At 42.2% G+C, this 116,809-nt stretch overlaps 3 protein-coding genes across 3 annotated transcripts; all 3 read right to left on the bottom strand.

The window, feature by feature from the left end:
* Nucleotides 1-14,944: 14,944 nt before the first annotated feature.
* On the bottom strand, nt 14,945-33,194 carry LOC132830091 (uncharacterized). Its single transcript, XM_060847565.1, has 7 exons — nt 32,894-33,194; nt 31,768-31,894; nt 29,947-30,125; nt 28,359-28,528; nt 27,295-27,445; nt 23,265-23,386; nt 14,945-19,040 (listed from the first exon to the last, which is right to left on the bottom strand). Exons 1-7 carry the CDS (start codon nt 32,934-32,936, stop codon nt 17,943-17,945), a joined length of 1,890 nt encoding a protein of 629 aa, XP_060703548.1. The 5' UTR covers nt 32,937-33,194; the 3' UTR covers nt 14,945-17,942.
* A 9,390-nt stretch (nt 33,195-42,584) lies between these two features.
* Nucleotides 42,585-76,795, bottom strand: LOC132830042 (interferon lambda receptor 1-like). Its single transcript, XM_060847503.1, has 7 exons — nt 76,646-76,795; nt 66,411-66,528; nt 62,521-62,690; nt 61,185-61,348; nt 57,377-57,533; nt 53,750-53,880; nt 42,585-48,874 (listed from the first exon to the last, which is right to left on the bottom strand). The coding sequence occupies exons 1-7, from the start codon at nt 76,716-76,718 to the stop codon at nt 48,179-48,181; spliced, it is 1,509 nt and encodes a 502-aa protein (XP_060703486.1). The 5' UTR covers nt 76,719-76,795; the 3' UTR covers nt 42,585-48,178.
* Nucleotides 76,796-79,733: 2,938 nt separating this feature from the next.
* LOC132830052 (digestive cysteine proteinase 1-like) lies at nt 79,734-102,940 on the bottom strand. Its single transcript, XM_060847519.1, has 10 exons — nt 102,937-102,940; nt 100,287-100,379; nt 99,304-99,476; nt 97,670-97,910; nt 94,323-94,521; nt 92,146-92,339; nt 90,907-90,998; nt 88,899-89,060; nt 87,687-87,876; nt 79,734-79,921 (listed from the first exon to the last, which is right to left on the bottom strand). Exons 1-10 carry the CDS (start codon nt 102,938-102,940, stop codon nt 79,734-79,736), a joined length of 1,536 nt encoding a protein of 511 aa, XP_060703502.1.
* Nucleotides 102,941-116,809: the final 13,869 nt, after the last annotated feature.

Raw genomic sequence — 116,809 nt, 5'->3', positions numbered from 1 at the left:
GAAGAGATGAGAAAGAATTTGTTCTGTCAGAGAGGAGAGAAATTCTTTACTGCAGAGGGCTGTTGAGGCTGGGCCATTAAGTACATTCAAGGCTAAAATCGACAGATATTTAGGGAACTAGGGATTGTGGGGAAAAGGCAGAAAAGTGGAGTTGAGGATTATCAAATCAGCCACGATGTCACTGCACAGCAGAGCAGACTCGATGGGCTGAATGGCCTACTTCTGCTCCTGCATTTTACGGCCATAAGCAGAACTAGATTTAATTTTTTGCATATATTGTTTGGAACAGCATAATTAATTCTAGTTTGGATAGATTGATTTCTGTGGGTATTCTACATTCTGTTCTTTGTGTTTCATTCCATAATTTTGTAGGTAAAGTTTTGTCTGTTTTAAAACCTGGTAGTCAACCTAGCTAACTTACTCTGGGTAATTTTCACTGTACACTTACCGAAGCAAATTGCAAAGCTACGGTCTGGGCTGCCTGCTTAAGAATGTTTTGAGTGGTCTGGCCTAATCCATAACAAGTTGCTAAGAAGATTAGATTAGATTAGATTAGATTACTTACAGTGTGGAAACAGGCCCTTCGGCCCAACAAGTCCACACCGACCCGCTGAAGCGCAACCCACCCATACCCCTACACTTACCCCTTCACTTAACACTACGGGCAATTTAGCATGGCCAATTCACCTAACCTGCACATCTTTGGACTGTTCCATTTGATCCATCTCATTCCCCAAAATTAAATCTAGTTCTGCTTATGGCCGTAAAATGCAGGAGCAGAAGTAGGCCATTCAGCCCATCGAGTCTGCTCTGCTGTGCAGTGACATCGTGGCTGATTTGATAATCCTCAACTCCACTTTTCTGCCTTTTCCCCACAATCCCTAGTTCCCTAAATATCTGTCGATTTTAGCCTTGAATGTACTTAATGGCCCAGCCTCAACAGCCCTCTGCAGTAAAGAATTTCTCTCCTCTCTGACAGAACAAATTCTTTCTCATCTCTTCCCTTTCACTGATCAGACAAGTTCTCCTGTGCACTTTTCAGGTATTTCTCTCCCTCATTGTCAATCACTTTGTTGCAAGATCAAATCAAATTTGCTGAAATTCCTATTCTTGATTTTCTACAGGCTTTTCGTTTATGAATGAATGTGCTTTCCGATTGGTCACTGTGATGTGTAAAACCAGCAGTATCACTGCTTCCTTTCTATTCCTTAAGTTGAATTAAATGTATTGTGCCTTTGTAACCATTTGTTCATCACTTTTTCCCAGGCTTGTGTTGGAATTTTGAATCAATATTGAAATGTTAAGTTTTCAATAGGAAAAATATCATAAACACAAAGCAAAAATGAAACTAAGGTTTACAGGTCAAAGTTAGAAGGGCAAAAGGAGAGAGAGTCTAGCAGCCTGTTTCCACACAGCCCACTAGTGCACTGACTCAAACAAGACTTCAGCTTCCAGAACCGACCACGTCCCTTTCATTATACAGGTCACTTCTAAAGCATGAAAGTTTGGCCTAAAGTCTCATCTGTTTACGTATAAACAAAAAGGCCTCCCAATACCCTTTTCATCTCTGCACTAAACCAGTCACCTCAGAGCCTGGGGCTGTTTTACGACCCCTCCAAAAAATACCAAGGACCCAGTATTCTTGAGAAAAGGAACAGCTTTTAGAAAAAAGGACCAGCTTTGTGACAAACTGCATTCACAACATTATTAAATAATCCTAGAAAGAGAGAGAGAAATTGAAGATGAAAGAACTCAATCAGAAGAGGATGCATTTCTGAATTTTGGAATCGAAGCTTGGACCAGTTAGATTGGAAAAAATAAAACATTAGGTAGTTAAAACAACAATTAAGCGATAGCAGACTTCCAGAGATTGGAGACTTTGGATGCAGAGAAATGACACTTGTATGAGGAAAGGGAATTCAAATCCAAACCATGGGTTCCCTGGATGTCTAAAGAAATTCAAATTAAAATGTGAACTTCTGTGTTAAACTGCACCTACCATTTGTTGTGGTTCTGCTCGCCGAGCTGGAAGTTTTTGCTGCAAACGTTTCGTTCCCTGGCTAGGGAACATCATCAGTGCTGTTGGAGCCTCGTGTGAAGCGCTGCTTTGATGTTTCTTCCGGTATTTATAAATAAATACTTGAAGAAACATCAAAGCAGCGCTTCACACGAGGCTCCAACAGCACTGATGATGTTCCCTAGCCAGGGAATGAAACGTTTGCAGCAAAAACTTCCAGCTCGGCGAGCAGAACCACAACAACGGATACCCAAGCTACAAATCTTCAATCAGATTTTAAACCTACCATTTGTTTGCCCACTTCACCTTCACTGAATCCATGTCCTCCTGAGGTTTCTTTTGAGCTTTCTATTTTTGGAAATCTCTGAAGTTTTGTCTTTACAAACAAGCTCAGGCCATTAATATTTTTCAGAAGGAGCAGCAATCCTAATATCATTCCCTGGGGCCAGCACTGTACACCTTCCTCTAGTCTAATAAATAATCACTCACCAATGCTCTCAACTTTCTGTTTCACAGGCACTTTTATATCTAAGTGCTGCTTGGTTTTTCATCTCTTTAGCTTCAATTATTTACATTTAATACATACTTTGTCTAAAGAGAGTTGTTAAATGTTTCATAGAGTTATCATTGAACATTTGTAATAGGGCCAATATTTGACATTTAACCATTAATACTATTAAAGAGAAAAATTAAGGTATTTTGCCATTGTCAATGAAACGTGTGAAACAATGGTCATAGATTCAGACATTAACAATTAGTTGTTGATTTAACAACATCTTTCACTGGATAGATTTGTTTTTAATATTCACGGGAACATATAAATTATGAGCAGGAATAGAGTAGGCTACTGGTCCCTAAAGCCTGCTCTATCATTTAATAAGATCATGGTTTACCTGATTAAATCCTCAACTCCACTATCCTGCTTACCCTGATGACTTTGGCATTTAAAACCAACCAAAAGAACTGCAGGTGCTGGACATCTGAAAAAAAAAAATAAATTGCTGGAAAATCACAGCAGGTCTGGCAGTATCTGTGGAGAGAAATCCGAGTTAAAATTTCAGGTCCAATGACTCTTCCTCAGATCTGATGGTAGGTGGGAGGAAGTTGGTTTAATGCAGAAGAAGGGAGGGGGAGGGGAATATGTGTCTGGTGGAAACAGAGATGTCCGAGAAGGGAAGGGGGAGTCAGAGATGGAGACCAGGTGGGATCTGAGAGCACAAATTGCAGTCCGTTCAGATGAAGAGAGGTTGGAATGACTGTGGGGCAGTGGGCAGAGAAATTGAGGTAATCAATCCACATCACCAGTTCTCAATAAATAGGTTAAGGTCAGGCAAAAGATCAAGAGGGAAGGATCCAGGTGGAGGGAGAGTGTTGGAGGCAGGTGAAGGGGTATCTGGGATGGGGAGGAGACTCTTGTCTGAAGAAATGGGCACAGAGGCACAGGAATTTGTCTCAGCTTTTTCATGATTTGGACATCTCACCTTGTGCTGGATAATTTACCATTAATACTATTAAAGAGAAATATGCCGCTCTTTATGCCACTCGGGTGGCACGGTGGCACAGTGGTTAGCACTGCTGCCTCACAGCACCTGAGACCCGGGTTCAATTCCCGCCTCAGGCGACTGACTGTGTGGAGTTTGCACGTTCTCCCCATGTCTGCGTGGGTTTCCTCTGGGTGCTCCGGTTTCCTCCCACAGTCCAAAGATGTGCGGGTCAGGTGAATTGGCCATGCTAAATTGCCCGTAGTGTTAGGTAAGGGGTAAATGTAGGGCTATGGTGAGTTGCACTTCAGCGGGTTGGTGTGGACTTGTTGGGTCGAAGGGCCTGTTTCCACACTGTAAGTAATCTAATCTAATTAGTTTATTGGGGAATACAGGTACCATGCATGCTATGAATGACAGTCCTGCTAAGGACACAACTCTAATACTCTAGCATCAAACGTGGAATTGTATTTTTCAGGGAACCTAAAGACTAAATATTGCAGAGTTTTTTTTGTTCAAGTTACATTAGATATTAGAGATTGAATGCATTCATATTCTACACAAACCCAATTGCCAGATTTTTTTTAAATTTCAAAAATATACTTTATTCGTAAAATATTCATAAAATAATTTGATGGACTGTACATTTGGTAATGCCATACATATGTTCACATTAACATACACAGCTCAGAATTATCATTATTACATACAGGTCTGTGCATTTCTCGCTCATAAGCCCATATATTGAGCTGAGGCGTCAGCAGAGCCCAAATGACTGCATGGGCCCCTGATCTTCTTTAGACAGGCAGATGTTAAACGGTGGTCTTTCCCCACCGCGCCTTGGCGGCAGCTGCCCCAAGCTTCAGCGCGTCCCTCAACACGTAGTCCTGGACCTTGGAATGTGCCAGTCTGCAACACTCAGTCGGGGTCAACTCCTTCAGCTGGAAGATCAACAGGTTTTGGACCACCCAGAGAGCGTCCTTCACCGAGTTGATGATCCTCCAGGCGCAGTTGATATTCGTCTCGGTGTGCGTCCCGGGGAACAGGCCGTAGAACACGGAGTCCCGCGTCACGGCGCTGCTCGGGACGAACCTCGACAAATACCACTGCATTCCTCTCCAGACTTCCTCTGCATAGGCACATTACAGAAGGAGGTGTGTGACATTCTCGTCCCCCTGGCAGCCGCTTCGAGGGCAGCGTGCAGTGCGGCAGACAGTCCGGGCGTGCATAAATGATCTCACAGGTAGAGCCCTTCTCACTACCAGCCAAGCCATGTCTTGGTGCTTGTTGGAAAGTTCTGGCGATGAGGCATTCTACCAAATTGCTTTGACAGTCTGCTCAGGGAACCACTCCACAGGACCCTCTCCTTTTCCCGAAGGGTCTCAAGGACACTACGTGCTGACCACTTCCTGACGGACTTGTGGTCAAAGGTGTTTTTCTTCAGAAATTTCTCCACGAAGGACAGGTGATACGGAACGGTCCAACTACTCGGAGCGTTCCGCAGCAGCGAGGCCAGGCCCATCTTTCGCAACACCGGGGACAGGTAGAACCTCAGTACGTAGTGACACTTGGTGTTTGCGTACCGGGGATCCACGCACAGCTTGATGCAGCCACACACAAAGGTGGCCATCAGGGCGAGGGTGGCATTGGGCGTGTTTTTTCCCCCATTGCACCGGTCTTTGTACATGGTGTCTCTTCTGACCCGGTCCATCTTTGATCTCCACATGAAGTGGAAGATGGCCCGGGTGACTGCGGCAGCACAGGTTCTGGGGATAGGTCAGACCTGTGCCACATACAACAATACTGAGAGTACCTCACACCTGATGACCAGGTTTTTTCCTGCGATGGAGAGCGACCGTTGCTCCCACCTGCCTAGTTTCGGTCTCATCTTCCTGATCCACTCCTCCCAGGTCTTGGCGCATGCCCCAGCACCCCTGAACCAAATAGCCAGCACCTTCAGGTGGTCAGTCCTGACGGTGAAAGGGATCGAGGATTGGTCGGCCCAGTTCCCGAAGAGCATGGCCTCGCTCTTGCCTCGGTTTACCTTGGCCCCCGAGGCCCGTTCGAACTGGTCGCAGATGCACAGGAGTCTGTGCACGGACAGCGGATCCGAGCAGAAAACGGCGACGTCATCCATGTACAGGGAGGCCTTGACCTGCAGGCCCCCGCTGCCAGGAATAGTCACCCCTCTCAGGCTTGCATCCTTCCTGATGGATTCGGCAAATGGCTCTATGCAACACACAAACAAGGCAGGAGAGAGAGGGCAGCCCTGCCTGACTCCAGCTCTGACTGGGAAGCTATCTGATTCCCACCCATTGATTGAGACTGCACTGACAATGTTGGTGTAGAGCAGTCTGATCCAATTGCCGATTCCCTCCCCAAAGCCCATTTTGGAGAGGACATCCCTCATATACCTGTGTGATATCCTGTCAAAGGCTTTCTCCTGGTCCAGGCTGATGGCAGCTGTCCAACCCTCTGTCCTGCACGTAGGCGATCGTATCCCTGAGGAGTGTGAGACCCTCAGCGATCTTACTGCCCGGTACAGCACAGGTTTGGTCGGGGTGAATCACCGACCCCAGAGCAGACCTGACCCAGTTGGTGATGACCTTTGACAAGATTTTGTAGTCAGTGTTTAACAGTGAGATCGGTCTCCAATTTCTAATTTCGTCCCTCTCCCCCTTCTGCTTGTAGATGAGGGTGATGATGCCTTTCCTCATGGATTCACTCATGGTACCCGCCTGAAGCATACTGATATACACCTCTAGCAGGTCCCGGCCAATCAAGTCCCACAGAGCGGAATAGAGCTCAACTGGTAAGCCGTCGCTTCCGGGAATTTTATTCTTTTCGAAGGACTCGAGGGCCCTGGTCAGCTCATCCAGAGATAGCGGCTGGTCCAGCCTCTCTCGTGTTCCGTCATCTAGGACCTCCGTGATAGAGGACAGGAACGACTGGGAGGCCGCGCTGTCGGTTGGCTTCGCGTCATACAGGCTGGCTTAGGATTTGCTGATCCTCATGACGTCAGCCTGAGATGACGTTACCTAGTCATCTTCTTCCTTCAGGCTGCTGAGCACAGAGCTCTCTTTGTGCACCTTCTGGAAGAAGAAATGTGAGCACGTCTCGTCCTGCTCCACAGAGCGGACCCTGGACCGGAAGATTATCTTGGAGGCCTCCGAGGCAAAGAGCGAGGCTTGCTGGCTCTTCACCTCCTTGAGGTCCTCCGTGACATCGACCCCCAACGTCTGCAGCAGGAGCAGGTTCTGCATACTTTTCTGAAGTTGGGATAGTTTTCCCCGCCTCTCTCTCCCCTCCTGAACACCTTTGAGGATGAAGAACCTCTTGATGTTCCCTTTTACTGTTTCCAACCAGTCTGCTGGAGACTCAAAGAGGGGCTTCGCGGTTCTCCAACCTGCGTAATCCCTCTTGAGCTCCTCGATGTTTCCCGGGGTCAACAGCTTAGTGTTCAGTTTCCACGTTCCCTTGCCCTCCCGCTGCTCGTCCTGTAGGTGACAGTCGGCCAGCAGGAGGCAGTGGTCAGAGAAGAACACCGGCTTGACTGGTGGATCTGACCGAGAGCGTTCGGAACACAAACAGGTAATCTATCCTTGAGCGGATAGACCCGTCTGCCCGTCTACCCGTCTGCCTGTCAGATAATCAACCAGAATCATAATGAATTAGTCACTAACTTGTGGCAACTCTGGGAACCAAATGGTTCTAAAATCTACTGTCTACACTTTTCCTGGATACTGACTGCTACAGCTTTTCTTTCTGATTCGATGAGTTTTGGTTGCAACGAACAATATTTTTCTGTGGAAATGAGGAAAGGCAGCTATAATTTCACTGTGAAATGGCACGGAACATTCTGGTAGATCAGGTTCATTTGATTTGTTCCACTTACTGAATTTGCATGTGAGTGTCAGCTCTCAGACTGACTGTGGTGTGGTGTTTACCAATGTTTATGCAACATGTTTATGCATGCAAATCTTGCTCTGTGAATCAGAGTTTTCATTTGTCAGAAAGAGCATGGAATGTGACTGTGCCTGATTATAATCGGAGCTTGCACCATAACCTTTGAAGGTGATTTATGTCAATTTGACAGCTTGTCATATTTGTTAGATGATAACAGCCGGCTCTGTTTGTCAAAAGCCATAACTAAAGAAAAGCCTTTGCATGTCTGAGTGAAATGAATAAAGCTGATCTGAGCTGACTAGCTCTCTGAATTCGTCAATATTGCCCTTAGACACATTATTACATTAAAGCCAGAAAATAAATGAAATGTTTTCATCATTGTTGTAGAAATTAGATGAAAAATTTTTGTTTTTGAACATTTTACATATCTGTATACAAATACTGTCTGACAACAATCAGGTTATTTTAGTGAAATTTGCAGAAAAAGTTTTATATCAGAGCGAATTATTTGTTTTTCTCCATTTGCTCATTCCCAATGTGTGGATCACTGCCCAACACGAGTTGCTCTTGAGGTGCTGGTGCTGAGCTGCCGACTCTAAATGCTGCATTCCATTTGGTATCAGTGCTCACATGATGTCAGGCAGTGAGTTTGACCCAGTAACGTCCAAGGAATGGTGATATATCTGACCAACTCTTGTATAAAGCTAGCTCAGTTCAATTTCAAGGCAATGGAAATTTTCAGAATATTGAAAGTGGGGTATTCAGTAATTGAATGTCAAAGGGATATGATTCAACTCTGCTTTATTGAGAATGGTCATTGCTGAGCATTTTGTATGGTGAGAATGTATTTGCAGTTATTAGTCCACGCCTCAAAACTATCCAGGTCTGGCGGATTATGGACAAGCAGGAGTCATGCATGGTACTGAACATTTTGCAATCATCAGCAAACATCCTCATTTCTGACCTTGTGATGGAGAGAAGATCATTGATGAAGCAGCTGAAGATGGTTGAGCCTGGGACACTACCCTGAGGAACTCCTGCAGAGATGTCCTGGAGCTGAGCTGACTGACCTCCAACAACCACAACCATCTACCCCTGTGCCAGGTATGGCTCCACCAATGGAGAGATTTCCCCAATACCCATTGATTCCAGTTTTGCTAGGGCTCCTTGATGCCACACCTGGTCAAATGCAGCCTTCTGTCATGGGCTGTCCCTCTTCCCTCCCCTCTGGAATTCAGCTCTTTTGTCCATGTTTGAACCAAGTCTGTAATGAGGTCAGGAACTGAGTGAGTCTGGCAGAACTCAAACTGGGTGTCATTGGGCAGGTTATTGCTGAGGAGATGTTGCTTAATAGCATTGCTTTGAAATTTTATCATTTTGCTGAAAATTGAGAGTATAATAATTGGCTAGGTTGGATTTGTCTTGCTATCTATACAGCAATCTTTCCACATTGTTTAGCCGAACTGGAACAATTTAGTTAGATGCACATTTAGTTCTTCATTACTATTGCCAGAATGTTGTCAAACCCATAGCAGTACCCAATGCCTCTAACCATTTTGTGAAATTTGAATTGTCTGAAGATTCACTTCCGTGATGCTGGAGACCATTGGAGGAGACCAAGATGGACTATACAGTGACTATTTCTGGCTGAAGATTGATGTTGAGAATGAGCTGACGGTAATTGGCCAGATTGAATTTGTCCTGTGTTTTCTGGGCAATTTTCCATATTGTTGGGTAGATGTCAGTGGTGTAACTGGACTTGGCTAGGGGAACAGCAAGCTCTGGAGCACAGTCTTCAGTATTGTCTGAATGTTGTCTTTGCAATATCCAGTGCCTCCAATTAATTCTGAAGATATTTTGAGTTAAGTGAATTCCTTGAAAACTAGCATTTGGAATGATGCAGACCTCTGGAGGAGGTTGAGATGGGTCATCCACTTGCTGCGAAAGCATTCAGCCTTATCTTTTGTATTGATGTGTTGGGCTCTTCCATCTTTGAGTCGATTAGTTTCCATCACCAGTGATAACTGGACTGCAGGACTTAGATTGGATCTGTTGGCTTTGGAATTGCTTGGTTCTGTCTATCATTTGCTGCTTATGCTGTTTGACATGTAAGTAGTCCTGTTTGATGGCTTCATCGGGTCTCATTTTTCGATATGCCTGGTGCTGCTCAAGGCATTCCCACCAGCACTCCCCATTGAACCAGGGTTGATTCCCCTGGTGTGCTGCTCATGGTTGAGTGGACCATGAGGGTTCAGCTACATGGAAAATTATGGAAAAAGTTAAAGGAGACAGAGGGGGAAGGTTCACTGGAGATTATCAAACTTTCCAGAATAATTAACAGGATGAACAATATGGAAAGAGTCAGGAATCTAACCTCAGGAGGAGCAGATAAGGGGACAACCATGAGGAGGGGACAGTCAATGCAGGATGAAGTGTGTTGCACTTAAATACACTCAGGATACGAAACAAAGGAAATGAGCTTGTAGCACAGATTGAAATCGGTGGGTACGATGTTGTGGGTATCACAGAGACGTGGCTGCAAAGGGGATCAGGGATGGGAAGTAAATATCCAAGGATACTCATTCTATTGGAAGGACAGGCCAATGAGCAGGAAGGACTTGGTTGGCTTGTTATTAAGAAATAAAATTCAATCAATAGCAGGAAGTGATATAGAATTGGGAGGCATATAATATGTGTGGGTAGAGTTGGGCGAAACTTCTAATGGGATTTGTATACAGGCCTTCATGCAGTCATCAGGAGGTGGGGAAGAAAATAAATCAGGAGGTCGAAAATGTGTGTAGGGAAGGCTTTATTACAAGGATCATGGGGGAGTTCAATATGCAGGTGGACTAGGAAAATCAGGTTGGTAGTGGATCCCGAGGGAAGGAATTCATGGGATATCCATGAGACTTTTTTTGGACCAGCTTGTGGTAGAGCCTACTAAGGAACAGACAATTCTGGATTTGGTGATGTGTAATGAGTCAGACTTGATTAGTGAGTTTAAGATGAGGGAATCCTTAGGGACAGTGACCATAATCTGACAGAATTCTCCCAGCAGGTTGAGAGGGAGAAACTGGAGTCAGGTGTAATGGTATTACAATTGAGTAAAGCTAACTGCAAAGACATGATAGGGGAGCTGGGCAAAATTGATTGGAAGGGGCGCCAAGCAGGGAAGACGATATAGCAGCAATGGCAGGAGTTTCTGGGGATAATTCAGGGGAGGATTCTCGATTACTAAGAAATGGGTAATGTAACACCCTTGTTTAAGGAGGGAGAGAGGCAGAATATAGAAAAGTATAAACTGGTTAGCCTGACCTCAGTCAATGGCAAAACTTTAGAGTCCATTATTAAGGGTGAGATTGCAGAGTACTTGGGAAGTGCATGGTAAAATAGCGCTGAGTCCAGAGGATGTCATGCCTGACAAATTTGTTAGAATTCTTTGAGGAGGTAACAAGCAAATTAGACAAAGGAGAGCCAATGGGTGTGATCCATTTGGATTTCCAGAAGGTCTTTAACAAGCTGCTGCACAGGAGCCTGCTGAATAAGATGATCCCTGGTTTTAAAGACAAGATACTGGCATGGATAGTGGGTTGGCTGATTGGCAGAAGGCAGAGAGTGGGCATAAAGGGGTCTTTTTCTAGATGGCAGCCAGAGGGTATTGTTGCTAAATTTGATGATGAAACAAAGATAAGTGGAGAGATAGGTTAATGCTGAGGAAGTGGGGAAGCCTCAGAAAGACTTGAACAGGTTAGGACAATGGGCAAATAAGTGTCAGAAGGTGAAGGGGAAGGTGTGAGGCTGTGCACTTTGGTAGGAAGAATAAAGGCATAGACTATTTCTAAATTGGGAAAGGCTTCAGAAATCTGAAGCATGAAGGGGTTAGAAGTTCATGATCCTCTTCAGTTTAACATGCAGGTGCATATGGCAGTTAGGAAGGCAAATGCAGTGTCAGAATTCATTTCAAGAGGGCTAGAATACAACAGCAGAGACATACTGTTGAGGGTCTGTTCAGACCACTATTGAAATATTGTGAGCAGTTTTAGGCCCAGTGTATGGTGTTGGAGAGGGATCCAGACGAGGTTTACAAAAATGATCCCAGGGATGAAGGACATTGGATCTGTACATGATGAAGTTTAGAAGGATGTTGGGGGGAGGGGGGGGGGGGGGGGGGGTGGGGTCAGAATCTCAGTAAAACTGAGAGAATACTGAGAGGCCTGGATAGAGTGAATGTGAGGAAGATGTCTCCACTAGTAGGAAAGACTAGAACCTGGGGCCACAGCTTCAGAGTGAAGGGGTGGCCCTTTAGAACTGAAATGAAGAGAAATTTCTTCAGCCAGAGGGTGGGCAATCTATGGAACTTATTGCCACTGAAGGCTGTGGAAGCCAAACCATTGAGTGTTTTTGAGACAGAGATAGATAGGTTCTTGATAAGTAAGGGGATCAAAGGCTTCAAGGAAAAGGCAGGAAAATAGGGTTGAAATACATATCAGCCATGATTGAATGATGGAGTAGACTTGATGGCTGAATGGTCTAATTTCTCCTATATCTTATAAACTCCTGAACAGGTCCTGTTTTTTCCAAGTTTGTGGTCAACTTATTGAGCATTGCCTTATGTTTTTCCATAAGAAATGCTGTTTTATAATGTCCCCGTGAAATAAATGTCTTGAGTGTGGAGATCTCAAACAGATGTCTTCAAAATCCAAACAGGATTCAGGCAAGGCTACATGATAGACACTTACAATTAATAATCAATATTTCAGTTCCTGTTTACCTCGTCAAAAAATTAACCACCCTCTGGCGCCAATATTAAACAGCATCTCAGTGGAAAACTCTTCCAATTCAGTCACCTCTATGTACTATTTGTACAATTTGCAGATGACACCAGCGTCATTGGTTGTTCTGTATTAGTTTTGAAAGTCATTCTTGACCTCTTTAGTTCTGCAAATGAGAAACTCAACTTGCCCTTGAATGTTGTCAAGTAAGTCATCCCACACCTTAGCAGCTGCTTCCCTCCAGGTAGTCCTGCACCACTCATCAAGGCCTGGCCCATTTCTGTAAACTGCAGTGAACATTTGACTAGGTGGACCTCAGCAAGTGAACAGATGTCCTAGTGTACAGAGCAGTTGCTGTCACCATGGCCCTGTACTGCACTGAGACCTGGGCTGTATACTAGTGTTACACAACAATGCTGGAGAACTTCCACCAGTAATGCCCCTGCACAGTCTCCAGATTCACTGGAAGGAACATCAAACAAATAATGGTGTCCTTCTTGAAGCTGTCTCTGTGAATATTTAGGCAAAACAAACAATGATGACGATGAACTGGGCACTATGACCTGAATCTGAAAAGTGTCTCCTCAGATTTTGGGGAGCAGGGGTAGTGTCCCTACCTCTGGGTCAGGAGGTCAGAGTTTCATCTGCCTGGGAGGCATGTCATAACATGGTATGCTGAGTCTATAAACCTCATCAACACTGCAGTATGGGGCAGTGGAGTACAGAACCAAGCCCATGCGTGCCAAAAGATCAGCAGGTTGAGAATTGTTGTATACAAGTTTCAGAAATATACCCTATCTCAGGTTAGCTTTAATCATTTACAACTTTAATTTAATTTTAAAAAGAGCTTGATTTTGTTAAGAACATAAAATCTATTCCTTTGTTACAATCAAGTGAGGAACACTCAGATAGCGCACTCTTTTCCTTCTCCTCATTTGTTAGCAATAGGTATTTTAGTTTGAAAAGGATATCCTGCCAATGTAGTGAATATTTAACTTTGTCCCCACTGAAATCATAAAAGAACTATTCAGATGGATTTTCTTGAGTTTAATTTGAACTGATCTGAATGAAATGATTAAACATGCTCTGACTGCTGTTCAGATACACAAAGATCATACACATCCAAATGTAGATGACACAGACGAAGGTGGGGAGGGACAAGTTAGACTCCATGGTGAAAGGAGTAGACAGTATGTCCTGAAGAAGGGTCACTGAACCAAAATGTTAACTCTACTTTCTCTTCACAGTAACTTCTATTTTTATTTCAGATTTTTAGCATCTGCCGTTCTTTAGGTTTGTATTTGTGGGTCCAGGTCACCCCAAGCTAAAACTCGGTGGTCTCACAACTTTGCTACAGTGGTCTATTCTCTTGGGGATGGTTATGCTGGTTTGAATTTTTAAAAAGAAGTTTTTTATCTGGAACAAGGGACTCCAGTGAGCAAACAGGGTCTGAAGCTGGAGAATTGGGTTGGAGAGAGATGGGGGGAGGAGAGTCCACCTGGGACTTCTTTCTCAGTGTCTCAGCTCTTTGTCCTCTTAATGCAAAGAAAACAGGTGCTTAAATGTGCAAAGTGCTGTCACATGACATTTTTTTTCTCTCTAACTGACCAGGGGATCCTGTATGTGTATTCCAAGGGAATCCAGATGAGACCAGATCTGGGTTGCTCTCTTGGCCAAGATTCCATGTCTAATTGACTGCAATAGCTGAATAAGCTGATAAACAGCTGATTGGCTTGGTGTGGAAAGAAAGGTCCTTTACTTTCCTCATCTGTCATTGCCTTTTGTGAGTTTTGGAGACATGCTGTCTCCATTTCAATCGACTAGAATCTGCAGTGTACAGAGAGGCAGACTGAGGCAGCCATCTTTGACTGCAAGTGCAAATTACCTTTAATCTACGTTTTAAAAGTTCCAGTTTATAAATTTTGGTTTCCAGTTGGATTAGAAATCATTATTTGAAACTAAGGACAATTTCACCATCATTTGACCATTCATATAATTTCCTTGATGTAAACATCTTTCTAAGAAAGAAATGTAATTTATACATATGACTCATGATTTAATCAGTTCTCCCCATCCCTTCCTTAATTGATTTGTTTTTCAGCTGTTGACCTGAAACTATTTTGCTGATTCTTCAGTATTGCGGAATCAAAATCCTAGAACGTCCTTCCTAACAGCGATATGGCTGTCCCTACACCACATGGACTGCAATGGGTTAGGACGGGAGCTTATAACTACCTTCTGAAGGATAATTAGAGATAGGCATGTGAGCCTTCCCTGTATTACCTACAATGAATGAATTTTTAAAAAAGTCTCTTAAACTTCATTTCTTTAAGAGCTAAGAAATCCTGGCTGAAAGAAAAAGTAACATAACTGAACTGATTATAACTCCCAACAGATGGTGAGGATATGGCCAATTATGTTCCATTGACTCATTGACAGTGCAATATCATTCAAACTGAACATTGACAAGATCCAATAAACCATTTTACAATATAATCATTGATGAAAGGCTGCTTGGAGTTTAGACTTTTGCTCATTCAAATGGTCACATAAAGGCAGGCACGTAGAAAGATAAACCTTTGTGATAATGCTCCGTGATACAACAGTAATAACCATAAACATTTTAACAGATGAGTGGCTAATCTTTCTGGTTATTTTTCCATTAAAGGCAGCATACCACTGCTAATAGGAATCTGGCTCACACTTTGATACAATGTTTCTTCCTTTATTGTAATGTTTTAAACTTGATATAAAACGACAGAAGATGCCTTTTGCATCTTATTGACAGCACAATAGAAAAAGGAACAATTTCAGACCCAAAACCCACATTTAGACTCAGGCATGTTTGGGCTGTCATTCTGATAAAGACATCACTGCTCTGAAAACTATTTGTCTTTCTATAGATACTTGCTCATTATTTTCAGCATCTTCTGTTTGACTACATTTTTGAGAGTTTAAAGGAAAAGGCGGAATTTGGAGAGTGTTTTTATTCATTCTGGAGATATAAATTTCAACTGATCAGATACTTGCAAAAAGCTTTCACCACAAAATTACATTTATCCACGTCAAAGTTTGCTAAATGCATAGTATGATACTAAAAATAAACTTTCAAGCCGAACATTCTGAGGTCATTCAGGTAAAATTACCATCGATGCCAGAAATTTTGAATCAAAACAGAAAATATGGGAGAAGGTCAGTAAGTCTGGCAGCTTCTGTGGAGAGAATAACAGAATTAACATTTTAAACCTGAAAAGACTTCTTCAGGTCTGCAAATCTTCGGAAGATATATATAACTTGAAATGTTAACTCGGGTTTTCTCTCCACAGATACTGCCAGACCTACTGAGTTTCTCTGACATGTTTCGCATGTAGTTTTGAGGCCATTAACTCACTGACAGAGGTGAAGGTAAGGCAAGATGCTCTGAGCCTTAAAACAAACATAAAAGATGAATCAAAAACCGAAATTGATGGAAAAACTCTGGAGGGAAATCAGAATTAGCATTTCAGGTCCAGTGACCCTTCAGAACTTTTCAAATGATGGCAGGTCAGCAACCTGAAAGTTCACTCTGCTTAATCTCCTCTCCAGATACTGCCAGACCTGCTGACAATTTCCAGTATTTGTTTCCACTATCAGATTTCCACTATCTGGAGTTTTCCGATTTGCCTTTGAATTTATGCAGATGCTAACTTGTAATATCATAAATATGCTTGTTACAAGACTGATAATATTTGAAACTGGGTGGCAATTTGAATTATGGATTCCCATGACTTCACAATATTAAAGAGATAGTTATTTTACATTAACATTACTGATGCTGTGGAACATTTTACCTATGTAAGAACTTTGCTGTAACAAAACTATTTGCATGATTGCATTATCCAATGAGTAAAAATGGCCAGCACAGGCACGTTGGAACAAATGGTCTGTTCTTGAACTTAAAATCTCAAATACTCTGAGGGTGGACCTGAATGTAAAAGGCAATGAATCCAAGGAATATTGAGAAGGTAATCTGTTCCAACGTGTCTTTCTATATGTTCCTGCATCTGTTCCAATGTGTCTCTCACATTGAACTTTGCCCTGCATACTTTAAAACATGAAAAATTACACAATACAGGATGGGACATTTGAATGCATTATGAAGGGAATGCATTCTTCCCTGTATTTATTTACCACTCTCCTAACACCTTTAATGTGAACGGGGGGGGGGGGGTGACAATTACATGAAGGTGATATGCCCCAACAATGCAGCTCCTGAAATGGAACCAATTTGTTTCCATTTTGATATTTCTTCTTGTCTGGTTTGTTCTGTTTGGATTTTTTTTTGCATCTGGAGCTTTGAAAAGGTTATCTTTAGCAATTGCCCCATTGATGGACAAATCAGAACCTCTGCTAAAATCAGAAACTAGAGAGAGAGAGAGAGAGAGAGACAAATGAGTGTGAATATGGATTCTAAAATGTCTTTGCTCTCTCTGAACCTGTGTTACAGATCGATGTAATGTACAAAGCCTCCTTCACGTTATTAGATGGCCGATGGTAATTTTTGTTTGATCATTTGTAAGCCATGCTTCTTCACCAGTGAAATGGACCTGTCTCACGAAAGATGGCTGTGGTAGCAAGTTTTTACTGACCTCACAACTGAAATGTCAGTTTAAGACATACTAACAGGAATGGGTGCATAAAACTCCATCAAAAAATGAAGCGCTCAAGATTTTATAAATGAAAAAAGCAAATTATACATTAGACAATATCTTCCACAAATGTAATAACAGATAATAAATAATGATGAAAACATTTCTAAAAGCAACCAGAAAGTTTGTTCAAAGACCGTCACATTATTATAAAGTTAATATGAAAGGACAGGAGGATTTTACCTCGAATTATTGAGGCCTCCATATTAACTCATTGCAGAGTGGGAGCCTGAGGCTGTGTTATATGAATGATCAGACTGCACACGCATTTGAGGGAGACGTAGCCCAGTGCCAATTCATTGGAATTGTCGTCCAGCTGCTAAGCTACTGCTCTGGAGATATGGGTTCAAACCCTGTCAGAAAGGCTGGGCACGATTCAGATCCAGTTACTAAACTTGTCTCACAAAGTGATCTGACAGATTCTGACAAAAACGCACCTGGTTTCCTAATGCCCTGTAGGGAAGGAAGTCGGCCATCCTCACTTACCCTGTGTGGCCTAAGTGTGACTATGCTGACTCTGAAACGATTGAGCATGCCACTCAATTCAAGGGTAACCAGGTGACCAGGGCACAGGCGCTGGGCTTGTCAGCAAGGTCCGCACCCCATGAAAGAATAAAAGAAAATTCCTGAGGCCCAGAGCATCCCCTGTCTGGGTTAACTGGAAGAATACATTCTTGGGCTGGTAATGGACATCCAGAGGAATGGTTTCCAGCTGAATGTAATTTGTGTTCTAAGACAGGAATCCCTATCTGGGGAGTAAGGGGTAAAGGGCTGTCACCCATGGGAGGCATATTTCTTTGCCACCAGAAATTTAAATCTGGAGTTGGCTGAACTGGCGCAGGATATGAAAGATCGGTTCCTCATTCTGCTTAGCAGCAGGAATCCTATTGGTCCAAATATATATCATACAGTTGAGAAATAGCTCATCTATAGACAACACTTCCAACTAGATCGTATGAAACCGAAAGAAGGAAGATCATGCCCCTTAAACTCTTTGTCTCTCCACTGACGCTGCCCTATCAGCTGAGTTTCACTATTTTCTGTGTTTATACATGATCAGAACTCTATATAAGGGTACCTAATCATCCATCTGAACCTGGATTTCCCAGTCATCAAGAAATTTACAACCTTCCATCATAGCATTTGTCTGTAATGCTTGTAAAAATGATGCATCTGTTTTTTGGCCTTCCCTCTTTGATGAATGGTATGTCAAAAGATACTCTTTGTACCCAACGTCCCATTCAGGATTGACAAGGAGCTCTGCAGTGAATGTGTCATTCTCCAAAGGGTTAGTCTTTGTTACTTGTTCATCTTTCAGGTCAGTTTGTAACACGTCTGTTAAGGAAACCTTTATTGGTTGATCATCCATTCTGTCAGAGTGCAAATACAGAACATCTACGTTGTTGTTTACCAAGGACAGAAAGGACTGGCTGTTGTTTGATTGTCCATTTTTGAAGAATGGTAGGTTGATTTGATTTTCATCTTTCAACGAAGGCAGCATTGGTAGTTCCAGTGGCTGGATCTCCTTCTGTTTAGTTTGATATGATCGTTGTTTGTTGTGAAGCAATGAGACAAATGATGGCTCCTCCTCCTTTACTTTTAATTTCCGCATTTCTAATTCTTGACCATTTTGGAACATTAGTTCCTTATTTTTATAAACAATGTCTTCATTCATGGTCTGTAAAGCATTTACAGACGCATTCTGCGCACTGCATATTGTTGAGTCGGTGTTTAATTTGGCTGAACTCTGAGGTGTCAAGTGTACAATTGTAGCATAATTTTGATTCAGTGCCTGGGAGCTATTCTGACTGGAACATGTACTGTTTGACAGCCTGACAGTAACCTGGGGACAATATGGTGCACAACACCCTGCATCAGCTGGCTTCGAGGAAGAATTATTTTGAATTTCGCAATCAGTGGCACTTGGACGGTTTGCCTTCATTATTCTGGTATGACTTTGTGGTGCGTAGGAATTGGGCTGTGTTATCAAATTGTGCTGCTTTGTTTTCATAACTTCTTCCATTTCATTAGAGTCATACTTCAGAAGATTTATTTCATCCAGACGAACAACTTGCTCAAATCGAAATGATTCTTTCTTATAACTAGTGGCCAGCTGTAATGTTGGTGGAGGTTGTTTCAGGAAGGCACACTTCTGTGAGAGGATGTGATCTAGATTCTGTAATTAAGACAAATACAAATGAAGTAACGTTAACTAGATATCCCTTGATAGTTTAAAAAATGTAATTCAGTCGGCAAATATTTGTGAGAAATGTTATTCTTGAGAAGTTCCTGCAGAACATGATGTCTTGTCGAAAGCAATGCTTTCCTATGGCTCTGTAATATTCTCTGCTGGAAACCTGTGACACCAAATCTTGGAGTTTAGAAGGAGCAGCATAGCTGTCACATAAGTGGCTCTCAGTGCAAGAGTATGGATTAGCTTTGTTCATTGTCTAAATGCTGACACTGGACCAAGAACAAAATAAAGCAACTAATTCTGCAAACTGCAGCCTGCAGGGGGAGTGGCGGGAGGAATGCTGTATAGAAGCAAAATACTGCAGATGCTGGAAATCTGAAACTAACACCAAGAATGCTGGAGAAACGCAGCAGATCACAGTCATAGAGTCATACAACACGGAAGCAGGCCCTTAGGCACAACTTGTCCAAGCCGACCAGATCTCCTAAACTGAACTAATCCCATTTGCCTGTGGTTAGCTCATATCCCTCCTAAACCCTTCCTATTTATATACCCATCCAGATGCCTTTTAAATGTTGTAATTGTACCAGCCTCCACCTCTTCCTCTGGCAGCTTATTCCATACACGTACCACCCTCTGTGTAAAAACATTGCCCCTTAAGTTCCTTTTATATCTTTTCCTTCTCAGCTTAAACTTAGGCCCTCTAGTTTTGGATTGCCCTACTCTGGGGAAAAGACCTTGTCTATTTACCCTATACATGCCCCTCATGATCTTATAAACCTCGATAAAGTCACCCCTCAGCCTCTGACACTCCAGGGAAAATAACCCCAGCCTATTCAGCCTCCAACCCTGGCAATCTTTTCTGAACCCTTTCAAGTTTAACAACATCTTTCTTATAGAAGGTAGACCGGTAGTAGGAAGTGATGCATAGAGTCCGAGGAGATAAGGGAAGTGCTAAATGAATATTTTTTGCCAGTATTCACACTGGAAAAAGACAATGTTGTCGAGGGGAATACTGAGGTACAGGCTACTAGGCCGGATGGAGGAGGAAGTGTTAGCAATTCTGCAAAGTGTGAAAATAGATACGTCCTCTGGGCCGGAAGAGATTTATCGTAGGATTCTCTGGGAAGCCAGGGAGAAGATTGCAGAACCTTTGGCTTTGATTTTTACTGTCTACAGGAATAGTATCAGAAGACTGGAGGATAGCAAATGTTGTCTCTTGTTCAAGAAGGGGAGCAGAGGAAATCCTAATAATTATAGACCAGTAAGCCTTACTTCAGTTGTGGATAAAGTGTTGGAAAGGATTATCAGAGATAGGATTTGTAATCATCTCGAAAGGAATAAGTTGATTAGGGATAGTCAACGCGGTTTTGTGAAGGGTAAGTCGTGCCTCACAAACCTTATTGAATTATTTGAGAAGATGACCAAACAGGCAGATGAGGGTAAAGTGGTAGATGTGGTGTATATGGATTTCAGCAAGGCATTTGATAAGGTTTCCCCACAGTAGGTTATTGCACAAAATATGGAGGCATAGGACTGTGGGTGACTTAGCGGTTTGGATCAGAAATTGGATGGCTGAAAGAAGAGAGAGGGCAGTGTTTGATGGGAAATGCTCATCCTGGAGTTCAGTTACTAGTGGTGTCCCACAAGGATCTGTTTTAGGGCCACAGCTGTTTGTCATTTTATAATTGACCTGGACGAGGGTGTTGAAGGATGGGTTAATAAATTTGTGGTGGAGTTGTGGAGAATGCGGAAGGATGTTGCAGGTCAGAGGGATATAGATAAGCTGCAGAGCTGGGCTGAGAGGTGGCAAATGCAGAAAAATATGAGGTGATTCACTTTGGAAGGAGCAACAGGAATAAAGAGTACTGAACTAATGGTCACATTCTTGGTAATGTAGATGAGCAGAGAGATCTCGGTGTCCATGTACATAGATCCCTGAAAGTTGCCACCCAGGTAGATAGGGTTGTTAAGAAGGCGTTACAGTGTGTTAGCTTTTATTGGTGGAGTGATTGAGTTTCGGAGCCATGAGGTCATGCTGCAGCTGTACAAAGCTCTGGTGCGGCCACACTTGGAGTATTGCATACATTTCTGGTCACCACATTATAGGAAAGTGTGGAAGCTTTGGAAAGGATTGAGATGAGATTTACTAGGATGTTCCCTGCTATGGACGGAAGGTCTTATAAGGAAAGGCTGAGGGACTTGAGGCTGTTTTCATTAGAGAGAAGAAGGTTGAGAGATTACTTAATTGAGAAATGTAAGATCATCAGAGGGTTAGAGAGGGTGGACAGTGAGAGCCTTTTTCCTTGGATGGTAAAGGCTAGCACGAGGGAATATAGCTTTAAATTGAGGAGTGATGGATATAGGACAGATGTCAGAGGTAGTTTCTTCACTCAGAGAGTACTAGCGGTGTGGAACGCATTGCCTGCAACAGAAGATGACTTGTCAAATTTAAGGGGATTTAAGTGGTCATTGGGGAAACAAATGGACGATAATGTAATAGTGCAGCTTAGATAGGCTTCAGTTTGGTTCCACAGGTCGGTGCAACATCAAGGGCTGAAGGGCCTGTACTGTGCTGTAATGTTCTATATTCTAAGTAGACATAGCATTCCAAAAGTAGTCTAACTAATGTCTTTCATGATTGTATAAGTCTCCATAAGGTTGCCTCTCAGTATCCAGGGAAAAAGTCCCAGCTTATCCAGCCTCTCTTTTCACTCAAAACATTCAATCTCTTGTCAATCATTTTTGCAGCCTTTCAGTATAATAACATGCTTTCTATCGCAGGGTGACCAGTATCTTCATCACAGTTCTGAAGAATAGGCATATTCGACTTGAAACATTAACTCTGTTCCCCTCTGCACAAATCTGCCAGACCTGCTGAGTTTCTCCCGCAATTTAAACTGACATCGTACTCCTTCCAAGTCTAATACATATCTGAGAACTCTTTATATTTTATTCATCAAAACTTTCTGGGCAATTTATACTAAATGCACAATTCTGTAAGATCACCAAAATAGCAAGATTTAACTGTTAAGATATTCAACAGATGACAGATTGTAATAGGAAAACAGTGACGAGTGTTTCATGTGGCTGTTAGAATTCTGCCATTTATTGTTCAAAGAATGGAATTAGTTTAACCTTGATTCATAGCTCATGAGCTCATCCTGGTATTAATTGTACTTATTTATTGAAACCTCTTTCCTTTTGCATTCAGTGGGATAAAATTGAGTACTTTCGAAATGGTCTGGAACCCGAGATGTGGTTCAAACTATTTATATGTCTATGAAAGGATATCTATTGGCTTTTTACACGATTAAATGTTATGACGGATTGTGAATGTAATCCTGCACCTAATTCAGATCTTCCTGATCCTGGTGTGGGAAATCCTTTCACTGAATTCAAAAGGCTGGGAAATAATCACTCCTGCTAGACTCCAAGAAGGCAATCCTTTCAAAGATAACTAATATATGTGTTGATGGTGATCCAATTGTGGTGGTTAAAGTTATAAAAGGTTTGATAGGGTGGATACAAAGAAACAGCATCCTCTGCGGAACAGAATGTGGGTGTCCCTAAAGGCTGGGGACTGTAGCAATTCACAAAGGCAACTCACCAACACCTTCTCAAGGCCAATTAGGGATGTGCAATAAATGCTGGCCCAGCCAATGATGCCCATATCATGTGGATAAAGAAACAGTTTTGAACTTAGAAGGAGACCATTCATGAGTGAAATCAGGAAACACTTTTTCATACAAAGGGTGGTGGAAATTTAGAACACAATGTCTAAGCAGCTGTGAATGTGAAGACAAGTGAACCTTTCCCTACTGAGATCAGTAGATATTAGAAAGACATTATCTCTGGAGTAAAGTTGGTTAAATGATGCTGAACAACCAGGATCTTATTGAGTGATGGAACAAGCCTGAGGAATTGATGGTCAGGCAGCATCTGAACAGCAGGAGAATCGATGTTTCAAGCATAAGCTCTTCATCAGGAGTTTACGCTCGAAACATTGATTCCCCTGCTCCTCAGATGCTGCCTGACCTGTGCATTTTTCCAGCACCACACTCTTGACTCTGATCTCCAGCATCTGCAGTCCTCACTTTCTCCCTAAGGAATTGATGGTCTCCTCCACTTCCCCATATTATCATGTCACTATTTCCAGAGTACAAAAACACTGGTCAGATCTAGATAAAAATAAACTGAACATACCAAAGACTGAGGCAATGTTCTATGGTGCTTGATGTAACAGTATGTCACACAGCTAAATATTCCAGTGATTATTATCCCAAACGACATAAATGTCACTAAGAGAATGATGGTCAGTGTTCTTTCTGCAAAAATAAAATAAACTTAATGAATTTCTGCAACACAGGAAGCTATTTTGCAATTTCAATGTGTCCATTCATCCAGTCGATGATGTGCTCCTTCAGTGAAAAACAAAAAAATTCACAGAGCTCTGGGAAGAGATTTAAAATTGATCTGTTCGACAGTTTATAACTTCACCTGCATGGATCTTGATGTTACTGCATTTTATTAAGAGAGTACAATTGGCTTCTTTCCCATACCTTTCCAATCAATTTTAATTTTTATCATGTTTTCAAGTTTTCCAGGCGAAGAGTCATTCTCCACTGAAACACTTAAAGTGACAAGGGACAGATCTCGGTCCATCATGTGGTTAAAGCTGAGATAAATAGATTCTTGACTGATTGGGGAATCAAGGGCTACAGGGAAAGGGCAAAAAAGTGGATGTGAGGAATATTGGATCAGCGATGATCTCGCTGAATGGCAGAGCAGGCTCAAGGGGCCACATGGCCTCCTCCTGATCGTATTTCTTGTGGTCTTATGGTGTGTTCCCTCTATAAACAGAGGCTCATCAAAGTCACTTGACTCATCCCCATTTCCACGGTGTCTCTTTCAAGTATTTAACAACTCCTCTAAAGGGACTGCAGAATCCAGATAAAATGAGAAATTAGTGCTGCTACTGCTGCATTCATTTCTTTTATCAGTTCCACTTTGGACTTAGACATGTAATCATACAGTCATACAGTCATTCAGTCACAGAGCATAGAGTCATACAGTCATACAGTCATTCAGTCACAGAGCATAGAGTCATACAGTCATACAGTCATAGAGTCATAGAGATGTACAGCATGGAAACAGATCCTTCAGTCCAACTCATCCATGCGGACCAGATATCCCAAATTAATCTAGTCCCATTTGCCAGCACTTGGCCCATATCCCTCTAAACCCTTCCTATCCATTAGAGTCATAGGGATGTACAACACAGAAACAGACCCTTTGGTCCAACTCGTCCATATACCCATTCAATTGCTTTTTAAATGTTGTAATTGTACTAGCCTCCACCACTTTCTCTGGTAGCTTATTCCATAGACACAACATCCTCTGCTTGAAAATGTTGCCCTCAGATCACCGTGGACGGCACAGTGGTTAGCACTGCTGCCTCACAGCACCAGAGATCCAGGTTCAATTCCCGCCTCAGCGACTGACTGTGTGGAGTTTGCACGTTCTCCCCGTGTCTGCGTGGGTTTCCTCCGGGTGCTCCGGTTTCCTCCCACAGTCCAAAGATGTGCGGGCCAGGTGGATTGGCCACGCTAAATTGCCCGTAGTGTTAGATAAGGGGTAAATGTAGGGGTATGGGTGGGTGCGCTTCAGCGGGTCAGTGTGGACTTGTTGGGCTGAAGGGCCTGTTTCCACACTGTAAGAAATCTAATCACTTTTAAATCTTTACTCTTTCACCCTGAACATATGCCCTCCAATTCTGGACTCCCCCAACCCAGGGAAAAGACCTTATCTATTTATCCTATCCATGTCTCTCATAATTTTATAAACCTCTATAAGGTCACCCCTCAGCCTCCAAAGCTCCAGGGAAAACAGCCCCAACCTATTCAACCTCTCCCTATAGCTTAAACTCTCCACCCTGGCAACATTCTTGTAAATCTTTTCTGAGTCATTTCATGTTTCACAACATCATTCTGATAGGAAGTAGATCAGAATTGCACACAATATTCCAAAAATGGCCTAACCAATACCCTGTACAGCTGCAACATGACCTCTCAACTCCTGTACTCAATATTCTGACCAATAAAGGAAAGCATACCAAACACCTTCTTTACTATTCTATCTACCTGAGACTCCACTTTCAAGGAGCTATGAACCTGCAATTCAAGGTCTTTTTGTTCAGCAACACTCCCTAGGACCTTACCATTAAGTGTATAAGTCCTGCTAAGATTTGCCTTTCCAAAATGTAGCACCTCGCATTTATTTGAATTAAACTCCATCTGCCACTTCTCAGTCCATTGGCTCATCTGATCAAGAACCCGTTGTACTCTGAGGTAACCTTCTTCGTTGTCCACTACACCTCCAATTCTGGTGTCATTTGCAAACTTACAAACCATACCTGCTATGTTAATATCCAAAATATTTGTATAAATGAAGAAACGTCGTGGACCCAACACTGATTCTTGTGGCACACTACTGGTCACAGCCTTCCAGACTGCAAAGCAATCTTCCACCACCACCCTCTGTCTTCTACCCTTGAGCCAGTTCTGTATCTAAATGGCTAGTTTCTCTTGTATTCCATGAGATCTAACCGTCCTAACCAGTCTCACAAGGGGAACTTTGTTGAACATCTTAATGAAGCCCATGTGGGTCATGTCCATCGCTCTGCCCTCATCAATCCTCTTCATTACTTAGAGTCACAGAGTCATAGAGATGTACAGCACAGAAACAGATCCTTCAGTCCAATTTGTCCATGCTGACCAGATATCTCAATCCAATTGAGTCCCACCTGCTAGCACCTGGCCCATATCCCTCCAAACCCTTCCTATTCATATACCCATCCAAATGCCTTTTAAATGCTGCAATTGTACTTCTTCAAAAAACTCAATCAAGTTAGTGAGACATGAATTCCCATGCACAAAGCCATGCTGACAATCCTTCATCAGTCCTTGCCTTTCCATACATATGTAAATCCTGTCCCTTAGGATTCTGTCCAACAACTTGCCCACCAGCATGCCAGGCTCACTGGTCTATAGTTCCCTGGCTTGTCCTTACCACCTTTCTCAAACAGTGTCAATGAAAAGCTGTCTCATTAAATCCCTTCTCCCAGTTTCTGATTCTAAATGATAGCTCAGTGGTTAGCACTGCTGCCTCACAGCATCAGGGATCCAGTTATGATTCCACCTTCAGGCAACTGTCTGAGTATGTGCATCCTCTCTGTGTCGGTACGGTTTTCCTCCAAGGTGCTCTGGTTTCTTCCCACAATCCAAAGATGTGCAGGTTAGGTGGACTGGCCATGCTGACATTGCTCATGATGTCCAGGGAAATGCAGGCTAGGTGGGTTAGCCATGGGAAATGATGGTGTGGGTCTGGGTGGGATGGTCTTTGAAGGGGCTTTATAGACTTGATGGGGTAAATGGCCTGCTTCCACACTTTAGTGACTTTATGATTCTATGAAACACAGACAGATGAAATGCTCCATCTAATGCAGGAAACTTAAACAAATTTACTTAGATTAGATTACTTACAGTGTGGAAACAGGCCCTTCGGCCCAACAAGTCCACACCGACCCGCCGAAGCGCAACCCACCCATACCCCTACATTTACCCCTTTACCTAACACTACAGGCAATTTAGCATGGCCAATTCACCTGACCTGCACATTTTTGGACTGTGGGAGGAAACTGGAGCACCCGGAGGAAACCCACGCAGACACAGGGAGAACGTGTAAACTCCACACAATCAGTCGCCTGAGTCGGGAAATGAACCTGGGTCTCTGGTGCTGTGAGGCAGCAGTGCTAACCACTGTGCCACCGTGCCGCCCACGGCAAATTGGGAACTTATTCAGGACTCCAGTAAGATCCTGATTGAACTGGGATAAGGTGGTGGATTAGAAATTGATTGAAGTCTCTCCATGGCGAATCCTGTTATCTTTGCTTCGCCACCATATTTTGTGTCTTGTGTATCAAAAGGTTTGACTTCAGTCCCTCCTGCCCCAGATGTGTGTCGTAACATTTCTGACCCACGTTGATTAAAATCATGATTTGAATCAGGACCTTAGCAACAAAGTTCCTGTCACCTCTTTGTTGAGCTGCAAACAGATTAGCAACTGGCCTGCACACAGACAGAACATTTCAAAGGTATATTTAAAACATCACTTTGTGTTTTAAAAGAGAAGATGAAGTGTAACTCACACACAATCCTTCCACAAACATTCTCACCTTGCAAAGTTCGGATGCAGAAATTGGCTGGTTGACTCATTTTTAAGAAAATTCCCTGTTTTAAGCTAAGTTGCACTTTTGCACAGTAGTTCATATTGGGCTCTAAAGATTCGATTTTGAAATAAAAGCTTTCACTTGATGCAAAAAATACCTGAAAAATAATAAAAAGACATTTCAATGCACACCCAGATTATCAGCAGGCCACAGAACATAGAACATTACAGCGCAGTACAGGCCCTTCAGCCCTCGATGTTGCATCGACCTGTGAAACCAATCTGAAACCCATCTAACTTACACTATTCCATACGTGTCCATATGTCTATCCAATGACCATTTAAATGCCAGTAAAATTAGTGAGTCTACAAGTGTTGCAGGCAGTTCATTCCATGCCCATACTACTCTCTGAGTAAAGAAACGACCTCTGAACATCTGTCCTACATCGATTACCTCTCAATTTAAAGCTATGCCCCTCGTGCTAGCCATCACCATCCAAGGAAAAAGGATCTCACTGTCCACCTGGTCTAACTCACTGATTATCTTAAATTATCTGCCATCTATTAACATTGCTGTTTGACTAGAAGGGCTTATGCTCGAAACGTCGAATTCTCTATTCCTGAGATGCTGCCTGGCCTGCTGTGCTTTGACCAGCAACACATTTGCAGCTGTGATCTCCTGCATCTGCAGACCTCATTTTTTACTCGAAGATTTTAACCTACTGCGAATCCTTTTACAAGGATGCCTTCCTTGAAGAAGCTCTCTTCCTCCCTCTACAAGGATTTCAGTGAGTCCCTCTCTCACTGCACCCCCCAGGTCATCTCCTCTGCCCAGAAACTCTTCAGCCACGTTCTCAAACAGACTCGCTACCACAGCCACATCTCCTTCCTCAGCACCTGCCTACGGAACCGACCATTCCTGATGAAGGGCTTATGCTCGAAACGTCGAATTCCCTATTCCTGAGATGCTGCCTGGCCTGCTGTGCTTTGACCAGCAACACATTTTCAGCTGTGATCTCCAGCATCTGCAGACCTCATTTTTTACTTGACTAAAATGGCACCATACTTTACCATTTTATTTGTTTGTGATTGGTTGAGCTGCACTCGATAGTTAATAATGGGAAAAATGTCCTTGATAGAACGTTGCATTCCATCTTTGGGTGGCACATGTGGTGGCTGCACCTGAATAGTAATGAATCGGTCACCTGCTGTATACTCTACTGCTGGGGATCCAATAATAGCTGAGAAAGACAGAGAAGTTTATATTAAAACAAAAAATATTTATTACGCACAATGCATATGGTATTCATGAATGGAAAGATCCAGCACCAAAGGGCGACAATATGGATCATCCACTGATAAGTTTGAATTCAAGTGAAACTGACCAATAAACTGATCAAATCAGAGAATGCTTCCTTGTTTATAGACTATAAATAAGGCACATTTGCACTGGGGAATAAGTTATTACTGTTTTGGTTCCAGAGATGAATACCAGGAATGTAGACTTTACATTATGGGCTGAAAATGTAATGAAATGCAAGCAAAACTAATCAGCTGCAAGAAAATCCTTGCTTTTAAGGAGACAAAACAGATGAGCAGACTATTTACCTTCAACTCTGAATGCTAGCTGAATTACACCTAAACTAACAAGTGAAAACAAGGTATTTGTAAATATTCTACAACAGGAGTGGGGGAATATTAAAAAAATGCGTCTATGTTCACTAAGTTTGCTCAAAACTCAAACAAAATGGTTGAAAATATAATAAACAATTGGTTTTAAGGCAGAGGTAGATGGATTCTGGATGACCAAGGGCTTGAAATGTTATTGGGATATGCAAGACTGTGGGGTTGAGCTGAAAATCAGATCAGCCATGATCTTGATGGCTAGCAGAGCTTGTTTTCAGGGCTGAGTGGCCTACTCAAGGTCATATGTTTGTGTGATAAAACTGGGTTAGGAAAGGAGTGGCTGCGTTTATCAAGTAATCTACAGAGCACAGATTTCTCAGGTAGTTGGGATGAAGCAATAAGTTGCAATTTGAGAAGCAAACTGCCGGGGTTCAACTGTGAGAATATTGGGATGGATCGATATTTCAGAATTTGGTTAATATACTTAGGGTACCACACTGACAATATTTATTCACCGCATGTAGGAATAGTAGCATATACTATCCATGCTAACTTATTCCGAATGAATTGGTATGCTGCAGACCACCTAATGCAGGTATATCTCAATGATGTTAGGAAGGGGAATTCCCGGATTTTGACCCAGTGATACTGAAGGAACGGTGATAAGTTTCTAAGTCAGGATGGTGAGTCACTTGGATGGGAACTTGCAAGGGATGATGTCCTCATGTAGTTGTTGCTATTGATGTTGTTGGAGGTCAGGGTTTGGAAAGGATGTGGCCTGCTTCCATGCTGTAGGCAAGTTAAGGTAGTTGCATGAACCTTGGTATGTTGCTGCAGATAACTATCTGACAGGATACTGTGTTGATGAAATTAGTAAAACAGGGAGGGCAAATATTAATGGTGGCTGAATGGTGGATGATGGCTCAGTAAACATTTCCTGCTTTTATTCCAATTATTACTTCAGCACTGATTAATGAAATGCTGTTGAAGAGGATTGAAGCCACTAATCTCTCAATGAGGATTGTTTACTCACTCTTGTCTAGTGGACAGAATCTTTCAGATAAGGACCAGCTTGAATTGATAGTTTTCGATATTGCCATCACTCTTGCATAGTACCAGTTATTCTCCTGCACAATCTCATTTGTTAAGTCACAATAGTGGGCCGTGATATGATGACATTCAGGTTTATTTTTCCATACTTTCTCTCCATACCTGCAAACAAAATGCAGTGTGTTAGAAAGCAAAAACCCAGCCTACTCCCCTCAATTCTGAACTGTTTATTCCAATAAATGGCATAAATCTGCTTGGCTCCTGTAATGCTAAATTAACAAATGTGAAAATTCCTATCCCACCTAAATCAACCACATATGCTGCACAGTCAGGCCACATTTTCACATTCAAAGCAGTCTTTTAAATTGTAAGCATAATTTGATGCGCTAGTTGTGCTGGATCTGTATAAACACTGGTTAGGCCGTAACTAGAGTACTGCATGCAAATCTAGTCACCACATAACAGAAAGGCGGTGATTTCAATTGAGCGGGTACAGAGGAGATTTACCAGGATGCTGCCTGGGCTGGACGCTCTCAGTTATGAGGAAAGGTTGGATCTGCTGAGATTATTTACCTTGGTGCACTGAAGGTTGAGAATAGCCCTGATAGATTGTGCACAGATAGAAAGGGTATGTTTTCCAACAGTCATTAACCAGGGGGCAAAGATTTCAGGAAAGAGGGAGAAGGCTAGGAGGAGAGTTAAGTAGTTTTTTTTCACCCAGAGAGTAGTACGGGTCTGGAACTCATGGCCTGAAAGGGTGGTTGTGTCTGAAACTGATATAATATTTATGAAGTATTAAACTATTTATTTGTATTGCCACAGCCTCTGGGCTATGGGCCAGAAGCTGGAAAACAGGGTTGGTATAGTCAGATCTCTGTCGAGAGTGTGGTGCTGGAAAAGCAAAGCAAGTCAGGCAGCATTTGAGGAGCAGGAGAGTTGACATTTCGGGCAAAAACCCTTCATCAGGAATGAAGCTGTGAGCCGAGGGGCTGGTGAGATAAATGGGAGTGGGGTAGGGATGGGGGGAAGGTAGCTTAGAGTGTGATAGATGGATGGAGATGGGGGTAATGGTGATGGGTTGGAGGGGAGGGTGGAGTGAATAGGTGGGAAGGAAGATGGACAGGTAGGACAAGTCATGAGGGTGGTGCTGAGTTGGAAGATTGGAACTGGAATAAGGTGGAGGAGGGGAAATGAGAAAACTGGTGAACTCCACATTAGTGCTGTATGGTTGGAGGGTCTCAAGGCAGAAGATGAGGCATTCTTCCTCCAGGTGTCGGGTGGTTAGGGAGTGGCGATGGAGGAGGCCCAGGACCTTGTTGACCAGTACCGCAACAATGATCTGAACAGCCTCCTCTGTGCTGTAAATGTCCATATTCAAGATAAAGGTTGATAAATTCTAGGTTGTAAGAAATGTAGGGAGAGTGCTGGAAGGTGGACGTGAGGGCTATCGGATCAACCACAGGTTGTACTGAATGATAGAGCAGGCTCAAGGGGCCAAATGGCCTACACTCATTTCTATTTCTTACTATAATATGCATAAAGCAGGGTTACAGTCCTGCCTGTACTCTGCAGTCTGAACAAGTCAATGAAATACAACAGTGTGATAGATCAGAGAGGAATGTAATTTACTCCTAATGTCATTTCAAATGGGCATTAAGAAATATACAAATCATATATTTTTAAAGAGGGGAAAAGCTGTCATATGAGATACAGGAATTCAGTGTATTCAGGTTCTCTGTCCAAATCCGCTGTTTATATTTCCTCTTCCTTGTTCTCGCTGCTATATGTTGTTAAAAGAACTTACATGCAATACTCAACGTCATATACAATTCCTGGAGATCCCTTCTGAGCCCAGCGAAGGGTGTTGTTAAAGTTGACAGAATCAAACTGTACCTCACTTGGTTTAGGCAACATCATCAATGCGCAGGACCCTACAAAAGGCAAAACAGTTCAAAAGGTCATGAGTTTTAACCAACTCAGATCACTCAATGTTCCAAACTTCCATCTCCTTTCTGGGAGTTCAGAGAAGAAACCACATTGTTTAAAGTTTGCCAAGTGCTGAAGCTTAACTTAATTGGAACGAATGTACTTTAACCCCCTGGAGATTGCTTCTCTCAAGGCCGGGGTGAAGGTTAAAGGTAAAATCCTGTGGATGCTGGAAATCTGAAGCAAAAGCCAAAAATCTAGAGAAACTCAGCAGGTCTAGCAACATCTGTGGAGGGAGAAAAACCAACTTAATATTTTGAGTTCTGTTTAACTTCTTCAGCACTGTAAGGATCTGAAAAGTCAAACTCAACTTAAAACATCAACTTTATTTCTCTCCCCAGAAATGCTGCCAGACCTGCCGAGTTGCTCCAACACTTTCTATTTTTATTTCAAGTTTCCAGCATCCGTGGGACTTTGTGTTTACTGGAGAGGGCAGCCTCCATTCCATCTCCAATTAAACTGACTTCAGCCTGCAGGCTAATCCTGAGAAACAGCCTGACTGACTCAGCGTGTCACCTGTTCACAGTTTCATTTCCACACTGAGCGAGAGAGAGACAAGTCTTTACATTGAATCACACAAAAAGGGACCTCTGAGAATGAAGGAAGCAATTTTACACAAAATGGAAATCAGGAGTTAATGTAACTCCATGAATGAAATTTCTCTCGGATGTACTGAATCAATAATAAACAAAAAACACAACTGCCTCTCATGTTCACAAAGCCTAAGATTCCTCCTTGATAGATTCACTTCATAGGATTGCCATAAGAATGAACTTCATCAACACCAATTCTGTCACGCAGTTACATCGATAAATTTACCAGGACATTGATACGAGTGAAAATGTACAAAATCGGACCTAATAAACACTGCATTAAATAGTCTCCGAAAATAAAATGACGAATAAAGTTTATCACAGGATGTTTTAAAAATGTAAAATGCTCACCAGTAAATGAAAGGGTGTGTAATAGGATCCCCCACGACCACATTTTACACTCCAACGTTAACTTCAGCAGGCGAGAAGATCAGCTCCTCCTAAATGTTCTGCTCCATTCGTCGAAGCGCATTTTTTGCACAGCAGCAAGTCAGGAACCGTCCTCGCGGCATTTACAAAGCTTTCCCCACTGAAATGAAACCGTGCCTCTCCCCCTTCGGACTGAATGGACACGCAGAGGCCACCTCCACACTCTCGGAGGCTGCAGGAGGAGGAGCTGGGGATGGACCCTGGACTTACACCTGGCTGACTCCTTACCTGGGGAAGACAAGGATATGAAAAGGGGAAGGACGGCGCACGGGGGCGGGAGCAGAACTAGAATTAAAATGAATTACTTCCTTCTCTGTCATACGCCCTTTACAAGAAATATGCAATAGTCTCAGAAATCCTTCCTCTTAATAGAAACAATCTACTCGTTTGTCTGGTGGGGTAAATCCACTTGACAGGATCTTTATTCATGGGATCACTGCGATTCGGAAATAAAGGTTTGGATAATTCTCAGCACCATGTAACATCTGACAATGCACTTACTAAGATTCTAAATTAATACAGAAAGGTTGAAATCCCTGCTCCAATTACTGTACATTTCTCTGAGCTAGATGAGGATTTCATCAGCAAACACTCTGAAACCTAACATTAATCGAACTCTCAGACCCCACGTATGTAACGCAGTCCAGCAGCTTCACACAAATAAGACGATAAATAAGAAATTATCGGCAGGCAGCCGGGGAATAGGCACCAGAATTGATTCCAAAGTAGAATAGATAGAAATACCTCCGCAGCAGATCCAGGGGTTCTGAGAATTCGGGAGCTTTGTAACTAGTGGCATCTGCGGGTGGATTTGCTTTGGCCGGAAATGTTTGTTTGTTTGTTTGTTTGTGTGTGTGGGGGGGGGGGGGGGGCGGGGGGGTAAGCGGTTAGCAAGAGAGGGTGTCAATGAGAGGGATAGACATTAACCTGGCAAACAGCAGGGGAGCCTCTCCCCAACTCAGAATGAGAAGGAAGTGCAAACTCCAGAATAGTCATGGTTTGGAGATGCCGCTGTTGGACTGGGCTGTACAAAGTTAAAATCACCCAACACCAGGTTATAGTCCAACAGGTTTAACTGGAAGCACTAGCTTTCGGAGCGACGCTCCTGCGATAGCGTGATCACCTGATGAATGAAGGAGTGTCGCTCCGAAAGCTAGTGCTTCCAATTAAACCTGTTGGACTATAACCTGGTGTTGGGTGATTTTTAACTTCAAACTCCAGAAGGTCAACTTAATGTCAAATCAGGTGCAGAAAGAGAATTAAGGCGTGAAAGGCTGAACTGAGGGAAAATGACAAGCGGAAAGTAATCTCTCTGCTGAAGGGTCATTGAGAGTGGAAATGTTAGCTTGCTCTCACTCCATGGATGCTGGTCTGACACGCTGACATTCGCTCATTTCAGGGAAGTAAAATCAAAATTGATACTGTGTAAACTTTAACAAATGAGACTCTCGGCTTGCAAACGTTAGTGTTCGGTGGCAGAAACAGTGAACTTGGTTGAAATGGCGTTGTTAAGATCGGGTAACAAGGGGTGACCTGGCTCCCCTGAGTTATCACAACAAAAGTTTCAATTATTTACAATAGGAGGCGACGGTCTCACTCAGGTTAAAATGCACTTAACTCATCATTACTGTCAGCAGTAAGTAGCCAATCATAACGTTTTGAGTTAAATAATAGAATTTGGCAATGGGAATTAAATAAAGATTTGTGCACTTTGTGTCTCTCACTGTGTCTCACAACTACACACACACACCATGGTTGCTGGGGAAAATAAGCACTACCGCAGTTAGGCGGTAGTGTGGGGTTAATTAGGAAAAAAAAAGAGATTTCACTGGCTACTCGGGTGTTTTCCTATCTTCCTGGTGGTGGAAATTCAATAAAGATTCGAAAAAAGAAAAAAAGAAAAAAAAGAAAAAAAATTCGTGCACTTTGTGTCTCTCACTGTGTCTCACACCTGCATACACACACCATGGGTGCTGGGGAAAAATAAACACCATCGCAGTTAGGCGGTAGTGTGGGGGAATAAAAAAAAGAAGAAAAAAAGAAAAAAAATAGAATTTGGCAATGGGAATTAAATAAAGATTTGTGCACTTTGTGTCTCTCACTGTGTCTCACAACTGCACACACACAAAAAAGAAAAAAATAAACAGGAGAAAAAAAAGAAGAAAAGAAAAAAGAATTTGGCAATTCAGCCCATCGAGTCCACACAGACCCTCTGCAGCACATTCCACCCAAACCCTTCCCCATGTCCTTGTAACCCTGCATTTCCCGGCTAATCCACCGAGCCCGCACAATTTACAAAGATTTACAAGGATGTTGCCAGAATTGGAGGATTTGAGTTATAGGGAGAAGCTGAAAAGGCTATTTTCTCTGGAGTGTCAGAGACTGAGGGGTGATCTTATACAAGTTTATAAAATCATGAGGGGCATGGATTGGATAAATAGACAAGGTAGGGTAGGATATGGGAGTCCAAAACTAGACGGCATGTGTTAAAGGTGAGAGGGGGAAAATATAAAAGGAACCTAAGGGGCAACTTTTCCATGCAGGGGGTGGTATGTGTGTGCAACCTGAGGATGTGGTGGAGGCTGGTACACTTGCAACATTTCAGAGGCATCTGGATGGGTATATGAATAGGAAGGGTTTGGAGGGAAATGGGCCGGGTGCTGGCAGGTGGGACTAGATTGGGTTGGGATACCTGGTCGGTATGGACAGGTTGAATCGAAGGGTTGGTTTCCATGCTGTATATTTCTATGACTCTAAGTGGTGGAGGCTCGCACAATTAAAACATTTAAAAGTTTGCATGTTCTCCCTGTGTCTGCGTGGGTTTCCTCTGGGTGCTTGGTTTCCCCCCACAGTCCAAAGATGTGCAGGTCAGGTGAATTGGCCATGCTTAATTGCCCATAGTGCTAGATGCATTAGTCAGAGGGAAATGGGTCTGGGTGGGTTACTCTTCGGAGGGTCTGTGTGGACTGGTTGGGCCTAAGAGCCTGTTTCCACACTGTAGGGAATCTAATCTCATCTAAAGAAATTGAGGGTTTGGTTAAGAAAAAGAAGGATGTATATGTCAGGTACAGACCGGATAGATCGAGTGAATCCTGAGAAGAGTATAAAGGAAGTACGAGTATACTTAAGGGGGAAATCAGGAGGGCAAAAAGGGGACATGAGATAGCTTTGGCAAATGGAATTAAGGAGAATCCAAAGTGCTTTTACAAATACATTAAGAACAAAAGGGTAACTAGGGAGAGAATAGGGCCCCTCAAAGATCAGGAAGGCTGCCTTTGTGTGGAGCCACAGAAAATGGGGGAGATACTAAACGAGTATTTTGAATCAGTATTTCCTGATTACAGAGGAGGAAGTGCTGGATGTCTTGAAACTCATAAAGGTGGATAAATCCCCAGGACCTGATCAGGTGTACCCTATAACTTTGTGGGAAGCCAAGGAAGTGATTGCTGGGCCTCTTGCTGAGATATTTGTATCATCGATAGTCACAGGTGAGATGCCGGAAGACAGGAGGTTGGCTAACGTGGTGACACCGTTTAAGAAGGGTGGTAAGGACAAGCCAAGGAACTATAGACCAGTGAGCCTGACGTCGGTGGTGGGTAAATTGTTGGAGGGAATCCTGAGGGACAGGATGTACATGTATTTGGAAAGGCAAGGACTAATTAGGGCTAGTCAACATGGCTTTGTGCATGGGAAATCATGTCTTACAAACTTGATTGAGCTTTTTAAAGAAGTAACAAAGAGGATTGATGAGGACAGAGCAGTTCACGTGATCTATATGGACTTTAGTAAGGCGTTCGACAAGGTTCCCCGGGGAGACTGATTAGCAAGTTAGATCTCACGGAATACAGGGAGAATTCACCATTTGGATACAGAATTGGCTCAAAGGTATAAGACAGAGGGTGGTGGTATAGGGTTGTTTTTCAGACTGGAGGCCTGTGACCAGTGGAGTGCCACAAGGATCGGTGCTGGGTCTTCTACTTTTTGTCATTTACATAAATGATTTGGATGCGAGCATAAGAGGTACAGTTAGTAAGTTTGCAGATGACTCCAAAATTGGAGGTGTAGTGGGCAGCGAAGAGGGTTGTCTTAGATTACAACAGGATCTGCACCAGATGGGCCAATGGGCTGAGAAATGGCTGATGGAGTTTAATTCAGATAAATGCGAGGTGCTGCATTTTGGGAAAGCAAATCTTTGCAAAACTTATGCACTTAATGGAGAAAGTGAAGACTGCAGATGCTAGAAGTCAGAGCTGAAAATGCGTTGCTGGAAAAGCACAGCAGGTCAGGCAGCATCCAAGGAGCAAGAGAATCGACGTTTCGGGCATGAGCCCTTCTTCAGGAATCCTGAAGAAGGGTTCATGCCCGAAACATCGATTCTCCTGCTCCTTGGATGCTGCCTGACTTGCTACGCTTTTCCAGCAACACATTTTCAGCTTATGTACTTAATGGTAAGATCCTAGGGAGTATTGCTGAACGAAGAGACCTTGGAGTGCAAGTTCACAGCTCCTTCAAAGTGGAGTCGCAGGTAGGTAGGATAGTGAAGAAGGCGTTTGGTATTCTTTCCTTTATTGTTCAGAGTACTGAGTACAGGTGTTGGGAGGTCATGTTGCGGCTGTACAGGACATTGGTTAGGCCACTGTTGGAATATTGCATGCAATTCTGGTCTCCTTCTTATCGGAAAGATGTTGTGAAACTTGAAAGGGTTCAGAAAAAATTTACAAGGATATTGCCAGGGTTGGAGGATTTGAGCTCCAGGGAGAGGCTGAACAGGCTGGGGCTGTTTTCCCTGGAGTGTTGGAGGTTGAAGGGTGACCTTATAGAGGTTTACAAAATTATGAGGGGCATGGATAGGATAAATAGACAAAGTCTTTTCCCTGGGGTCATGGAATCCAGAACTAGAGGGCATAGGTTTAGGGTGAGAGGAGAAAGATGAGACCTAAGGGGCAACCTTTTCATGCAGATGGTGGGAGGTGTATGGAATGAGCTGCCAGAGGAAGTGGTGGAGGCTGGTACAATTGCAACATTTAAACATTTGGATGGGTATATGCATAGGAAGGGTTTGGAGGGATATGGGCCGGGTGCTGGCAGGTGGGACTAGATTGGGTTGGGATATCTGGTTGGCATAGACGGGTTGGATCGAAGGGTCTGTTTCCATGCTGTACATCTCTATCTATGACTCTATGACTAATCTAATCAAAAGGCATCCGGATGGATATATGAATAGGAAGGGTTTAGAGCGATTAATTCAGGATGTCTGGTCAGTATGTTTCTGTGCTGGACAATTCTATGGTAAACCCAAGAAAATAGTGACTTGTCATTTGGCAATACAGAATTTTCATATTGCTGAACAAAGACATATTTGCCAATATTTTTCATCTTGCAGTCATCAGGACATTTTGCAAGAATACCAATTCAGGAAGAAAAACAACATTGATATTGTATGAGAGGAGAGTGCTGATTAGCTGGCAAGTGTACTCTGATTCTGACTTTTTCTTCATTCATTCAGAGGCCGTGGGCATTGCTGGCTGGACCACCATTTGTAGCCTGTCCCTTGTTGGCGTTGAGGAGGAGGTGGTGGTGGTGGTAGCCTTCTTGAACTGCTGCACCCCATGTGCTATAGGTAGATCCATAATGCCCTTAGGAAGGGAATTCCAAGTAACACTGAAGGAATGGTGACTTTTCTTTAAGTCAGAACGGTGAGGGCTTTAGAGGGGAACTTGCAGATGCCAGTGTTTCCATGTATCTGCTGCCCTTGTCCTTCTAGATTGAAGTGGTTGTGGGATTTTGATCGCGTAGCCAGAGGATCTTCGGTGAATTTCTGAATGCATCTTGTAGCTTGTACACATTACTGCTACCGAGTGTCAGTGGTGGAGAGGGTGGATGCTTGTCGATGTGGTGCCAATTAATTGGGCTACTTGTTGTGGATGGTGTCAAGCTTTGTGAGCACTGTGGGAGCTGCGATAATCCAGGCGAGTGGAAAGTATTCTATCACATTGCTGTGCCTTTCCAATATCCACTGTCTCCAACTGATTCTGAATATACTTTCAGTGATTTGAATTCATTGAAGTCTGGCTTCTGTGAGGTTACAGGTTATGCTGGAGTACAATTCTGCTGCTGCTGATGCCCACGGATACCCAGTCTTGAGTTGCTCGATCTGTTCAAAGCCTGTCCCATTTGGCACTGTGATAGTGCCACACGACATGATGGAGGATATTCTCAATGTGAAGGTGGAACTTTATCTCCAAAAGGACTGTGCAGTGGTCGCTCTGACCGATACTGTCATGGACAGGGGCATCTGCAGTGGCAGATTGGTAAGAATGAGGAGTAGGCAGCCCAGGCCAGCCCGTGGTGAGAGCTGGAGCAGACAGCAACTCCATAACATTAAATATGGACCTCATGAAATCTCCGAAGGAAACCTCCTGCTGTGACTTCCCGATAAAAGATGACAAGCACACGCTTCCAGACCTTGAAGAAGCCGAGATGTTGCTGACCACTAGAGTTCTGGCTGGGTACACCAGCTACCAGCCAGAGTCCCAGTCACTGCCACCGGTACGTCCGTGCACAAACTCCCCCCAGAAGGTAAACAGAGAAAAGAAAAACTAAAGAAAAGCAAGAGAAGGAAAAAAAGCAGTCAGCGTGGATGAGCTGCAGTTCAGGAGCCCTCCCCCCTCACCATCTTGGAGCTTGGATCTTATTCTCTCATTAAGGTAGAGACATTGCCACAGGGCAGTCAATCAATTAACTATGATTGATGGTTAACCCTGACTGACTGATCAGGACATTGAAGGGCCGACTGCTTGCCCCTCTTCCGTGGTTACGTTAGGGCCCGGGTGTCCTTGGAGAAGGAGCACGCGGTGTCCACCAACACCCTGGAGTTGTTCAGGGAAAGGTGGGCGCAGCAGGGAGTGGAGTGCATCATTTCCCCCTCCAACTCTATTTTGATTTAGTCCCTGCCCTCCCCTTCATTGTTTTGATCACATAGCATTGCCCTTTGACGTGGAGGGCACTTCTTGTCACGGGCCACTCGGGTGTTTTGCTGTCTTTGTGGTGGTGGAAATTAAATAAAGATTTGTGCACTTTGTGTCTCTCACTGCGTCTCACACCTGCACACACACACTATGGGTGCTGGGGAAAAAATAAGCACTACTGCAGTTAGACGGTAGTGTGGGGAAAAAAAAAATCAAAAAAATTTTTAAAAATCAGGACATTGACCTGAGAAGTGAACCAGTGAATGGCTGTCATCTATATTGTTGAGTTAAAACAGGCGCAGTACATGTGCCATTTTTCTGCCCGCAAAAGAACAGGGTACCGTATTGAGCGGTAATACACAGCTACATCATCTTATGAGCCCAACTGACAATCCTAAATTGGCTGTCAGTGCAATTCTGCATCATCATATATAGGCACTTAAGTCAGTGATTGAGTTTCTTTTTACTACAGTTTCAGCCCATGCAAGTCTCGGGTATTAAATTGCCCAATGAAAATCATAAATCAATAAATCAAATATCATTTATATCACCATGACAATACTGATCCCTGTTACCAAGACTTTACTTTGTGTCAAGTCCAGTTTGTAACCATATCAGAACTAATTTGTGTTGCACTTCCAGATAAAAGACGACAAGCATAAGCTTTCAGTATTTAAAATAGCCTGAAAGACCGTAAGATAAAGCAGCAGACTTCAGCGATTTGGTCCACGGAGTGGCTCTACCATTTGATTATGACAGATGCTTCTCAACTGCATACTCCTTCTGACTCTCGATTCCCTTACAAATCAACAACCTCTCTCTTTGTTAAATACACTCCATGATGTGGCCTCCACAGCCTTCTGTGGCAATCAGTTCCACAGATTCACTAACCTTTGGCTGAAGAAATTTCTTCTCGTCTGTTCTAAAGGGTCATCCCTTTACTCTGAGGCTGTGCTTGCAGGTCCTAGTCTCTCCTGTTAGTGTAACCAGCTTATCCTTATCCACTCTATCCAGGCCTTTCAGTAATCTAAGTTTCAGTGAGATTGCCCCTGTTCATTCTTCTAAACTGCAACAAATACAGATCCAGAGTCTTCAACTGCTCCTTAAGATAACAAGCCCTTCATCCCAGAGATGGGTGGGGACCTCCTTTGGACAGGAATAGTGTGGTCCCAGCACTGACCTCTACGGAACTCCACAAGTTACCGACTGCCAACCTGAAAATGACCCTTTTATCCTCACTCTCTGCCTCCTGCCAGTCAGCTAATCCTCTATCCATGGTTGTACCTGGTCTTTAACAGCTCTTATTTAACAGCCCCCTGTGCGGACCCTTGTCAAAGGCCTTCTGGAAATCCCAATAGATCATGTCCACTGGCTCTCTGTATCTAACTTGCTCATTACTTAACATATGGACATACTTTCTACATTAATCTTTATAGGTTTTGTTTGTTATCTAGACCTTTCCATTAACCACCACATCCCCTTTCTTTTTTCCTTTACCATTTAACATCTGCCATTTCCTCACCTCTGCTGGGTTGCATTTCTCTTCAACTGAGCCCTTCACTTTGGAGAAGAAAGAGGACCAAAAGCCTTCTGAAAGTACCCACTCCTGTCCCAACCAGAACAGCTGGAACAAAACTGATTAATTCACTTTACCAATGAGGGCAAGCCACAACTGCTTCTCTCCCGGTTTACCCACCCACCATTTCCTGCTTGGTTTCTGCTGGTAGCATTTCTCAATGTGCCTTGATTCAGAATGTCCACTTAGAAATTAAACCCATGTGATTCACTTTATAACTTTGACGGGCAGCATTGTGGCTCAGTGGTTAGCATGGCTGCCTCTCAGCACCAGGGACCCGAGTTTGATTCCAGCCTTGGGTGACTGTCTGTGTGGAGCCTTCTCCAGGTGTTCTGGTTTCCTCCCACCTTCCAAAGATGTGCAGGTTAAGTGGATTAATCATGCTAAATTGCACATAGTGTCCAGTGATGTGCAGGCTAGGTAGGTTAGCCATGGAATGCAGGATTACAGGGATAGGGTAGGGGAGTGGGTCTGGTTACGATGCGCTTCGGAGGGTTAGTGTGGACTAGATTAATTGAATGGTCTCCTTCCACACTGTAGGGATTCTATGGTTGTACGAATGTCCTAACTAACTTAAAACAGATTTTGTCCTGTACCAAAGCGTAGCTGTTTTGCTTCATCTGTCCAAACCAAACTTCATAGTAGATGAAGACACCATAACTAAAACATTCTGTGGTCTCTCTTCCTTCTCATGGAAATTTTCCAGGACAGGTGGCCATTCGGCCCATGCTGATCTCTGAAGACTCTTGTATAATTCACTTTGCTGCTGCCCTCCAAGCTACACCTCACGTTTGTCTCCAACTTATCCTTCAGCCTCGTTTCTTTCCCTCTTAGTCTCTGCCCTGACAACTCATAGCACTGAAGCTTAGTAGGAATAAACTTGGAACACAGTTCAAGTCACCTTATTTTAAAAAATTAACAGATGAGGAGGGGAAACGGGCCATGCTGCAGGTTTACATCACCAGCACACTAAGGAAAAAGGAACAGACCAAAACACACTTTCAATTTTGAGTTTAATATAACAAAAACGTCTGCATACTTACAAAAATATAAAGTTTAAATGAGTCTCAGTACTTAACTCTCGTCGCATTGAGAACAAATGAAAGATAGATCATTAAACATGGCTCACATTTGTCAATAATATGTAGCTAAGCCACTCTGTCTGGTGACATAAGAACATAGTAGCAAAAACAAAATACCATTAAGAGTAACAGAAATTACTGTGGAGTGTATTTACACTCAAATATGCTAACATCAAATTTGTTTCAAAGATAGTGGGGTAGGAAGACATGGAAAACTACAATTTTCCCCTTCTGCACCTTTTGATTGGATTAATTAGATCATTTTCTTCGACACTTTTTCAGCTTTCACTGTAATCCTAGCTGTTGAGGATAAATCCACATTGGACATATGGGAGGCTTTTAAAGGCCAGTTGATCAGAGTTCAGCATCAGCATGTCCAGGTGAGGATGAAAGAGAAGAATGGCAAGATGTGGGAAACTTGAATGACACATTTAATGTTTAGTTGCAAAGATTAAAAGCAGCATATTAAGATTTAGGGAACGGAAATCAAACAAGGCCCTTGAGCAGTATAAAGGAAGCAAAAAAACCAAAACAAGGTATTAGCAGGACCAAAAGGGGCCACGAAAAGTCCTCGGCAAGTAGGATTAAGGAGAATCCTAAGACATCTTATACATATCTTAGGAGGAAGAAGGTAAGGAGGAATGGGTAGGTACTCTTCAGGACAAAAGAGCAAATTTGCACAGAGCCAGAGAAAGTGGGTGAGGTCCTTAATGAGTACTTTGCATCAGGATTCACCAAGGAAGATATGGTGGATGGTAAGATGAGGGAGGGGTATATTGATATTTAGGGGGTATATTGACATTAGGAAGGTGTTATTGGATATTTTGATGGATATTAAGGTAAATGACTCTCCAGTCACCTCATGGCATCTATCCCAGGATACTGAAGGTGGTAAGGGAAGAGATTGCTGAGGCCTTGACAGGGATTTTTGTATCCTGTTTAGCCACAGGCAAGGTCCCAGAAGACTGGAGAATAGCCAATACTGTTCCTTTGTTTAAGCAGGGCAACAGGAATAATGCAGGAAATTATAGGTCAGTGAGCCTTACATCAGTGGCAAGGAAATTATTGGAGACAATTCTCAGGGACAAGACTTACTTGCGTTTGGAGAAAAATAAACTTATTAGGGGCATTAAGTAGGGAAGGTCTCGTTTCCCAAACTTGATTGGGTTTTTTTTGAGGAATCAAAGATGATTGTTGAGGGTAATGCTGCAGGATGTTGTCCACATGGACTTCAGTAAAGTGATTGATTCAGAAGATTAAGTCACATAGGATCCAGAGTGGCCAAGTTGGATACAAAATTGACTGGTTATAACAAAAAACACAGATGGTTGTGGAGGTGGTTTTCCTGACTGGTAGTCTATGACTAGTGGTGTTCCATAAATATCAGTGCTTAGATTTCTGTTGTTTGTAGTATGCATAGTGGCAAGATTAATAAGTTTGCAGACGACATAAAAACTGGTGGAGTAGTGGATAGTGATGATACAGCAAGATACAGATCAGTTGGAAAGCTTGATAGAGGAATAACAGATGAAGTTTCACCCAGAAAAGTATAGCTGTTGCACTTTGGGAGGTTAAATGCAAGAGGAAAGTATACTGTAAATGGCAGAAGCCTTAGGAACATTGATATACAGAGGGATCTTGGGGTCCAAGTCCATAGCTCCCTGAAAGTAGCATCACAAGTAGATAATGTGGTAAATGCAGTGTACAGCATGTTTACCTTCATCAGTCAAAGCGTGGAGTATAAAAGTTGGCAATCATGTTGCAAATGTATAAGATTTTAGTTAGGCCACATTTGGAGTATTGTGCGTAGTTCTGGTCCCCAGATGATGGTAATGTTGAGCCTTTGGAGTGCAAAAGAGATCCACGGGATATTGCCTGGATTGGAATGTATTAGCTACAAAGAGATTTTGGACAGATTTGGAATTTTTCACCAACTTCAGAGACTGAGTGGCAACCGTACAGAAGTATATGAAATTATGAGGGGCATGGATAGTCAGAACTCTTTTCCCCAGGGTGGAAAGGTCAAATACTTGAGTGCATAGGTTTCAGGTGAGAGGGGGGAAAGGATATGTAAAGGAGTAAAATGTTTTTTAAAAATGCATTTTATTTTTAAGTAACATACTAATTTATGATGTTAATTGAATGAACGAGTGTATATATTCAAAGAAGCATTCAATCAAAAGATGATGAGGAAAATCATGCATTTATTTTCTATTTGTTTAGATTAGAGTGGTGCTGGAAAAGCACAGCAGTTCAGGCAGCATCTGAGGAGCAGTAAAACCAATGTTTTGGGCAAAAGCCCTTCATCAGGAATACAGGCAGAGAGCCTGAAGGGTGGAGAGATAAATGAGAGGGGGGTGGGGGTGGGGAGAAAGTAGCATAGAGTACAATAGGTGAGTGGGGGAGGGGATGAAGGTGATAGGTCAGGGAGGAGGGTGGAGTGGATAGGTGGAAAGGAAGATAGGCAGGTAAGACAAGTCATGGGGACAGTGCTCAGCTGGAAGTTTGGAGTTAGGGTGAGGTGGGGGAAGGGGAAAATGAGGAAACTGGTGAAGTCCACATTTATGCTCTAGGGTTGAAGTGTTCCGAGGTGGAAGATGAGGCGTTCTTCCTCCAGGCGTCGGGTGGTGAGGGAGCGGCGGTGGAGGCGGCCCAGGACCTCCATGTCCTCGGCTGAGTGGGAGGGGGAGTTGAAATGTTGGGACACAGGGCAGTGGGGTTGATTGGTGTGGGTGTCCCGGAGATGTTCCCTAAAGTGCCCTGCTAGGAGGCTTCCAGTCTCCCCAATGTAGAGGAGACCGCATCGGGAGCAACGGATACAATAAATGATATTGGTGGATGAGCAGGTAAGCTTTGATGGATGTGGAAGGCTTCTGTGGGGCCTTGGATGGAGGTGAGGGAGGAGGTGTGGGTGCAGGTTTTGCAATTCCTGTAGTGGCAGGGGAAGGTATCAGGACGGGAGGGGGGTTGCAGGGTGGCATGGACCTGACCAGGTGGTCATGGATGGAACGGTCTTTGCGGAAGCCAGAAAGGGGTGGGGAGGGAAATATATCCCAGGTGGTGGGGTCCGTTTGGAGGTGGCGGAAATGTCAGCAGATGATTTGGTTTATGCGAAGGTTGATAGGATGGAAGGTGAGCACCAGGGGCGTTCTGTCCTTGTTACAGTTGGAGGAGTGGGGTCTGAGGGCAGAAGTGCGGGATGTGGACAAGATGTGTTGGAGGGCATCTTTAACCGTGTGAGAAGGGAAATTGTGGTCTCTGAAGAAGGAGGCCATCTTGTGTGTTCTGTGGTGGAACTGGTCCTCCTGGGAGTAGATACGGCAGAGGCGGAGGAATTGGGAATAGGGGATGACATTTTTGCAGGAGTTAGGGTGGGAAGAGGTGTAATCCAGGTAGCTGTGGAAATCGGTGGGTTTGTAAAAAATGTCGGTGTCAAGTCGATTGTCATTAATGGAGATGGAGAGGTCCAGGAAAGGGAGGGAGGTATCAGAGATGGTCCAGGTAAATTCACTCACCCACTATTTTTGTCTGCAACCCAAACCACTGAGATGGTTAGCAGCTGGTTGAGGTGGAGCTCCTCACCGTCCTCGGTCTCTGGAGAGTACAAATGCAAATAGTTCCACACAAAAATGTCCATTTCTGTTGACCAGAGTTGATGCGCTTTACTATCTTCAGATTTAGAGTGCTTCACTCACTTTTGTTTTCACAAGATTCCACAAACTATAGCTACACTAGCTAGAAAGAACTAAAAAGGATATAATACTGGCTTGGTTCAAAGCAGCTTAGCACCATGGTTGTAAATGTTTTAAGTACAGTTTGCTTAACTGATGATCTGGTATCATCTTTCGATGGGTGTTAGATGCATCCACCCAACTGCAAAGGTACCACTGCTGCAATGTTCATGGTTAGGTTTAAATGAAAATCTTACAAACTCACAAAAATATTGAAGATACAGTAAAAATTGAGGGTTGGTTAAGAAGCAGAACGAAGCATATATCAGATAGAGACAGATCGAGTGAATCCTAATAAGAGTATAAAGGCAGTAGGAGTACAGTTAAGAGAGAAATCAGGAGGGCAAAAAGGGGACATGAGATAGCTTTGGCAGATAGAGTTAGAGAGAATCCAAATACATTAAGGACAAAAGGGTAACTCAGGAGAAAATAGGGCCCCTCAAAGATCAGCAAGGCGGCCTTTGTGTGGAGCCGCAGGAGATGGGGGAGATACTATGCATTTTGCATCAGTGTTTACTGTGGAAAAGGATATGGAAGATATCGAATGAAAGGAAATAGATGGTGACTTCTTGAAAAAAGGTCCATATTACAGAGGAGGAAGTGCTGGATGTCTTAAAACACATAACAGTGGATAACTCCCCAGGACTTGTGGGAAGCTATAGAAATGATTGCTGGGCCTCTTGTTGAGATATTTGTACCATCGATAGTCACAGATGAGGTGCTGGAAGACTGGAGGTTGGCGAACATGGTGCCACTGTTTAAGAAAGGTGGCAAGGACAAACCAGGGAACTATAGATCAATGAGCCTAACATCGGTGGTGGGCAAGTTGTTGGAGGGAATCCTGAGGGACAGGATGTACATGTATTTGGAAAGGCAAGGACTGATTTAGGGATAGTCAACATGGCTTTGTGTGTGGGAAATCATGTCTCACAAACTTGATTGAATTTTTTAAAGAAGTAACAAAGAGGATTGATGAGGGCAGAGTGGTAGATGTGATCTATATGGACTTCAGAAAGGTGTTCGTGGTGGAGGGTTGTCTTTCAGACTGGAGGCTTGTGACCAGTGGAGTGCCAAAAGGATCATGCTGGGTCCACTACTTTTCGTTGTTTAAATAAATTATTTGGATGTGAACGTAAGAGGTATAGTTAATAAGTTTGCAGATGACATTAAGATTGGAAGTGTAGTGGACAGTGAAGAAGGTTATAACGGGATCTTGATCAGATGGGACAATGGGCTGGGAAGTGGCAGATGGAGTTTAATTCAGATAAAATAGGGTAAATGTAGGGGAATGGGTCTGGGTTGCTGTTCGGAGGGTCAGTGTGGACTTGTTGGGCCTGTTTCCACACTGTAAGTAATCTAATTGAATCTAATCATAATCCATCCTTGTCCCATCTCAAGCAGCTTTAAATGCTCACTGTTCAAACTGATCCTTGACCTTAGTTCAAAACTTGTAAAATGTTAACTAATTATACAGGAAGATACATCAACACAGCAGCATCTCCGAACTTCGAACAACTCAGATAAAACCTTTGGGGAATGCCTTCTCATTGATGGAAGCCAGTCAACACTCGAATAAGAATACTTCAATTGTCAAAAATATGTAAAAAGCTGTATAAATGTATATATTTATCGTCAAGTATATTGGAAATGTCAAATGTTTTAAAATACTGAACATTTAAGGTTATAACAACCTTGTGAATACCTTTGAAATAGATTCAATGTCCTGTTAAAAATATTCATTCCAATTAGAAAACAATATTAAGATTATGCAAAGTGTTTGTGCAGTATATTGATCAAACACTTCAGATTTACACAAAACCCAAATGAGTGCTTTTTTTCTCGATTTCCCATTACCGCCCTCCAGGCAGCAGTGCAGGAAGACGATAGGTGAAGTCACATGCTTGAAAGTTCAAACCACAATCAAGAAGTGGCTCAGTATCAGACAAAGGACCACAATCCTCATTATCACCAACAGTCTCCTCATCATCATCATCACAACACAGTATCTGGACAGACATCAATGGGACATCACCATTGCTCCTTTGTTCATCACGATCCAGCACACCAGAATCAATAGCATTTCTGAAATGTTTGCTATCAAGTACATCAGAAGAGAAACTAACTGGGTTAGAAACAAGAATGTGAGATGTAGTCTGTGGGGCACATTGTAGTCTGTGATCAGTGTGATCTGATTCCTGGTTTTGTAAGTCAACAGCACCAATAGCAGAAACAGTGAAGAAATTTGCTTTCCGATAGCCTTCTTGGTGCTCAGTATCATCAGGTGTTTCAGCTTTGTCAAACATTACTCCATCAGGAATCCATCGTCTGTCTGTGTAATTACAACATTCAGTTTCCCCATCGCTCTCGTCTGAGTCATCACTATTATGCAAAAAATTGGCTTCTTTCAAAAGATTACTTTCAAGAACAATATTTTGTTCACATATTTCTGGCTCACTTTTTTCAAAGCAAGTAATGATCGACAGCTCACATAAATCTGGTTGAGCAACTGCCATCTTTTGTGTAAAAGTTCTGGGCCACGTGAAATCCTAATAAAAGCAAAACTAGTTTAATGATAAAGCAAAGGATGTTTTGGGTTCATAAAACATTGTTAGGAAAACGAAGCATAAAGGTAACATATAATTTTACTTGTCGCATGTCAAAAAAATCAACAATAAATAATAATTAAGTATTGACATTTTTGAGGATTAGAACACTAATTTGAGAAAACAAACCCATAAAAGCTGTTTAGGCAGTAACCGTCAATCACACTTGGTACAAATTAGAACAATGGAGAAGCTGAATCCATGTCTTTTCCCTGGGATTGGGGAGTCCTGAACTAGAGGGCATATGTTTAGGGCGGGAGGAGAAAGATGTAAAAGAGACCAATGGGGCAACGTTTTCACACAGAGAGAATGGTACGTGTATGGAATGAGCTGCCAGAGGATGTGGTGGAGGCTGGTACAATTGCAACATTTAAGAGGCATTGGAAGGGTATATGAATAGGAAGGGTTTGGAGGGATATGGGCCAGGTGCTGGTAGGTAGGACTAGATTGGATTGGGATATCTGGTCAGCATGGGTGGGTTGGACCGAAGGGTCTGTTTCCATGCTGTATGTCTCTGTGACACTTATCCTGCGAAGAATCTGCATACTCTATACATCAGCTCAGATGTGTCTTTGAGTAGGTTCAGGAACGACCAGCAAAAATAATCTAAAATATTCCAGAAAAGAGCCTTTGTACAATGAAGGAAAGCAGGATATGAAATTAAAAATCATAGATAAATTGAACAATGTACTCAGACTAAAGAATTAAATCTTGAAGGAGAAAGGTAATTAACAGAAGTACAAAAAGGTGTTAATAAAATGAAAGAGGAAATGAGAAAAGAATAGGAAATGCATACAGAAAAAGTGGGAAATACAAAAGAGAAAAAGGAAAAAGAGAAGATGAACTGTGCCAACATATCCTGAAGGAAGTTATTCCTTTAACCTTGGAACATTACACAAAATATTGGCTGATATTTTGATTTTTCAGAAACTTGACTAAGTCCCAAGCTTCTAAAATATTTCATTAATAGAAAAACCAAGAGGCAAAAAGGAGAGGGGAACATAAATAATCATGAGTATCAGAGAGGAATTACTGGGAAAACTAACAGAACTAAAAGCTAACAGGTGCCCTTGACTTGCATCCAAGAGTATAAGAAGAAGTGGCCACAGAGGTAGATGTTACATCAGCTGCAAACGTCCAAAACCCATTGATTCTAGATGGAACACACTGGATTGGAAAGCTACAAATCTAACACCTCTATTCAGGAAGGGGCAGAAAGCAAGAAACAATAGGCCAGTTAACTTAACATCTGGTTTTCGGTAAATGCTGGAGCCTATTATTAAGGGGGTAGTAGCAGGATAGTTAGAAAAGTATGATACAAACAGGTAGAACCAACATGGTTTTGTGAAAGGGAGAACGTTTCGCAAATGTAATGGAGTTCTTTGAGGACACACAAGCAGGTGGTTAAAGGAATAACACTTGACATGATCCCAGAAAGACATTTGATAAGGGGCCAGTCAAGGTGGTGCTGTGGGATACATGAGCATTTACAGGAAATAGTGTTGAAAAAAATGGATAATTTTCTGTGAGCAAGGGAATTACTAGGGAGTGCAACAGCAATCAGTGCTGGAGCCCCAACTATTGGTGATCTATTTGTAGATTATACAAATATAGGTAAGAAAGCAAGTTGTGGGGAGGATACAAAGGGACACAAGTAAGTTAAATGAGTAGACAAAAATGTGGCAGGTAGAGTATAATGTGTGAAAATAGGAAGTAGATCACTTTGGCAAGAAGAATATAAATTAAATGGAGACTGTAGAATGCTGCAGCACAACTGGATCCAGATGTCCTTGTACATAAATCAAAGTTATCATGTGGGAACAGAAAGTAATTAGAATGTTGGCCTTTATTGCAAGGGAGATGAAGTACAAAATTCTTGCCACAACTCTGTAGGAGACTGGTTTGATCATATCTACACTACTGTTTACCGTGTTGATCTTCTTACATAAGAAAGGATATACTTCAATCGAAATCAGTTCAAAGAAGTCCCATTGGGTTGATTCCAGGGATAAAGGGATACCTTATGAAGAAACTTTGAGCAAAGGTGACCCCACAATGAAATATAGATGAATGAGAAGTGATCTGATTAAAGGACAAGTTTTTGATGGCATTTGACAGGGTAGGTGCTAAAAAACTCCTTCCCATCATGAATAATTATTAACTCAGTTGTAAAATTAAGAATATAGCAGCAACGACTGAGCCACTGAATATATTCAAGGCTGCAGTAAGAGCAGTGAAGGCCACAATCAGATCAGCTATGATTTATTGAATGGTAGACCAGACCCGAGAGCTGAATGGCTTATTCCTGCTCCTATTTCTTGGAGGTTAATGAACACCTACAGTGCAGAAAGAGGCCATTTGGCCTATCAAGTCTCCGGAAACCCAAAGAAGAGCATTCTACCCAGAACAGGGCACTCATTGTAGTTCCATAACCCCATATTTCCCATAGTTAATCTACCTAGCCTGCACATTTCTGGATACTACAGGGCAATTTAGGTTAGACTAATCCACCTAACCTGCACATCTTTGGACTGTGGGAGGAAACCAAAGCAACCAGTGGAAACCATGCTGACACAGGAACAATGTGCAAACTCCACAGAGTCACCTGAGGCTGGGATTGAACCCTGGTTTCTGACGCTGAGAGGCAACAGTGCTAACCACTGAGCCACCATCCCCATCTTATGTTCTTTCAATTCAGTGAAAACAGAGCAAATGCTTTTGTAGGTTCACAGATAAAAGGAAGTGTAATATATCGAGTGAAGTTCCAACATCCAAAAATATCTTGTTACAGTTACACTTATACGTTTATACCAAACCGATCCAGATGCTTTTGTTGCAAGGTCTATTTACTGGGAGCAAAATCACATTCTAAATCTCTGCTTAGGTTTACTGAGTCTAAATTAAGTTTCTGGTTAATACAACTGACCAAATCAAGACACGGGCAAAATAAAATTACATTATATACTTGGTTCTGATCCACTTTTCATCCTTAGAGCACATGACCCTGTGTGCAATAATGCTTTTTGTTTTTATGATGAAGTGCCAGTGTTCTTGGGAGGTACACTACCGGGCAATAAAATAGCTGTGTAAGAACAAATTACTCCAGGTGTTGGAGATCAGAAATAAAAACAGAAATTATCTGGGAAATGCAGCTAGCAGCAGTTTTGGACAGGAAAACAAAATTAAAGCTTTGAATCGAATACAACTTCTTCGGAGCAAAGAGAAGCTGGAAAACGTTGGGTTTTCTTTGCTGTTGACAAGGGGAACTAGATGTGAGTGGAACAGATGATGACCAAGCTTGAGGAACAGAACTGCATTTTCTGCTTAGGAAGACTGCAGCCTTCAGGACGCAACATTGAGTTCAACAATGACAGAGCATAAATACAGTGCTCAATTTTGAATACACCAACTCGTGTACTGTTTCCATGTAGTCGTTCTCAGCAAAGCCAAAGTATCTTTGAACGTTCATATCATCCACTAATGCCTATTTTGCATCTATATCTAACCTCTACTACCATTAACAGCCCCTTTATCTTTTGGTCTGGGCCACATCTACTTCATTCACATCTCACTACCGACAACACTAAAACTATCAAAATTAACCCCGTTTGTTCCAAAGAAGAGTAAATAAGACTCAAAATGTAAACTTTGTCTCTCCACAAAAGTCAGACCCCAGTTGCTCTATCAATATCTATTCTTAGTTTTTAATAAGTGTCTCAGTGACTATTGAGTTATGAGGAAATGTTGATGAGGATGCAACAAACTGACTGAACTCCGTAAAATTCTGAAAATGACAAAGTTGACTCAAACAAATAATTCACACCTGAAAAAGCAGGGACTTTAAATAATTTTAATATAATTATATCGGAAATTTTAAGTTCGAAAATAGAAAACTGAGAAGTTACAACTGTTTTAGGACAGGTGGATTGCAGCAATTCAAGGCAGTTCACTGGCAGCTTCTCCACATTGTCACATATTCCTGATAAACTTTCGTCCTCTTGCTTCTCAAGAATCTATCTATTCTGCTTTAAAATTATTCAAGGACTTTGCTCTCACCACCTTTTGAGGAAGAAAGTTCCAAAAATTCTCAAAGCTCAGAAATGAAATCTCCTTATCCCAGTCTTAACTGGGTAACACTCACCTACGTACTGTTCTATATTCTTCAACAGAAAACTACCTTTGCACATGTACCTCGTCAAGACTCTCATGTTTCAATCAAGTTGCCTCTTGCCCTTCCAAACTGCAGCAGATCCAAGCCTCGACTATCCAACCTTTTCTCATAAGAAAACCCACCCATTCCAGCATTAGCCTTATACTTCTTCTCTCCCAATAAGAAAATAATTAATACATTTACATCTTTTCTTAAATAAGGAGACCAATACAATACACAATTCTCCAGATATAGAACACAGAGATCACACCAAAACATAACCTAGGAAATTTATTTGGAGGGAAAGTTTGAGATCTAGTGAAGCAGGTCTGATCCCTTCATCAGAGTGAAAAGCCAGCTGATCTCTGGTTGTTCAGATCCAGCAAGGTGAACCAGCAGGTATGTTCAGTTTCTGCAGCTCGCTAGTGAAATTCAAACAAGGCCCAATTTCAAAAATGGTAAGGCAGGCAGGCAGTGGACACAGCCATTTCACACCTGCTTCATGTGAAGTGTGGAAATAAAAGAGCTGTTTGAAATATAGTGAGCACGTGCATTGGAAACAATAAGAGATAACCCTCTGGACAAAATTAGTTTTTCTGGTTTCTTAAATAAAATGTTGCTGCAATATATAAAGACAACACATAGTATTTCAAATTAGTTATACAAACCAAGGCTGATGGTATTTTCATGTTTGAAGGAATGCAGATTACGCTTTTCACAATCAGTACAGTCACTAAAATTAGAAAGAATGTTCCCAGCACAGGTCCTATTATCCCAAGAAACTTCTCAGTTTGGTGTTCTATAAAAAAAATTAAACATTTATGCCTGCAGCTTTTACTATAAGACTATCAATGTTATTTATTAAATCAGTTAGAAATTATTTTTATAATGGACAAAATTGCTCTTGTTAGTTAAATGAAACAAACTGTTGCTAAATGACACAAAATGCAACTTCATCACAATAAAAATGCTGTTTTCTTGTTGCTTCTGGATTAATTTTTCAGAATGATGCTCGATATCTTAACTTGCCTTTAATGAAGGAAACAACATTTTAAATGTACACACTACAGAATGCACAATTTGTAAAGTTCAGAGAGGTCTGGTGTTTTGGTACATGAATCACAAAAGGTTAGTTGACAAATACAACAAGTGATTAAGGCGTGAAAGAGAATGTTATTGTTTCATGCAAACGAAATGGGATAAAGAAGTGCATGTGCTTTGCTACAGTTGTATATAGCATCGATGAGACCCTTTGGTGTTCTCATTAGAGAAAAGATGTAAATGTTAGATGCAGTTCTGCAAAGGTTCACTCCCCTGTTACCTAGGTGAAATGGTCTGGTGAATAACAGAGTAAGCTTTAACAGGTTGGGCCTCTATCGACTGGAATTTAGAAGAATGAGAGGTGTTCTTTTGAGACCTAAATAGTGCAAAGGCTGAATGTTAAAAGCTTGTTTTCTTTGGGAGAGAGACAAGAATGAGGGAAAGCAATTTAAAACAAAATCCCATGGAGATAACAAGGAAGTTTTTCTCAGTGCCATGAGTCTTTGTAACTTTCTTCCCCAGACAGCTGTGGAAGCAGGGGCAGTGAACACTTTTGAGGTACAGACAGATTGACTCCTTTGTTAGTCAAGAATTTCTAGTTATGGGAGTAGGCAGGACCAAGAAGTTGAGCTCACTGTTAGATCAGAAGCCTTTGAATGGAGTAGCAGGCTTGAGGAGCCAAATGGCCTATGGCGCACTTCATTTGTTTGTGCATATGAACAGTCAATAGCAACTGAACCAGTCAAGTCTTAATGTGTACTTTTCACTGTAGGAAACACTAACTGAGTTTCAGAACACTTGAAAACTAACAAGCTATATTATTTCCAAGAATTCTTCACTTTTAACAAACAGAAAAACATATATGAAAAACTACAAATGCTGAACAAAACAAGATTCCCTTTCCAAGTAGTGGCCATAAAAATATTGGATTTTTGATGCTTTGATTTAGTTTTTGGTATTTCGTAGTCTGCAATCAATGTGGACATTTGTTTCTTATTTTTGAATAACTGGGTTTTTCAGTTGTGTGAAGCTCTTTATCTTTGCTGTTTTAAGAGTTAATTATTTTCATGTTAAAACTAATTTCATCTCGACAGGAGATAATCTATTATTGGGAAAAGACAAAGGTTCAATTTCTTTTGCAAAAGAGAAATTAATGAAAAGCACTTTATGTATTTGAACTTGACCAAAGTGACCAGTCAGATTTGTAGACAAACATTTTTTTATCTGCTTTGCTGTCCATGAGCTGCCTCTTGAACTGCTGCAGTCCATGTGTGGAGGCAATTTCAAGACTTTGGCCCAGTGACACTAAAGGAACGATGATGTGCAAAGAAGGTTTACCAAGATGCTGCCTGGACTGGAGGGCTTGCCTTATGAAGAAAGGTTGAATAAGCTCAGACTTTTCTCTCTGGAGTGGAGGAGGAAAAGAGGAGACCTGATCGAGGTGTACAAAATAATGAGTGGAATAGATAGAGTCAATAGCTAGAGACTTTTCCCCAGGACAGGATTGACTGGTATGAGGAGTCATTGTTTGAAAATATCAGGAGGGAGGTATAAAGGAGACATCAGAGGTAGGTTCTTTATGCAGATTAAATCGCTGCACAACATCGTGGCCAAAGGGCCTGTTCTGTGCTGTACTTTTCTATGTTCTATGTGGTGGAGCTGGTGTTGGACTGAGTGGACAAAGTTAAAAATCTCACATCACCAGATTATAGTCCAACAGGTTTGTTTGGAAGCACTAGCTTTTGGAGCGCTCCAAATAAACCTGTTGGATTATAATGGTGTTATGTGACTTTTAACTAAAGGGATGTGACATATTTCCAGTCAGGATGGTGTGTGGCCTGGAGGGGAACCTGCAGGTGGTGTTGTTCCCACGTTATCAGTTTACCGTGTCCTTCTAGATGGAAGTGATCATGGGTTTGGAAGGTGCTGTCTAAGGATCTTTGGCAAATTTCGACAGTTCATACTTGTAGATAGTATAGACTGCTGCTACTGACTGTCGGGGGTTGAGGGAGTGGATGCAGTGCCAATTAAGCTTCATGGATGTTGTTGGAGCTATCCAGACAAATGGGGTGTATTCTAATGCACATCCGACTTGCAGATGAATAGGTTTTAGGGGTCAGAGGTGAGTTACTCATCACAGTATTCCTAGCTTCTGGCCTGCTCTTGTCACCACTGTATTTATATAGTGAGTCCAGTTAAGTATCAGGTAAATGGTCAAAAGGATGTTGATAGTTGGAGACTCTGTAATGGTAATGTCACTGAATGTCAAGGGGCAGGAGTTAGATTGATCCTTTTAAAAGATGGCAAAAGTGAGGACTACAGATGCTGGAGATTAGTGTCAAGGTTAGAGTGGTGCTGGAAATGCACAGGAGGACAGGCAGCATTCGAGATACAGGAAAATCGATGTTTCAGGAAGGGCTGATGAAGGACTCCTGCCTGAAACGTCGATTTTCCTGTTCCTGGAATGCTGCCTGACCTGCCTTTTAGAAGATGGTTAATGCCTGGCATTTGTGTGGCTCGAACGTTACTTGCCATTTTTCATTCCAAGCATGGATATCGTCCAAGCCTTGTTGCATTTTTAACATGGACTGTTTCCACACCAGAGGAGTTTGTGAATGCCGCGGATCTTTGGTGAACGCTCTCACTTCTAACCTTACCATGGAGGGAAATTGAGGGCACAAGTGACTTGCTGGACACGTGGAGGTGTCAAATTGCAACTAATTCAGATACATTAACTCTATTAATGCCTTGTAGACAAAATATCCTCTTTGAGTAGATGTTCAATGAACGTCAGATATCGGGAGGAACAAAGAACCCGACAAGGAGAACAGTTTTCAATGACCTAACATCGAAAGAAGATCCAAATTAACATAACCACCCAAATGACAGTGAATCCAGAGCAGACTCCTGGCACTCCCAGCCTTGAGTTGAAGCCCGGTATGGTCGGGGTTGGTGGTGGTGCTAGTTGCCAGCGCAGATTGAGTTGAACAGAGTATTATGCTGAATTTTTTAAAAATTTTCTCATTTATTCCTAACATTTTGTACTTTTGTATCTAAGATAGTGTGAAGATCTGCAATGCTGGACTTATGTCTTTAATTTTCTAACTTGATCCTCAGAATTTGTACTGAAAAATCAATACCTAGGTATCTTTCTACATAAGATAGCGCCATAAGTGGCGACTTTTCACTGTACTTACATGAAGACATTTGAAAAGAAAGCTAATGCAGAAAAATGTTATCACATCTATACATACCTTTTGCCTCCAAACTGAAACAAACCGGCTTGGATAAATTGCTAGATTTCTTTAAACTCTGGTAAATGGACTTGGCAGATATGCAATTCCTATAACCATGCAATTCGCTTTTGGCAATTTGCACTGGGTTGTCAAGTTCACTTCGTTTGATTAATGTCTGCCAGAAAGAAAGAATACGAATTTTAAAATCTTTTGATTTACTTTTCAAATTCCTCATTAAACAGATTAACATTAGTACCTAAGACAACAGTGCATTGGAGCAGCAGGAGGCCATTCAGCCACAGAGTCTTCTCCACGATTCAATGAGATCATGGCTGATCTGATAATTTTCAATTCCACATTCTTGCCTTTTCCTTATAAGGCTGGACTCCCACACTGATTAAAAATCTGTCTGCCAAGAATCAGTCATGATCTCTTTGAAGGGAGGAGCATCTGTCAGGTTTATGCCATGCACTCTTTTCTGCACTGGTGCAAAACTCATGATAAATCAATTGTTGAATAGTAAGTTTGTAAAGCAATGCACTACTATAATTTTCCATTATTCAGATAGAAATCCAGTATTCTGTATTTTGGCTCAAGAACAATACAAACAATGTCAAAACAATGGTAAACATAGCATTAGACATCATTTTCTAGTTGAGTAAGCTTCTGAACTTGGCCCATTGTCCAAAAACACTCAGCACATGCTGGTTACTTCACTGGGTATGAAAGGGATAGACTGAAAAAGAAAATGTGAAGCCATCTGGGCCTATTTTCATTGGCTGGCTCAGAATGTAACTGCGAAAAACATGGAAGTAGGAGACACAATTATTCCTACAGTAAGGAAGTGCAATGGACAGAAATACATCAGATGTTAATATGCATTTAATATATTAATTAACATATAACATCTCAGTCTTGGAACTGAATGTATGAATATAAGAACTCAAGCGCATTTTCATATGCACTCACCATATCTCTTGATGTTTTGAATTTGTGGTAAGTCAATCAAACTCGGTCTTGAACATACTCAGTGAGTAAGCAATCAGGACTATATCATATAAGTGCCAAGGTCATGATGGACTTCAGCCTAAGCTTTTAAAAGAGATGTATATGTATGTCAGGAATAAAAGAATGACCAGAGTAAGATTAGGGCCAGTCAAGATCAGTAGTGGGAAGTTGTGCGTGGAGAACAAGGAGATAGGCGAGATGCTAAATGAATATTTTTCACCAGTATTCACACAGGAAAAAGACAATATTGTCGAGGAGAATACTGGAGATACCTGCTATTAGACAAGACAGGACTGAGGTTCATAGGGAGGCGGCGTTAAGTAATTCTGAAAAGTGTGAAAATAGCTATTTTCCTGGGGCCTGATGAGATTTATCCTAGGACTCTCTGGGAAGTTGGGGAGGAGACTGCAGAGCCTTTAGCTTTGATCTTTATGCTATAATTGTCTACAGGAATAGTGCCAGAAGACTGAAGGATAGAAAATATTGTCCGCTTGTTCAAGAAGGGGAATAGAGACAACCCTGATAATTATAGGCCAGTGAGTCTTACTTCGGTTGTGGGTAAAAGGTGTTGGAAAGGATTACAAGAGATAGGATTTATAATCATCTAGAAAGAAATAACTTGATTAGGGATAATCAACACAGTTTTGTGAAGGGTAGGTCATGCCTCACAAAACCTTACTGAGTTCTTTGAGAAGGTGTTGAAACAGGTGGATGAGGGTAAAGTGGTTGATGTGGTGTATCTGGATTTCAGTAAGGCATTTTATATGGTTCTCTATGGTAGACTATTGCAGAAAATATGGAGGCATGGGATTGATGGTGATTTAGCAGTTTGGATCAGAAATTGGCTAGCTGTAAGATGACAGAGGGTGATGGTTGATGGGAAATGTTCATCCTAAGGTTCAGTTATTAGTGGTGTACTGCAAGGATTTGTTTTGGGCCACTGCTAAAAGAGGTTGTAGAAGGATGGGTTAGTAAATTTGCAGATGACACTAAGATCAATGGAGTTGTGAATAGTGTGGAAGGGTGTTGCAGGTTAAAAAGAGACAGATAGGCTGCAGAGCTGGCAAATGAAGTTTAATGTGGACAAGTGTGAGGTGATTCATTTTGGTAGGAGTAACAGGAATGCAGAGTACTGGACTAATGGTAAGATTTTTGGTAGTGTAGATGAGCAGAGAGATCTCAGTGCCCAGGTATATAGATCCTTAAAAGTTGCCACCCAGGTTGATAGAGTCGTTAAGAAGGCACACAATGTGTTAGATTTTATTGGTAGAAGGACTGAGTTTCAGCACCATGAGGTCATGCTGCAGCTGTACAAAACTCTGGTGTGGCTGCACTTGGAGTATTGCATGCAGTTGTGGTCACTGCATTATAAGAAGGATGTGAAAGCTTTGGAAAGTGTTCTGAGGAAATTTACTACAATATTGCCTGATATGGAGGTAAGGTCTTATGAGGAAAGGCTGAGGGACTTGAGGCTGCTCTTGTGAGAGAGAAGGTTAAGAGGTGACTTAATTGAGATGTAGAAGATGATCAGAGGATTAGATAAGGTGGACAGTGAGATCCTTTTTCCTCAGATAGTGATGGTTACCATGAGGGGACATACCTTTAAACTGAGGGGTGATAGATTTAGGACAAATGTCAGAGGTAGGTTCTTTACTCAGAGTAGTAAAAGCATGAACGCACTACCTGCAACAGTAGTAGACTCACCAACTTTAAGAGATTTAAATGGTCTTTGGATAAACAAATGGACGATAATGGAATAGTGTGGGTTAGCTGGGCTTTAGATTGGTTTCACAGGTTGGTGCAACACTGAGGGCCAAAGGACCTGTACTGGCTATATGCTCTATCACTAATGAGGTGATAGAAGCATTGGTGTTAGCTTTCCAAAATTCACTGAATGCTGGGAGAGATTCATCAGATTAGAAATTAGTAAGTATTTAAGGGAGGTAAGCAGAAAACAGGAAACAATAGGACAGTTCGCTTGACATCTCTTGTGGGGATGTTCCTAGAATCAATCAGCAATGAGGTTATAACTGGGTAATAAGAAAAACACAAAGTAATCAGTTAGCATGGTTTTGTGAAAGGTAAATCATACTTAACCAATTGGTTGGAATTCTTTGAAGGAGTAACATGCACTGTGGATAAAGAGGAGCCTGACAGACTGTACATGGGATTTCCAAAAGGCATTTGACAAGTTATCACACAAAAGGTTATTACACAAAGTAATACCTTACATAGAAAACAGCAGTACAAAGATCTGCAGAAAACATGGAGTGTGCACAAGGGTCTTTCTCACAATGGCAGGATTAAATCAGTAGGGTCCTGTCGGAATCTGTTGTACTCTTAACTTTTAACAATTTATATTAATGTTTTAGGTGAGGTGATCAGAACAATTGTGGTTAAATATACAGACAGCACCAAGGTAAGTTGGAAAGTACATTGAGATGACATCAACTATCCATATCCGTCTGCATCTTGTTAAACGAGTGGACAAATCTCTGACAGAAAGAAAGAAAGCTGTGTATTACTTAAAGAACTGCAGAATTTCTGAGGTACGTGGGATCTAGGCATTCTAGTGAGTGATTCACAAGAAGTTATAATGCAGGTACAGGAAATGATTTAAGGTTATCAGAATGTTATCCTTTATTATGTTCCAAAATTAATACTGTGAGGATTCAAATTCCACAACTGTGAATTTCTGTACTGCAATATATGTCAATGTTGAAGAAGTTAAATTTACAATAAAAACCAGGAGGACAAAGCAATTTACTACTATAGCATCATATTAAGACATTACAGGGTTCAATAAACTAATACGTACCCCGACAGGTTCATTCACATCCCAGATTACCACTTCATAGATCAGCTGTTTTAGTAGACATGCATCCAGTACTTCTTTTTTGCATTGTATTAACTTAATTTGGAGATGCACCATTAAAGATTCTTCTTCAAAAACTATTTCCATTTCAGGTGGACCTAGTTCCACTTTGAAGAAAAAAGCATTTTGCAATTTATCAAAATAGTTGCATTTTAGCAACATAGCAATTAACATGTAAGTTTGCTTGCTGAGCTGGAATATTTGTTTTCGGATGTTTTGTCACCATATTAGATAATGTCGTCAGTAAGCCTACGGCCTGCTTTCTATTTATGTGTTTAGATTTCCTTGGGTTGGTGATGTCATTTCCTGTGGTGATGTCATTCCCTGTTCTTTTTCTCAGAGAGTGGTAAATGAGATCCAAGTGAATGTGATTATTGATAGAGCCCAGGCGGGAACGCCATGCTTCTAGGAATTCTTGTGCATGCCTCTGTTTGGCTTGTCCTAGGATGGATGTACTGTCCCAGTCGAAGTGGTGTCCTTTCTCATCCGTATGTAAGGATACTAGTGAGAGAGGGTCATGTCTTTTTGTAGCTAGTTGATGTCATGTACCCTGGTGCCTTGGAGCCTATTTACCACACTCTGAGAAGAAGAATAGGAAATGACATCACCAACCCAAGGAAACCTAAACACAAATGAAAAGCGGGTCATACCACCAGTGCTTCATTTGGAGACTCACTGATGATGTTACCTGTATCGTTATGAAACATCTGAAAACGAACCTTCCTGCTCAGCGAGCAAACCTGCATCCAGAACTTTTACATGAGCTACAAATCTTCTCAAAACTCGTTCACAGCAGTTAACAATTTCAAATTGGATATCAAGGTAGAATTAATATTCCATTCTGGTATTGTTCACCTTAAACAAACAAACCATTAACCAATTAAAATCACTTTAAATAAAACACACTGTTACGATTCCAGTGATGTTACTATTGGACAAGTCAGATCTCAATATGAATCTGGTTTGATCATGTCCTGGGTACTTTTTAATTGATGTGGTGTCCTTCCATTGAATCATAAGCACACAAAGCTGTGCATTTAGTTTTCACATAAAAACCAAAATAATTAAAAATTAAAATACAAGCTAATTCTAAAGCAGGAATTATTTAAAGGAAATGGATTTCCCTTGGCATGGCGACAGTCCTGTCAGCAGGCTACTATTTAAAGGTACGCAGCAGAAATAATTAGTGACAACTGAAGTTTTTGAATGAGACCAATAAAACAACTGTTTAGATAACATACTGACTTAATGCTCCTATGATTTATAATAAACTCTGTACCATCATAGAGGGGAATAAATCCATAAGTTGAAACAACTGGAATTTCAGGTAAAAGGCTTCTCACTCTGGCTTTAAACTCAGAGTAGCAATTTTTAATTGCACACGTAACATCACAGATTTTTTCAGATGGAAACATACAGTTGGCTGGTTCAATCCAAACGTTCTTGGGCCTGAAAGACGAATGAAAACAAAAGTTTATTAATAGATAGTTTTGAATTTTTTTCTATGTTACATTATACACATTAATGTATATTCATTTATTTATTATGCATACTTCAGAGTTTAACCATCACAATATTTAATGACAAAATATTTGCCATGAAGTTTTTACTGGGTACGTTAGAACTTTTAGTTGAAGATTATTGTAGATTTGATGAAGATGCAATGTATTTTCTGGAGGATATAGGATCTAAAACAATCAGTACAAATTGATTCAAAAGAGGAAAACACACAATCAATGAAAGTGACATAAGTGCAACTAAAAATAGTTAACTTCTGAGCAAAAGTCATTCTAAGTCAGCAGTATTTGAAAACAGAGCAGAATAAAATTCTACCACCATTTACCAAAGATCTCACTTCCTTGAACTCCCAATTTCTTCAGGCTATCCTCATTTATGCTCTCGGGTGGAGGGGTACAGATTTGATCTACTTTCATGCTTAGCTCTTAATCTTATCTGTTGTTCAACATGTAAGGAGCAACAAAGATTTTCAACGAGGGCATTCCAATGTGCCTGCTTGAGCTGTAGTTTCCTTTGAACCGTAGAAAGTAGGACAGGAATTGGCCAGGAATACAGCCTGCTATACTATTCACTATGGTTATGACCTACCATCCAACTCAGTATTCCTCTCCTGCTTTCTCCACATTTACTTTGATCCCTTTTGCCAAGAAATATGTCTAACTCCTTCTGGAAAGCATTCAATGGTTTGGCCTCAATCACTTTTTACAGGCTCACCACTCTCTGGGTGAAGGAATTTCTCCTTATCTCAGTATATCCTTAGACTGTGAGCCTTAGTCCTGGACTCCCTGGTCAGTAGGAACATATTTCCTACTAAATGTTATAGGTTTCTATGAGATCTTTCCTCATTCTTTTTAACTCCGATGAATGTAGGTCTATCTGATCCAATTTTTCTACATACATCAGCCCTGCCATCCCAGGAATCACTTGGTAAATCTTTGTTGCACACTCTTCACAGCCAGAACATTCTTCCTCAGGTAAGGAAACTAAAATTGTGCACAATACTCCAGGTGCAGTCCCACCAAGGCCCAGTGCAATGCAGCAAGGCATTCCTGCTCCTCAACTTGAATCCTTGGTATAGAGAGACACCCAGGTTTTATTACATCTCCCCTTTTTCCAAACAATCGCCATTCTGCCTGCTTGTTTTTGCCATCAAAGTGAATAATCACATATTTAACCATTCAACTTGTTCAAATTATAGTGAAGCGTCTCTGCATCCTCCTAACCACACCTTACCACACAGCTTTCTGTCATCTACAAACTTGGAGATATAACCCACTCTAAATCATTAATATATATTGTGAATAGCTGGAATCAATGCTGATCCCTGTGGTTCGTCATTAGGCAATGCCTGCCATTCTGTTCCCGCCAGTTCTCTATGCAACTCCGTGCATTGCTTATCAACTCAAGCCAATAAAATGAGATAATTATAAAGCAAGGAACACTTGCTCACATTCACTTTTACTTAATATGCTAAAATTGATGAACAGAGGAAAACAGACCATCTAGTGGTCAGCCAAAAGTGAAATAGGCAAAACATAATTTTTTTCCAGCTCACCAAGTAGTTTGCAGTCCAGGAAACCAGAGAGCAGAAAATGAGAGCGTAAAGAGCTCTGTAACCATGAGAATGTTGAATATTTCTCAACGGCTTGGAAAAAAGCCTTCCTCACAGCAACAGTAAGGGGTGAACCAAAACTGGACAAACATTCTGCAGCTTATTCTAACACAGTTGACGTACATCTTGCATCCCCAACTCCCAAACACAACTACCTACCTATGCATTGATAATGACGGACAGTGAACCACTTTAGCACATTAATTTTTGATTAATAACTTTCTCTCAATTTCCTATCAACATAGTTTCTTGTGAATCTGCAAGACCCTTTGTCTCATCCTCATTGGCTGCATTTTTACCTGCACAGGACCTAAATTCCAGAGTGCTCATTCTAAACTCTCAGCATCTCTGTCCTCTTAATAAGATCCTGAAATTCTACTTCTTTCACCAAGCCTTTGGTCACCAGGTCCAGCACTGAAATTTTACTACACTTGCTGAACAGAGACTCCTTGGAGTGCAGGTTCATAGCTCCTTGAAAGTGGAATATCAGGTGGATAGGATAGTGTAGAAGGCGTTTGGTATGCTTTCTTTTATTGGTCAAAGTACTGAGTACAGGAGTTGGGAGGGCATGCTGCTGTGCAGGACATTGGTTAGGCCACTGTTGGAATATTGCATGCAATTCTGGTCTCCTTCCTGACGAAAAGATGTGAAACTTGAAAGGGTCCAGAAAAGATTTACAAGGATGTTGCCAGGGTTGGAGGATTTGAGCTAATGGGAGAGGCTGAACAGGCTGGGGCTGTTTTCCCTACATCCAACTCAGTATTCCTCTCCTGCTTTCTCCACATTTCCTTTGATCCCTTTTGCCAAGAAATATATCTAACTCCTTCTTGAAAGCATTCAATGGTTTGGCCTCAACCACTTTTTACAGGCTCACCACTCATCACATCAGAGACTGAGAGGTGATCTTATAGAGGTTTACAAAATTATGAGGGGCATGGATAGGATAAATAGACAGAAGTCTTTTCCCTGGGTCAGGGAGTCCAGAATTAGAGGGCTTGGGTTTAGGGTGAAGGGGGAAAGATATAAAAGGGACCTAAGGGCAAATTTTTCACACAGTGTGGTACGTGTATGGAATGAGCTGCCAGAGGAAGTGGTGGAGGTTGGTACAACTGCAACATTTAAAAGGCATTTGGATGGGTATATGAATAGAATGGGTTTGGAGGGATATGGGGCAGGTGGGACTAGATTGGGTTGGGATATTTGGTCAGCATGGATGGGTTGGACCGAAGAGTCTGTTTCCATGCTGTACATCTCTATAACTCTAAGACTCTATAACAGTGCTATACAAATGAAAGCGGTTGTTGTCTATGAGATTCAAATGAAGCTGACAAAGAATAGGTCAACTCAGTCCATAAAACCATGCTGCTCTCACTATATAATGACAGAGAAGAAACTTGATGAGGCACTTCCAGAGGACGTATCATTATGTCCTCTGGAAGCGCCTCATCAAGTGGTTGGAGAAGAGTTGGAATAGTACTTGCAGTTTTAGGTTTCCCTCAGTGAGAGGCCACTACAGCCCTAAGATGGGAACCTGCAGGGATGGTTGGTCACGTGATATAAAACAAGTGGATCAGTTCTATTCAACTGTTAAAATTTATAAAAACGCAAGACCCAACTTCAATCTGCTAATCCCACTTTTCTCAAGATAGAACATAGAACAATACAGCACAGAACAGGCCCTGCTGCCCACGATGTTGTGCCGAACATTTGTCCTAGATGCTGAGCATTTCCAGTTTCTCTGCTATTTTTAAAAATCAAATTTCCAGAATCTGCAGTATTTTGCTTCTGTAGAAAGTAGAAAGCAATTCTGTGCTTTTTCAAAGGTGATTCAACATTTAAAGTGAGCACAGAGCTGGGATAATACAGCACTCCAGCTAGTAGCATGGTGTTGTTGCAAGAACTCCAAACCCTACTGCATGCATACAACATGAGGCCATAGCTAGGTTTACAGAATTACAAATCAGTACCACAATGTGCTACAGGAAAGTTCATTTACAAAGTGAAAAGAATTTATAAAGATAATTTAATTCGACATTTACATTATTTCCACGATGTATGTGGCTTGAGGAGGATGTTCTTCAGGGGGCATCCAGGTCAAAAACAGACTGAAATTCTTTGAACTCAAGGTCAAATTTTGAGCCGGAATCAACACATTACCTGAGAAAAGCAAAAAAAAACTATAAAGGAAAGAAAGCAATATAAACACTCTCATATTCGACTCAATCATTAGTAAATAACTGCCTCCAAGCTTCAAATGTATATTTTGAATGAGGAAAAATTTATGAGAATATGCTTTTATTTGAGTTAGCCATCCTGAAGAGGTTGAGTGACCTATTTAACAATGAGCTGTTTTTTTGTTGAACACTTGCATGACAAGTCACTGTTGCTAAAATCCAACAATGTTTTCAACCACCATCATTTTTCTGAAAGTGTATGCAATTGAAATACTGTAATGAAACATCATCAGACCTGTAACACAAGATGTAAACTAATTCATTTAATGTAAATAAATCATCCAGTTCATGAAAAGGTTAAAAATGATTAGGCAGCAGTAGACAGGCAGCTTTTAAACAAAAAGCTGTAACCGCTAACCACAACATCTGAGCAAGTGTGACAGGAAATTGGACATGCAACAAAATCATTCTCAGAAACCTTCAATTTGAGCAAAGTAGAGAGAAAAGTTTTTTAAAAATTAGATCATTCCACTAAGACCATGCTATTTCAAAATCAATGGATACAATTATTAATACCACTTGTTTGATACAGCTCACTAAATACTGCAAAAGATTTAAACCCCACAAATGCAAAAGGTTTAATTCAGTGATAAGATTTACCTCTGTGCAAATGATAGCTGCAACTTGCACTTGCTTTTGTGGGCTTTTTAAAAAATCAAGTTTCCATTCAAATTCATTTCTATAACTTAGAGTACAAAATCTATCTGGAACTGGTGCAATCAGATTTACAATGTAATTTAATTTCTTTGATGTATTTTAACTGAACTAAGAATGTGTTTCACAAGAAAAAGAATTTTACATCAGTGTGTAATTCATTGCGTATTTCTGAAAGTGACTTAAAATTAAAGACACTTTTGCTCGCTATTTTTGTGTGCTGTAGTCAGTACTTTAGTATTATAAAAAATACAATCTTTTAAATTCTGCCTCTCTCCTTATGGTTAAAAGCTTTGTTTTTTTAGAGTCTGCCATCAACAGAACCAAATGATTAATTTATTCTGTGACACAGTTTTTTTTAGATGGGGAGGCCTCAATCATAATGCCTTTTAATCATGTACAAAACAATATGGAAGCTCAAGTTGTGCTAGAAGTACTCTCTGCTTTCAGTCTGTGAACTTTTCCATTCAGTTATGAATTTTGGATAAATTGTACAAGAAAAATCTACAATTCAGGCACAAATTTGAGGCAATTTCAATAAAAATTAAAACTAAAATACAAACAGCAAAACAAAATCCACACACAATTAGCCAGAACATAAAAACCACTGTTCTCTGCTTTAAATCTGATACCCCTAAACCGAAAACTATGATGACCCATGCTAGATTGCCCCAAAAGAGGAAACATCATCTCTATGTCTACTTTGTCAATCCCCTTCAGCATTTTATATACCTCAATTAGCTTCCTTATTCTTCTAAACATGAGACAATATCAATCTAAACTGCTCAGCTTTTCATAAGACAAACCCCTCACCTCTGGAATCATTATATTGCTAGTCACCAGTTTATCAAAGCAAGAGACAGTCTGGCCTTTCAGAACTATTCATTAGCATTTCGCAGTCCAATTCAAATTCAAGACAGCTCTCTCCAGTTCCTGGGGAAAAATCAGACTTGAACATATATTGCTGCTCCTTTACTGTTGCTGGGTTAAAAACTGTGGAACTCTAGCTCTAACAGCAGTGCAAGTGAAGACTGCAGCAGATTCAAGGAGACAGTTCACTACCATCTTGTCAAGGGCAATAAATGCTGGCCAACCAGGGACATCCATGTCCCACAGAGAATAAGATAGTTCACGATCACCATCTCAAAGGCACTAGCTCAGCCTGCAAAGCGCACACGCCAGAATTTTTAAAAAGAGCTAAATGATCTAATCCTGTTCCTACATCCCCAAACGTAGGAAAAAAAGATACGTTTTAAGGACATGCTACTTCATTATATGGGCATAATGGGGAAGCTAGAATTGACCTTTTCAAGAAGAGAAAGTTGGGAGGAGATTTGATGGTGTTCAAAATGATGACAGGAATGTGCAGAGTAGAAAGTAACTGTTCTCATTGGTGGAAAAATCAAAAACCAAAGGGCACTAATTTGAGGTGACTGACAAAACAATCAACAACAACATGAGGAAATATTGTTTTGTGCACTTATTAGCATGTGGTGTAGGCAGATTCAGTCAGCGCTTTCAAAGGGGAATTGGACTAGCAACTAAAGAGAAATGAAATTGCATGGCTGCAGGGAAAGGGACAAGCTGAGTTCCCAATGCAGGGAGCCAAGCAGGGGCTTGACAGGCAAATGTCCTCCTCCTGTTCTGTAACCATTCGATAATCTATGTAAACCTCAACCACTCTCTGTGATAGTATGTTCCACATCCTCATTACTTTCTGGGCAAAGAGGTTTTACATAAATTGACTATTTTGCAAAGTGAATATTTTACATCGATAGCCAAAACAAAAACTAAAAGTACTGCAGGAACTGAGCAGGCCTGGAAGCAGCTGTGGAAAAAACAACAGAGTTAGCACTTTAATTCCAGTATGACCCTGCTTTTAAGAATATTATCAGACTTTTCTTAAAAAATTTCTCTCTCCCCACAGACCTGCTGAATTTCTCTGACCTTGTTTTTATGACAATTTCCAGTGCACAATATTTTGTTCTTATTACATTGATTGCCCCAAATTTTGCTCATTCCAATTAATATGAGAATACACGCGTGAATCACAGATTTTTAAATCATCATAGAAAGAAGACCTTCTGCCCATTGTCTCTGTGCCATAAGATCACATGATTTAGGCGCAGAGTTAAACCATTCAGCCCATCAAATCTGCTGTGCAATTTGAACGTGTCTGGTATGTTTCATATCCTCATTCTCCTACCTTCTCCCCGTAACCGACAATCCTCTTACTAATCAAGAATCTGTCTTAAAGACACTGACTGACTTGGCCTCCACAGCCCTCTGCGGTAATGATTTCCACAGATTCACTATCTCTGGCTGATTCAACATCCTCATATCATTTCTGAAGGGTTGTCCCTTTACTCTGAGGCTGTGCCCTCAGGTCCTAGTTTATCCGACTATTGATACAACATGAAAGAGGCCCTTCAGACTTGTCCATGCCGAACAGGTTTCCTAAACTGAACTAGTCCCATTTGCCTGCGTTTGGCCCATAAACCTTTCCTATCCACATACATGGAGAAAGTGAGGACTGCAGATGCTGGAGATCAGAGCTGAAAGTGTGTTGCTGGAAAAGTGCAGCAGGTCAGGCAGCATCCAAGGAGCAGGAGAGTCGACGTTTCGGGCATGAGCCCTTCTTTCCTGCTCCTTGGATGCTGCCTGACCTGCTGCACTTTTCCAGCAACACACTTTCAGCTATCCACATACATGTCCAAATGTCCTTTAAATATTGCAATTCACTGGTCTCTACCACTTCCTCTGATAACTTGTTCCATAGATGTACCACCCTCTGAGAAAAAGTTACCCCTTGGGTGTTTTGCAAATGTTTTCTCTATTACCTTAAACCTATACCCTCTGGCTTTGAACTTCCTTACACCTTATAGCTAAAGGAATTTGAGTATGGGGAGAAAGTGGAAACATGGTACTAAGTTGAATGATCAGTCATGATCACATCGAATGCTCCCTGATCTTTGACTCAGGCACAGTGGGCTTGGTTCTGGCTCAGCCAGAGCTAATCAGCGCTGACACAGCTTCTTGTCCTAGTTCCAATACCAGAAGCAGCTCAAGATCCTCTAGGACAAAGCATGCTTCTTGACTGGCACCACCTGCACCCTCAGCATACGATCCCTCTGCTACTGATAGACTGTGTCAACGTGGATTACATACAAGATGTGCCAAACTAACTCATCAAGACAGCGTCCTCTGACAGTCTCTTTCAAATCTACAAATTCTACCATCCAAAAGCACAAGGTTTGCCGATATATGAGAACTATCACGTGCAAGTTCCCTTGCAAGCCATACACCACCCAAAACTCTCAATCAACCATTTCTTCTCTGCCACAGAGTCAAAATACAAGATTTCCCTCCCTAGTAGCAAGGCACGTGTACCTCTATCACATGGACTGCAGCAGCTCAAAGTGGCAGTTCATTGTCACCCTCAAGGGAAATAGGGGATGGGCAACAAATGCTGACAGAGCAAACTTTGTTATTTGTGCTAACGTATCTATTTAAAGGAAAAAAAAGTTTTAAACAATCAATACAAATATGGAAGGCATTATTACCATTTAGAATCATAGAGATGTACAGCATGGAAACAGTCTCTTCGGTCCAACCTGCCCATCCGACCAGATATCCCAACCCAATCCAGTCCCACCTGCCAGCACACGGCCCATATCCTTCCAAACCCTTCCTATTCATATACCCATCCAAATGCCTTATAAATGTTGCAATTGTACCAGCTTCCACCACTTCCTCTGGCAGCTCATTCCATACACATACCACCCTCTGTGTGGAAAATGTTGCCCCTTAGGACCCTTTTACATCTTTCCCCTCTCACCCTAAACCTATGCCCTCTAGTTCTGGACACCCCCACCCCAGGGAAAAGACTTGTCTATTTATCCTATCCATGCCCCTCAAAATTTTGTAAACCTCTATAAGGTCACCCCTCAGCCTCCGAAGCTCCAGGGAAAACAGCCCCAGCCTGTTCAGCCTTTCCCTGTAGCTCAAATCCTCCAACACTAGAAATATCCTTGTAAATCTTTTCTGACCCTTTCAAGTTTCACAACCTCTTTCAGATAGGAAGGAGACCAGAATTACAAGCAATACTCCAACAGTGGTCTCTGACCAATAAACGAAAGCATATCAAATGCCTTCTTCACTATCCTATCTACCTGCGACTCCATTTTCAAGGAGCTATGAACCTGCACTCCAAGGTCTCTTTGTTCAACAACACTCTCTAGGACCTTACCATTAAGTGTATACATTCTGCTCAGATTTGCTTTCCCAAAATGCAGGACCTCACATTTATCTGAATTAAACTCTCTCTGCCATTTCTTGGCTCATTGGCCCATCTCATCAAGATCCTGTTGTAATCTGAGGTAACCTTCTTCGCTGTCCACTACATCTCCAATGTTGGTGTCATCTGCAAACTTACTAACTGTACCTCTTATGCTCGCATCCAAATCATTTATGTAAATGACAAAAAGTAGAGATCCCAGCACCGATCCTTGTGGCAGTTGGAGTGAATAAAACAAGTATCTGAAAATTAAGATAGTCATTAAGAAATTTTCAAATTCTCTCTTAATAAAACCTAAGTCAATCCCTAGTTGGGAACATGATGCAGAAATGAGGGCTTCAGATTCCAAGGACATTGCATCACAAAGCTGGTCCCTTTTTCTCAAGGATACTGTGTCCTTGGTTTTTTTTCAAAGGGGTCATAAAACTTTCTCAGCTCCGAGGCGACTAGTTTAGTATAGAGATGAGAAAGGATGTTGAGAGGTCTTTTGTTTATATGTAAACAAATGAGACTTCAGGCCAAAGTGGTCATGCTTTAGAAGCAACCTGTACAATGAAAGGGGAGAGGTCAGCTTTCTAGCTGAGCACTTCAGTCCAGAACTAGTGAGGAGGTCAGCTCTGTGGAAACAGGCTGCAAAACTCTCTCCCTCCTTCTGCCCTTCTAACTTCAACCTGTAAGCATTTGGTCCATTCTTCCTGTTTTTTTAAGGGGGGGTTGCTTATTGGGGACTGTTGTGTATATTTGGAACAGCATAATTAAGTCTAATTTGGATAGGCTGTGTTCTGTAGGAGTTCTTTATTCAGATCTTTGTGTTTCATTATGTAATTTTGTGAATAAATTTTTGTCTGTTTTAAAATCTGTTAGTCAACCTAACTAACTTACTCCGTGTAATTTTCACCGTACACTTACCGAAATAGATTGCAAAGTTATGGTCTGGGTTGCCTGCTTAAGAATATTTTGGGTGGTCTGGCCTAGTCCAGAATAATTGGGACAGATCCAGAGAAATGGGACCTATAAAAGCAAAGGATTTACACCTAAATAAAGGCTAAGGCTGAATGCCCTGCCAAGTAATTTACTGACATTGCCAGGGAGAAAGCAAAAACTAACTTGACAGGGGTCTGGAAACCAGGAGGGAATATCATTGAGGATTGTGCACAGAATACTTCGACAGATAGACAGCACTGGAGTAGGAAACAGTATGTTCATGCACATATATAAATGAATGGAACGTGGCAAATTGGATTATTGAATTTTAAGATTGCCATGTGCAGATATAACTTTGTGACTCAAAAGAGGACAGAGCTTGGTATTTAATATTCCTAAATTGAAGGCATTTTGGAAAGATAGGAAAGAGTGAGGGGTGGTAATACTGATTAAAAATAAATGTATATGCTAATAAGAGAGGATACCCCAGAGAGTTTGAGGAGGTACACAGTTCCTTGGAAGTACAGTCACAGGTAGATAGGATAGTGAAGGCAGTGTTTGGTATGCTTTCCTTTATTGGTCAGAGCACTGAGTACAGGAGTTGGGAGGCCATATTGCAGGTGTACAGGACATTGGTTAGGCCACTTTTGGAATATTGCGTGCAATCCTTGTCTCCTTCCTATCGGAAGAATGTTGTGAAACTTGAAAGAGTTCAGAGAAGATTTACAAGGATGTTGTCACAGGTGGAAAGTTTGAGCTACAGAGAGAGGCTGAATAGGCTGGAGTTATTTTCCTTGGAGCATCGGAGGCTGAGAGGTGACCTCACAGAGGTGTAGAAAACCATGTGGAGCATGTATAAGGTAAATAGCCAAGGTCTTTTCCCTGGGTTGGGGGAGTCCAGACTAGGGTGAGAAAGGAAAGATTTAAGAGGAACCTAAGGGACAACTTTTTCATGCAGAGAGTGGTGTGTGTATGGAATGAGCTGCAAGAGGAAGTGGTAGAGGCTGGTAGAATTACAACATTTAAAAGGCTTTTAAGGATGGGTGAATGGATTAGTTGGACCGAAGGGTCTGTTTCCATGCTGTACATCTCTATGAATTTTTGAATTGGTGGAGTTTAGACTGATACAGGCCAAGTGCTGACAAATGGGACTAGATTAGGTTAGGGTATCTCGTCGGCATGGATGAGTTGGACTGAAAGGTCTGTTTCCATGCTGTATTTCTCTATTACAGAATCTATTTGCCCATACCATAGTAAGCAATGAAAAGAGTACAGATATATTACTTGGTATAGGCTACATATCATTCCCATTTATTGGTAGCCTAAAGGAGCAGATTTGCAAGGAAATTACAGAGAAAGTATAATGAAGGGCATTAATTATCCAAATATAGGCTGGGGTAGTAGTACTGTAAAGCTATTAGAGGGACAGGGGTTCCTAGAACGTGTTCTGGAAAATGCTGTACAACAAAAAGGTTTCCAGTTCAACAAGAAAGGATCCATTGCAACTCCAAGAACAACTATGAGGTATAGGTTAAGGGATTGGTTGGTAGAGATATGGTGATCTGCATTTAAGAGCTGTTTTGTTACATTCAATTTAAATGATCTCAGAGAAGGATGCACTATTCAGGGTTAACAAAAGAAAGGAAAGGATATTATCAATTGAAAGAAAAAACTCATAGAAGTCGGACAGCAGCAACACGGATATGAAATTGACTTAGTGACAGGAAATAATAGTAGTGCCTTTCAAACTGATGGAAGCTTGTAGCTGAATTATGGTGTTCATTTGGGACCCTTCCCTTTCTTGATATCTATAAAAATATCAAAATTTACAGATTGTGTGCAACTTGGAAGCATTGTGAAATTGAGGATAGTACAGAGCTTCAAGTCATTTGCAGACAAGTTGGGTGAAATGAGCTAACAGGAGGCAGACGAAATTCAAAACAAGTAGCGTGTAGTAGTTCATTTTGGTAGGAAGAACAAGGAGAGACAATACATAAATAAAGGATACAATTCTAAATAGAGTGCAGAGGCAGACAAGCCTCTATGCAGATTTGCAAAAATTGTTAAAGGTAGCAGGGCAGGTTGAGATTTACACTCTATGCCAGGCACTACTTTTTTCACTAGATATAAAGAATACAAGAAAAAGGTGGTTATGTTAACCTTGCATCTCAAACTGATGCCCACAATGAAAATACTGCACACAGTTCTGAGCACACTTAGGAAGGATAGATGATATTTAGAAAGAGTGCAGGGGTTTCCTATGCACAAGAAAAGTTCTTCATTCCTGCAACCAAACTATATTGATGAGAAGTGGGTATTGGGACACAGTGTGCCCTGTCTGAGCCAGAAACTCCAGGTTCAAATTCCACTCTAATATTTGATGGCCAAAGAATACTTAATGCAACGAAATGTGCTGAAATGTACATTAAAGGTATCAGCTTTTAAATTCTTTTAGGTTATGCTATTATGCATTATGAACCAAAGATTACTCATCAACCATTTATTGTAGGCAAAGGTAAACCACCACAGTATCTTAGGAAGCACAATCATGGATTAACACAGAAGTCCACAGTCATCAATATCCTTTCAGTCCAAAGTCTATGAAGAGAAAGAATGTGAGATATCAGCCAGAAATGCATTGGAATATTTAAATTGAGAAGTAAAGGTGGCAAGCAGCAGGGTTTTGGTATTAGAGGTAGAAACAGGTGGCCTTACTGATGGCACAAAAATAACTTTGGAAGATCAACTCTGCTTCAGTTGTGGCATCAAGTTTGTGAAAAAGTTGGTTTAATCTCAGTCTGTTGCCAAATAGGGGGATGGACTGGAAATTTCTGCTCATCTGGCACTGAATGTTAGGTAAGCTACCTAATAATTCAGCAACAGAGTCGTCAAAAGAGGTGGCAACAGCAATGTAGAACTAGGCATTGTCACTAACACTGTGCTTTCATGTTATATTGCTGACAAACAGTATACAAATAAGAAATAGGTGGGGACCAAGAATAGATTCTGGATAGAGGACTATCTCTGGAGGCCATACAGTCATCGAAGTGTACAGCACAGAAACAGACCCTTCGGTCCAACCCTTCCATGGACCAGATCCATTTGCCAGCACTTGGCTCATATCCCTCCAAACCCTTCCAATTCATCTACCCATCCTAATGCCTTTTAAATCTTGCAATTGTACCAGCATCCACCACTTTCTCTGGCAGCTCATTCCACACATGCACAACGTTGCATGAAAATGTTGCCCCTTAGGTTTCTTTTATATCTTTCTCCTCTCACCCTAAATCTATGCCCTCTAGTTCTGGACTCCCCAACCCCAGGTAAGAGACTTTGTCTATTTATCCTATCCATACCTCTCATGATTTTATAAACCTCTATAAAGTCGCACCTTAGCCTCCAACACTCCAGAGAAAACAGACCCACACTATTCAGCTTCTCCCTATAGCTCACATCCTCCAACCCTGGCAATATCCTTGTAAATCTTTTCTGAAGCCTTTTAAATTTCACAACATCCTTCTGATAGGAAGGAGACCAGAACTGCACACAATATTCCAAAAGTGGCCTAACCAATGTGCTGTACAGCTGCAACATGACCTCCCAACTCCTGTACTCTAACCAACAAAAGGAGCAGGAAGAGAAGACAGTGCAAGTGATTCTTGAATAAACAAGAATGGACCAGATGAGAGTGTTCAGACTCAACAAAGCAACAGAGGAAGATTAGCAAAGACATCTACTTTATACTGTACAAGGCTCTCGTATTCTGTACATTTAAAGAGATTCCCCCACCATTCTACAAAAATCCATCTCTCTACTCCAACATCTCCAGTTTTATTCTGTCTCGGAGCTTTATTGTGCCTCAGCTGTACATCCCTGCCCTCCATCCCCTGTGCCTGTCTAAAACAACATTCCCTATCGACTGTCTCGATCAAAACCTCTTCACAGAATCACAGCCGCTTTACAGCGCAGGAAGAGGCCTGCGGCCCATCGTTAAATCAGCATCTTAGGGGTAAAGGTGTTAACTTTATTCTGTGAGACTTGCAGCTTGTTTTAGCCTGTCCTCCTGGTTCTGGCCTCAGTACCCAATGTTGTTGTTTAAATATTCTCCAATAGAGAGAAACAAAGAAGGGAACCCGCCGCGGACACAATTAAACCGTCACACTACCGAGCACATCGATGATGAAGATGTACAGGACGATGTGGAAGCGGCCTGTTCCACTGCACGGTGCCGTCTCCATGGTGCCCAGGAGCGGCCTAACCACGGCCTTACGATCCACACACCACAACCGCCGCCATCTTGCTCACCCGCCACGGCTCAAATCCGACCACGTGCTCATCTTAGCCACGCCCTCCACTCGTCCCTCCACTCCGCCCCGCCCCGCCTAACCAAGCCCCAGACCTGCCCATCCGTCCCTCAGCTCAGCCCCGCCCACCCCGAGCTCAGTCTCGTCCACCCCGAGCTCAGCCCCGCCCACCCCGAGCTCAGCCCCGCCCACCCCGAGCTCAGCCCCGCCCACCAAGAGCTCAGCCCCGCCCACCCCGAGCTCAGCCCCGCCCACCCCGAGCTCAGCCTCGTCCACCCCGAGCTCAGCCCCGCCCACCCCGAGCTCAGCCCCGCCCACCCCGAGCTCAGCTCCGCCCACCCCGAGCTCAGCACCGTCCACCCCGAGCTCAGCTCCGCCCACCCCGAGCTCAGCACCGCCCACCCCGAGCTCAGCACCGTCCACCCCGAGCTCAGCCCCGTCCACCCGAGCTCAGCCCCGCCCACCCCGAGCTCAGCTCCGCCCACCCCGAGCTCAGCTCCGCCCACCCCGAGCTCAGCTCCGTCCACCCCGAGCTCAGCCCCGTCCACCCGAGCTCAGCCCCGCCCACCCCGAGCTCAGCTCCGCCCACCCCGAGCTCAGCTCCGCCCACCCCGAGCTCAGCTCCGCCCACCCCGAGCTCAGCCGCGCCCACCCCGAGCTCAGTCCCGCCCACCCCGAGCTCAGCACCGCCCACCTAGGCCCAGATACGCCCATCAGCACCTCAGCTCCGCCCCTCCATTCAGAGCTCAGCCCCGCCCACTCCCATCCTCATCCACGGTCGCCCCCACCTCAGACCCGCGCCGCCAAACCCAAATCAACCGCGCCCCGCTTACCACTCACTCAGCCCCGCCCTCTCCACGCCCACCCCAACACAGCCCCGCCCACCCCAACACAGCCCCGCCCACCCACCCACTGCACTACTCCGTAACGCGGTTCCCTGTTGCTTTATGATTTGGAGAAGCTGGTGTTGGACTGGGGTGTACAAAGTTAATAAACACCCAACACCAGGTTATAGTCCAACAGGTTTAATTGGAAGCACTAGCTTTCAGAGCGCTGCTCCTTCATCAGGGGGTTGTGGGGGACACAATTGTAAGGCACAGAATTTATACCAAAAGTTTACAGTGTGATGTAACTGAAATTCTATATTGAAAAATACCTTGATTGTTTGTTGAGTCTTTCAACTGTTGGAATACCATGATAGTTTCACTTCTTTCATGGGTAAATCACAAAACTTATTTTTAAAAGTTGCATTCTCAGATTAACTGTAACAATGGGTGATAGCTCGACAATCTGTTGAAGGTGTTAGCCCCGTGTTCTCTGTCTGTGCCGTGATGTTTAGATTGATTCTAATCAAAAAAGTGTTAACAAAGTCTAACATGAATTCATGCAGGTTTTGAGCAAAGTACAATGTAACTCTACAAGTGCAAATTCACCCCACAAATGTATATATGTGTGTGTATGTGTGTCTGGTTGGGGGTTTGTGAGTACGTGTGTGTGTGTAAAGTCGTCAAAGTCTGTGAGAGGATGCATGTGTGAGTGTGGGAGTGTGTGTGTCTGTACGGGTGTGTGTCTGTGTGTGTGTGTGTGTGTATAGTGCTCCTGTAGTGTGACATGAACCCAAGGTCTCGGTTGACTCAAGTTTAAAGTCCCCCACCTGCATCTACCCATCACCCTCCCAGCTACCTTCCTCCACAGACCCAACCCTTTCCCCCACATTTCTGATTAAGGGTTTATGCCCAAAACGTCGATTCTCCTGCTCTTCGGATGCTGCCTGACCTACTGTGATTTTCTGGTGCCACACTTTTTGACTCTGATTAGATTCCCTACAGTGTGGAAACAGGCCCTTCGGCCCATAAGTCCACACCGACCCTCTGAAGAGCAACTCACCCAGACCCATTTCCCTACATTCACCCCTGACTAATGCACCTAGCACTATGGGCAATTTAGCATGGCCAATTCACCTAAACTGCACATCTTTGGATTGTGGAAGGAAACCGGAGCACCTGGAGGAAACCGACGCAGACACGGGGAGAATGTGCAAACTCCACACAGACAGTCGCCTGAAGCGGGAATTGAACCCGGGTCCCTGCTAACCACTTAGCCACCGTGCCGCCCATCTGATCTTCAACATCTGCAGTCGTCACTTTGTCTTAGTCCAGGATTCTCTCAAGATAAACTTGCAGAATGAGTCAATCGTTAGGAAGGCAATGATGGCATTTATTTTGAGGGGACTTGAATATAAAAGCAGCGACGTAATTCTGAGGTTCTAAAAGGCTCTGGTCAGATCACATTTGTGGTATTGTGTGCACTTATGGGCCCCATACTTCAGGAAGGATGTAACGCCCTGTACTGAGTTCAGAGGAGGTTCACCAGAGTGGTCCCAAGGCTCGAAAGCTTAACATAAAAGGAACATTTAAGGACACTGGGTTTATACTCGATGGAGTTCAGAAGGATGAGAGGGGATCTATTTCTTATATAATTCATCAAGATTATACATCATGTAGTAGAATACTTGTGTTTACTTCAAAATGGCTATGTTATTAAGCAGTAAAAGATAAAACGAAAAAAACACACTCATATCATCATGAAGTAGTTGTTAATTTCATAAACATTTATTTACTTAAAAAATAACCTGTTAATAATTCTAATACTGTTATGTATTTGTTTCATCACTACAAACATTTCAACAAAGGTACACAAACTATTCAACATATCTGTATCAGGACATTATTGAACAGCCCCATCATTTTATCAAAACTAGAGAAAAGCTGTAACAGAAGGAGCACGCATCGAGTGAAATCTATTCACTTTCAGTAAAAGTTTACTTCGTGTGTATGCCAACCTTTTCAGAATACAAACACAAAATTAAGACTAAGAAATAAAACATGTTATTACATTAGAAATCACAGAAAAGTAACAAATTAAACATTCTGTTGTCTTCATGTGCATTCATTCAAGAACGGCATAAATTGGATCTGTAGTAATTCCACAGTTGTTGTGTCTCATAGATATCAGAAAATATCCATCATCACCCCAGAGTGTTGACCAAGAGTTTTTAATGAGCCAATATGGTTCACCATCAAGTACTCCATAACCAACTGCAAGCACAGCATGATCCAGCTCGATCCGTGAACTTTCTGAAATGGTTACATCATAATGCTCAATATGGCTCTGAAACATTAATTAATCTTAAACACAAAGTTTGCTTATTTTCTACATCTTTAGCCCCTCTGCCACAAAGAATTTTACTCAGGACTCAAAGGAATTTGCTCATAATTAATTGTTTCAGAATCTTCGACTGTTCAGAAGAACAGATTCACTAAAAAATTTGAACCTATTGTTGAAAGCCAAATCAGGGGCTACTTTATAATTAAAATCTACTTTATTAGTTCAAGACTTTTGTTACAAAAAAGAACTTCCAATTCATGTAGTCGTATCTTGTTCTCCTGGTCACATACCTAGAAATACTGCAACCCAAATAATGTTCCCATTTTCTGGAATAACCCAGCCTCCGTATCCCAGCCAATACGGCCATAAGCAACCTTTCAAATCATGATGCAAGTCTTTTAAGTACAGGATTATACTGTGGCTGAACAAGATAATGCAGCATGTATCCCAAAACAGTGACTCAGTGACATCAAGACAAAAGGGAAAAACTGATATATCTGCATGAGCAATAACCAACTGGATAACGTTTTTTCTGAATGCAAATAGTTATTTGGCAGTACAGAAATTGACCACTGCTTAAAAAAATACATCTTGCTGAAGCTTTGTGTCTTGTACTGATTAAGGGGCTAAAGAGTGGAGCTGGAAAAAGCACAGCAGGGTGAGTGGGATCAGAGGAGCGAGGGAGTTGACCTTTCAGGTCAGAACCTTTCATCAGGACTGATTAAGACAATCTGGATGTTGAGATACTATATTCCCTTTGGATTAGTATTCTTGTGAAATAATGCTGACAAGTGGAAGATGAAAAGCTTTGACAAAATGAGTCTTTTTTCAGCAACATTCAGGTTTTCTGAATATTACCTGGAGTTCTTTGGTAATATATACCTAATGGGAATACCAATACAAGTGATGTAACCAGCAGCAGGAACTGGATTAGCTAAAATTGAACATTATATATAAAGATGTGGGGGTCTCCCTCACATCCAGGCTATAATCTTGGGGGTGAGCTCAATTGTTTGTTTAATTTTAATTCTTCAGCAGACAGGCACTTATTATCAAACAAGATATCCACCAATCATAAAGAGGAAGGCCTATTGCATACAGAGTTACGAGCCGGGCCGAGCCTGAAGTGGTGGCCACTGTGAAAGACCTGAGAGGATCAATCAATCAATCAATCAGTGATGCTCTGAAACCCAGGAGAGTCTGGGATCTTGCCTGGACTACGCAGGTGGTACCCAGCTGAGGGGCATGGAGTGGAAGGGCAAGTAGAAGGTGGATGCAGGGAACGTAGGAAGGGTAATCTCGAACTGGCATTCAAGAAAGGAAGGACTCCCCCTGCTCCCTTTCTCTGGTCAGCAAACCATAGGAAAAAAACCTACTGGTTACACATTAGGTCCAGTTCTCTCCCACTGGCTGTTAAATCGTAGCAGCAATAAAGGGCTCACATCAGGGCCTCAGCTGGCCACAGTTGAAAATGTGTTGCTGGTTAAAGCACAGCAGGTTAGGCAGCATCCAAGGGACAGGAAATTCGACGTTTCGGGCCAGAGCCCTTCATCAGGAATCCTGATGAAGGGCTCTGGCCCGAAACGTCGAATTTCCTGTTCCTTGGATGCTGCCTAACCTGCTGTGCTTTAACCAGCAACACATTTTCAACTGTGATCTCCAGCATCTGCAGACCTTACTTTTTACTCAGCTGGCCACAAGCAGGCAACTTACCTGATACCTAGAATGGAGACAAGGAGAAACTTCTTCAACCAGAGTGTGATAAATTTACTGCCACAGAAGGCTGTGGAGGCCAGGTCATTGAGTATATTCAAGACTGGAGATAGATAAGTACTTGATTGCATTTTTACTCAAATAATAAAGCCTATATCTTAACATCTTCTTTCAGTTGAACCATTGCTATTCTCTTCCCGTACAGGGTTTTGCAAAATATAGAAGATTGGTAGTGTGCTGAATTCTTGCTATTGTCAAAGGGATTGAGGGCTACAGGGAGAAAGAGGGAGAATGCGGTTGAGAAACTTGTCAGCCATGATTGAATGGCAGAGCAGATTTGATGGGCTAAACGGCCTAATTTCTGCTCCTCTGTCTTATGGTCTTGCCTCACTTGTTGCTTGTTACATCGCGGTAGGGTGGGACCATCAACTGCACAGCATCCTATTCCATGGATCAACCCAGCACCCAGGGGTCCTCTCTAAATCATGGCCCAATAAAAGGCTGAGGAATTCAGACACTCTGGTGTTTCAGATTTTGGGAGTAACAGCAGGAGGTGCCTGAATAAGCAGTATTAGTGTAAGAAGTGCCCATCAAAACAATTTTTTTGTTTAATCAACTGAAGCAGGGAAGACCATACAGTCCATCTGTGTATCTTTATCTGGTTAAGACTGAACTGACATTGGAAGGTTTTTCTTCATTGAATAATATCATATAAAATGTAAATTATTTCTATTTTCCACAAAATCTACATCAGTAAAATAAAACAAAGCACTGCATATGTTGAAGATCTGGAAAATAAATGAAATTGCTGGAGAAACTCAGCAGGTCTGGTAGCATCAGTGGAGTTTTGAGTCCAGTAACCTTTCTTCAGCAGAGTCACACAAATTAATGTTACCTCTGAACCAGCATTGACTTCACAATTGATAGTGTGTGGTTGCCACTTCTCTTAATTTAGACAATTCAATAAATCTATTCACGACTATAAATCGACAGTCAGACCTTGGGATAATTTTATCTTTTACTCGCCCTATTCACCCAGTAAACCAAAGTCTTCCGTAAACATTAATGTTTTGAAGTCGATTTTAGATTTTTTAAAATAAATTTTTAGAAGTCATTGCTGTTTCCATTCAGTAATCTGCTTTTCAGCTGCAAGTTCACTCTGTAATAATTTGTGAGGGAGAGAGTGAGCATAGTCAGGTGAGATTTGACAATTCTCACACCCTAAAATGGATTGCACTTGATACCTCACTAAAACCAATTGCAAAATATATAAGAAGCTGGAGTCAGTTAATAAAACAAGTCAATTAAAATAATCCACAATATATAAATTCATGATAACCAGTACCTCCTAATTGTCACTTGGGAATAAAGAACTTAAATATTGCTGAAAAGAAATATACAGAGATAAGGTTTTTATTTTGCATTTATCTGGATGTATGCAAACATACTTAATTTCAAACGATCACAACATTGTTGTGGTTCTGTTCGCCGAGCTGGGAATTTGTGTTGCAGACATTTTGTCCCGTCTAGGGGACATCCTCAGTGCTTGGGAGCCTCCTGTGAAGTGCTTCTGTGGTGTTTCCTCCGGCATTAAGAGTGGTTTGTCTCTGCCGCTTCCGGTTGTCAGTTCCAGCTGTCCGCTGCAGTGGTCGGTATATTGGGTCCAGGTCGATGTGCTTATTGATTGAGTCTGTGGATGAGTGTCATGCCTCTAGCAATTCCCTGGCTGTTCTCTGTTTGGCTTGCCCTATAATAGTAGTGCTGTCCCAGTCGAACTTATGTTGCTTGTCATCTGCGGCATGGGTACAAAGGATAGCTAGTCGTGTCGTTTTGTGGCTAGTTGGTGTTCATGGATGCGGATCGTTAGCTGTCTTCCTGTTTGTCCTATGTAGTGTTTTGTGCAGTCCTTGCATGGGATTTTGTACACTACATTGGTTTTGCTCATTCTGGTTATCGGGTCCTTCATTCTGGTGAGTTGTTGTCTGAGAGTGGCTGTTGGTTTGTGTGCTGTTATGAGTCCTAGTGGTTGTAGTAGTCTGGCTGTCAGTTCGGAAATGCTCTTGGTGTATGGTAATGTGGCTAGTCCTTTGGGTTGCTGCATGTCCTCATTCCATTGTCTTTCCCTTAGGCATCTGTTGATGAAATTGCGCGGGTATCCGTTTTTGGCGAATACATTGTATAGGTGTTCTTCTTCCTCTTTTTGCAGTTCTGGTGTACTGCAGTGTGTTGTGGCCCTTTTGAACAGTGTCTTGATGCAACTTCTTTTGTGTGTGTTGGGGTGGTTGCTTTCGTAGTTCAGGACTTGGTCTGTGTGTGTGGCTTTCCTGTATACCCTTGTGGTGAATTCTCCGTTCGGTGTTCTCTGCACCATCATGTCTAGGAATGGGAGTTGATTGTCCTTTTCTTCCTCTCTCGTGAATCGGATTCCTGTGAGTGTGGCGTTGATAATCCGGTGTGTGTTCTCTATTTCTGTGTTTTTAATGATTACAAAGGTGTCATCCACATATCTGACCCAGAGTTTGGGTCGAATTTGCGGTAAGACTGTTTGTTCTAATCTTTGCATTACAGCTTCTGCTATGAGTCCAGAGATGGGTGAGCCCATGGGTGTGCCGTGATGTGTTCATATATTTGGTTGTTGAATGTGAAGTGTGTTGTGAGGCAAAGGTCCAGTAGTTTGAGTATGCAGTCTTTGTTGATAGGTTCACCGTCCTGTTGTCTGTTCTGTATGTCCAGTAGATTGGCTATTATTTCTCTGGCTAGGGTTTTGTCAATAGAGGTGAACAGTGCCATTACATCGAATGAGACCATAGTTTCTTCCTTGTCTATGTGTATATTTCTGATGATGTCCAACAATTCCTGTGTTGATTGTATAGAGTGTCTGGATCCGCTGATCGGGTGTTTCAGTTTCTGCTGTAGTTCTTTAGCCAGTTTGTGTGATGGCGTCCCTGGTGGTGATACTATGGGTCTGAGTGGGATGTCTGGTTTGTGCACTTTAGGTAGTCCATAGAATCTGGGGGTGGTGTTACTTTCAGGTTTCATTCTCTATAGGTCAAACCTGGTTATCTGTCCATTTTTTTGTAGGTTCCTCAGTGTGTTGTTTATCCTATTGGTGAGCTGTGGGGTGGGGTCAGACTCCCTCTTTTGGTAGTTGTTGCGCTTTTTGGATGTACTCTGCTTATCGAGGATGACCGTCATTCTGCCTTTGTTTGCTGGTAGTATGATTATGTTCTTATCGTTTCTTAGTGATTTTAGTGCTTACCTCTCCTTGGTGTTGAGGTTATGCGTTTGTCTTTTCCTTGTTATCAGGTGTACGATACTTTGTTCACTGTTTGTTGTGTCTCTTCTGTCAGTCCATTGTTCCTGAGTGTGCATTCTAATGCTGCTAGGAGTCTGCTGTCTTGGTGTTCCTGTGGTTGTAGTTGAGTCCTTTGGCCAGTATTGTTCTTTCCGTGTCTGTGAGCTGTCTGTGGGAAAGGTTTCTAACCCAGGTATGTGTTGTGGTGTCTTCTCTGTTGTGTGTTAGTTTGGCCATTTTTTCTTTTAGTGCTGTTTTTTTGCAGTATGTGGTCCTGTTCTGTCCTATGGTGACAACCTGTTCTATGGTCCGGGTCCATTCCTGATTGGCGGTTTTTGAAATTAACAATTTTTAGCGCGCAATTTCTTGTCTGTATTTGTGAATAGATCAGATCTAAAAGTTAAAGTTCCAAATTGGAGGAAGGCCAACTTTGATGATATTAGGCAAGAACTTTCAAAAGTTGTTTGGGCACACGTGTTTACAAGTAAAGAGACAGCTGGAAAGAGGGAAGCCTTCAATAATGAGAGTCCAGAGACAGTATATTCCTGTTCGGGTGAAGGGTGAAGCTGGTAAGTGTAGGGAATGCTGGATGACTAAAGAAATTGAGTGTTTGGTGAAGAGAAAGAAGGAAGCATATGTCAGGTATTGACAGCAGAGATCAAGTGAATCCTTACACGAGTATAAAGGCTGTAGGAGTATACTTAACAGGGAAATCTGGGGAGCAAAAAGGAGATGTGAAATAGCTTTGGAAATTAAAATTAGGAGAATAAAAATGGATTCTACAAATACATTAAGGACAAAAGGGTAACTAGGGAGAGAATAGAGCCCCTTAAAAAATCAGCAAGGCAGCCTATGTGTGGAACCACAGGAGATGGGGAGATACTAAATGAGTATTTTGCATCAGCATTTACTGTGAGGGAGGATGTGGAAAATATAGAACATGGGAAAATAAATAGTGACATCTTGAAAAATATCCATATTACAGTGTAGGTGGTGCTGGCTGTCTTAAAACATGTAAAGGTGGATAGACCCCCAGGACCTGATCAGGTATACCCTATAGCTCTGTGGAAAGATAGGAGAAGTGATTGCTGGGTCCCTTGCTGAGATATTTGTATCATCGATAGCCACAGATGAGGTGCCAGAAGACTGGTCATTAAATAGTGGCACCACATTAGCCAAAGTGTTAAGGAAAAGCCAGGGAACTATAGACCAGTGAGCTTGACATTGGCGATGGACAAGTTGTTGGAGGGAATCCTGAAGAACAGGATTTACATGTAATTGGTTAAGGACTGATTAGGGACAGTTAACTTGGCTTTTTGCACAGGAAATTATGTCTCACTAAGTTGATTGAGTTTTTTGAAAAAGTAACGAAGACGATTGATGAGGGAAGAGCTGTAGATGTGATTTATATGGATTTCAGTGAGGCATTCGACAAGGTTCCTCATGGTAGACTGGTTAGCAAGGTTAGATCACATGGAATACAGGGAGAACTAGCCATTTGGATACAGAACTAGCTTGAAGATAGAAGATAGACAGTGGTGCTGGTGGAGAGTTGTTTTTCAGACTAGAGGCCTGTGACCAGTGGAGTGCCACAAGCATTGATGCGGGGTCCACTGCTTTTCATCATTTATATAAATGATTTGGATGTGAACATAAGAGGTATAGTTAGTAAGTTTGCAGATAACACCAAGATTGGAGGTGTTATGGACAGCGAAGAAGGTTACCTTGGAATACAATGTTTGTCTTAATCAGATGGGCCAATGGACCAATGAATGGCAGATGGACTTTAATTTAGATAAATGTGAGGTGCAGTATTTTGGAAAAGCAAATCAGGGCAGGACTTAATGGTAAGGTCCTGGGGAGTGTTACTGAACAAAGAGACCTTGGAGTGCAGGTAGATAGGATAGTGAAGAAAGCATTTGATAGGCTTTCCTTTATTGGGAGGTCAGACAGGACATTGATTCAGCCACTGTTGGAATATTGCGTGCAATTCTGGTTTCTTTCCTATCGGAAAGATGTTGTGAAACCTGAAAGGCTTCAGAAAAGATTTACAAGAATAAGGAGATTTCTAAAATCATGAGGGTTATGGATAGGGTGGGGGAATCTAAAACTAGAGGGCAGAGGTTTAAGGTGAGGGGGAAAGATTTTAAAAAAAAGGGACCTAAGGGTCAACTTCTTCCACACAGAGGGTGGTATGTGTATGGAATGACTTGCCAGAGGAAATGGTGCAGGCTGGTACAATTACAACTTTTAAAATGCATATGGATGGGTATATGAATAGGAAAGGCTTAGGAGGGATATGGACCAAGTGCTGGCAAATGGGACTAGATTTATATAGGATACCTGTTGACATGGATGAGTTGGACTGAAGGATCTGTTTCTGTGCTATATATTTCTATGACTATGACATGTAAGTAAATTAACTTTTTTTCTCTGCCTTTCTCTCCGGGCTCCATTCCCAACTATCCTCTCATTCTTTCTCCCCCAACATTCTGTCATCAAGATAAATACCACATTTTCCTGGATTCTGTCAGTTCTGATGAAGGGTCATTAAACTCAAAATGTTAACTCTGTTTTCAGTCCACAGATTCTACCAGACCTGCTGAGTTTCTCCAGCATTTTCTGTTTTGTTTCAGATTTGCAGCATCTGGAGTTCTTTGTTTTATATTATTATGAAAGTAGATTACTTTCCTTAGCTTGTATAATAAGAAAGTTAAAATACTTACTGCACTCTGGCTCATAATAAACTCCATGGCTATAAAATCTAAAGGACTTATGTGAAGCATCCATCCCAACAGCCACTGGCCCATGTTTAAAGATGGCCATTTTTAATGCTTCTCTTCTTCCTGATGTGACATTGACATAGTTTTTCATCTTGGCTGTGAAGACAGATTGGTTATAGTGGCAGAATCCATTCTGTACAGAATAAAAACAGGAAGTTTAAAATAGATTGCAAATTGAAAATGTAAAAATAATTTCAAACATTTCTGGGTATAGCAGTCATCATCTGAAGACAAGGTGGGCTTTTAATTACTTAAAAATTGAATGTTTTTATTTCTTGAAGGGTCGTTAATTCTATTGGAAATCAGAAGCACTGTCTCAGCAAATATACTTGTTAAACAGAAATTAAAACAAAATGCTAGAAGGGTTTCAACAGTTGACGAGAGAAACAGAGTTAACATTTCAGGTGAACAACAAAAATGTCGGGTCTGAAGTTTCTGCTTTTATTTTAGATCCCCAGAATTCAACTGACCACTGACTTTTCTTCCAATCCACTCCTTACTCAATGATATTACATGGAAAGTAAACTATAACATTATTCTCAGTGTTAAATAATATTACTCTTCAGGAAGCAGCAAAATACTTCAGTAAAGCTGCATAGACATTGTGAGTTTAATATTGTTGTTTCACAATTATTAGATTAAATTAAACCTTCCTTAATGTTTAAAATCTCACAGTAAATCAATAAAGCAGTGTTCTTCAAAGGCTCCTCTTTTCCAATTTTGATGTGCAAAATATTTACATTTCACACCAAGACGCTGGTGCACAGAGAACAGAGGTCCATAAAACTGGGCAGCTGGTATCTCATCTTGCTGCTTATAACTTGCATCAAGTGGGATCAGTTGGATGCAGATACCAAGCAAAAATCTGAATTTCTCGATACAGAGTTTCAGGTCTGGATTTTCAAGGGATCCAAATTGCTTCAGAAACACAGTTGCAGAAAAACATTCTCTATTCCAGAGGACTGTGGAAGCTCAATATTTTGAGTACATTTAAAGTTGATGTTGACAAATCTTTGAATACCATTAGTGTAAAGGCTTCTGGGAAAGTGTGAATTAAAAGGCATAGACACTTTGGATTTGCCATGATCATATTAAATGGTGTAGCAGGCTCTTATGGGCTGAATGGCCTACTCCTATTCCTAATACAGTACTCACCTGTCCCAGATAAGAACCATACGATTCTGCAGTTGCAATTCCACCATGTTTGATCATCCATTCATATGCTCGCCATTCTTCCCCTCCATCACAGGCAGCATTTCCAAAACCCCACGTACAATCAAGTAACATTTGCTGAGACAGCAGGACTAAAGATCCTGTCTGAAGGGAAACATAATCTAAGTTTCTAGCAACAATGCCATTAAGGATTGAAAACAATTAAATACTCATTGTCTATGTTAACATACTTATTACAAGATCATGAAGGAAGCTAGCACTGACATTGGCTTGATTGACTCTGTAAACTAAACGCAAGGGTTTAATAGAACACCATTACTCAATAAAAATAGTCTCTGACCATTTATTACTTTTCAATTAATTGTTAAACTGATGGTAAATAACTACCAGAAAAATAAGAAACTGGAGCAGTCAAAGTGTTTGAAAATGCAGTCATAATTTTTGTAAAATGGAAAAGGAATTTTAAGGCTTTTATACTTAATTTCACACTGTCCTTCTACAATATTTACTCTAAGACCAGCTTAAAAATAGTACCAAAGCACAAATGCCAATTTTCTGTCTGGAATAATATCACCAAATTTAAGGGAGACATTTTCACACTGATCTTCTTGAAATGTTGGGAGAGTCATATGTCTGTGTCCTGTTTCAATCAAGGCAATGCTGAACTGTTCAAATCTTTCCGTGCCTCGAGTATCAGGCGTCAGTAAAGCTTACTCTGTGTAACTCTCTTGAGGGCAATGTTCATCAATTGTGCATTGGGATAACCTTATCCTCATCTCTGTTCCTCCATGCAAAGCAGCTGCTTGCTTTCATTTGCAAATATTGGTGTTTCTCAGATGCTAGCTTCTCACTATTTGTAGTTCAAAACCAGCTCACACACAGAGTGAGATGAAAGTCTCACGTACACAGAAAAAAAAAGCTGGAGTTTACAGCCCAGCCCCACCACGCAGCTGTTTGGTGATGTGGCAGGGGCATGTACCTGATCCAATACCTTCCCACCTAACCCCAATCCGAACCCCACAAAAACAACAGACAGGCAGTCCACTATCTTCTTAAAATTGGAAATTGAGTTTGGTAACAGGCCCATTAACCCAGACATTATACTGTACAGACCATAATACAGATGGCATGGCAGTAGGTCTCAGCGTAAAAACTGTTGGTAGGAAGGAGAACTAGTGACGTGGTCTATTCTGAGAGGAGCCTGGCGCAATACCCCTTCAGCATAACCTCTGCAGCCAACACCTTGAACGTCACCTCCAGCTTTGTGGCTTTCCATCTTGCTGCCAAAACCTTCTCTACCTTTCTGCAATCCCACCCCAACCAAACGCATAACTTATCTCTGGGATTCATGTCAGGAGCCCCCTTGCAGTCTCAGCAGTGACCACTCCTGAGCTCATTCAGCAGCCAGCTCATCCCAGCGTTGGACTGTCTTCCACTCAGGGGGCAGCCCTTAGCTCTTTACGGCTGCAGTGGCGTGGCTTCTTTAAGATTCAACCCAAGAGAACAGCAAATAAAACTGCCCAACTTGGCATTTAGGGGTCATTCTGTTCCAGAGATCGTAGGCTTATCACGATAGTGTGTGACTAGAGAACAACAGTAATCAAACTAATCCAGGAGAATCCTAGCCAAATCACTAGAGGATATAAAATAATTATTTCCACTCAATGAAATCACAGTCTTGTTTGCATTAAATGGGAATGATGTTGGACCAAATTATGCAATAGCTAATGAAATTCCTGTGGCTGGGTCACACAGAGTTCAAATCCTAATTCAGACCATCAATACTGTTGTTTGGATCTAGCCCTAGGTTAAACCATTTTACTGTTTTTCAAATTTTAATAGAGCAACAGAAAAACATGCTGGGCTATGGGGAAAAAGCAGAGAAGTGAGAGAAATCGGATTTCAAAGACTTGGCAAAAGCATTAAGGGTCCTCATGGGCTGTACCATTCTCAGATAACTATTGTAGTACTTTGCAAACACATCATTCACCTTCAGAAAGAGTGCTCCTTCTATATTCCCAGTTGAACTAAAACTCCAACAGGATCCACACAGAGCTTGATCTTTCACTGGGGTCACAGCACCTTGAAGATATACAAGATTCAAAGTCAAGTTCATAAATCATTCCTTTGAATTAATTGGTTGTATCTGAATAATGCTGGGCAAACAATTGAGAACCTCCTAAAAATTCACTTTTCAAAAATAAGATGTTTTGTTAATTGATCTTGAGACATGTACAAAAAATGAGGATGGTGAGTAATGACTTTTGGAGACTGCCTGTTTGGAAGGACCCTGAAGAGTTGAGCAGAATCAAAAAGCTCAGCTTCCAGAGCAACCAGAGGTCAGTCCACTGCCTTCACCTGTAGAAAATGTGGCACAGAGTCCATGTCCTCCAGGCAATACTGAACACAGAGTGGACCATCAAGGTACAAACCATCAGGATATGGAAGTCTTACAAAAGAACAGAGAAGAGACTTGGGACTGGATTTTCACTCCGCGACCATGCCAGAACAGGGACCAGAATGCTTTAAAAATGGCTCGTAGGATCTTAGTTCCAAGAGCATTCCCATCACTGCAACTTTTACAGGGAGACAGCCCATGGGTAGACTCCTAACCTTTCCATCATGTGTGTCTTAAAAATCACATGCACTTTAGCAACTTAATCACTTAAAACGTAACAGCAATCTAGGTTTGTTCAAAGCATCACATCAGTTGTATGATACTTTGATCTTTTACTATAAATTCTGCCCCACTAGCTACCTGATGAAGGAAAGCTTGTACTTTCAAATAAACCTACAGGAATATAACATGGTATCTGGTGACTGTAAACATTGCCCACCCCTGTCAAACACTGGCACCTCCACATAAAGGAGGGATGGGAGAAATGGAGCATTTCAGTGCCCCCTTCCCAATTCTGATTGAGTCAGGCTGCCGTGTGAAGGAGAGCTGGCTCACAACCCCTTATTGGAGTCATAAACACTTTCGCAAATAAATTCAGAAGGTTAAATGCCATAATGGAAATCTACAGAGTATGTTAAGAATTTTTTGTAATACAGTAATTAATGATAAGGCTTTGTTCTTGAAAAGCAAGCAACAACTGAATTGACCATCAGTGGAAAAGGATTCAGACACAGTAGAATACATTATCCAATGTACAAAATGCTCTTATGCATTGATAATCTTCAAACAAGGCACTTGCATTAGCTACACAAAAGGGAGAAAATCCCATACCATATAATCTCCAGTCTAAACTGGGAGGTGGCACAATTGATTTGTAAAGCTCTGTGGGAAAGGGCTGCCCATTGTTCAGTGTGGTACTCTTCAGTCTTCCATTCAGTACAGATACTTCATTTATTGTTCTGTCAGCCAAGTGATTAATTTCCAATTTGAAGGTCAGGTTTCTCCGATTCATTGAATGAATGTACCTGAAAAAACAAATCATAAACACAACACAAAAGAACACGGAACAAAACTGCACAGGGACTGAACAGCTCAGTTGCTAGTGATCTAGCTTGGTGCCATTTGACCTCTTGGCCTGGACAGTTTGTTTTAAAATTCTGACCAATTCTACTTTTGTATGTCTTTGTAGTTTAACAGCCAGGTAAGACAGCAATGGTTTAGAGAAAGCAAGCACTGCACATCAGAATATATGCAAAATAGTACATATTTTCTATTGTTCTTGTGCAAGGATTCCTACTATTTCTGATAGCATTTTGGACATTCATCCTTAGATTGAGTGTGTTGCTGGTGAAGCCAGAATGTATTCCTCATCAATTAAAGCCCTCCCCAACTGATCTCAAAAACTACACCTTTCCCCACTGATCTTAAAACATCTGCTGATTGTTTGAATTTTCTTCTCTTCATTCACAATTTGAACCTCTTCCATTGATAATGGTCATACGCTAAATGGAAACAATCATTGGAGGTTCAGAATAAATTCAAACTTATTATTCATAATAATTCAAGTGATTTGTATTTGCTAGAGGCTTTAGAATTTGTCCAATTATTTTCACATAGATAGCATCCCAAGCATCAGATGTCTCTCACAATTAGTCTATAATTTTATGTTGGCTACCCATAAACTGATATTCTTCTTTCAAGGCTGTAACTACACAATCTCAGACTCCAATTTCAATGGGGTGAGAATGCAGGTGGTTACTCATGCAAGGTTACTGGGTACCACATTAATGCATGACAATTTTTTGCCTTGACAATTTGCTCAAGAATTTACAGTAACGTCATAGAGTCATAGAGATATACAGCACAGAAACAGACTCTTTGGTCCAACTTGTCCATGCCGACAAGATATCCCAATGCAATCTAGTCCCACCTGCCAGCACCTGGCCCATATCCCTCCAAACCCATCCAGATGCCTTTTAAATGTTGCACTATTTCTAGCCTCCATCACTTCCTCTGGCAGTTCATTCCATACACGCACTACCCTATGAGTGAAGAAGTTGCCCCTTGGGTCTCTTTTATATCTTTCCCCCCTCGCCCTAAACCTATGCCCTCTAGTTCTGAACTCCCCCACCCCCAGGGAAAAGTCTTTATCTATTTATCCTTGTTGGACACCAATGGTTATAAGCTGCCAACTTGCTTTTTTTGGGATATTGGTCATGTGAGAGTTGAGAAAACACAACCTGGTCTGCTGGATAGCTTTAGCCATCTGGACATAGAGCCAATGTTGCAGAGGTTTTGCTCAAATACTTTTTAAGCTGCTTTCAAGAAAGCACCAGTATTTGTTCAGTGGTTTCCCTAATGAATCTGGAGGATGTGGCAGAGAAGCTGGTGATAGAATTTCTTTAGTGCTGTAAGATTTTGTTGTTACACAGTCTTGGTCTCACTGCAGTATCGCAGACAGGCAACAACAGCTGATTTGTATATTGGGACATCTAATGATTGGCGGAGATCCTTCTTGTCAAAACAGAAGTCAGGAAGTAACTAAAGGTCAAGCACAAAAGTTTGGAGCCATGTACAGGCCAGACTAGGTAAGGACAGCAGATTTCCCTCCCTAAAGATCATGAATGAACTAGATGTTTCTTTTGACAATCCAATAGTTTAATGATTTGCCATTAATGAAATTGAAATGCATTCCATCAATTAAATCCCCAGCTGCCATGGTAGAATCTGAATTCTTGGTTGTAGATCAATGCAACAAGCTTTTGAATGTCCAACAGTATAAGTTTTGATTGACAGTGATGTGAAAAACTGAACTGTTAATCCCATCCTCAAGAATCAGGGGCACAGTTTAAGGATAGGACACAGACCACTTAGGACCGAGAAGAAGAGAAATTTCTTCACCAGTGTTGAAAGGGTAAATGGCTTACTCCTATTTCCATGTTTAAATTAAGCCTTTGTGAAATAATGCTTAGTTTTGATAACAATTACACAATGATAATCAACTTTACCTCATGTTGTGAGTAAATGTTGTTTTTCTCATCTCATGCTCCAGGTCATCTTTCTCGTAGTCCCTATTAAATTTCTTCTTGTAATACTTGAACAAGTCATGTGTCTTATTACCTTGGTCACTGTCAATTAAATCCTGAATGGGATTGGCCACAATTCTGTGTTCTGCTGCAGGACCAGGAAAACTTTCACAAGATAAACCTGTGATAATTTATACAAGTATGCATTAGTGTCTAGTCATTATTTATCGGCCAGAATTAAGTATTGGCGGTAGGGGTCTCATCCACTGTTTGGAAACAACTGAAGTACTTGCCTCATTTCCAAGAGGATAGGCCCAGGGGAATAAAGTATTCTGACGCACTATGTGACCATCTCTGGGCCATTCCTGAAACATTTCTCACTTCAAGCTACTGGCAGCTGCTAACCAATCAGAACCTGGCAGCTCTCCACCATATAGAAACATATCAAATGGCAGCAGGAGTTGGTCATTCAGCCCTTTGAGCCTGCTCCACTATTCAACAGGATCATCCAACTCAATACCCTGCTATCTCCCCATACCCTTGATCCCTTCAACAACTAACAACTACATTTAACTCCTTTAAAACAGTCAATGTTTTGGACTTAACTGCTTTCTGTGGCTGAGAATTCCATAGGCTCACCACACTCAGTGTGAAGACATTTTTCCTCATCTCAGTCTTACAGGTGGTGCCACTGGGAGTGCTGGCTGCTGTTGGTAATGTATCTTAGGAGAGGCCTGGGATTGTCAAAGGAACATCAAGCTAGAGATGAGCAAGGCTGGGATGGGGGAATGGAGGGCTCTCAGTGACTCCCTTTCTCCCTGATGCAGAGGTGCTTTGATTGGGCACAGAGCACCCTGATGGGCTGATGGTGACAACCTGCTCCATCACTGGTTAATATCAGCAACTTCAGGGTGAGACCCTTAAATGGTCACTTCACGGCCACAACTGTCCTCTACAATCTTCGTCTTGCACCATCCTCACCCTCCCTCCCCAGAGCTTGTCCAAGGTGTGCTTTTTTTTCTTTATTTATTCATGGGATGAGGGTGTCACTGACTAGGCAGCATTTATTGTCCATCTCTAGTTGACCAGAGGGCAGTTAAGAGTCAACCACATGGCTGTGGGTCTGGAATCACATGTAGACCTGACCAGGTAAGGATGGCAATTTCCTTCTCTAAAGGACATTAGATGGGGTTTTCTAATAATCAACAAAGGATTCATGGTCAGCGTCAGATTCTTAACTTTAGATATTTATTGAATTTAAATTCTACCATCTGCCGTGGCAGATTTGAACCCGGGTCTCCAGAACATTATCTGTGTCTCTGGATTAATAGTCCAGCAATAATACCACTAGGCCATCAACTCCCCATGAGGGCGCACAGAATTAAATTCCACTCGTGTTCAACATTCCAACTACTATACAAGTTATTTCACATGTGAAATACATTGCTTAAAAATTCATTCATGGGACATGGGTGTTGTTGGTGAGGCCAGCATTTAATGTCCATCCCTACTTGCCTTTGAACAGGGTGGCAAGGCCTTTTAGAGGGCAGATTGCCCTGGATCTGGAGTCACATGTAGGCCAGCTCAGGCAGATCTCCCTCCCTATAGGACATTAGTGAACCACAATCGATGGGTCCTCATGGTCACCATTGCAGAGACTAGCTTTCAAATGTAAGCTTCACCAGCTGCTATGGGTGGGCTTGGGTTCAAATCCCACAAAGTCTTCGCCCAAGACTCTGATTTACAAGCGTCTCTTGTACATACAAAAAGTCTTTACGAGATATCCTGCAAACTACTGACTACATGGTTTTGGTTTTGATGTTCTAAACTCTTCTCATTCAGCAATTAAATATTAAAATTGTGTGGCTGGGGAAGGAAAGAGGTAGTTAATCTGTAAAAGTCATTCTTTATGCTGCAAGTTGTTATGTTTAATGTAAATAAAGGAAAGCTTATACCAAAACGATTCTATTTATTTCACTAATGACTTCAAAATGATCCTGTAAATATGCTTGTAATGTTCTTTCATTCATTCAGGGATGCCAGCAGTGCTGGCTAGGTCAGCATTTATTGCCCATCCCTAATTGCCCAGAGGGCAGTTAAGAGTCAACCACATTGCTGTGGGGCTAGAGTCACATGTGGGCCAGGCCAGGTAAGCATGGCAGTTTCCTTCCCTAAAGGTCATTAGTGAACCAGACGGGTTTTTCTGACAAAGGACAATGGATTTATGATCATCATTAGATTCTTAAGTCCAGAATTTTAATGAGTTCAAATTCCACCATCTGCCATGGCAGGATTCAAACCCAACTCCCTGGAACATTGCCTTGTTCTTTGGATTAAAAGGCTAACGATAATATCACTGGGCCATCGCCTCCCAATTAATATTGAATAGTTAAGCATTTCAAACTTGCAACTTGTCACTTGTAACTCTTCTCTCTCCAACTCCTAGTTCCTTCCTCCAATAGGTACCACTTAAGAACCATCTTATCCCAAATCTTAACCTACATAGATCCATAAAGCTCTACAGCACAGAAAAGGCCCTTCGGCCCATCGAATCCACAGCAGTCAAAAACAAGCACCTAACTATTCTAATCCCATTTTCCAGCTGAAAATGTGTTGCTGGAAAAGCACAGGAGGTCAGGCAGCATCCATGGAGCAGGAGAATCGACGTTTTAGGCATGAGGCCTTCTTCAGGACCAGCACCATTTTCCAGCACCAGGATAGTGATCTGTATAGCATGACATTGCAAATGCACATTTAAATACATCTTCAGTGTTATGTGGGTTTCTGCCTGTACCACCCTTACAGGCAATGAGTGACCATTCACTTACAAGGAAAACACTCGTCTTCCAATCAGCATCCACCAAAATGTGACAGGAAACACAACAAAACATGCAAGGTTATTGGCCAAGTGCTGGAAAATGGGATGAGAACAGTTCAGTGCTTAATTTTGACCAGTACAAACTTGACGTTCAAAAGATTATTTTTGTGTGCTGTGGATCTCTATAACTCTAATATTGTATTGCATCGACAGAGCCTTAGCACACTGCCACATTGTAAGTCATGAAAGCAGGGAGTTCATGTAAATTAAAACAATCATCTTGGGGCAGCTCTTAAACACAAAGAGAAAACCCCCAGAAACATCAAGACTTTGAGCAATTTAATCAAAGTTTCTGGAGCCAACCAACAGGGTCAGTGGTCCAGTCACTCTTCCCGCATTCCTTTAAACTTCTCAAGACTGACTTTTGAAACAAGTATATAAAGGGAAATTATAACCACATAACATGCTGGTGCTGCACAAGGCTGCAGCATCTGTCTGCTGGATCTTTTACCTTCAGGAAGTTTGAAGACATTTGGGTCCACATCATACTTCAATTCATTGTAATCTATTTCATACTTGTCATAATGTCCGCCAAACAAGGTATTGTATCCTATCATTTCATAATGGACAGGAATGGGGCCTTGACTGGAACTGGAAAGCCACATGGTGTAAGTATTCTTCTTTTTATCCACCAAAGTGACATTTTGCCATACACTGCAATGACATCCTTTGAAATCCTCTTCCTTTATGAACTAAGAAATAAGTATATATAAGAACACAGTTACCAGCAAGATTTTGCATCAGTTTAATTTACCTTTAGCTTCTTTGTAAAAATGTGTTCATTCATGGTAATTTGCCTCAGCAGTACTTATTGCCCAGGAGTAGGTGGTGGTGAGCTGCTGCTCTTAGCCTCCACAGTCTGTGAGCTGTAGGAATACCCACAGAGCTGTGGAGAGGAGGGAGTTCCAGAACTTTAACCCAGTGACAATGAAGGAACAGAAATATCGATCCAATGGTCATGGTGGTTGTGAATTGAAGGAGATTGTGAATGTGATGGTGTTCTCGCTAATCAATCACAAGATGAGGGTGTCACTGGCAAGGCCAGTATTTATTGCTCATCCCCATCCCTAGTTGCTCAAAGGGCAGTTAAGAGTCAACCCCCACATTGCTGTGGGTCTGAAGTTACATGTAGGCCAGACTAGGTAAGGATGTCAGATTACCTTCCCTAAATGACATTAGCGATCTAGATGGATTTTTCCAACAATTGGCAATGGTTTCATGGTCATCATTGGATTCTAGATGGCAGAGATCGCAGGTTTCGAAGGTGTAACCAGAGGGTATTTGGTGAATTCCACAGTGCATCTTGTAGATGGTACAGATATTTTCTAATCAGCATGCTCCAAAATGTTATTACACACACTGGAGCAGGTGGGACTTGAACCCAGGCCTCCTTTCTCAGAGGTAGGAACACTGCCACTACACCATCCTGCTGCTGCTGCTGTGTCAGCAGTGAAGAGAGTGAATGGTGAAGATGGTGACTGGCTCACGAATAGATAGTAATTCCTCCTCCTTATTGTTATGGGGAGGTGATGATCTTATTGCTGGACAGCCAAACCAGAGACCCAGATAACACTCTGGGGACGTGGGTTCAAATCCTGCCACAGCAGATGGTGGAATTTGAATTATCAATATATTATCTGGAATTAAAAGTCTCAGAATGACCATGAACCTATTGTCAATTGTCAGGAAAAAAAATCTGGTTCACTAATGTCCTTTATGGAAGGAAACTGCCATCCTTACCTTGTCTGGTCTGGCCTACATATGACCCACAGCAATGTGGTTAACTCTTAACTGCCTTCTGGGCAATTAGGGATAGGCAATAAATACTGCCTAACCAGCAAGGCCTTCATCCTGTGAATGAATATAGGACACAAAATTATGGCCTTTCCTTCAGGTATCAAATAGAATTCAAAAGGTTAATAACTTTATTCTAATGCAAGGAAGGAGCACCTGAACAATTCAACTTTGATTAAATGAACACATTGTTAAAATTTTCAGCAACAATTTCCTGGTTTGACATGATGCCATTCAGTTCTGTGTCATTAGCATTTCAGTCCTTTCCCTTTTGATCATACGTATCCTCACCTGAAAACTTTGCAAAGCTGGAATAACAGGCTGTGCAGTGACAGGATTATGGATGGTCCCATTTAGTTGAAAGCATTTGATAACATTTATCTCAGTTTCTGTAGTTGCCGGAGAAATTTTGTAACTAATTCCAGCTGGCTTTTCAAATCCATGCTGTAGGGTTATAACCTGACCTGTTAAATCGGTAGAAACATTTACTAAAGATTTCTATATTAAAATATAAAAGAAATAGCATCAATTCTTTACAGTAGATTCTTATGCTCATGACCAGCTTAGTTCTGAAGACATTCTGCCTTCAACAGTAATATAGTACTCATTTTGCTCTTTTAACAAATTATAAAGTTATCGACTTAAAAAAATTACAAAATTCATACAAACTGCCACTCTCATGGTCTCAAATCCAGGCGTTCCAGTCAATGTACAAGTTTTTTTTAAACAGAGGCTGAGTTTAGAAATGAGATGATCTCTTTGAAATGTACAAGATTCTGATAAGGCTTGAGAGGACTGACACTGATACTGTCCCCCTCCACCACTTCCCTCCCAGCTGGGAATCTAGAACACTGTCGGGCGCAGTCACAGGATAAGGGGCCAATCATTCAGGCTTGAGTGAAGAGATATTTCTTCTAGGCTGCAGATCTTTGGAATTTTTTCTGTCATTGAACACATTTAAGGCAGACATAGATTTTTAGACATTCAGAGACAATTGTGAACAAAGATAACAGCTATAATGATATTGAGTGACAGAGCAGACAGAAGGGAATACAGTCTTCTCTAACTCCGATATTCTACCTTCTTATGATTTCCGCTTTCATTAACCCAGAAGACAAGATAGTGAACTGAGCCTAAAACTCTCCCAATATTGTCTTTCACCAAATTCACTCAGAGTCTAAATTTAGGTAAATTCAGAGCTGAAACAAGTGCTTTCGAGTCATTCTGGTATTTCTCAGACTGGAGAGAGAGTAATTTACAATAGTGTACGATACCATGATAGTATTCAATGCGGCTGACTTGCCCAGAGTTGTTGTACCAAGCTTCGAATGGTTCTTCAATCTCAGCGAATGGCAAAATAATAGTCCCTGTCAACCAAATGATTTACAAAGTAAGTTTGACTGATGAGGTGCAGGTCAAGTACAAGCTTCACTAGCAAAACAAGCAACATCTGATCATTCTCAATCGTTCATTATTTATTCTGGTCAACAATCAGAAGATAAAATTCAATTTCGTATACTTTACACAAATTGTTGAAACAAAGTTACAAAATTGTACCTTTTCTATAAATCTGGAAGTATTTTAGTTTGATCTCCTTGACATTAGATTTTAACTTAGCGTCTGTGCCTTTAGCTGTCGAAGCACTAAACTTTATTTCCTTCCTCTTTGAAACTATTCACATCTCTATCCTTGTTTATGGCATCTCTTCACATCTAAGTTTTTAAACCAAGAATTTGGTCATGTGTTCAAATGAAACTCATCTAGCAATCCTGTTTGATAAAATTCCTGAGAGTTACTTGCAAGTTTTCTTTTCCTAATAAAAACTGTAATTGGAAGCACATCATATGAACCGGGCTGAAAAAGAAAATAAATTCTAGTATAGGCTTTTGTTATACATGGAAACTCCTTTGAAAAACATATTGTCACCATTCCATATATTTATGAAGAAAAATTGGTTAATTATGTCGACAGCATTTTGCAATCTAACTAATTTTTGGTAGCTGAACAAATCAGGGACAGATCAGCAAGTACAAATCATCTCCCAAACAAAACAAAAATCACAAAACAAATACAACATAATTCTCACTTGCAATATCATATTTCTTTGTCAAAGGATCATGTGCTCACCAAAGTGCTAAAAATTATACATTAGCTTTGAAAACCAGACAATTTTAGCTCAGCAGTTTTTCTAAGTCAGGTAAATTGGCCATGCTAAATTGCCCGTAGTGTTAGGTAAGGGGTAAATGTAGGGGTATGGGTGGGTTGCGCTTCGGCGGGTCGGTGTGGACTTGTTGGGCCGAAGGGCCTGTTTCCACACTGTAAGTAATCTAATCTAAAAAATCTCTCTAAAGCAGTGGAACCAGAACATACTGGAACTATTGTAAAGACCCCTGGAGTCCAATAATCTTAAACAAGTGATTGAATTTCCAATGACTGACTTAAATAAACCTCATGGTAAGATTTCATGTTGCAAGCCTTTAAAGTTACAGAAGAACTAAATTAACCATGAGTAAACATGGCCAGCTTATACAGAAGACGACAGAAAAGATATTCTCCATTTTAACCATGACTGAAAACTTCATCTCGAGTAAAGTTTTGCAGCCTGCTTGTCACAGAATTGCAGTTTTTAACTGGAGGTAGTCCAAAATTATTTCCACCTTCCAACTAGAGTCATAGAGATGTACAGCATGGAAACAGACCCTTCGGTCCAACCCACCCATGCCGACCAGATATCCCAACCCAATCTAGCCCCATTTGCTAGCACCCGGCCCATATCCCTGCAAACCCTTCCTATTCATATACCCATCCAAATGCCTCTTAAATGTTGCAATTGTACCAGCCTCCACACTTCCTCTGGCAGCTCATTCCATACACGTACCACCCTGTGCATGAAAATGTTGCCCCTTAGGTCTCTTTTATATCTTTCCCCTCTCACCCTAAACCTATGCCCTCTAGTTCTGGACTCCCCAATCCCAGGGAAAAGACTTTGTCTATTTATCCTATCCATGCCTCTCATAATTTTGTAAACCTCTATAACAGTCACCCCTCAGCCTCCAATGCTCCAGAGAAAACAGCCCCAGTCTGTTCAGCCTCTCCCTGTAGCTCAAATCCTCCAACCTCGACAACATCCTTGTAGATCTTTTCTGAACCCTTTCAGGTTTCACGACATCTTTCCGATAGGAAGGAGACCAGAATTGCACGCATTATTCCAACAGTGGCCTAACCAATGTCCTGTACAGCCGCAACATGACCTCCCAACTCCTGTACTCAATACTCAGACCAATAAACGAAAGCATACCAAACGCCTTCTTCAATACCCTATCTACCTGCGACTCCACTTTCAAGGAGCTATGAACCTGCACTCCAAGGTCTCTTTGTTCAGCAACACTCTCTAGGACCTTATCATTAAGTGTATAACTCCTGCTAAGATTTGCTTTCCCAAAATGCAGCACCTTGCATTTATCTGAATTAAACTCCATCTGCCACTTCTCAGCCCATCGGCCCATCTGGTCCAGATACTGTTGTAAAATGAGGTAACCCTCTTCACTGTCCACTACACCTCCAATTTTGGTGTCATCTGCAAACTTACTAACTGTACCTCTTATGCTCGCATCGAAATCATTTATGTAAATGACAAAAAGTAGAGGACCCAGCACCGATCCTTGTGGCACTGGAGCTCATCTCATTAATAGGCAGCTTCCTATTCTACCACCATGCCGGGTAGAAACTAGATGCTGTGAATTCCCAAAGTGAAAGTCTGAGCAGGTACCTGGTGACTCAAGCACATCACCTCAACCTCTGGGCTTCCACCTCGGACACCCAGTACCAGTGTCTCAGGGCATGCCCCAGGACAGCAGCTGCGTGCACCCACGAACACAGACATCCGACACATTACAGTCTCTTTATACATCATGGGAAACTTACACATGGTTCACTAATAGGACAATCCTGCCTGACCGGACTGCATTTTGAAGGAGATGGGTTTCTTACTGACATGGTCCTGTCAGCACTCTATGCTGCAGGGTCAGCTCCCAGCTCAATGCTGCTCTCTTGTTCTCCAGGCATTCACTTACCTTGAGCATACTGGGATGCTCACGAGTCTCTCTGCCTTTCCCTTTAGCCGTGCAGCTTGTCCAGGGTGTTAACAGTGATCAGTCCAGAGGGTGAACATGTTGCTTTGTGCTATTTCAGTGTCAGACCCACTGATGCAGCAGATACAGTGCGTGTGCTCCACTGAATGGCCAGCTCTCAAAGAGAGAGAGGTGTAGTGCCCATATCAAAGGCAGGGAGATTCAGCACAGTAAGTCATGGGCGGATTCTGAGACCAGTCCAAGGGCTTAGACATGGTTACTTGGCCACTTTGGCCGGTCAATGTCAGGGACTGTCTCCTCATGGGTGGTGAGGAGTTTAACATCATTCTCTGGATTAGTGGTGCCGGAAGAGCACAGCAATTCAGGAGCATCCGAGGAGCAGTAAAACTGACGTTTTGGGCAAAAGCCCTTTATCAGGAATAAAGGCAGAGAGCCTGAAGGGTGGAGAGATAAGCTAGAGGAGGGTGGGGGTGGGGAGAAAGTACCATAGAGTACAATAGGTGAGTGGGGGAGGGGATGAAGGTGATAGGTCAGGGAGGGTGGAGTGGATAGGTGGAAAAGAAGATAGGCAGGTAGGACAAGTCATGGGGACAGTGCTGAGCTGGAAGTTTGGAACTAGGGTGAGGTGGGGGAAGTGGAAATGAGGAAACTGTTGAAGTCCACATTGATGCCCTGGGGGTTGAAGTGTTCCGAGGCGGAAGGTGAGGCGTTCTTCCTCCAGGCGTCTGGTGGTGAGGGAATGGTGGTGAAGGAGGCCCAGGACCCCCATGTCCTTGGCTGACTGGGAGGGGGAGTTGAAATGTTGGGCCACGAGGCGGTGTAGCTGATTGGTGCGGGTGTCCCAGAGATGTTCCCTAAAGCGCTCTGCTAGGAGGCGTCCAGTCTCCCCAATGTAGAGGAGACCGCATCGGGAGCAACGGATACAATAAATGATATTGGTGGATGTGCAGGTAAAACTTTGATGGATGTGGAAGGCCCCTTTAGGGCCTTGGATGGAGGCGAGGAAGGTGGTGTGGGCACAGGTTTTGCAATTCCTGCGGTGGCAGGGGAAGGTGCCAGGATGGGAGGGTGGGTTGTAGGGGGGCATGGACCTGACCAGGTAGTCACAGAGGGAACGGTCTTTGTGGAAGGCGGAAAGGGGTGGGAGGGAAATATATCCCTGGTGGTGGGGTCTTTTTGGAGGTGGCGGAAATGTCGGCAGATGATTTGGTTTATGCGAAGGTTGGTAGGGTGGAAGGTGAGCACCAGGGGCGTTCTGTCTTTGTTACGGTTGGAGGGGTGGGGTCTGAGGGTGGAGGTGTAGATGTCGACGAATTGCGTGGGAGGGCATCTTTAACCACGTGGGAAGGGAAATTGCTGTCTCTAAAGATGGAGGCCATCTGGTGTGTTCTGTGGTGGAGCTGGTCCTCCTGGGAGCAGATATGGCAGAGGTGGAGGAATTTTAACATCAGTCAGTCAGTCACTCCATCTTTCTGTCCTATAATGAGCCACTTTCTCTGGATTGAGAGAAAGAGAGGGATTGAGTGAGATGAATATGGGTGGCACAAGTGTTAGTGCCAATGCAGGTGGGGGAAATGTGAAGTGTCCTCTGTAAGGGAATAGACAGTGCAGAGACTGCACAAGGTTACACACATGGAGGGTGGGGTGGATGAGAGGGCAATGGTGGACGTGGTTGCAATAACAGAGAGAGAGCGAATGGGAGGTGTTGGAGAGAAGATGGTAGCACTAATCCCTGGCAGTGCAGACACTTCCGGATATTTCTCCTGATGGCTGGGACCATACTGACCCAGGTGGCAACTATCGACCAAGCTGGCAGGGTCTGGTATTGTGCCCACACTGCTGGTCCTGTGGTAAGTGGTTGGACCCCTGGACTTGAAATTATATTGTATCTTCACTGGTGCTGGGTTAAAAGCCTGGATTACCCTCTCTAAGGGTATTGTGGATCATCCTACAAATGTGGACTCACCACCACCTTCTCAAGGCAGCATCGAGGGATGGGCAATAAATGCTGGCCCAGCCCGTGACACCCACATCCCATGAGTGAATGTTTTAAAAATTCAGATCAAGATAACCCAAGAAAACAAATACTCCATTCTTTTGTTCTTCAGCCTCTCATATCTTACAATGTTCAGATAATTCTTACAAGTTTCATATTTTAATTGTAAGTAGTTTCTCCTGCAGACTGCCAACAGATTCTGTCAATAGGGTGGGTTCATACTAACTCTAGTCCATTATTTCACAATAGGCGTTTCTCCCTTTGAAAGCTGCTGTGAACGCAACAAAGAGATGGATTGCTTAGAAAACCACAGTGTTGCACAACAACAAAATCGTATTCCAATACAACGTCGACACTTCCACCTCTTAGAGACGTACAGCACAGAAACAGACCCTTCAGTTCAACTCGTCCATGCTGAACAGATATCCGAACCTAATAGAGTCCCATTTGCCAGCACTTGGCCCATATCCCTCTAATCTTTCCTATTCATATACCCATTTAAATACTGCAATTGTACCAGCCTCCACCACTTCCTCTGGCAGCTCATTCCATACACATACCACCCTCTGTGTGGAAAATGTTGCCCCTTAGGACCCTTTTACATCTTTCCCCTCTCACCCTAAACCTATTCCATCTAGTTCTGGACTCTCCGACCCCAGAGAAAAGACTTTGTCTATTTATCCTATTCATGCTCCTCATGACTTAATATACCTCTATAAGGTCACCCCTCAGCCTCCAATGCTCCAGGGAACACAGCTCCAGCCCATTCAGCCTCTCCCTATAGCTCAAATGTACTTGACTTTTGCTGCTGACTGTTGACAATAATATCAGCACAGTGGCTCAGTAGCTAGCACTGCTGCCCCCTTACTAGGAACCTGGGTTCGATTCCATCCTTGGGTGACTGTCTGTATGGAGTTTGCACATTCTCCAGTGTCTGTGTGGGTTTCCTCTGGGTGCTCCGATTACCTCCCTCAGTCCAAAGATGTGCAGGTTAGACGAATTGGCCATGCTAAATTGCCCAAAATGTTAGGTGTATTAGTCAGAGGGAAATAGGTCTGGATGGGTTACTCTTTGGAGGGTCGGTGTAGATTTGTTGAGCTGAAGGGCCTGTTTCCACACTGTAGGAAATCTAATCTAATCTAAGCCCTCCAACCCTGGCAACATCCTTGTAAATCTTTTCTGGACCCTTTCAAGTTTCACAACATCTTTCCAATAGAAATAGACCAGAATTGCATACAATATTCCAATAGTGGCCTAACCAATGTCCTGTACAGCCACAACATGACCTCCCAACCCCTTTACATAATCCTCAGACCAATAAAGGAAAGCATACCAAACACCTTCTTCACTATCCTATCTACCTGCAACTCTACTTTCAAGGTACTGTGAACCTGCACTTCAAGGTTTCTTTGTTCAGCAACGCTCCCTCAGACCTGATCATTAGGTGTATAAGTCCTGCTCTGTTTTTTGTTCTACCATTTGTCAACATTTCATCCAGCCACTCTGCATGGTATTACCACCTCCAGAGGGAGTTCCATAGAATTGATAGAGCACAGATAAACAAAAACGAATACAATTCCATCTACCTTCTTCAAACAAAGGAGTAAGGTCATTTGAATGGAAATGCAATGAAAGCACTGTTGTCACACATAAACTTTAACTACGTTCACCTAAAAGGTTTAAGTTCACATCCATTTTGCAAACATGAGAAAAATCCCAAATGGCATTTCTAGTGTAAAGTAGGGCTCCCGTTAAAAACAGTGCAGTGAGACAGGTCAATTCAGAAAATGGCATCATGATTATTCTGATTTTTTTCGGTGTAAATGCTTTTTCCCTGTTTTGTTTTACTTGTGGGTGGCATGGTGGCACAGTGGTTAGCACTGCTGCCTCACAGCGCCAGAGACCCGGGTTCAATTCCCGCCTCAGGCGACTGACTGTGTGGAGTTTGCACATTCTCCCCATGTCTGCGTGGGTTTCCTCCGGGTGCTCCGGTTTCCTCCCACAGTCCAAAGATGTGCAGGTTAGGTGAATTGGCCACGCTAAATTGCCCGTAGTGTTAGTGCAGGGGTAAATGTAGGGGAATGAGTCTGGGTGGGTGCGCTTCGGTGGGTAGGTGTGGACTTGTTGGGCTGAAGGGCCTGTTTCCACACTGTAAGTCATCTAATCTGCAAAAGCTTTTGATAAAAAAAATTAATATATCCAATGTTTGCTCAAATAAATTCTTGCTCTCTTTTCAAAAAACTTATTTGAAAACAATGTGGACCATACCTGAAATATGGTAAACATCTGGAAATGTAGGAACATTTGAAGGCTTGACATTCACCACTAGAGAAAACAAATAGCTTGGTTATTTAGTTGTCTATGAACACAACATTTTTGGTTGTGACTATTATATTTGTCTCTCAGACAGTGGGTTTTGTTTTTGTGATTCACTTTAATTTGGAAATTAAGTTAGCTTTATTTGTTTTGTCTTGTAGTAAAATATTTTTATATAATTAAAGAGGTCACAAACAATTATTTACCCAAATAAGCTAAGATACACAAAGAAGACAGAAGAATAAAAGCAAATTTCTTTAGATGCTAAAGATCTTAAAACATAATTAGGAAGTACTGGAGAAACTCAGCAAGTCTGGATGTGTATCATCATACTGGACGTGAAACATGAACTCTGTTTCTCTCTCCACAGATGTTGTCAGAACTGGTGAGTTTCTCCAGCAATTTCTGTTTGAATTACAAAGGAAACAGAACTAGTATGCTTTTTGGACTATCACCCAGTTTAATAAACTCCAAACCAAAATATAGAGAAACCAGTTGTGCTAACAATTCTTTAAAAACCTATAGATATTAGAAATCAGAAACAAAACAAAATGCTGGAAAAACTCAGCAGGTCTGGCAACATCCATGGAGAGAATGCAGACTTAACGTTTCATGTCCAGTGATCTTTCCCCTAAGGTCACTGGACCCCAACCATTAACTCTGCTTTCTCTCTACAGATGCTGCTAGACCTGCTGAGTTTACCAACAATTTTTGTTTTTGTTTGTGGTAACAATTCTGTTTGTCCAAAACCAAGTCCACGCATCATTTATTGAAGTCCTAGAAAGCTTAGGTAAAACTGGCAGAACTAAGGTTTAAGTGCATCAGGTTTTACAGGTTGGTGCTGGTGCTTAATTAGCCAAATCGCTGTTTGGCCTCTCTAACACACAGTACCAGGTAATATGTTCATTAGTTTCCAAACTCCCTTATATCTTTCAGAACTACCTGGAATCTTAATTCTGTCAATCCCCAAGGTTCTCAGCCCAATTAAGGAAACATTGCTGGATCTGGTGCTGGGAACTGAGTTAGGAAAGATGGGCCAAGTGTCCGTGGAGTGCTTTGAGTAGGTGACATCCTGTATCATAAGGTTTAGATCAATAATGGGAAAGAACATGAAATAATCTAAAATAGATCTTCTACATTGGAAAAGGTCCCATTTCAGTGTGATGAGATGGGAACCCAGCCAGGATTAAATGGAACCGTAGACTGACAGGAAAAATTGTAATGGAAAAATGGATGATGCTTAGGGAAAAGCGCTATGAATACAGGCTGGGTACACTGCAACAAAGGAACCCAAAACTAGAGTTCCTTAGATAATGAGGATTATGATGAAATAAAAAAAAAGGGTTTATGATGCATATCAGGTGAATTCTTCAGGTGATAGGTCAAATCCAACCAGTTGAGTGAGCTGGTGAAGAGGAAAGTAAAAGAGAATGAGAATAGAAAGGCAGGCAACATATAAGTGAGCCTAACAGGGGATCTCATGATGGAGCGGTAGCATTCCTACTCCAGGATCAGAAAGTCTGGGTTCAAGTACCACCTGTCCTGGTGGAGTGCTACAGCATGTCTGAACACTGTTATTAAACATCATTATAAAGGGACTCTATCTTCTATCAGCAGGTAGTAGGAAGGGGAGTTATAGAGTCATAGAGATGTACAGCATGGAAACAGACCCTTTGGTTCAACCTCATCCATGCCATCCAGATATCCTAAATTAATCTAGTCCCATGTGCCAGTATTTGGCCCATATCCCTTTAAACCCTTCCTATTCATTGGTGAGAATGGGTTGGTACCTGTTAAGGAAAAAGGTGATACAGCCTTAGAAATGCAGGAAAAGGTTAGATGACTTCGTCAGAGCAAAACGTTACAGATGCTGGAAATCTGACACAAACAAGGAAAATGTTGGAGAAACTTGGCAGGTCTGACAGCATCTGTGGAGCGAGGAAAGACAGAGTCCATTATGACTCTTCTTCAGAAATGAAGAACTGTTGTGTTCTGAAGAAGTCATACTGGACTTGAAACATTTCTCTCCACCCCCAACCCCTTCCCTAAATGTTGTCAGACCTGCTGAGTTTCTCTAGTATTCTCTGTGAATACTTAGTGAGTTCCTTGTACTGATTCTTAATGAGGAAGAGGAATCAATCTATTGATATAAGTGGAGCTGATGGAGGAAATAGATAGTATGAAATTTGAGAGGTAGGAGATACCAGAAAGGGTAGATAGATTACTTATTCCTGATGACTTCGATCCCCATTTCAAAGTTGTCATGGGCCAGAAACAGGGACTAGTTTACTTTGGAGTTAAGCTTGGCATGGACTGGTTAGACCAAAATGTCTTGTGCTGTATGACTAGATAGCTGGAGAACTTTCAAGTGGAAGGTGCCAGATGATAAGAGAGCAGCAAACACGTCCCACTCAGTCAAGAACATATAAAAGCACTAATGACTGCAGGCGATGGAGTCTAGTATCAGAGAGGGTGGTAAGATTTTCGAGTCTATAACCAAGGAGAAACAAAACCAGCAAGTACTTGGAAAGGCTTGAGTGATTTGAGGAAAGGCAGCATGGAAATTATAAGAGGAAGGTTGTGTTGGATTGATCTAATTCAATTCTTTGAGAGAAGTAATTAATGAAACCCTTAAACAAGCCAACGAAAACACCCCAGCCAGGTACCAATAAACTAGAGATTAAGCAACGTGCTACATCAGATTTTCCCCCATTCAGATCAAACTCCTGCGGCTGAGTGATTTAGATTCACCACCAAAACGGAATCAGAGACAGATGTCAGACACGCCACTCGAGCCATCGAGAGTGAGATAGGGAGAGGATTGGGAGCGGGACAGACTCCGATGGGAGAGTGGGTGAAGCTGAGGGAGACAGACGGGGGGGACGAGGGTTTCAAGGGGCCGGAGATGACTACCTGACAAACAGCTCATCAGCAACGCCACAATACCGCCCCTCCTCAGCATCCCCATCACCTGGAGCTCCCTCACAACCACCTCAACCTGGGGGCGTAGGGGGGGAATGTCACTCATCCATCCCCCCAACCAATCAACACCAAGCAAGGAGGTCGGGGGCGGGACTTCTCTCACAGAACAACCAATCAGCACCGCTCAATGGTGAGGCCTCAGCCATGGGCGGGGCTGCACATCAGCCCCGCCCAAGCAAAACCCCCCAAATCCATCACCCACCCCCACTCTCCAAACCCTTCAAACACCCACCCACTCCAAAATCCCTCACACACACCCACACCCACACCCCCTCACCCATCCCCCAAAACCCCTCACACACCCCCACCCATCCCAAAACCCTTCAGACACCCCCCCAAAACCCTTCAAATACACACTCCCAAAACCCATCACCTACCCCCACCCCACCCAAAACTCTTCACACACCCACCCCCAACATCCCTCACACACACATCCACACCCACCCCGCCCCCAAACCCCGCACACATCCTCACCAAACCCCTCACACACCCTCATCCACCCCCAAAACCCCTCACACACCCTCATCCACTCCTAAAATGCCTCATCCACACCTCCACCTACTCCAAAACCCCTCACCCACACCCTCACATACCCACCAAACCCTTCACCTACACCCCTCACCCACCCCCAAAACTCTTCACACACCCATTATCCCACCCACCAAAACCCCTCAACCATACCCCCATCCACACAACCCACCTCTAAAGCACCCAAACCTACACTCTCATCCCATCCCCCAAAACCACACACACTCCCACTTATATCTCCACACCCCAAACCACCCACATCCCCAAACCCACCCCCAAAAAATGCCCACACTCTCCACCCATCTCCCAAAACCGCACATACCCCCCACCAGCTTCCTCATGTGCACCTACATGCACACCCACACTAGCTCCTCCAACCCACAACTCCCAAAACCACTCACAACACCACCACTAGCCCAATCCCTATAACCACCCAGACCCCCACCCATACCCCCATCAGGTCCTCCACCCACACCCCCATTCCTAACACTACCCATACTACCACTAGCACCCCTTCCCCAAGAGACATTTGGACATGGTCATGGGGCCAAAATGTTGCAACCTTGGGAGCTAGCCATAAACAGCCCGACCATAACGTTTGGCTAAACTGCAGTAATTAAACACTACAGAGGATACAGCGAAAACAAACATTGATTTCAAATGGGACAGTCGAGAGGAATTCCTCTTCAAAGTGAGATCTAAGGATATGTCTTGAATTAGAGTTTTGACTATAATTTATTATTGCAGGCTGTCCATAGTTTCTCTTAAATAAAGCAAAGAACTGCAGAACAAAAGCAGAAATTGCTGGAGAAACCCAGCAGGTCTGGTAGCATCTGTGAAGAGAAGATGAAGTAAATGTTTCAGGTCCAATGACCCTCCTTCAGAACTGGGAATATACATAAGGATTCTGCCCCACGGCTCTCTGTCAGATTGGGATATTTGGGCTGCATGGATTGGTTGGACCAAGGGGTCTGTTTGCATGTTCTATGACTCTATGAGTGGGATGGCAGGACGAAAACGGCAATGGTACACAGGTAGAATGAAGCAGCAGTGGTGATTGTGCAAATTTATGATCAGAATCTCATCCTGGAGTCATGGAGAAGTTGAAATAGAATGCGAGAGTGTTGAGATTGAATCATTTCATAACTTGAGATTTCTCTTCAAAGATCCTGTTTGTGGTTTTGCAGTGTTTTTTGATTTTCAGCAGTGTGAAGTAGCACAATGCAGACAAGAGCCTTAACTCTTGTTGTGATTGAGAGCTCATTCAGTCATGTTTACTTCTGAAACTTATAAAATTACCCCGCTGCCCAATGGCCCAAACATTTATTAAGAAACAAGACCTACATTAATGTTGCACTTTGTACTGCCTGAGGATGTGCCAAGGGGTTCCCAGCTAATTACAAATGCTTGAGATGAAGGCACTATTTTAATGTAAGAAAACCTGGCATTTAATTTGTCTACAAAAAGGTCCCACAGGTAGTAATTGGATAAATGAATAGATTTGTTTTTGGTAATGCTGGTAGAGGCATGTGACAGTTTGATTCTTGACCTACTTAGAGAGGGTGCAGTACAGATTCCCTCGAATTTGGTTAGGTTCAAAGTGTCGGCTGTTCTCAGAAATATACACTGAATCAAACGTCAATTGTACCTGGCAACTGGAATCAATGAACATACTCTCATAATCTCAAGAAGAAAAAGTGATCAGGGACAGACCCAATTAAAAATAAACATCAGAAGACTGACAGTCAAAAGGACACAGGAAAATAGGTGCTAATGCATTTAAACAACTATGGCCTGAGGTTAAAGCCTGATGTCTCGAGGACACCCTAGGGAGTTTGAACTGTATATTCTTTTCATCATTTGTTTGCAAGTCACTATCCCTTTCTAACTTTGTACTCATCTGAATGTGCTTGATGTCATATCATTATTTTTTCTTGAGAATAGCAGGTAATTAATTTGTTCTTTCTTTAAGTGTCCTCAAAGGATTGTTACACTGGAGGCTGAGTTCCAGACATCTCCTCGAGATGCTTCATACAATCAGTTTCTGTCACTTTAGTGCAGTGTCCCAAGTAGCATGACTGGCATTATAGTGTGAAAGTGCGTACTGCAGATACTGGAGATCAGAGTCAAGATTAGAGTGGGGTGCTGGAAAAGCATAGCAGGTCAAGCAGCATCTGAGGAGTTGGAAAATCGACGTTTTGGGCAGGAGCCCTTCATCAGGAAATCAGTGTGGCACTGAGTCTCAATTGTCTGCCAGGATTCACTCTGAAAACGTGAAAGAACCTACAACACTCAGTAGATCGTGCACCATCATTTTAAAAAATTCTTTCACAGGAATAGGGTGTCACTGACTGTGCCAGCATTTATTGTCCATCCCTAGTTGCCCAGGGACAGTTAAGAGTCAGCCACATTGCTGTGGGTCTGGAGTCACATGTAGACCTGACAGGGAGGGCAGTTTCTCTCTCTGAAGGACATTAGAGAACCAGATGGTTTTTCTCCCCATCCATCAGCAATGGATTCATAGTCGTTTTAGACTCTTAGTTCCAGATTTTTGTTGAATTAAAATTCCACGATTGGAATTTGAACCCAGGTCCCAGCACATTACCTGGATCTCTAGATTAACAATTTAGTGATAATACCATTAGGCACTCACTTGCCCCTAGTTGCAGTGAAGAGAATGTACACATCTGATACCAAAGGCTTCCACAGGACACAAATACAGCCACAACAGCAAAATGGGGACAATGTGAGCTGAGCACAAGATTGAGTTAAGCCCACCTTACTTGCTCCAGTCAGTTAATGAGGCTGCTTCTCTTAGACAGACTTGTTGATGTGGCCATGTTTCATAGCTAACCCCAACAACAAGCAAGACACAATGTGACTGAGACTGCTCATGAGCTGATCAACATGGAGAGGCTTCACCTCTAAACACTTGAAAGCATTTGTACAAAGCAACACCTTGGTTATGAAGCAGCCAAGTATGGAAGAAGCTGAAAGGAAGAGGTCCACTCCTCAGTTCGCACCACACACACAGTTGTGTTTATGAGCAAGGAACAGTGGTAGACGTGGTCTCTATGGATTTCATTAAGGGGTTCAATAAGGTTCCACTTGGTAGACTGGTTAACAAGGTTAGAGCACATGAAATACAGATAGAACTAGCCATTTGGATACAAAATTGATCAAAGGATATCATAGAGTCATAGAGATGTACAGCATGGAAACAGAGCCTTCGGTCCAACCTACCCATGCGGACCAGATATCCCAACCCAAACTAGTCCTACCTGCAAGCATCTGGCTCATATCCCACCAAACCCTTCCTATTCATATACCCATCCAAATGCCTCTTAAATGTTGCAATTATACCAGGCTCCACCACTTCCTCTAGCAGCTCATTCCATACACATACCACCCTCTGCATGAAAATGTTGCCCCTTAGGTCTCTTTTATATCTTTCCCCTCTCACCTTAAACCTATGCCCTCTAGTTCTGGACTCCCCGATCCCAGGGAAAAGACTTTGTCCATTTATCCTATCCATGCCCCTCATAATTTTGTAAACCTCTGTAAGATCACCCCTCAGCCTCCGACGCTCCAGGGAAAATAGCCCCAGCCTGTTCAGCCTCTCCCTGTAGCTCAAATCCTCCAACCCTGGCAACATCCTTGTAAATCTTTTCTGAACCCTTTCAAGGGGCGGCATGGTGGCACAGTGGTTAGTACTGCTGCCTCACAGTGCCAGAGACCTGGGTTCAATTCCCGTCTCAGACAACTGTCTGTGTGGAGATTGCACATTCTCCCCGTGTCTGCGTGGGTTTCCTCCGGGTGCTTCGGTTTCCTCCCACAGTCCAAAATATGCAGGTTAGGTGAATTGGCCATGCTAAATTGCCCGTAATGTTAGGTGAAGGGGTAAGTGTAAGGAAATGTGTCTGGGTGGGTTGCTCTTCGGAGGGTCGGTGTGGACTTGTTGGGCCGAAGGGCCTGTTTCCACACTGTAAGTAAACTATTCGATAAAGTTTCACAACATCTTTCCGATAGGAAGGAGACCAGAATTGCATGCAATATTCCAACAGTGGCCTAACCAATGTCCTGTATACCCGCAACATGACCTCCCAACTCCTGTATACAGTACTCTAACCAATAAAGGAAAGCACATCAAAACCCGCCTTCACTATCCTATCTACCTGCGACTCCACTTTCAAGGAGCTATGAACCTGCACTCCAAGGTCTCTTTGTTCAGCAACACTCCTTAGGACCTTACCATTAAGTGTATAAGTCCTGCTAAGATTTGTTTTCCCAAAACGCAGCGCCTCGCATTTATCTGAATTAGACTCCATCTGCCACTTCTCAGCCCATTGGCCCATCTGGTCCAGATCCTGTTGCAATCTGAGGTAACCCTCTTCGCTGTCCACTGCACCTCCAATTTTGGTGTCATCTGCAAACTTACTAACTGTACCTCTTATGCTCGCATCCAAATGTGATGGAGGGATGTTTTTTGGACTGGAGGACAGTGACCAGCAGTGTGCCATGGGATTGGTTCTGGATCTATTGCGTTTTTCATTTATATAAATGATTTGGATGTGAACATAGGAGGTATGGTTAGTAAGTTTGCAGAATGACACCAAAATTGGAGGTGCAGTGGACAGTGAAGAAGATTACCTCAGAGTACAAAAGGAATTTGATCAGATGGGCCAATGGGTTGAGGAATGGCAGAAAGAGTTTAATTTAGATAAATGCATTTTGGAAAGGCAAATCAGGACAGGACTTATAGACATAATGGCAAGGTCCTGGGGAATACTGCTGAACCAAAAAACCTTTGAGTGCAAGTTCATTGTTCCTTGATAGTGGAGTTGCAGGTAGGGAGAATAGTGAAGAAGGTGTTTGGTATGCCTTCCTTTATTGGTCAGAGCATTGAGTACAGGAGTTAGGAGATCATGTTGCGGCTGTGCAGGATATGGGTTAGGCCACTGTTGGGATACTGCCTGTAGTTCTGGTTTCACTGCTTTGGAAAGGTTTCAGAAAAGATTTATAAGGATGTTGCCAGAGTTGGAGGATTTGAGCTATAGGGAGAGGCTGAATAGACTGGAACTATTTTCCCAGGAACTTCGGAGGCTGAGGGGTGACCTTATAGAGGTGATTAAAATGATGAGGGGCATGGATAGAGTAAATAGACAAGGTCTTTTCCCCAGCATGGGGGAAATCCAAAACACGAGGGCATGGGTTTAAGGTGAGAGGGGCAAGATTTAAAAGGGACCTATGGGGTAACCTTTTTTATGCAAAGGGTGGTGCGTGTATGGATTGAGCTGTCAGAGGAAGTGGTGGAGGCTGGTACAATTACAACTTTTAAAAAGCATTTGGATGGGTATATGAATAAGAAGGGTTTGGAGGGATATGGACCAAGTGCTGGCAAACGGGACATGATTAGGTTAGGATATCAAATTGGACCAAAGGGTGTGTTTCCATGCCGTACATCCTTCCTGCCTGAAGGATTCTGAAAATGTTTGTTTTCTGCCCTCCTCAACCTTCTAAACTCTTTGGGCACACCCAGAAACTCTGTCCCTTTTCTTTGCAATGAACCATCCTCTTAAATCATCTCTGTCTCAAAGGGGAAGGAAACCAATAAGAAGCCAGCTACACTTGAAAATGATCCTACTGGTCAAACAGAACCTCCATTTTGAGGTCAACAAGACTAGTCAGACCTGTGTGTGTCATTCACTAAAATAAAACAAAGAACTGCAGATGCTGGAGATCTGAAACAAACCAAAATAGAAATTGCTGGAGAAACTCAGCAGCATCTGTAGAGAGATAGAAAAACAATATTAATGTTAAAGTTTGATAGGATCCTTGTTCAGTACAGAATCCTGATGAACCCATTCAGAAGAAGAGTCACCGG

Source organism: Hemiscyllium ocellatum, chromosome 30 (assembly GCF_020745735.1).
Source record: "Hemiscyllium ocellatum isolate sHemOce1 chromosome 30, sHemOce1.pat.X.cur, whole genome shotgun sequence".
Lineage (NCBI taxonomy): Eukaryota > Metazoa > Chordata > Chondrichthyes > Orectolobiformes > Hemiscylliidae > Hemiscyllium > Hemiscyllium ocellatum.
Note: the sequence above shows the minus strand (reverse complement) of the source record. Positions and strands in the feature narration are given on the sequence as shown.

Coding starts and splice junctions, on each gene's coding strand:
- LOC132830091 (XM_060847565.1), bottom strand. CDS start 32,936: ATGTGGTCGTGGGGGATCCTATTACACACCCTTTCATTTACTG. Junction 30,126..31,767: donor TATGACGTTGAGTATTGCAT/GTAAGTTCTTTT, acceptor TTTTGTTTGCAG/GTATGGAGAGAAAGTATGGA. Junction 19,041..23,264: donor GAACATTGCCTCAGTCTTTG/GTATGTTCAGTT, acceptor TCTTAATTACAG/AATCTAGATCACATCCTCTC.
- LOC132830042 (XM_060847503.1), bottom strand. CDS start 76,718: ATGGAGACGGCACCGTGCAGTGGAACAGGCCGCTTCCACATCGTCCTG. Junction 66,529..76,645: donor CTTCATCATCGATGTGCTCG/GTAGTGTGACGG, acceptor TGCTTTTCTCAG/GTAATGTGTTGATTCCGGCT. Junction 57,534..61,184: donor ATGTGAATGAACCTGTCGGG/GTACGTATTAGT, acceptor TCTTTCTGGCAG/ACATTAATCAAACGAAGTGA.
- LOC132830052 (XM_060847519.1), bottom strand. Junction 87,877..88,898: donor ATGGTTCTTATCTGGGACAG/GTGAGTACTGTA, acceptor TATTCTGTACAG/AATGGATTCTGCCACTATAA. Junction 79,922..87,686: donor TTATTATGAGCCAGAGTGCA/GTAAGTATTTTA, acceptor TAACCATTTCAG/AAAGTTCACGGATCGAGCTG.